The sequence below is a fragment of the Muscardinus avellanarius genome (assembly GCF_963383645.1).
Source record: "Muscardinus avellanarius genome assembly, chromosome: X".
In the NCBI taxonomy this organism is placed as follows: domain Eukaryota; kingdom Metazoa; phylum Chordata; class Mammalia; order Rodentia; family Gliridae; genus Muscardinus; species Muscardinus avellanarius.
Genome location: NC_137792.1, coordinates 20336761 through 20480939, shown reverse-complemented (window position 1 = coordinate 20480939; position 144179 = coordinate 20336761).

Genomic DNA, 144179 nt, shown 5'->3' with positions numbered 1-144179 from the left:
CTTCTAACTCATATGAATTTACTTTTCTTTGCTTCAACCTTTCCACAAAAGTACAAACTCATCATTTTAAGGAGCTGTTGGCATTTATTTGATTATGTATTTTCCTTATAAAGTAATTTCTCTTTAAAATGATTTAATCACCTCCTCCTGGACTGGATTTGATTCTACCAAAGCAGAAGTCTGACAAGGAAATCAGTGCAGGTAGATTATTTGAGAGGTGAACCCGGAACCCCAAGCAATAAAGTGGACAAACTAAGATGTGAAAAGGAAAATACCAGAAAAGTGTTATTTCTTTTGGCAACAGTAGCTTAGTTTAACGATTTTAACTCTCATTACTGTATAGACTGGGCTCAAAATTGTCCTACTGCCAAGTGGGGAATCTGGCACATTTATTTACAATTCCTATTCATCACTGGTCATGGGATATCCAAAGATATTTAATCACTAATTTGCCTTTTTATGTGTGCTTTGGGGATTGAATCCAAGGGGGTTCTACCTATGAGGTACACCCCTAGTCCTGTTTTATTACTAATTTTGAAACAGGGTCTCACTAAGTTGTGCAACGCCTCTTGTTGCTGGGCCTGACTGTGAACCTGTGATCCTCCTGCATCAGCTTTCCAAGTACTAGGATTACAGGTGAAATCATAGCCACCACACCTGGCTACAGCATTTATTTGAACAGATTGTAGGCTGAACAAAAGCCACCTGACCCAGGGAAAGCTTGCAGGAAAGCAAAGAGAAAATACTATAGGTGAAAATCTGACAGTGTGTATAAAAACTGTCTCCTGTGGCTATAGTAAGCTTCAGAGAAGGAGCTAGGAGAAATGACTCGGTTAATCAGCAGTATCTGCTGAATTAGTTTTTTATTTTTAATTTTAATACTTTTTTGAAGTGTTCATTTTGGTTCTTTATTCTTTAGATCACTTAAAATTATGTAAACATCTTGTATTAGCTGATTGATCTTTTATTTTTTATTTATTTTTTATTTTTATTGGTGCATTGTAGTCATACATCTTAATGGGATAAAAGATGGTGTTGGTACATCATAGTCTCACATCATACAAAATTATTGATATATATTTAAAATATTTCCTTGACAGCTTTTACTTGCTGAGCATTGGCAAGGTATTAGGAAGATATAAACCTGGCAAAACCAGAAAGCTGGTCACCTATATGTATAACTTCTTCTCTTTCAGTCTCTGTATCAAATGATTTTAATCCTTAATGAGCCTTATTCCAAAATACTTATGCCTTTTACCTCCTCTGTTTTTTCTACCAATGCACTAATTTAGGCTCTCTCCATAATCATTCATATCAATTGTTGAAGGAATCTTTTCATTGGTTGTCTTGCTTTCACTTTGATCTTGCTTAAAACCAGTTAAAGGTTCTCTGTGAATTTCAGAATAAAATTCAAATTTTTCTTCCATACTCTACTTGCCTGTCTTTCCAGAATCATATCTCTCCCCTTCATCTCATATCCATATGTGGTTCACTCATGCTTGCCAAGTATTTTCTGTTTCCTGAATTCACCAGGTGATAAATAGTCTATGACTACACATTCTGACCCCCCCCCTTTTTTTTGGTGGTGGTACTGGGGTTCCTGGAAGCCCTTCTACCTCCGGGCTACACTCCCAGACCTATTTTTACATTTTTATTTGGAAACAGGGTCTCCTAAGCCAGCGCGCGCGGTTGGCTTCGAACCTGCGCGATCCTCCTGTCTCTGCCTCCCAAGCGCGGGGATTACAAGCGTGTGCTACCACGCCCGGCTCTGACCCCCTTTTAAAAGTGTTTTTCCACTTCTGAGGAACAACTCCTATTAATATGCTTTATTTTCTAGTGAATTCCTATTATCAGATCAGATGACGTCTTTCAATATCTATCTTGTCCTTTTTTATCTCCATAAAGTCCCTGATTTCTTTCCTTAATTACTTTATCTATTATTACCATAATATTTTATTGCACTGTATTTTGAATATTCTTTATCTCCCCAATCAACCTGTGAATTCTCAGAAGACAAAAATTTGGGTACTTCATGTCTCTTTCTATATACTAAAGCCTGAAACTGTGTTCATATTCAATAATGTTGGGTGAACATATATTAATAAAAATGATAATGTCCATTAGCTCCAGTAATATCACAAAATAAGGCATGGTGTCTTTCCCAGAACTAGCAATCTGATGGCCTTTTACTCTTTGGAAACTTGATTTTATGCCAGATAAGTATATAAAATAACTGGAAATGCCTCCCTGTTGAGTTTATATGACCTTAGAAAGCTTGATACAGTATGAAATATTCATAATAAAGCATATTTCCTTGGTATTAGCTATAGGCTTCATTCTGGGTAATTATGATCTTAATTTCTTCCAATTATTCCTGCTGAGTTCCTCTACAATCTTGCATATCTCCAGGCTCACATCCTCCGAATCTGATGAAATTCTCACATTTAGCTCCAAGGAGTCACAATGGTTTAGTATTCCATGGTCTTCTCTCTCTTCATCTTATTTTGTGGATGCTTATAATACAGGCTTTAAAAGGCAATGAGACAGCTGGAAAAGGGTTTCTTTCTCTTTCTTTATTTAGCAGTTGCTTCGTAAAGCAGGAAAATAGCATCATTTTCATGATTCATCATCTTTCCCCCCTATATTAGCATCAAAAGGAAGTTAGATGCCAGTGGATTTATAGCAATAAGTTTGTGATTGGCAGTGCTGTGATTTCTTTCATCAGATCAAAAAGTTTAAGTTTTACATGCTAAGACTAGTCAAAATGGAAATCTGATAAGACTAACATAAGAATTAGTGAGAGCGTCATTGTGTTAATGAGGACTATCTCCTGTGCCCTCTTTTTAAATGGGAATTATTTGGGGCTTCCGTCTGTGGTCTGCCTAGTCCATCTGTAACAAGAATCCTGCCACACCAGTATAGCAAGACTCCCCAGTACCCTTGATGTTGCCTTTTGTAATATTTTGTCTACCATCCTACACATGCCACTCTTCTTAGCTATAACTTTCTGACTGTCTTTTCTATATTTATAGAGAACTCAATCTCTCTCCTCTATTGCTATAACCTTCACACTTACTGTAACAGTACTGAATAAAATAAAAATCTTTATTACCTTTCTAATACATGTCAGAGTAAATACATGGCCAGTACACATAAAAGTTTTGAAATTCTCTAGTGTTTTCTAAAATCAGATCAAACCCATCAAGCTTAAGCTTTTTCATCAAAGCACATGTCTAAATAATGTAGTAGAGGCATACATGGTAAAATATACCCAATTTCTCATAGTGTATTGCTAATAATGAACTCTCATGCTATCTCCTCCTCTCATAATCTTTCTTCATATGATTTTTTTTCCTCCTTGAAAATTCTCTCTCTCCTCTCCCTTGTCAGAAGGCAGACTCTGTCTCTGGGACTCTGTCTCAGGTAAACTGTTGCAGAGTATCCTGACCAACTTGTGTATATCACACCCCCTTTTATTTCCTATAACTATATCTATACAGAATTTAAAAGAATTAATGTTTACATTTATATATTTAGGTAATACTTTGTTTCCTTTTTCCCATTTCAATATGCTAGCCCTATGTTATATTCACTAACATACCCAAGTATTAATGACAGTAATCCCATAATTAATTTGTTACATGAATGACTTTTCAACCAAAAATTAATTATGGGATTATGATCTAGGTATAAGTGAAAAACATGAACATATCTTTTTTTAAAATTTATTTATATATATGTATTTTTTTGATGTGTGAATTTATTTTTTATTTTTTTTAATTGGTGCACTGTATTCATACATCATAGTGGGATACAAACTTTTGTAGACATACATGCACACATTGCCCAGTCAGCACCCACCCGATCCCCACCCCATTCTCTCCCTATCCCTCCCTTCCATGCTTGGCTTAGTGATTGACATCTAGTATTATAGCAATTTATCAAAAATTAAAAATGATAATCTCACATAACAGTTTCATTTGTCTGATACCAAGCTTTTGATGACTTAAAGATAACATTTCAATATTTCTTTTTGCTTTCTTTCTTACCAGAGAATCTATTTTTTCTATTTTTCAGGTGAAACTATCATATATTTATATATTTATTTTTCAGAAAAAAAATCTATCCTAATATGGAATATGGACTCTAGGTACCCAAAACGATCTTGAAAAAGAACAAAGCTAGAAGATGTATATTTTCTGATTTCAAACCATATAAAGCTACAATAATTGAAACAGTGTAGTACTATTCTAAAGGCAGATATATAAACCATTGGAGTTAAATAAAAGCCTAGAGCTAAATTCTTCCCTATATTGTCAAGTTATTTTTGACAAGGTTTCCACGAACATTTGGTGGTGGGAATAATAATCTTTTAACTAAATATTGTTGAACAATAATAATTACATGGAAAAGAATAAAATTGGACCCTTACCTAATCCCATATACAAATATTAACTCAAAATAGATAAAAGACCTAAATATAAATCTTAAGACTATAAACTTTTAGGAGAAAATCTGGGTCATAAAACCTCACAACATTGAAATTGGCAGTGATTTCTTGGTTATGATTTCAATGGCACAGGCAACAGAAGGGTAAACAAACTCCCTAAAAAATAAAAAAAAATATTGTATATCCAAAGACAATGTAAACAGAGTTAACAGTTACTAATAGAATGGGATAAAATATTTCCAAATGCTATATCTGAAGCTATATTAATATTCCAACTAGAAATCCTAAAAATTAACAACAATAAAGGCAAACAATATCCTTTACAGATAGGTAAAAGACTAACATAAGTAATGAATCTCCACAGATAACCAATCTTAGTTGTCTGTTGGATGGAAAATCTTGTTTCTCTAGTTCTGATGTGTGTCGGGTATTTTTTTCTAAATTTGAAACTATGCGTTCATTTTTTGATTGATCATCTTCTAAGAGCGAGATTCTGTTCTCCATGTGGTCTAAGCGGTTGTTTGTGCTTTGAATTGAGGCCTTTACTTCATTAATTGCATCCTTTATCTCTTTTTGGCTCTCTCTGAGTTCTTTTCGAAGCACCTCTATTATTTCTACAGTTATTTTCCTGATTTGATCTTCTAGAAATCTCTGATTTTCTGTTTTATCGGGTTCTGATGTTGTGGGGTTGTGAGCATTCATTGCTCCAGTATTATTCCTCTTTCCCATGATTTCGGAAGTTTGTGCCTTCTCTGGGTTCTTCCCTTGGGTCACTATGACTTCACTTAAGGTGCTCTGGATCTCGAGTCAGTAGTATCTCAGACCCCACTACTCCTTTACTGGGTTGTATCACAGAGTCTCCGACCCAGAGAGTCGATAGAGGCTGCTTTAGACTGTGGGGGGTGCCAGGTTGCACGTTCTCCTATGGTGTGATATCACTGCCACCGCCCCTCTCCCACTGGGTCAAGTCCCAGTGAGTACAGTACTGGGATTTTTCCGCTGTGGCCCGCAATTTGACTCACTGTTCTTGAGTACGCAGATGTAGCAGTACTGAATTCGGTGAATTCGGTGCTGTTGCCGCCGGTGGCAAAATGGCACCGCTGCTACGCCCTCGGCTATGGGGCTGGCGTTTTTTTTTTTCTTGGTTTTGATTTCCACTCTGAATCCCTGCAGCGTGTGCTGAGCTCAGCCACTGGGAGCTTTAGATGCCCTCTGCGCCGAGAAATCCCGCCTGGCTGTTCCGCAGCGGCTCCCCTCGGCTTGCTGTGGCCGTCCAGTGAATTCGCCGGTGCCGCCAGCAGTATGGTGCTGCTGCCGCGTCCTCGGGCGTGAAGCCGCGTCCTTGGGCATGAGGATCTCCTCTGTGGCTCTGTTCTCAGTCCGCTTTCTCTCTGGAGCCTGGTGATTTTTTTGTTTCTCTGGTGATGTTGTTTTCTGGTTTTGAAAGGCGCTGATTTTGTGGTAATGGAGATTTGTTGTTAGCGGGGCTCTTAAGCCCCGCTTTTCTCGGTCGCCATCTTCCCGGAAGTCCAAACATGAACATATCTAATGCCATATTGTGCAAATTATAAATTAGCTAGCTCAAGACTGGGCGTGGTGACACACGCTTTTAATCCCCGCACTTGGGAGGCGGAGACAGGAGGATCACACAGGTTCAAAGCCAGCCGCTCTGGCTTAAGAGACCCTGTTTCCAAATAAGAAAAAGTATAAAATAGGTCTGGGAGTGTAGCTGGAGGTAGAAGGGCTTCCAGGAACCGCAGTACCACCACACACACACAAAAAAATTAGCTAGCTCCAAGTTCTTAAAAAACATAGAATGTTTATACTATTATGCCCACTATACAGCATAAAGAGTGGGGGTTGGATGTCCAGAAGGCATCACACTAAGCTCTCTGTGTATGTGTGTTCACATCACATTGAGTCTCACTATGATATATAATTACAATGCACTAATAATCGTGTGTTAAAATAAAATTCATGCCGGGCGTGGTGGCGCACGCTTGTAATCCCTGCGCTTGGAAGGCGGAGACAGGAGGATCGTGCAGGTTCGAAGCCAGCTGCGCGCGCTGGCTTAGGAGACCCTGTTTCTAAATAAAAATATAAAAATAGGTCTGGGAGTGTAGCCCAGAGGTAGAAGGGCTTCCAGGAACCTCAGTACCACCCAAAAATAAAATAAAATAAAATAGATAATTAATAAAAAGCATCATGATAAACCAAAAAATAAAAAATAAAAAAACAGACTAAAATATGAAGTTCCAGAAAGTTTGAGAAACTTACAGAAGACTTTATAACTAGTGAGTAGAAAAGCTGAAATTTAATGGCACATCTTTTTTATTCAAATTATGCATGTCCTACCTGTTCATCTTGCCAGAATTGGTGGTCAGTTTTCTTCCCTCTATCTCATAAGTAATATATCTTTCAAGAAATCTACAAAAGTTGCTTTCCAGGTGATTCCCGGAAGGATTTGCTTTCAGAGGAAATGGAAGTATGTGAAAATTCATCTATTTCTCTGCCTCTACTATTATTTGCATGTTGCTATTGATGTAGGTTCAAGACAAAAATTCCCTGAAAGAAGCATGACACACACAAAAAATAAACTCTTTACTCCAAAATATTTCTTCAATTGCTGCCCAGAAATATTATATAACTAACTGCCCTGATGGCTGTTTTTTTTTTACCAATAAATAAAAACAGCCTTGTAAAAGCTGCTGAATTAACAAACTAAATCCACAAACTTTCACAATTCAGGATTTAAAATGGCAAACATGATTTTGTCCTTTCATTGTAAATATTCTTATGCCCAAAATTAATTGAGACTAGTCCAGAGTAGCATAAAGGATTTCAAGATACCTGAAACTGCAAATAGTAACAAAATTTATATATACTATTTTCCCTATACATATCACTAATAAAAAGTAATTTATAATTTAAGAACAATAAGAGATTAACAATAACTAATAATAAAAGAACAATGACAGTGATATATTGATAACATGACAATTTGATAACTGATATGGCTACAAAGTGACTAGTAGGTGGATAGCATATAAACATGGTTAGGCTATAAAAAGGGACACTTCAAGCCATGTGTGGAGGTGCACACCCCTGCAATCCCAATACTTGGGAAGCTGGAACAGGGAGATCATAGGTCCAAGACCTGCTTCAGCAATAGTAAGACTGTCAACAAAATAGCAAGACCCTGTTTCAAAATAGAAAATAAAAAGGGTTCGAGAGGCCAAATGCTTCTTGGTTCAATCCCTAGTATTAAAAAATTAATTCACATCCTGAGTGAAAAGGAGCAGGATGTCACAAGATTTTCTCTCCATACCAATAACAGTGTGCAGTTTCATACTTATCAACTAGCCAGGCATGGCGGTGGTCATCTGTAATCCCAGTACCTTGGAGGCTGAGGAAAGAGGATTGCAGGTCCAAGGTCAGCCTGGGCTACTTAGCAGGACCTTGTCATAAAATAAAGAGAGCTAGGAATCTAAGTCAGTGGCAGAAATCTCCCTCCCATTTCCAGTCCCCAGTAGCACACACACACACACACACACACACACACACACACACACACACACACTTACTAGTTGTTTCTTTGTGAAATTGTTCATTTAATAATTCCAGACAGTGGTTAAGTGCACGTAACTGAATCCACAGAAAATGAAACCACACATCAGGGGGTTACAGTAATTTAAGCTCTCCTTAAAGCCCTAAATGTTTATAAATCTATAAAAACTTTATTGGTGGATATTTCTATAAAAGTCATTCACCAATAAAAACATGAAACAAGCCAATGCACTAGTAAATGCATACCTTTTAAACTTATATGTTTTTAAAATGTATCATTACTGATGTTATTTGATTTCATAGTTTTATATGTTATGTTAATTTTCATTTTATTGAAACGTTTTATTTATTGAAACATAAACTCACTGTGAGTTGCATTTTACTTTTCACTGATATATTTTTTTTCCTTTGAGTGGCAAAGTAAAATTTCTAAATAAGATTATAATTCACATTTCATGAAATATTTTCTAATTTAGTCAGGTGTGGTAGCGTGTACCTGCAATTTCAGTACTTAAAATGCTGAGACAAGCCGGGCGTGGTTGTTCACGCTTATAATCCCAGCATTCGGGAGGCTGAGACTGAAGGATTGTGGTTCGCAGACGGCCTCAGGTATTTAGTGAGGCCCTCTGCAACTCAGTGAGACCAGGTTTCAAAATAAACAACAACAAAAAAACAATAGGGCAGGAGGTATAGCTCAAATGTCCCTGGGTTCCACCCCCAGACCCCCACCAAAAAAAAAAAAGAAAAATACTGAGACAAGAGGATCACAGGTTTAAGGCTAATGTGTGATAACTTAGCAAAACCCTGTTTCAAAATAAAATAGGATTGGGGTTTAGTTCAGAGGTACAACACCCCTGGGTTCAATCCTCAGTACTAATATACATGCACACATGCATACACGCACACATTCACACATATTAATATTATAAAAGTAACCCTGAATCTCTCTTCTATCTCTTATATCAGTAAATATGTGGGAAAAGAAGAGTATAAACTAGGTACAGTATCATGCACCTGTTATCCTAGTAGTTGGGAGACTCAGACGGGAGAATCATTGGTTCAAGGCCAGCCTCAGCAACTTTTCAAGATTCTCAGAAATTTACTGAGACCCTATTTCAAATAAGAGATAAAGGACTGGGGTTATAGCTCAGAGATAGAGTGTACTGGTTTCAATCCCAACTACTGAAAAAAAAAAGTGTAGAATAGTCTGAGGTTCAGAAGGCACACTTCAGATATGGGGGAGTCAAATATGTACAATAAAACAAAGAATATTCTGTACCAGATAAGGTACAGAATAGTTCATATGGATAACTACTTTGACTTATTTTCTAACCTATTACTATTCTCAATCTGAAGTCTCCAAACTAACTTTGTCACTATAATTTAGGAGCTTGTTAGACATGTATGTTTTTATGAATGATGTGTGCATGTATGCCTCTACTATATTGTACTCCATTAAGATATATGACTGCAATTCATCAATAAAAGAGAAAAAAGAAAAGAGAAATAAAACACTTACTGGACTTTTAAAAATAAATTTAAAATGTAATCATTTCTGTTGGTGTGGTACTGGGGATTGAACCCAGGAACAGTCTACATTTGAGTTACATCCCAGCCCTATTTTTATTCTTTATTTTGAAACAGGGTCTCACTAAGTTGTGGAAGAACTCCCTAAGTAGCTGTGCATGAAACTGTGATCCTCCTGTCTCAGCCTCATAGGTACCAGGATTACAACTGTGAGTCACCATTCCTGGCTCAGAAATCCAAACTATTGAGCCATATCCTAGACCTTCTAAATCAAAAACTCTGGTGGCGAGCCCCAGAAACCTGAGTTTTCACAAATCATCTGGATAATTCTGATGCAAGACAAATTTTGAGAACCACCGCTCTTGCCCATTCATAGTGTAACTCGTTTGTTTATGCAGCACATATTTGTAAGTTGTTTCCAGACGCAAATGTTTAGTATGTAGCAGGGACAGAACTAAGGATTACTGTCATCAACATCAACCATTTACTGCCAGCTTACTTTCTGACAAGAAATTTTAGTAACTAAGGACATTTAGCTTTTAAAACAACCTTCTAACTCAGATATTATCTTACCATTTTAGTCTTCCAAAGTCTCTTCTTTCAGAGGACATTGTGAGAACCAGGTAGCAGCCAGTTTTGTTAAAAAGGTGCTTAGCTCTGCCTGAAACAGTCCAAGGTGGTTACCCAGAGGAGATATCAGAGGTGGTATCTGAATTGCCTGGAATTTTGAATTTCATTTTCTGAAGTGAAAAGAAGATGAAGTAATATAAAAGTAGAAATAATTATATATAAAGTAATATAGGGATTCACTTTGATGTGACTACAGTCATTTTGAGTTAATATAGCCATGATTGCCCCTGAGTAACTATTTCAGAACAACCCAATCCTAGTGTATGAGGACCAGCCTCAAGGTACTTTAAGACTGAAGAAAGAGATCTAGGGTCTTATGAAATATAATTTATCAGGGATTCACTGTCAGAAGCATGGTCCTACAAAGCAGCAAGACCATTTCGTCCCCTGAAATTTGAGTCAGTAAGAAGGGCATATTTACGAGTTAGGACAAAATTGATTGAAATATACTTGGCTTATCTTAAGATAATATCAGAGTCAGGTGTATCCCTGGAGCAAGGGTCCAGTTGCAAAATTCCATATATGACTTAAATGTTTTTTTCTATTATAGTATGTTGGGAATGTATGCAGCAAAAGAGGACTAGGATTACTCTTCAGCAGTCATGATGGTGACCTGTTATCCTCCCATAATTTTCCAGCATACTATAAGTAAACTAAACCATGAAAGTTGTATGTTGAACTTTATGACTAGACCATTCTGTCATAAGTATGGAGAATGTGTCTGATGTCATTGCTATTAGTTTGAGGTAAACCAGGTACATATTATCTTGGATAAAGTCACATCCACTGGTTTTTCTGCTGTCCAAAACCACACTTCTGTCAGTATGTCTTCAGTAAATGATACTCTGTGCAATCCTGGATCTGCCTTCTATTTCTTTAGTGTCACAGCACCTTGCAGCTAATCATGCTCTAGGACTGTTTTCTTCCAGAATGGTAATTTTTCCAGGCAATTTGTATAATGTAATTTATTTATTATAACAACATTCTGAGACAATTATTAGCAGTCATCTTTTTTAATTTAAATAAAAATCCCTGAGCCTAGCTTGATAGTTAATTGTCTAAACCCACTCAACTTTGAAGCAGCAGAGAAGGCACTTGAGTCCTGACATAAATCCAGAGCAGGTGCAAAGTGTGAAAGAGTCTGATATAGCTACGAAGGTGAAAATGTTAAGAGGGACTGGAGTGTGGGCTCTGTAAAGTGGAGTATGAGGCCCGTTACTATTATCCAGCATTATGAGAAAGTACTATACCATATATCATTAGCCTAAGAAAATAACAAAATTAAAAATTTTCAAGTAAAATTTCTATTAAATGTATGTTACTTTTATAGCATTGTGAAGTTAAAACCTGTAAGTGAAACTCTAAGTTGAGGATCATTTATACACACAAAAAGAAGATACCTGAAAATTATCGTGAACCTTTAGCTCATGTATAGGTAAATTCTTTTGAATATTTTCGACTTACATGACATACAGGCTTTTTCACAAGTTAACTCTGTGGTTATTACAAGAGAATGTCCAGAGAAAATACATAAATGAATGGCTATGACTGTTTCAATATAACTTTATTTATGGTCACTGAAATTGGAATGGATGTGTTGTACACACACAAAATTATAAATATTATTATCAATTTTGTGTAAGGGGAGCAGGAGGGAGTAGGATGTGAGTTGGGAAGAGGATATCTGAGTACTATTTGTATGTATGTCTCAATCACTCTGAACTTCATGATGTATTACAATGCACCAATAAAAATAGAAATTTGATTTCATATAACTTTCAAACATACCAAAATGGTATTATTCAATTTGTTTCAGATATTTAAAAATGTAAAAACCTTTTTCTTAATTTCTAGAGCGCACACCAAAAAGATATGAGCTGGACTTGGCCCATTGTTTGCAGGCCCCTATAGCAGCTCATATTACCTCTAAACTTTCAGTTACTCTTAGGAAATTAAGAGTGAAAGAAATTTAAACAAGAAGAGAGAAAAGAGAGAGGTCAAGGAAAGGAAGGATGCTGTTCTATACAATTAGAGGACAGTTAAAAATGGTTTGATGCATTTATTGCCCTGAGAAAATAGTCTGCCTCTTATAAAACAAGACTTGCCCTTATTGCATCTTAGCAAGATTTATACAGATGTCCATCTTCCTAGATGAAATAATAGGCTCTAATGCCTAACTTGAACTAGATTTCAGCCTCACTTGGCTCACTTACTTTTAGTCATTCCTGAACAACTATTTATAATGGTCCCATATTCCTCATTATACCATCACCACATTTTGGTTTGCAAATAAACTCTAGCTCCTATTAACAAGTCTCCCATGAGCAGAATATAAAATATTAAGTACATAATATCTTTATTTTCTGTCTGGTAACAGCTATTAGACATCATCTATGAAGGCTTGGGCCCAATAAATATTAATGCTATATCTTCCATCTTACTTGTACTTCAAGTTTAGTAACTACTGCATCGTCCTCTCAGTAAAAGAAGGAATATATATGCTCAAGTCATTTTTTTCTGAGCTACTATGGAGAGTTTGCTGAGGTCAGGTTATAGTTAAAAGAATGAGTGTCATCCTGGCACAGTGATGCACATCTGTAATCCTAGTACTTGGGAGCTGAGACTGGAAGATCACAGGTTCAAGGCTAACCTGAACAAAGTAGTGAGGTCCTGTTTTATAATTTAAAAAAATTGCTGGGCATAGTGATGCATACTTGTAATCCTAGCATTTAGGAGGCTGAGACAGGAGGATCGTGGTTCACAGACAGCCTCAGCTACGTAGGTGCTTTGCAACTCAGTAAAACCCTGTTTCAAAATAAACAATAAAAAATAGGTCATGGGTGTAGCTTGGAGGTAGATTGCCCCTGTGCTCCATCCCTAGTACCAAAAGAAAACAAAAATAAGTAAAAAAGAACTAGGGGTGTAGTTAAGAGGTAAAATGCCCCCCCCCCGGGTTCATTCCCCATTTCCAAATACTAAAAAATATAAAATAATGGAATGAGTGCCAGAGAAAGAGTATTAATAACACTATGAACAAGCACAAAAATCAAAATAAATAAGCAAAATAAAGAAAATAGTGAATCTGATGGAAGAGGAGGTGAACTGAATAAGTGGGATTATAAAGCAGATATTTATCAGTGAGATTTCTCTATTATATTCTTGGTCACAAATGATGTTGGTTAGGAAGATGCTTTTCAAGTTTTTCCTGGGAACCTTGTTGCACATAGCATATAGCATATTCAGTGAATATATATATGAATATATATATATATATATATATATATATATATATATATTCTGCCCATTCTATTTTGAAACACGAGTCAAGGAAAATTATATTCTTTTACCTTGTATATGACTTCACAATGTTTATTTTCTCAAGGAAGCAAAAAATGTTTAATATTTCTTGTCTTTTTCATTCTACATTCCATGACTGTAAAACAAAAGGAGCAATCTCACGTTAATTCAGAAAAACACCACTGAATTGCAGATTCCGGCTAACCTGCTTTCACATTCAATCCCACCCTTTTGAGTATGTAGCTTTGTGCAAGTTGCTTATTCTGTCAAGCAGTAAATTCTTTATCTATAAAATAGGAACCATAATTCCTACTTTACAGCTGTTTGGGGGAGGATTGAAGGTAGATATAATCAAGATAAGGATTAAATTATAGGTATTATAAGAAAAAGCTCACAAAGAGAAAGTGATTGATGCACAAACATACTATGAATTTTCAAATCATTATGAAAAGGGTAAGCATTTATCAGTATAAGTGAATCTTATCCTTTGCTTGAATTATTGATAATGTTTTTCTAGCTCTGATATGTGGCATGGTTGATATTTATGTGCGTCAGGAATCAAAACACACTTTCATTCACATATGAGATTGAATGGCCTTTTCCAAAGACAAAATACCTTTCATAATGTAATTATATGATAAGATGTGCCAATAAAAGTAATAACAAAATTCGCATTCATAAATTTATATTTTTTTCTAACCCATGTTTAAATCCTTGCCATAAGTATAAGGTGAATCACATGCAGTATCATTTGATACAAACCTATGCAACATACACAGTCTAACAAATTTTCTTCCTAATAGATGGGATTTCAACAGGGAAACCAATAAGTCATAAACAACTTAATAAGAATTATTTGGTTAAATTGTTCAGGTATAAGAGGTGGTTAGCATGAAGATGAAGAAATATGGAAATTAGAAAGATGGGGCAGAACATAAGATGAATTTGAATCTTAGCTCTAACATAAATAAACATACCTTGTGTAGAAGTTTGAATTACTTGATCTCTTTTCTTTCTTTGTAGTATGAGAATATTTTATACCATATGCATCTGTTGTGAGTTAGTACATTAATATGTAAAAATTTTAAGTGTACCTTCTCATAAATATTGCTCAGTAAATTCCATCTTATACTTAGGATAATTATATCCACACTCATGTCCCACAAAAAAGTAAATGCCAACTGAGAAAAAGATGTATCAGTGAGAATATATCACTGAATGTATCAGTGAGAATATTCTTCAATTTGCTCCTTCTCATAATCACTCATACTTAAAACTGGGGAGTTATCTGGGGCCTTTCTATAGCCATATGCTCTGTTTTTTGTTTTTTGTTTTTTTGGTTTTTGGTTTTTGGTTTTTGCTGGAGATTGAACCCAGGGACATTCTACCTCTGAGGTACATCCCAATCCTGTTTTATTTTTTACTGTAAAACAGAATCTTGCTAAGTTTCCAAGGGCCTCAGTAAATTGCTGATACTGGCCACAAACCTGTATTCCTCTTATCTCAGCCTCCCCAGTACTAGGATTACAGGTGTATGCCACCATACCCACTGCAGCCAGAAACTTTCTATTAGTCATTATATTTGTAAATTCTGCTTTCTAAATACAACCTGTTCTCTTCATTCTCACTTCATCTTAGTTGTAAGTGCAACTTGGTTAGTCATTATTTCTTGTTTTGATTTTCATAATTACCTGATCTCTGGTCTGATTTCCTTAAGACTTAGGCCTTTTGTCTAGTAGCTAGCAGCCAATATGCGCCTTGATAATTATGACCTTCTTTATGCATGCTCCCATAAAGGCTGCTCCTACTCTGATTCAGAGTTATTTTTTGTATTAACCCATAATATATAGTAGAAGTTATACTGTGTAACTTCCAAGACTAGGTCATAAAAGGCATTATAACTTCTTCCTTGGTCTCTTGGCTTGTAGCCGCCAAGCTGTAAGGCCTTATACAGTTCTATGAAAAGGCTTACCTAGAGAGAAACTGAGGCCCCTGGCCCATAGCCAGAATGAACTTACTAGTAAAGTGCACAATTCACTATGAAAGTGTATTTTCTAACCCACTCAAGCCTGCAAAGGGTTTCAGCATCAACCAACATCCTGACTGTAACCATATAATAACCCTGAGTCAGACCCACTCAGGTAAGCTGTTGTGAATTCTTGACTTCCAAAAACTCTGAGAAACAACAAACCACTATCAGCTTGTCAAGCTGCTGCATTTTGGAATGATTTGTTATTAAGTATCTCTGTTGGGACCACTAAACTAACCACTACAGAATGAAAGAAATCTTTGCCAGATACTCCTCTGATAGAGGATTAATACCAAGAATATGTTTTATAAAGTTATTATCTGTTGGTTTGGTCTTTTGCTTTCTTTTAATGTTACTTGGGCTTAAACTCAAGGGTATTCTACCTCTGAGTCATATTTTATTTTTTATTTTGAAACAGAGTCTAAGTTACTAAGGCTGCCTACAAATCTGTGATCCTCCTGTCTCAGCCTTCCAAGTACTGGGATAACAGGAATGTGCCACCATGTATTACTCCCTGAATATATTCCCTAGAACAGTAATTATTATATTTTTAAAGTAATTTCTAGATGTTTTCAGCTTGTGTCCTCTGCCCATTAAACTATAAAGTCACTTAGAGTCATGATAATACAGAACGTGTATCAATAAATAGTTGCTAAATAGTTCAATAATTTTTTTCTGATAAAAATTTCACTCTATGTATCTTTCTACTCATAGATACATAGATATATACATCTATACACACATATATATATACAGACACACACACACACACACACACACACACACACACACACATATATATATATATATATATTACAAATTTTTCTTAGAATATGTTGCCTACATTCCTAAATTACCTCTTCAGTTGCGAGAATATACATCTTCACTAGAGAGAGAATAATTTTCCGTGTGTTTTAGACTGATAAACAAAGACCATAACATTTCCTCATTAATCCTTGGGTTCTGACAGATTTTCATTGGCCAAGATTACATACAAAGTTAACAATATTAAAATTTCATTTATTTCCTTTATAATATTGCCGTGGTTTGGAAGTTCTTGTTAGTTCACTATATTTGATTGTCCCTGTGGAATTTAGGTACTTCAGTTTTGGCAGAGTTTTTTTATGAAGCTTTACAGCTAATTCTTAGCAGTCAATTTTTATGCTTGAAAAAGATATTTAATCTTATATAATATAAATGATCTGGAAAATTGGCACAACAATTATGCATGGCAAAACTTAATATAATAAGAAAAGTTAACTTCTGCAAAGAATATATTAAAAATGGACAATTACACTAATTAAAAATATTTTTAGCAAAAGAAAAAAATATAGCTGGGCACAGTGGCGCATGCCTGGAATCCATGTATTTGGAAGGCTGAGACAAAAGGAACTCAAGTTCTAGGCCAACTTCAGAAAATTAGTGAGACCCATAGCAACTTAGTGAGACTCTTTCAAAAATCAAAGAGGGCTGAGTGTATAGCTCAGTAATAGACTTCCCCTGGGTTCAATCCTCAGTACCAAAATAAAAAATTGTTCCCAGATTTGATTAAAATAATATAAGTGAGCTGCTACATAGGAAAGATGTATTATTTTCAGTTAGGATACTGAAACATTCACATGTTTCTCATTAAAAAATCATAATTTACTTAAAACATGAACTCAATCAATCCAGAAATATATGAACCAAGATATTGCATGAATTAATGTGGTTTTTCAAATAAGCATCTACACTTGTTCCAGCAGATATAATTTAAATTCCTCTAGCTAGAAAAAATATACTATAAACTTTCTGAGAATATTATAGAAATAAATATATGGTTGAACCAAGTTCTGCAGATATCTAAATTCAGACAACATCAAGGTGAAATGGCAAAGTCTAACTGTAGTATCCTTCAAGTGTGTTTTTGAAAGGCACCCTGGAAAGTTCACCTTGGGCTAAATAGAGGTCAAAAGGTCTTTCATCTACCTCACTGTACAACAAAAAGGAACAAAACTAGGCTGGCTTTGTGGTGAAATTAATACTACATACAATTCCTCTATTCACTGGGCATCCTATGAGTTGGTTTACACATAGCCCATTTGACCTCTTCAATCTGTACTTTAAAAGGTCTGAAAAAGATCCACTCAAAGTTGTATGGAAAAGACAGGGACAAAAAATGTTGGAAAGGCTGGACGTGGGATTACAAGTGCTGGGATTACAAGTGCACACTTGTAATCCCAGCATCTGGGAGGCTCAGACTGGAGGGTCTTGGTTTGTAGACAGCCTCAGCTACTTACTGAGTCCCTTTGCAAATCAGTGAGACCCTGTTTCAAAAATAAAAAGACTAAAAAAATAGGGCTGGGGGTGTAGCGGGGAGGAACAATGCCCCTGGATTCCATCCCTAGTACCACACACACACACACACACACACACACACACACACACACACACACAAATAAATAATTTTTTTTTTGCAAAGTACATTGACTTGAGTAAATATTCAGCTTGCCAAGAACATAGAGGAGACCCATAATTACAACATATTACTCTTTATCACCCATCATGCTTTCCGGGATGATTGTCCAAAGAAATTAACTTTACAACCCACTTGTCCTCTTAGGAATTATTCTAATAGTGAATAGGTTCATATCTACCATTCATTTTTTTACTTGTCAAAAGAGTTGACTTACTTTCTGGCTAAAATACTAGGCATATTTATTGTAGTAAACAGATAATTTTGGAATCGCTCAAATATTACTAATTGTTTGAGGCACCAACAATACAATGACCTTTGAACCCCTAGCTTTAGTTCAATATTCCAAAAAAGAAAGTGACATTTCACTGTTTCATATTGATCAATGACTCTCTTCTCACTACCTTCTAATTATCCCCTTCAGATAGACTAACATATAGGCATAACTCCAAAAGTGCTCTTTCCTTCTGGCTTTATTTGATGATAAATTTGTGACCCTGCATTCTAACTGGCATTCCATTATTTTAGATATTGTTGCCAAAGCCTCAATCTTCAGTCTAGACTGCCTTGCCCACATATCTGTCCTATCATTATCTTCTGCGCTACTTATTCGCTTTACTGGCCTTGCTTTTTCCAGACTAACATTCATCAATTCATTATTCTCCATGCAGACTTAGTTGAAAATGGAGCACTTGTTGGGAGTGTTTCAGATTAACATAAATACGGATGAATGATGAACCAGGGAAAGGATTTCTAGCTATTATTTTCAAACAATGATTTTATATCCTTGTGAGTTTTTGACAGAGATATGTATCTACAGTTACATTCTTCAAGAAGTTTTAAAGTCTCTCATATAATAATATATACCAATGGTTTTTAGAGATTACTTCACATTTTTGATTGCTCTAGATATAAAAACAAAGGTATTAAAAGATTTATAAAAATAGACTAACAATCTCAGTTATCAGAAATCTATCAAAATGTTAGAAGGCCCTGCTATAAAAGAATCATAAATATTTATTATGTTTCTTCTAACCTTCACAGATAAATACCTAGGGTTTTACCCATATATATTCAAAGGTTTTGGTATATTGCTACATTCAAAACATGAATGGACTCACCTATTGAGGATTAAGTATTTTAGCATTTGTTTAAGAAATGGGAACTTCACTTGGCAATATTTAACGAGCACATATTTAACAAGCTTATATGCAAAACTAATGCTACTTCAAAGAAAAGTCAAACCCACACGTTCGCATCTTCCTTTAAAATAACAATTTTATACAAGCTTTTCTATCCTCCTCCCTTCCTATACTGCAAAGAGCTGTGTTTTCAGCCCACCTTCCTTCCTCCATAAAGATCTGCGTTTAAGAGTGCATGGCCTATACTCATTCTCTGGCATCTTTACTGTCCATATTTTTGTTGATTAGTTTACTTTAATTCACTTCAGCAGTTTGGTAGCTGATTTATCACTAAAAATTAAAAAAAGCCTTTCCCTTATGAATAATTCAAAACTTCACTGGTTATAAAATTGCATCTTTGGCTCTCTCCACAGCCAACTGCTTCTTTCAAGTAGCAGATTCCAATCCGTGAGTTTATATCATGGGTCTGACATCTGGGGGGAAAAATAAAACCCAAGATTTGTTTTAAACAAAGTTTCATTTTTCTCCTCACAGGTGCCAGTGTTTGCTTTGTATTGTTGTTCCTCAAAAATAAGTTAGTTAATATTATCTCCAAATTCTGTGCTCTGGGCTTCGTTTTTTTGTATGCGACAATTTAAAGAGGAACAACACAGGAACAGAGAGCTGTAAATAAATTACTTAGGATTGAGAACATCTGCAAAACTTGGACGATAAGAATATATCTGTATTTTTGTCCCATGGAGAGAAAGAACTGCTAATTTTCACAAATAGGATTCTTCCATATTCTAGAAATATATTTGCAAAATTAATTTTGCATAGATAAAATCCATTTCTTACTCTCAAGGCACAATTTTTAATTTTTAAATATTTTAAAGATATTTTAAATGAACATTAAAATAGGTGAAATTTTCAAAATTTCTATTTAAGTGGTCCTAATTTCATTTTATTTTTCATAGAAAGGTTATATAAATGTGAAAATTCATTTTATTTTTCTAATTAGAAAAATATATGAATTTGACATTAAAAAGTGTGTTTATTTTCATCTGAATGAATAAAATCATTATATAAAATGATTAATATATATTATAGTTAAAATTTCACAGGCTTCCTCTAATGTTAGTCTACTGTCTCATTGTTTCAATTTATTTAAAATAAGTTTTAACATTTTCTATTTGCATATTTAATCCTTTCCATTGTTTTCCTTCTTTTAATAGCAATTTGCCACACAGACCAAGAGTTATCACCAGCTCATGATGGAGATCAATATTGACTCAGGCTTCAAAGAAAGTGTGGTACAGCATGCATCATAATGATTCTGCCACTATTAAAAGTGTGTACAACAATCTTAGATATCTTAATTTTGCCTTTAGCCAATCTTTTTAAGTCCCTCTATTTATCTACCTCTGAGAATAGGGCATGATTATACTATGTTTTATGCTGGAATCAATTGCTTCTAATTTATGGTAACAATTATCTTATTCAATTCAACCTTTATAATACAATATATTCCAATTATGGATAGTAGAAGCAATTTTCAAATTGCTAACTACTAGGCAATTAGGGCCAAAAGATACTGGAAAAGACATTGTTTTCCGTCCTATTTTGGGCAAGGATTTTTTTGGCTTGTTTTGTTTTAGGTTTTAGCAGTCTGATAACTATTCTATTTGATCCCATTTTTCACTGCTATATGTAGCACAGAACAGATTTGCTTCCTCTGGACACAACCCAAATGCTCTTCTTTCTAGCATATCATTCTTGATGAAAGGAAAGCTTTTGTGGCATGTGTGTATAATGGAGCCAAGAAAGTCATTCATGACATTAAGATGTAATAATTAGCCAGATGTTATGGCATACTCCTGTAATCCTAGAATTTGGGAGGCTAAGAAAAGAGGATCACAGGCTTGAGGTTAGCCTTGGACACTTAGTGAGGCCTTCCGTAAATTAATGAGATCCTATTTCCCAGTAAAAAAATTAAATATAAAATTGGAAGTATACCTCAGAAGGAAAATGACCCTGGGTTCAATCCCCAGTACCCCCCAAAAACATCATAAATATTCCTTTGAGCCATTCTACATAAGTATATAAGTTCCTAAAAGGATTTTTCTGTGAATACTCTTATGCCCCACATTGTGCTAAAATGAGGCTTCCAAAGTCTTAATATATATGTGTGTGTGTGTGTGTGTGTGTGTGTGTGTGTGTGTGTATGCATATCTGGGTTTCTTGTATCATGTAGTACAAAATCTGGTTTCTCCTTTGAAAAATAAAACCAAACAAGTAAATATAGTAAAAACAAACAAGCAAATATTATTCACATTGTGGTTAGGAAGACAGGGTCAGGTTTAAAACAAAATCTATGTAGTTTTAATACACACAATTTATTGACAACTCAATTCTATTACTTATACAAGTAAACCACAGTTTCAAAAGACTAGTAACAACCAATTGAGCCAGCATTTTGAATGATAAAATCAGTTATATGGATATATATATATATATATATATATATATATATATATACACACACACACACACACACACACACACACAGAAGTTTGGGGCAGCTTAACTTAAATTTTGTGCTTGGATGTTTAAAATGTAAAATAATTTTACTTTTTTATTTTATTTTTATTGGTGAATTATATTCATATATCATATTGGGGTAAAAATCTTGTGTGGACATACATGTACACATCACTGATTTAACCCCTACCCAATTCCCACCCCATTCCCTCCCCATCCCTCCCTCCCTTGCTTGGCTTAGTGATTGACTTCGATATGTTTAAGTACATTGTGTGCTTTAGAGATTTTCCTCTTCCCCCCTCCTTTCTCCTCTTTTAGGTTGTGTTGTTTGCTCCTCTATAGGATTTCCTCTTTCAAGAGTTCCTCCTATGACCCATTTCTCCCTAACTCTCACAAATTAGGGAAAGCATCTGATTTCTTCTTTTTTGTGACTGACTAATCTTACTTAGCATAATGTCCTCCGGTTCCATCCATCTTGTCTTCTCCCCTCATCACTTCTTCGGTTACCATTTTTCACTTTCCTCAGTGTTCACAGTGGTGAGATCAATGGTGAAAACATTAATTCTAAAGGTAGACTGCTTTGGCTCCGTTTACATAGAAGTATTGCGTAGCATTGTTCAAGGCTCATCTATTGGCAAAGTTTCAAACTTAGTTACTATTTTTTACAAAAGAGGAAAGTAATAGCACTCTTTTCTTGTTTTGTACATCCAAGAATTAAGTGAGATGATGTGTGTAAGCTACTCTAGTGTTTGGAGAAAAGCAAGAATGCAATAGCTGCCAGCTCTTATGTGTCTTTATAACATTACCTCAATGCCATGATTCTTAAAAGACTTATTATCCACATATACTTATGTCAAGTGAACGATTTCATTTTCTGGTACTAGGGATTGAACCTTGGGCCATTCTAGCTCTGAAGTACACTTGCAGCCCTTTTCAGTTTTAATTTTTATTTAGGAACAGCATCTTTCTAAGTTACTGAGGGTCTTGCCAACTTGCTGAGACTAGCCTCAGAACTGCAGTCCTTCTGTGTCAGCTTCCCAATTACTGAAATTAAGGGCATGTGCCACCACACTCAGCTACCTAAACTATTTGGGTTTTTTTTTTGTTGTTGTTGTTGTTGTTTTGTTTTGTTTTTGAGGAAAGAGATGCCAAAATTATTTAAAAGCTTCTACTAACAGTGTTGCTTTTTTTGTGTGTGTGCATGTGAGGTGATACTGGGGTTTCTGGAAGCCCTTCTACCTCCAGGCTACACTCCCAGACCTATTTTTTTATATATATATTTTTTTTATTTGGAAACAGGGTCTCTTAAGCCAGCGTGGCTGGCTTTGAACCTGCACCACCATGCCTGGTACAGTGTTGCTTTTTTACATAAGGTTTGATAAATGACAGGAAATCTTACTTTTTTTTTTTTTTTGGTTCCCTTTGGACACTAGGATATAGCTAGAATCTCAGTAAATTTTCTTATTTGATTTGCAATATTAATTAAAGTACTAGCTCATTTTGGAAGATAATTTTAAGCATCTGGAATGGTCAAATTAGGAAAACCTTTTTCCTTCTAGTTGCTGCCTTTTTTCTTAATTGCAGTGTTTATTTTGCATCTAGAGAGACATTGCTAGGGGGAGGATCTTAATCCATCTCCTGCCAATAATTAGATGATTGTAAACAAGATAATTAGTATTTGCCTTCTTTTCTACAGCATTGGAAGCAAAATGATTGTGAAAAATAGAAAGATGTTTCTAGTTTTTTGCCCTTCACATATTGCTACATTTGTGAGAAATTAGAACAATTAATAGTGGATTTAAAAATCAATTTCAAAGAAAATGTAACCACATATTTTAATGCAAAATATGAGTCTAGGTTGCTAGGCAATTTGGATTTCAATCTATTATTTGATGAAGATATATTAACAATATTTTTATTGTTTAGGTCTATATAACTCCTCTTTTATGATTTTTCATACTAAGCAGAAAAATCTTGAAAGTATTCTTTTGATTTTCAGATAAAATAATAATGAGCAATGTGATCTCTCAAAATAAAAAAGACCTTTGGTTGTTAGCAGGGTAAGAAAGACTTTGGGTTTTCTATTTCTGTTTCTTTAATTTTTATTGAGATATAATATTTGTATATATTTATGAGGTATGGGATGATAAGTCCATACATGTATACAATGTGTAATAATCAAATCAGGGTAATAAACATCTCCATATCGTTAACAGTAATCATTTCATACATTGAGAATTACATGCTCTCCTTTTCTATTCACTTTGAAATATACCTTAGATTGTTTTTGTTTTTTTTTCTTTGTTGGTTTGTTATAGTACAAGGAATTGAACCCAGAGACATTCTCTCTCTGAGCTACATGCCCACCTCTTTGTATTTATTTATTTTTTTACTTTGAAACAGGGTGTCACTAAGTTGCTGAGGTTCACCTCAAACCTGCAATACTCCTGTCTCAGCCTCCTAAGTACTAAGATTACAGGCATGCATCACCACACCCAGTTTACCATAAATTGTTTGTTTTTTTTTTTTTGGTGGTAATGGGGTTCCTGGAAACCCCTTCTACCTCTGGGCTACACTCCCAGACCCATTTTATACTTTTTATTTGGAAACAGGGTCTCTTAAGCCAGCGCGGCTGACTTCGAACCTGCACAACCCTCATGTCTCCGCCTCCCAAGTGCAGGGATTACAAGCATGTACCACCATGCCCAGCTACCACAAATTGTTTTAACCTATAGATACTGTACTATGTTAAAGAGCCAGAAGTATTCCCAATACTGTGTGATTTTTTGCCTCTTACTGAACTTTCTAACTTTCCCCCCTGCCCTTCCAATTCTTTAGTGACCACCAAGGAAATACATTTTGTAATCTATTTTGGTACATGACAAATATAGAACCAGTAATTAATTCATCTCTTCTTTCCATTTATAAACACAACATAGAGTTATATTTATTGTCCTCAACTAGTATCTAAAATTTTTATTAATAGTAGTAGTAGTAGTAGTAATAGTAGTAGTGGTACTTGGGGTTGAGCCCAGGGGCTTTCAACTCCTGAACTATCCCCTGAGGCTTTTAAATTTGTTTTGAGACAAAGATTTCGCTTACCACACTAACCTCACACATGCTATTTTTCTGTCTTGGCCTCCTAAGTACTGGGATTATAGGAATGCACCACATGCCCAGCTCTGAAAATTTAATATTTATCTTGTTAATTCTGCTTACTTCATTTACTCAATGTCTAACTCAATGTATATGTGTATATAAAATATATATATATATATATAAACATATAAGCACACATATATGTGTGTACACACACATGCACATGCAGGAGCACATACACAGTGCTTATCATGAAGGAAAAATAGACAAGAGGGATTAAAAAATGCAACAGAAGTTATTCTGTAGGAGCTTGCTGTCTATACTAGGAGTCAGTTACTGAAAGAAGTAAGTGTTCCACAAAAAAACACCAGGACAGAGAAAGCGGCAAGCTGTGGTGATACAGGGGATACCACAGGAAGCAAGCTGAGACCACACCCCCAGCTTGGAAAAGAAGTACAAGAGAAAATAAGTGGTTCAGTTAAAACATCATGATTCCAAAATATATATTTTGTAGGGAAAACAGTTATATACAATGTTGATTGCTAGTTAGATTGCTAGGGTATTATAATTGCAAGATAAAATGTTTGGGCTGCAGTCCTATTCCTCTATAATTAAAAGTAGCATTAATTATATTTCAGCATTTATTTAATTAGTGGCCATTATATGTAAGGCACTGGGACAAGCCTTGGGAATATATTAGGAAAAATTGGAGAGATATGACTCCAGCCTCTATGGATCATATATTATTATTTGTTTAACAATTATTTTATAGCTATCATTTATTGAGGGCTTTTTATGGTGCTATGGTGTGTATCATTAATCATAATAACAAATTGGAAGCCATTTTAGTTTTATTGTATACATGGGAAATTGCATGTCATACACCATCAATGTCATCCCGAAGTCCACACTGCTAAGAAAAAGTGATTACGAGTGTCCTGTTATTCCCATTACACTACATTAACTGCAGCAGTTTTCTAATAAAGCTCATAATAAAATATCAATTTATGAGTTAGGTTTGAAGCATTCATAAGTTGAGAGTTATAAGACATTTTAGAGCTGAAGGGAACTTTAAAAGTTATTTAATCTAACTCTCATTTTCCTCTCATATCTGAAGTCTGATGGTCTTAAGGGATTGCTCCAGATTCGAGCAGTAGAGTACAGTAAGGGGACTTTATTCACACACTTTACATCACACAAAGCCAGTTATTCCAGCCACCAGGGCTGAAGCAAACTAGTAAGCAAAGCAGACATAGATTTTTTTCCTCTTGAAGCTGGAAGAAAATAAGTCAATTTTTGGGTAAAACAATGTAATGCTGTCCTAGGAAAGTCACTCAGTCATCTTACACTCTAATTTGGGAAGGTAAGACAACCTTTAAAGAAAAGCATTTGTGGAAACTGCCAGTGATCCTAAGATATTTCTCTGGGGTCACCTCAGTGTTATCTTTCCATAGGATCCATCTGAAACTGCCCATTTGTTATCACATCCTTATCTGTTCTTCCTACCATCAATAAACTAGATTTAATTTCAAATGCTATGAAAAAGTACTTTGCTTTATTGCTTTAATGATATTTAAGTGGGAAAGTTTGTCTATCTAAATATGAAATAGTGAATTCATATTAATTTAAAATTATTCTCAGTTGAATTCAGTATTTCTTAAGTTTGAATTTTGGATTCCAATTTGTTATTATGATTAATGATACACACCATAGCACCATAAAAAGCCCTCAATAAATGATAGCTATAAAATAATTGTTAAAATCAAGCCTTTTCAGCCTTGTTCTATTTTTTTCTAAAAGTGAATGAAAGCTTGCTAAGTGATTTAAGTATTCTATTCAACATTTTTTTTTAGTTTAAATTACTTAAGTATCTATCAGAACATGGACATTCGGTAGAGTAAAAAGATAGACTTAATTGGTATTTTGCTCATGATTTTCTTTTATAAGTATTCTTGAGGGAGTGATTTTATGCCTGAAGAGAAATAGAGAACCAGAGAATATCACATACTTTCACTAGTCATTGCTACACTCAAGTATCTAAGAGGCTCAATATTAGAAAGATTACCACTGACATACTGAACAGCTCAGTAGTCTATACATAACACATGCTGAGAGTCAGCATTTGCTATAGACAGTGTGGCATAGCAAGCAATTATTGGAAGTATACCATTAGGAACTTCCATCTCACGACATCAGATGTCAATAGTATCAATAAAGTAATTGATATCAATGTAAACACTTATTATAAAGATAGGCGAGGGGCTGCTCTTAGTTGATAGCTGTGCTATGAAAATCATAAAGAAGATGTAGAAGTTTGAAACTTGCTACAGCAAAACTAAATAGACTGAAATTCTCTTAATCAGTGTGGTAATTCAAATTAGATAGGATCTTTCCTCCTTGCCAAATAAGACTGCATTCAAAAGCAGGTTTTTCTACTGACTGGGAAGTATGTAAGTGACCAAGTAGTTGAATGAGATAAGTATTTAACATTTTCATTTTTTTATGTTTTTTTTATTGGTGCACTATAATCATACATCTTAATGGAGTACTCCTTCTTCATCTAGATTTCCTCCTATGACCATTTCTCTGCCTATTTCCTGCATATATCTCCCTATTTTCTTACAAAAAGCAAGAAATTGGAGAACATCTAATTTCTTACTTTCTGTGAGTGACTAATCTCACTTGGCCTAATGTTCTTCATTTCCATTCATTTCCCTGAAAATGATATAATTGTGTTCTTCTTTATGGCTCAGTAAACTTCCATTGTGTACAAGTCTTATAGTTTTGTAACCCATTCATCTGTTGATGGACATGTTGCTATAAACATAGATATGCATACATTAGTTTGGCATTTTGGTTTCCATTCTTTGGGGTATATACCCAGAAGTGGTATTGCTGGATCATATGGTAGATTCATTTCTATTCTTCTAAATCCTGAATGCTGTTTTCCAAAGTGGTTGCACTAATTTGCAATCTAACCAACAAAGTATTAGAGTTCCCACTTCTCCACATCCTTGCCAGCATTTGTTGTTTGTGTTTTTAATAATCGCCATTCTAATTGGAGTTAGGTAAAATCTCAGGTTAGTTTTGATCAGCATCTCTCTGATTGCTAATGATGTTGAAAATTGTTTCATATTTTTATTGGCAATTTGCAATTCTTTTTTTTTGTTTCCTCTCTAGTGTTTCATATCTTCTTTCATTAGAAAAAAAAAGAGCCATCATTATTCATTTTATTTTACATATTTATGTTTTTTTTGTGTTACTGAGGATAGAACCCAAGGGTACTCTACCACTCAGCTGTACCCTCACCTCTCTTAAAACTTTTTATATTTTTAAACAGGGCTTTACTAAGTTACTAGAGCTGTCCTCAAACAATCCTCCTGTATTAGTCTCCCAAATACTGGCACTACATGTGTGTGCCACCATTCCCAGGTACTGATAGAGTTTCAAATTTAATTAGACTACACGTACTGTTTTAATATGAAAAAGCATATATTGCCGGGCATGGTGGCGCACACTTGTAATCCTCACGCTTGTGAGGCAGAGACAGGAGGATTGCGCTCGAAACCAAGAGGGTCTCAAAGCTAGCCTCGCTGGCTTAAGAGACCCTATTTCCAAATAAAAAACTATAAGAAATAGGACTGGGAGTGTAGAAGGGCTTCCAGGAACCCCAGTACCACCAAAAAAAAAAATCATATATATTTACTTACAATTTGACCCTGATTCATATATAGCACCCACTTATAAATAAGGATGAATGCTTATTCTGTTTATAATATAAATATATGGATTAATTTTCAAATCTTTCATTATTTTCCCGATGTTATTAGCATGTATTTTATAATTTTAAGTTGATTTTATAGCTTTATGTTTCTTTTTTTACCTGAAACTTATGTATTTTTAATTTTTATTTTTTATAAATGGAACATATTGAGAGTGGTATACATTTACATTGTGCTTCATGCCCTTCCCCCTCCATTTCCCTTCCCCCCCAATAGAGAGTGTCCAGGTTAATCGTTTTGTATTTATGCTATTACACATAATCGTGTGTAGCTCCTCCATTGAACAAACTCAGCTTTCTTCCTCTCCTATCCTTCCATTCAAGCTTTGATGTGATTTTCCCTCCATCATCTGGAGTCCCTCTTGTATTACCACTACTCCCTAGCTTGGACATATTAGAGAAAACATGTCCCTTCTCTTTCTGTGCTTGGCTAATCTCACTTAACATAATGTTCTCCAGTTCCTTCCATCTCCTTGCAAATGCTATTATTTTATTTTTCTTTATAGCTGAATAGAATTTCATTGTGTGTATCTCCCATAATTTTGCAATCCATTCAGCTATTGATGGAGATCTAGGTTGGTTCCACATTTTGGCTATTACAAACTGTGCTGCTATGAACATGGGTATTCATATGTTAAGGTAGTTCTTTGATTTCAACCCCTTTGGAAAGATACCCAGGAGTAGTGTAGCCAGATCAAATGGTGGATCTATTCCCAGTTTTCTAAGGAATCTCCATACTGATCTCCATAGTGGCTGAACTACTTTGCACTCCCACCAACAGTATAAAAGAGTTCCTCTTTCCCCACATCCTCGCCAGCATTTGTTGTTGTTTGATTTCTTTATGCTTGCCACTCTGATTGGGGTTAGATGGAATCTCAGTGTAGTTTTGATTTGCATCTCCCTGATGGCTAGTGATGTTGAACATCTTTTCATATATCTATTGGCCATTTGTATCTCTTCTTTTGTGAAATGTCTATTCATTTCAGTTGCCCATTTCTTGATTAGGTTGTTTGTTTTGGTAGTATAGAGTCTTTTGAGCTCTTTGTATATTCTGGATATTAGCCCCCTATCAGATTGGTGGCTGGTAAAGATCCTCTCCCATTCTGTAGGCTTCCTCTTTAGGTTCTTGATGGTTTGCTTTGATGAGAAGAAACTTTTTAGTTTGAATTGATCCCACTTATTCTTTCTTTAATTTCCTGCACTTTAGAAGTCTTATTGAGAAAGTTACTCCTTGTTCCTATATGTTGGTGTGTAGATCCTATGCCTTTCTCTAATAACTTCACAGTCTCTGGTCTAATTTCTAAGTCTTTGATCCATTTCGAGTTGATTCCTATGCATGGTGAGAAGTAAGGATTCAGATCCAACTTTCTACAAATGGATAGCCAGTTCTCCCAGCACCAAATAGAACTAGGAACAAAAACCATATGTTCATATCAATAGATGCTGAAAAATCATTTGACAAAATCCAGCACCCATTTATTTTAAAAACACTGCAGAAAATTGGAATAGAAGGAACATATTTCAACATCATTAAGGCTATATACAATAAACCCAAAGTCAACATCATATTGAATGGAGAAAAACTCCAAGAATTCCCTTTAAAATCAGGCACAAGACAAGGATTCCCATTATCACCTCTCCTTTTCAATATAGTCCTCGAGACTCTTGCCACAGCAATAAGACAAGAGAAGGAAATAAAACGAATTCAAATAGGAAGAGAGGAACTAAAACTATCTTTATTTGCAGATGATATGATTCTTTATCTAGAAGATCCAATGAACTCATCCAGAAGACTTCTGGAGCTGATTAACCAATTCAGCAAAGTTGCAGAATACAAAATCAACCTAAAGAAATCAGTTGCTTTTCTTTATACGAACAATGAATCCATAACGAAAGAAATAAAGAAAACTATTCCATTTACTATAACCTCTAAACCAATAAAATACCTAGGAATAAACCTAACCAAAGATGTAAAAGACCTCTACAGAGAAAACTACAAAACATTAAAGAAAGAAATTGAAGAAGACCTTGGAAGATGGAAAGATCTCCCTTGCTCATGGGTAGGTAGAATTAATATCATCAAAATGGCCATTCTGCCAAAAGTGATCTATAGATTCAGTGCAATCACCATTAAAATACCAACAACATTTCTCATAGACCTGGAAAAATTAGTTATGAATTTTGTATGGAGGAAGAAAAGACCCAGAATAGGCAAAGCAATTCTCAGCAACAAGAACCAGGCAGGAGGCATCACAATCCCGGACTTCAAATTATACTATAGAGCAATAGTAGTAAAAACAGCATGGTATTGGCACAACAATAGGCATACTGACCAGTGGAACAAAATAGAAGATACAGAAACAAACCCACACATCTATAGTCAGCTTTATGTTTCTTTATATAACTCTTCTTCTTCTTCTTCTTCTTCTTCTTCTTCTTCTTCTTCTTCTTCTTCTTCTTCTTCTTCTCTCTCTCTCTCTCTCTCTCTCTCTCTCTCTCTCACTCTCTCTTCTTTCTTTTCTCTGATAACCATTTATAACATATTAATCAGCTATATTTATGCTGTTTTTTTCCTTCTGGGAGAAATGTTCTCAGAAACTAGAAAACAAAATAAACATTCTTCAGAATGAGAAATCTGGTTACAAATATTATTTTATGAATATGAACCAGCATATATCTGAATAATTAGGATTATCACAAAACATGATTCTAAGCTAATCAATTTCACCCTTTGCTATGATAAACTTGCTACAATGTTAATGTATGGCATTTAGCACAGTGATTGTAAACAGAAGACAGCTATTTCAGAGATGATTGATGTTTTGAAAATTTATTCAATCAATTAGTATAAATTTATCAATAGATGGCAAAATCATAATATAGATAGAATGTATGAAAACTTTTGAGATACTGGCAACAGAAAATAAAGCAATTACCAGTAGGACAAAATGTATAGTTTTCACAAATCTATATACTTATTTATATTACCCATGTCATGTAAATTACTATAGATAAACATTCTCACCTTTGGCTTCAAAGCAAATATCAACAAGAAATTTTCAAAACTCCAAAGACTGAATCATACCCTAAACTGACCAAATCAGGAAACTGGTACTTTTTTCAGCTCCTCCGGGGGATTCCAATATTGTAGCTCTGGGTGACATCCATGATTTTAGTACCACAACACTTGATTTTTGTCTGGTTAAAATTTATAACAGAACAAATCATTTTACTTCTATAACACTTTTAAGTCCTATCTTTCTATGATAATCACATATTACATTGAAATTACTTTTATTATATCAGTCTTTAGTAGATTGACTCTTCCTCCAAGCCAAGGACAATATTTCATTAATTTATGTGTCTCAAGTATTTACTGTTTATAAATATATGGTCAGGTAGATAATGAGATAATGAATTGTTTTAAAAACTGAATGAAAGATGCCAGGCATGGTAGCACACGCTTGTAATCCCAGCATTTGGGAGGCTAAGACAGGAGGATCGCAGTTCGCGGACAGCCTCAGCTATCTAGTGAGGCCCTTTGCAGCTCAGTGAGACCCTCTTTCAAAATAAAAAATAAGACAAATAGGAAAATAGGTCTGGGGGTGTAGCTCAGAGGTAGAATGCCCCTGGGTTCTATTCCCAGTACAGGAAAAAAAAAAACTAAATAAAAGTTAAAGATTTCTGCTTCTATCCATGGAAGAGGACTTAATACTAGAAGAGCCCTAACAACATAAAATAATACTAGAAGAGCCCTAACAACATAAAATAATACTACAAAACTGAACAAAATAATTTTTCAGACTTTGACTAACAGACAGTGAAGGACTGATATGCAAACAAAATTATTTGATTTTATCTGAATCATTAAGAAAAATATAGCAATCATTGAAAAATGGCAAAAGTGATTTAAAGAAATGATCTGGGAAATAAATTAAGCACAAAAATGCAATACAAAAAATGTCTAGGACAGAGATGAAAAGTATTAGAGTGGATGAGTCAAACACAAAATAAGTGGCAAGATGTAAAACTGTAATTCAAGCTTAGCGATTATTAATTGAAACATAGGTTAAGAACTTCCATTAAAGGGCAGAAATTTCAAAGCTAAATAAAAATATAAATGAGACTCAATTGTGTTGTTTTTAAAAGGTGAATGTGAATTATAATTACACTGGTAATTTAAAAATAAAACATTGGGCACAGTAAAGTAGGCAAATAAGAAGAATCCTGACAAATCTATATTAGTATCCAACAAAGTAGACTTCAGTATAAGGAATATTTTACAAGAGTTAGAACCCATTATTCCACAATGGTAAATGAATTAATCCAGAATACATAATAATACTAAAAATGTATGATGTAATAGTAGAAATAAAAAAATATATGAAGTAGCGCGGCGTGGTGGCGCACGCTTGTAATTTCCTAGCTTGGGAGGCAGAGACAGGAGGATCGTGCAGGTTTGAAGCTAGCCGCACTGGCTTAAGAGACCCTGTTTCAAAATATAAAATAGGTCGGGAGTGTAGCCCGGAGGTAGAAGGGCTTCCAGGAACCCCAGTAACACCAAAAAATTAAAAATAAATGAATGAATAAATGAATGAATGATTGAATGAATGAATAAATAAATAAATAAAATATATGAAGTAAAATCAAAAGGGAGAAATAGACAAATCCACAGTTATAATTATACACTTCCTTTTAAGATTTGTAAGCAACATAACAAAATTAGTAAAATTATAAAATATTTTAATTACATCAAAGTTTACCAAATTAACATTGTATATAACAGTAACCAAACATGTACAAAATATACATTTTTTTTTCTAATACAAATACCGTGTACACCAAGATAGCCTGTATGTACTCTGGGACATAAAGGATCTAAATAAAATTTGAAGAGGATGGAAAGAGTACAGGATATGCTCTCTAACCAAATAGAAACGGAAAGCAACAGCAAAGCTATCAGAAAAAGAAATATTTAGAAATTCAGCAACAAAAGTCTACATAACCCATGAAGAAAAGAGGAAACCATGAGTACAAATAAAAACAGTTTAAACCAAATAAAAATAAGCTATACATATCAAACTTAGCAAAAGGTAAAAACACAGTCCTTAAAACAAAAATTATAGCTTTAAATACTTATACTAAAGCCAGATATGGTGGCACACACTTGAAATATCAGGAATTGGAAGACTGAGATAGGAGGATCCAGGTTTGGGGCCAGCCACAGCTACTTAATGAGGCTCTCTGCAATTTAATGATACCCTACTTCAAAATAAAGAATAGATCTGAGGGTAGTGCTACCTTTGAGGTAGAATGTCCCTGTTTTTTATTCCCACAACCACAAAAATAATAAAAATAAATAAATATTTATATTAGGAGAAATATACAAAATAAAATAGCGACCAAATATTTAAGGAAGTAATAACATCAATTTTACAACAATTCTATAAATGTAGTAAACAGAACTCCTGCATCTTGCAATAATCAATTCTGCATTAAAGTACACAAATGTAAATGTTTGGTGCCCTCTCCTCCCCCACTTTCCCTTTTCCCCCCTCCCAACAATGAGTGTCCAGGTTGACCATGCTACATTCACTCTTATACACATATTCAAATGTAGCTCCTCCAGTTAATCAACCTCCGCCTTCTTCCTCTCCTACCCTTCCTTTCTAGTTTTGCTGAGGTTTCCCCTCCATTATTTGGAGTCCCTCTGGTAATTCCTAATACTCCCTAGTTTGGGCATATTAAAGAAAACACATGTCTCTTCTCTTTCTGTGCTTGGCTGATCTCATTTAACATAATGTTCTCCAGGTCTTTCCACCTTCTTTCAAACAATATGATTTTATTCTTCTTTATTGCTGAGTAGAATTCCATGGTGTGTATTTCCCATAATTTTGCAAATCATTCATCTGTTGAAGGAGACCTAGGTTGATTCCATATTTCGGCCATTACAATTTTTGCTGCTATGAACATGGGTATGCATATGTTACTGTAGTTTTCTGATTTCAGCCCTTTTGGAAACATACCCAGGAGTGGTATAGCCAGATCACATGGTGAATCCATTCCCAGTTTTCCAAGGACTCTCCACACTGATATCGGTAGCAGCTGAACTAGTTTGTACTCAAACCAACTGTGTAAAAGAGTTACTCTTTCCCCACATATTTTCCAGCATTTGTTGTTATTTTATTTCTTTATATTTGCCACTCTGATTGGAGTTAGATTGAATATCAGCATAGTTTTGATTTACATCTTCCTGATCATTAATGATGTTGAACATGTTTTCATGTATCTATTGGCCATTTGTATTGCTTTTGTGTACTGTCTATTCAATTCAGTTGCCCATTCTTGATTGGGTTATTTATTTTGCTAGTGCAGAGTCTTTTGAACTCTTTGTATATTCTGGATATTAGCCCTCTATCAAACTTGTGGCTGGTAAAGATCCTCTCCAATTCTATAGGCTTTTTCTTTAGGTTCTTTATGGTTTCTTCTGATGATTAGAATCTTTTTAGTTTGATTCCATTCCACTTGTTAATTCTTGCTTTAATTTCCTGACTTTTGGAGGTCTTGTTGAGAAAGTTACTGCCTGTGCCTATATTGGAGTATTGAGCCTATGCTCCTCTCTAATAGCTTCACAGTCTCTGGTCTAATTTCAAATCTTTGATTCATCTTCAGTTGATTCCGGTGCATGGTGCGAGGTAAGGATTTCATTCCACCTTTCTACAAATGGATAGCTAGTTCTCCCAGCACCATTTGTTGAAAAGGCTGTCTTTTCTCTAGCGTATGCGTTTGGCTCCTTTGTCAAAGATCATTTGGCTATAGGTCTCTGCGTTTGTTTCTTTATCTTCTATTCTGTTCCATTGGTCTGTATGCCTGTTGTTGTGCCAATACAATTCTATTTTTACTACTATTGTTCTGTAGTATAATTTGAGGTCAGGGATTGTGATATGTCCTACATGGTTGTTATTGCTGAGAATTGCTTCGGCTATTCTGGGTCTTTTCTTTTTCCATACAAAATTCATGAATGACTTTCCTAGATCTATGAAGAGTGTTGTTGGTCATTTGACAGGAACTGCATTGAATCTGTAGGTCACTTTTGGCAGAATGGCCATTTTGATGATATTTATGCTATGTATGTATTAGCAAGGGAGATCTTTCTATCTTCCAAGGTCTTCTTTAATTTTTTCTTTAAGGTTTTATAGTTTTCATTGTATGGTTTTCATTTTATGTCTTTAGATAGGTTTATTCCTAGGTGTGTTGTTGGTTTTGAGGTTATTGGGAATGGAATTGTTTTCTTGATTTCTTTCATTATGGATTCATTGTTAACATAACAAAAAGCAACTGATTTCTTTAGGTTGATTTTGTATCCTGCCACTTTGCTGAATTGTTTAATCAGCTCCATTCGTCTTTTGGTTGAGTTCGTTTGGTCTTCTAGATAAAGTATCATGTCATCTGCAAACAAGGAAATTTTAATTTCACTTTTCCTATTTCAATTCCTTTGAAATTCTTCTCTTACTGCTGTGGCAAGAGTCTCCAGGACTATATTGAAAATGATTGTTGATAGTGGGCATCCTTGTCTTGTTCCTAAATTTAGAAAAAATTCTTGTAGTTTTCCCCATTCAGTATGATGTTGGCTTTGGGTTTATTGTATATTGCCTTAATGATGTAGAGATACATTCCTTCTATTCCAATTTTCTGCAGTGTTTTTAATATGAACGGGTGTTAGATTTTGTCAAATGCTTATTCAGCATCTTTTGATATGATCATGTAGTTTTTGTTTTCAGTTCTATTTATGTGGTCAATAAAATGTAATGATTTGCATATTTTGAACCAACCTTGCTTTTCTGGGATGAAACCCACTTGGTAATGGTGTACAAGTCTCTCGATATAGGTTTGAATGTGTATAGATAGTATTTTGTTTAAAATTTTTACATGTATGTCCATCAAGGATATTGGTCTGTAATTTTCTTTCCTTGAGATATCGTTACTTGATTTTGGTATTAATGTGATACTGGCCTTGTAGAAGGAGTTTGGGAGAATTCCATCTCTTTCAATTTCCTGGAACAAGTTGGAAAGTATTGGGATTAGTTCTTCTCTGAAAGTTTTGTAGAATTCATCTGGAAACCTGTCTGGGCCTGGGGTTTTCATTGATGGCAGAATTTTTATTGCTGTTTCTATTTAGTTGCTTGCTGTTGGTGAGTTTAGGCATGCTATGTCCTCTTGGTTCAATTTAGGTATGTTATTATTTATTTATGTCCTCTTGGTTCAATTTAGGTTATTTAGGTCGGTGCTTAGAAATCTATTGATTTCCTGGAACAAATTATGAAGCATTGGAATTAATTCTTCACTGGAGGTTTTTTAGAATTTAGCTGGAAACCCTTCACGGCTTGGGCTTTTTTTTTAATGGCAGGATTTTTATTGCTGATTCTATTTCTTTGATTACTATTGTTTGGCTTAGGCTTGCTATGTCTTCTTGGCTAAATTTAGGTTGGTTATATGTGCTTAAAAATCAATCAATTTCTTTCATTTTTTCCAGTTAATTGGAGTATAAATTTTCACAATAGTTTCTGAAAATCTTTTGAATTTCTGAAAAACTTGAATTTCCCCACTGTCTGGGGTGATGTCTCCTTTTTCGTTTCTGATTTTAATGATTTAAGTTGATTCTTTCTTTTGGTTAGGTTGGCCAGGGGTTTTTCAATCTTACTAATTTTTTCAAAGAACCAGATTTTTGTTTTGTTGATTCTTTGAATTATTTTTTATTCTCTATTTCATTTATTTCTGCTCTGATTTTAATTATTTCCTGCCTTTTGCTGGCTTTGGATTAGAATATTGCAGTTTTTATATTTCCTAAGATGTGTCATTAGGTTGTTTACTTGGCAACTATCTGTTCTTCGTATGTGTGCACTCAATACTGTAAACTTTCCTCTTCAAAATCTATGGTATGTTGTGTCACTATTTTTTTTAATTACAGGAATTTTTTTATGCTTATTTCTAATTTTACCCACTCATTATTCAATAGTGTATCATTCAATCTCCATGTATTTAAATAGTTTCTTTGGGTCTTCCTGTTGTTGGTTTCTGCTCTCATTCCATTGTGGTCTGAAAACATACAGGTAATTATATTACATCTTTTGAATTTGCTGGTGCTTGCTTTATGGCCCAGGATGTGATTTATTTTGGAGAAGGTTCCATGGGCTGCTGAGAGGAATGTGTATTCTGCTGTTCTGGTTGAAATATCCTATATATGTCTATTAGGTCCATTTGATTTATAGTTTTCTTTAGTTCTGAAGAGTCTTTATTCATCTTTTGCCTTGAAAATCATTTCAGTGGCTTGAGTGGAGTGTTGAAGTCTCCCAATATTATTGTATTTGGGTCTATTTGAGATCCGATGTCCTAAAGGGTTTGTTTTATAAATGTATATACACCCACATTTGGAGCATAAACATTTACTATCATTATATGTTCTTGATGAATTGTTCCTTTTAATTAAAGGAAGTGCCCTGCTTTGTCTCTTCTAATGTGTTTTAGCTTAAAGTCTGTTTTGTTGCAAATCAATGTTACTATTCCTGCCTGTTTTGGGTCTCCATTCGCATGATATATCTTTTTCCATCCTTTCACTTTCAGCCTTTGATTATCTTTAGATTTGAGTTTCTTGCAAGCAGCATATACTTGGATCATGTTTTTTAATCCACATGGCAAGTGTATTTCTTATAATTGGTGAGTCCTTTGATGTTCACTGTTATTGAAATATGATTTTTGTTTCCTGACATTTTGTGTTCTATCTTCTGTTTGAAATAATGTTATTTCTTCTTTGCTTAGTTGCCCTGCTGATCAACTTCATCTCTTCTTTGGTTCTGAAATTTGCTTTTTTTTTTCTTCTTCTTTATGGTTTATTTCCTTAAGTATTTTCTCTAGTGTTGACTTTCTTTCATGAATTTTTTAGAATCTGCTTATCTCGAAACACTTTTGTTTCTCCATCAATTTAGAATAGTAAACTTGCTGGATATAGCAGTATGGGTTGGAAGTTGATTTCTTCTAGGGTCTGTATTACATCATACCAATTTTTCCTGGCATTTAGTCTGGGGTGATTTTTATTGTTTTCCCCCTCTATGTCACCTATTATTTTGTTCTCACTGCTTTTAAAATTCTTTTTTGCTTGGCCTCCATGTTGAATCAGGATTTGGAATTCTCCTTCTTGCATTTCTTTTAGGTCAGTATTTAGGTCTGGATTATTTGTCAGGATTTTGGGGGGCTGAAGCGACAAAGACTTCAATCGTGTTTTAGGCCAGCAGCCTGAGATGGCACCGGCTGCCACACCAAGTCAGGCATGCATTCAGGCTTTTTGCAGTGAGTCATGTGTTCACAGTACTGGATTTCTTTTCACTGTGGTTCCTGTTTGTGTTTTGGTTCATGAGTATCTCCCGCTGCCTTATTTTTTTGTGAAGATGCTTCCTTTTCGGCAGTTTGAACTTTATTATTTCCAGCTACTGAGATGTGCAGTGTCCCACAGCTGCCATTTTGAGTCACCAAACCAATAATTAAATATGCTTTTTCAGATGTATATTTATGGCAATCATAGGACAAATGGTTAATATTTCAATATTTATGTAGAATTAACATGTTTACAGAATAAAAGAAAAATGGGGTGTGTAAGTAAAAGCTTCTAGACAAAGCATATCACTGATACAACATTCTCACCACTTTTGACTCTTCATCTGTTTTTGAGTCAGGAAGACACATATGCTGAGAACTGTAAGATTGATGAATTATTGTACAAACTATTGTTCTACTTTTGCTCTGTCACTTGTTTTCTCAACCTGTAAATGGCCATCAGAATCTTGATCGGCTCATTTTGATAATTGGCAATGAATCGTCTATATAAATATATAGAATGCCTACATTCTTAGATAAGAAAACACCTGATATGCTGAATTAGTGAATGGGATAGTGTTCAAAATCAGTCTCTAAGACTATCTGATTTTAATTCTGATTTGTTTGGGGGCTTGCAGTATATACTATATATGTAAGCTGAACTTGTTACTCATGTCATTATCTTTAAACACTCAGATTGCTGATGATGTAAAAATGCATTTTGTTTTAGAAAATATGTTTTTACAAATATTTGAATTTAATGGTGGGAAATCATGGTGTACACCTATAATTCTAGTACTTGGGAGGCTGAGACAGGAGGATCATAGGTTCAAGGTCAACCTCAGCAATTTAGCAATGTCCACAGAAATTTATTGAAACCTTTTTTTAAAATTTAGCTACATTTGACTCTGTATATACATGTGAATATATCATTGTTAACCTGGACACTCAGTATTGGAAGAAAGGAAAATAGGAAGCGGAGGTATCACTAAGTACTATGGAAAAAATGAATCTTCACTTTCTGTGATTACCTAATCTATAACTTAACATAATGTTCTCTAGGTCCATTCATTTCCCTGCAAATGACTTTGTACATAAGTTTGTAATCGACTTATCTGTTGATGAACACATAGGTTGGTCCCATAATTTGGCTATTATCAATTGTGTTGCTCTAAGCATGAATATGCATATATTACTATAATATTCGGATTTCAGTCCCTTTGGAAAAATGCCCAGGAGTAATAGAGCTGAATCATATGATGGATTCATTCCCAATTTTCTGAGGAATCTTCACACTGATCTCCGTAGTGGCTGCACTAATTTACAATTCTACCTACAACATAGAAGAGTTACTACCTCCCAACATCTTCGCCAGCATTTAATATTGTTGGACGTCTTGAGGGTTGCCATTTTAATTTGCTTTAGATGAACTCTAAGTGTAATTTTGATTTACATCTTCCTGATTGCTAATAATGTTAAATATTTTTATATACTTATTGGTCATTTGTATGTCTTCTTTTGTGAAATATCTATTTATTTTAATCTGAAAATGTCAATGTTATTCTTCACAGAGCTAGGAAAATCAGTCTTAAATTTCATGAAAAAATAAAAGACCCAGAATAGCCAAAATAATTCTCAGCAATAAAAACCACACAGGAAGTATCACAGTACTTGACTTCAAATTGTACTATAGAGTTACAGTAATAAAAACATCATGGCATTGGCATAAAAACAGACATATAGACCAATGGAACAGAACAGAAGATACAAAAACAAATCCACATACTTACAGCCAGTTGATTTTTGACAAAGTATCAAAAATATATACTAAAGAAAATACAGCCTTTTCAACAAACTGTGTTGGGAAAACTGGTTATCCAGTTGTATAAAAATGGAATTAAATCACTGCCTCTCATCCTCCATAAGAGTCAACTCAAAATAAACCAAAGACCTATAAATTAGACCAGATAATTTGAAAATTCTAGGGGAGGTCACAGGTCTAATACTCCCACATATAGACAAAGCTAGAAACTTCATTAATAAGACCCCCAAAGATCAGGAAATTAAATCAAGTATTAATAAATAGAATGGCACTAAAATTAAACCTTTCAGTTCATCAAAGTAAACTAGTAAGAGTCTACAGAGAGAGCCATCATAATGGGAGTAGATCATTGCCAGCTATTCCTCTGATATATCTAGAATATACAAAGAACTTAAAAGACTTATCATTATGAAAAAATAACCCCATCAATATGTAATTTGCCAGTTTATTCTCCTGTCCTCAGCTTCTAATATAGGACTATTTTTGAGCAGTGACATTTTATATCTTTCTAAGCCTTTTAACATTATATGACTCAAAAGTTTGACAATTTATATTTTTATGCTAGAATTATTCTTTCAACTATAAACTCATGTTCAACTATTTACTCAGCATCTTCACTTGGAAACATTTTGCACTTAACATGATTCTAACTCTGTTATTCATCTCGTCTCCTAAACTGATCCATCAGTCTTCTTTATGCTAGATATTGGCAACCGCATCCTTCCTATTTACACTAAGCACTTTAGAGTCATTGACTCCCCCCACCCTTGGCTAGCAGACTGCATGAATGTCCTTCATTACAACTTTATCCTATTTCCCAGTACAAGTTCTCAACATTTCTGACTTGGATTATTGCAAGTCTCCTGACTAGCCTACCACTAGCCCTGTCTTATTATAGTTTATTCTCAACACATCATCCAGACTACATTGAATAACAAATCAGATCATGTCACATCTCTGTCTAAATCCTTATAGCATCTTCTTTCAGAGTAGAGCTAACACCTTTATAATGGCCAACAAGTGTCATGAATATTCCCTTCTTCAGATCTCTGCCATCACCTTCTACTATCTCCACTTTGATCACTCTTCTGTAGTCACCTCTTCCTGTTATTCTTTGACTACATACACTCTCCCATCTCAGGATCCTTGTATCTGTTGTTGATTCTTCCTATATTGTTTTTCTCAAAACAATCCTTTACCCACTTTTAATTTTTATTTACAAATTATTTTCTAAATCAGATCTTTCTTTGCCACCTTTTCCAAACCATTAAATTTGCCTTAATATTTATTTCTCTTCTTTGGTTTATGTTTCCTCATAATACCACTACCTAATGACACATAATGTTTTACTTATTTATTTTTTTGATTGTTTCTTTTCTTATAGAAGAGTTGAACTTTCATGAGAATAGTGAACTAGTAGGTACTGAAGACATTTAGTTTTTCATTGTCCTTATTATTGTAGCATCTATAACTGTGTGTCTCAAAGTATGTCCCCAACAAATATTCTCTCATCAAATGTAGTTCAACCCCCTAATTTGAAGCAGTAGTTTACTTACCTTCTAAATTTTGTAACAATATATTTATATGGATTTGCTCCTCCTTAAATCTCAATATGGAAACAATAAAATGAATTTAACTGGTTGTTTTATTCTTATACATTGATGCAATGTATTATGTAGCATATTTAAGTAAATGTAAAGGTAAGGGGCATTGGTCTATAATAAAAAGTAATAATTTTCTCAGTACTGCAAAGAATGTGACTAGCAGCTTTATATCATTTATTTAACCAAATTAATTTTAAAATACATTTGAAATTAGATGATATGATTTATTACTGGGCAAATCCCTGTATAAAATTGTGTATACTTCAAGCAAATCAAATTCAAATTATAAATATCAAAAGCGATTTCATACCTTAAGCAGCACACATTGAACCACTGTGATAATCACATTCACATTTCACTCAGCAAACAGATGGAGCAAAAATAAAATGGTACATTCATGACTTTTCAACAGAGAAAATTAAACAGGGCTTTAACATATAAATAAATATGTATGACATTAGTCCATTTTCATTTTTAGCCATTAACATTCAGATCTTTAATTCCAGACTTTGTCATTAGTTTATCAGAATAATAAATGTAAGCCAGTCATGGTGGCATATGCTTGCAATCTCAGTACTTGGCAGGCTGAGAAAGGAGGATCTCGGGTTCGAAGCCAGCCTCAACAATTAAGTGAGACCTTCCATAACTTATCAAGACCCTGTTTCCAAATAAAAAATAAAATTGGGCTGGGGATGTAACTCAGATGTAAAATGCCCTTGAGTTCAATCCCCAGTAGCACACACACAAAAATAAAATAATAAATGTGAAAGGATGATCATATATATGTATATATGTTCATATATATAAAAATTATACTTTTAAAAATGTTTAGAGTTGCCTCAATAATTTAAGACTATTCAATAAGTGGAAACAATATTAGGTTAGGAATCAGAATGCTTAGATTCTTTGCCCTTTTTTTAACTCTAGCACTGTTTGATTTTAACCCATTACAACTAGAGTGTATTGTGATATATGTTAGCTCTGTAATGTTTTTATTTATAAATGATAAACCAGTTGATGTCTTAATTCTCATCTGACCGCTATATAAGTATAACTTTTACTGTTTAAAACTTTTGTCACTGAAAAAATTGCACATATTCCATTTAGTCATTTTTCCTATTTGTAATGTTCATAACAAATCTAAGAAACTAGAAATTCTTAATATTTTAAAAGAAAACTATTTTCTATTTTTCCCAAAATTCCTCTTCAACTCATTAATTCTTAATTGTCTCTTCTTAAAGGAAGTTTTCCCTGATCCTACTATATATTGTTATTATTCTATATTAGCTTTGTTGAATAGAACTTTTTGCAGTGATGGGAATGTTCTTTATTGCACTGTCTAATATAGTAGCTGAAAGCCACATGTAGCTACTGTTGAAATATGCCTAGTGATTATGACGGAGGAACTAAATTTTTTGCTCTATTCAACTTCATCAAATTCAAATTTAAAATTATCTTATATAGCTAATCGCTACTGTGTTCACAAGCACAATCTATCATATGCTCCTTTGCACATGTCATAATAACTTTGCATTTCTTTGCGTAACTACTCAACTAATATCCCCCTCAAACATTTAGATTTTACTTGTCACAATTAAGCAGGGCCATGTATATTTCTGCTCATCTTTTAATCTTCAAAAATTAGCCAAATGATTAGCCAAATATAAGTCCTTAATAAATAAGTGATCATGGTAGGATTGCTACTAATATTTTATACTATGGGAATGGAACATCTATGAAATCATCTCATTCTTTGAGGCTTATGGAATGGCTTTTCAGGATAGGGAACAGGGGATTTTACTGATAGTGGCATTTACTGCCATTAAAAGTACCATTATCCACCTTCCCCTTTCTAGGAAAATTCAGTGGTTAACAAAGAAGCATTGATTTGCTAATTAAGATTCTAAGATCATTTAGAATTTGGTTGTGAATGTATTTCATATTTATTAGTAAATATATATATATATATATTTGTAGATATAAATAAAAGATTGCTTTAACTTTATTGGATGATATAACTATCATTCATTTACTAAGGAGTTTTGGAAACCAGGTCAAATTAAATATCTAGGATAATGAAGAAAATCAACCAGAGAATAAGTGCTAATTGGTGATTTTTGTGTGTGGACTATTTGTTAAAAATTTTATTGGTGCATTCATTGATAGTCACCAATTCCAGGGCAACATATTTTGATTTAGATATATGTGTGTTTTTCTGGATAGAATTCATTTAACTTAATAAGTATAGTTTTCATTTAGAATAAAATGAAGTTACTGAATTAAGGTCCTTTACAGTGACTATTAGTTGTCTAGGAGTTAAGAACCTTTAATTAAAATTAAATTATTTATTTTTCTGTAGTCTCTTTGTAGCAATTCTTTTGGTTACAACTTCCAATTCTCTCTCTCTCTCTCTCTCTCTCTCTCTCTCTCTCTCTCTCTCTCTCTCTCTCTCTCGACTCATTCTACCATCACCACCAGATCTGTCAAGAAAGGAAAAGTTAATAACCAGGTTCAAAGCCAAGAGTGAGATTAAATTCACACTCAAGCAATGGAAGGTGAGTTTTGAATTTTGAAAAGAAGCCCTTCAAGGGTCATGTAATTACTAGGGTGTTATCAAAAACTTATTACTGTTGCATATTACTCATTTGGGAGGCAGGTGCCACGGTGCCACAGGGCAATGGAAATTTATAAACGGTGACATGCAAATAAGTCAGGAAAGCACATGCATTGGTGTTCTGCTGCCCAATTTGTTAATGGAAAATGCAACATCAGAGAGCATGTCTTTCATGGAGGATGACATATCTAGGACATTGGCTGGGATTTATAGTTAACCATCTTTCTGCTGCTTCATTGGCTTTAACAATTTATTTCAATTTCTACTTATAGAAAAAAATCATGGCCTGTAGATTAGCGTATATCCCTGTCATGCTTCTTTTGGCTGTTCCTTTTACTTATAATTAATTTTTTAAATTTAGCTAATTTATTTATGTGATAGTTCCTGAGAATCATGACTTGGAAAATAATTTGGTCTTCAAAACATCTTTATAACAATACTCATATACTCTTGCTAAGCATTTGATCTGCTCTTAAAATTCTACCTTGATTTAATCTTCCACATGCATTTTTTAATTAAAACATCCAATTTCAGATTATTTATGGCCTAGAGAAAGGTTTAGAAAGAGTAAATAAACAAATGACATGCTCTAGAGTAATAAATAAAATTATGTAATTTTCAAATCACTTTTTTTCCTATATTAGAATATTAATTCTTCAGAAAAAATATTATTTATATTTAATCAGCACCTCAGAGATGTCTTCTGAATATTTGGAGATTTTTGCAACTTCTGTTCCATCCCAATTTTTTCATTTTCAGTTGTTAATGAACTTCTACTTTCAGTATGAAAATAGGAAATCTATGCCACTTGGGATAGCTTATCTTTTATTATCAATTTGCCTGATAGATTTGAGCATTTTATTTACTTTTATCTGAAGTAGTATTTATGGCACAAATGATATGACCTAAGACCAAATAATTAAATTGTGAAGGGACTAATTTCACTTACAGGAATTTTTTTACAAAGCTCTATGACCATGCACTATGTGAATATAAATGAAACTTGTTTGAGTTCTTAACTATTGTATTTATGATCACAGCATTATAGTACTTTTTCATTTTTGTGCTGCTGCACATTGAAATCAAGGTATTCTCATTCCAAGGTATTCTGAGCTACACCCTCAGTCCCATTTTTTTTTTTATGAAAAAGGGTCTTACTAAGCTGTTGAAGACTTCACCATGTTACTGAGATCCTACTATCTCAACCTCCAAAGTACTGGGATTACAGGCATGTGCTAGTATACCCAGCTTCATAGTATACTTTTAATAATTATTTAAAATATAATTTAATGCTTGCTAAGTATGATACAAATTTTCATTATTAGCTGAATAATGCAAGTGACTGACAAAGTAAATTTTGTATTTTGATGACTACTTTTAATGAGTATAATGCTGAAATATGGCCTATTTTTCCTCTCAGAAAATCTGTCTTCTTTTTTCAGGTTTAATAACCTATTATCCATTTTATCCATAGACTGTTCTCGAAATCTTACAAAATTTCTCATTGCAGTCATCCAACCTTTCTACTAGGACCAACATAAAGCTGAAGAGAAAATCTGTGTGCCAGAAAGGAGGTGGGGTGTCTGCAAGTATGTGTATACCATCACTCCATAAAAGAACCCATCTATTTTGGTTTCTAGATACTGTTAGGCTTTTGTACCAAACCACATGTTTCTTTAAAGCAGTGGCTCTTACAGTTTAAAGTGGAAAAATTGTTCAGATGGCTGCCCTGCCTCAGAATTTTGATTCAGTGGGTCTGGGTATGGGCCTGTGAAATTATGTCTCAAAAAGTTATCAGGACCATGCTTTAAAATAAATTAAGTTGATGGAAATAAAATAGTAAGAAATAAAGATGATTACATCTTTAATCAACAGTACAAATAGAACAAAGAGTTTTAGAGAGCATTTTTCCTTCCTGAAGTTTCTACCTGAAAGAATTAAGAAGCATTTAGGGAGCCCTGTCATGGTGGTACATGCCTGTAATCTCAGGACTTGGGAAGCTGAGACAGGAGGATTGCAGGTTCAAGGACAGCTTCAGCAACATAGTAAGATTCTTAGCAACCTAACAAGACCCTGTTTCAAAACAGGAACATAAAAAGGGCTAATGTAGCTTGGAGGTAGAATACCCTTGAGTTCAATTCCCAGCAGCGCACACACACACACACACACACACACACACACACACACACACACACACACGCATTTAGGAACTTGGTAGTTCTCACCTGTAATTCCTGTATTTGGGAATTTGAAACTAGAGGATTGTCATTTCTAGGGAAGCACATGGTTAACGAGGACCCTATTTCAAAATAAAAAATAAAATTGCTGAGGGCATAGCTTAGAGGTAAAACAAATGCTCCTAGGTTCAAATGCCTCTGGGTTATAAGAAAAAAAAAACAGTAGCATTTATATTAGGCAAAAACTGTATTCTCTATAAAACACCAGGAAATAATGAAAGTGAAAACTTGAAATATCTTGAAATATAGTTTCAGCTAAAAGAGTACTTAGGAGGGAGGAGACAAATAAATGGGCAACATAGATACATGCTTTCCTTCTTGCTCTGATTTCAGTGTGTGTGTGTGTGTGTGTGTGTGTGTGTGTGTGTGTGTTCATGTTTTTCTATTTTGGTTTTTCTGTGTGTGGGTTTGAAATTTTTAAATTATTTTTTCCTAATGACATTTTCCCCTTTTCACATTGTTTAAAAAGATGTGAACATTAAAATGAAATAGTCTATTTAGCAGTTTTGTTTCCTGTAGAAATATATAAAGTATGATCTGGCCTCCAGTATTATGTAAATTCAGGCAACTGAAGATTGTTTTCCCAGAAATGGAGGGGGGGAAAAAAAGGCTAGAATATATTGCTTATAAATTGACTACAACATTCCCTTCATGTATTTACTACTCCTGAAATATGAATTTGCAACCTTCTCCTTCCAACCCCATGATCTAGATTAGTATTGTGAATGGCTTTGTGGCAGTTTATAGCCTAGGTTTCAATTGACCTTCAACTCTTGCAAAATTGGGGAGAATTTACTCAGTAACTCTGTGATCAAGCCCAGAGTAGCCTCCTGGGTGAGTCCAGTCACCCACTCAACAAACGTAACAGCCATCCAATCCCATAGTAGCAAAGATTTTATATGACCAGCAACTGATCTCAGGCCTCTAAATGACCTCAGATGAATCTAGAATTTTAAGGCTGAATGAATAAAGGGTTACTACTTATATGTCTAAATTCTTGTAATTCTTGTCATTTTTTAAATAGGAATACAAAAGGAAATTGATACAGGGATCCCCTAAAGAGCCAAATATAAAATGCTGAAAAACAATCCAGAATTAGGGGGGGTGACAATTTAAGATCACTTTTTCAATCTATTTATTATTATTTTCTGCAAAATCTACAAATTATTTTGCCATCAAAGAATGGTTTAAGATAACTTAATTAAAAATATGCACAGTGAAATTACTTTATAATTAGCAACTTTTTAAATATTTTGTTTCCATAAAGGCCAAGTTAAGCCAAGTGTGGTGGCATATGCCTTTAATCCCAATAAATGGAAGACTGAGACAGGAGGATCTCAGGTTCAGTGTCAACCTCAGCAATTTAGCAAAGCCCTCTGCAACTTAGTGAGGCACTGTCTCAAAATAAAATAGGGCTGCAGCATAGCTCAGAGGTAAAATGTGCCTGGGTTCAATTCCAAGTACCACATGAAATAAATAAATAATAAATACATACATAAATAAAAAATTTTTGATATTTGGAATTGAACCCAGGGCCATTCTACCTCTGAGCCATGCCCCCAGACCTATTTTATTTTATTTTATTTTATTTTGATTTTTGGAAACAGAATCTCCCTAAGTTGCTGAGACTGACTTCAAATCTGTAACCCTCCTGTCTCAGCCTCCCAAGTACTAAGATTTTATAGTCATGTGATACTCTGCCTGGCTAAAATGAAGCATTTAAAAAGAAACAAAGCATCTTTGTGAGAATCTTTAATTTTCAATTATATAGATTAGCTAATAGAGAATATTAAAATAATATTATAAATCAAAGGCATAATATATTGTTTCTTCAATACCAGTTTCCATGGTAATATTTTACTATTATAAAACAAAAGTTTGAAGTAATCTCCAATTTATAGATTATGAAATTAATGCTTAATAATAATAAATAATACTTCCAATACCCATATCTAGTAAATAATAAAAGCAAAAGCTATTCTTTCTTACTCCAGAGTTTCCTTTCTTAACCACTTTATTTCAGTTTCTCCATTTTTTCCATGAAGAACTCAGCATGATTCAACATTTTAAGAAGCTAACATCAAGGCAGATATAAAAGATTGTTTCTAGCTTTCTAGAAAGATACTTCTATTCTTAGTGTCAATTTGGCTCAAGAAATACCATTTCATTTTCGGCAGCTTTGTACAAGACTTGGTCCATCAGTAATCCTCCGTCTCTAAAGAATTTAATTTTTCCCATGACATGGATACTTTCCATAGCCACAATATGCTTGGATAGTTCAAGTTCTGGAAATTTAAGTTTGAGCTAGTGCCACCATATATTTCTGTTGTTAAAACACAGGTTCTTGAAAATAACTACCTATTCTTGCCATTCATTCTTTAATCAATTACAATGAGGGGCCAATTCCCAGCATGTTATATGTGCTCTCCTGTCTATCTAGAGGAAGTATACCTTCACACCTACCTCGATTCTCACACTCCTTCCAAAACATCTCATTTATTAGCTACATTTGTAAGGAATTACATATCATCAAGCATTATATTATAAAATGGGAAAATAAAGCAGAGTGCTAATAACAGTTTAAGAGTGCCAGATAAAACTCCTTTTCTTCTGTATTTTAAATAATATTTTCCTTAATTGTATGTATATAACTAAAACATCTAAACAACAACATGCAAACTCCAAATTTTCATTATATACTCACTCAATAAAATCAAACAAGCCAGGCGTGGTGGCTCACTTTTGTAATCCCAGCATTTGGGAGGCTGAGATGAGAGGATGGGTTTGTGGACAGCCTCAGCTAATGAGTGAGGATCTTTGCAACTCAGTGAGACGATGTTTCAAAATAAAGAATAAAAAATAGGACTGGGAGTTTAGCTCAGAGGTAGAATGCCCCTGGGCTGCATCCTCAGTACTGCAAAAAAAAAATAAAATAAATAAATAAATAAATAAATAAATAAATAAATAAATAAATAAAATCAAACAATAAATTATGAGACAGAAATATCAAACTAATGCTGCCAGTATTGTTAGGCAGCTTGGTAGAAGTGGGTAGGTCAGGAAAAGAACCTGAGGAGTAACTAAACTAGCCCTCATGAAAAGAAATAGAGGGCCGGGCGTGGTGGCGCAGCACGCTTGTAATCCCCACCCTTGGGAAGCGGAGACCGGAGGATTGTGCTGGTTCTTAGTCAGCCTTGCTGGCTTAGGAAACCCTGTTTCCAAATATATATATATATATATATATATATATATATATATATATATATATATATTAGGTCTGGGAGTGTAGCCCGGAGGTAGATGGGTTTCCAGCTGTGGTTAAAGAAGTTCAGTAATTAGAAGGCTTCATTAATTGGATTTGTACCTACTCCTAGCTTACCCAAAGATAGCCTTTGTGGGAGTTATGGTATTATTTACAGTTTGACTTTAGATCTCCTCCCCTCACTTTTACTTAGACATCAGTGGGAATGTTCCCAACATGGTGAAAATAGTCAAAACCACTTTGAACATGAACAAAACTGGAGGCATCACACTCCCTGGTTTTAAATTATATTTTAAGTCTGTAGTAATCATTGGGATGGGGGGGTGAATCCAGAGAGATTCTAATTCTGAGCTCTATCACCAGACCTATAGGTGTTTTTTCTTAAAACAAGGTCTTTCTTGGCTGTTGAAAGTTTATCTAAATTGTTTAAACCTCTGATCCTCCTGTCTCAGCCTCCCAAGTACTAGGATATCAGGTGTGTCCTACCATGCCCAGCTAAGACTATAGTCATCAAGCAGCATGATCTTGTCATAAAACAGACACATTAACCAATGGAATAGGATCGAGATCCCAGAAATAAACACACATGTTTATGGTCAATTAATTTTCAATGAAAGTACCAAGATTACACAATAGGCAAAGGACAGCCTCTTCAGTAAATGATGCTGGGAACACTGTATATCCATATGTATGCAGAAAAATTAAAGTGTACCCATATCTCATCTGTTATACAAGAAACAACTAAAAATCGATTAAAATCTTCAATATAAGGGTTGGAACTATAATACTTCTAGAATAAAACATAGGTATACAACTCTGTGACATTAGTCTTGGCAATGACACTTTATGTATGATCTCAAAGTATAAACAAGCTAAGAATAAAAAAGTGAGATTATATCGAACTAAGAAGCTTCTATATAGAAAAGGAAACAATCAACAAAATGAAAAGACAACCCAAGAAATGGGAGAATATATTTGCAAACTATATACTTGGCAAAGGGTTAATGTTATGGATTAGGTTTGGAATGTCCCCCCAAAATTATGTGATGGAAGCATTGTTCCTAATACTGCAAGGTTCAGAGGTCGGGCTTTTAGGCAACGATTGGATTGGGAGGGTTACCATCTGATCAAGGGATGAATCCATTTGATTGATTAATAATTAAATTGATTTACTGTTATATAATGAAACTTATAGGAAGATGGAGCACAGCTAGAGAAAGTAGGACACTGAGGGCATAGCCTTGAAAACTATATCTATCCGTCCCTGGAACCTCTCTTCAACTCTCTTTCTCTCCTTTCTAACAATGTTTCTGCCTTGGATCCAGCTCACCATGGACTGAATCTTTGGAAACCATAATCTAGAATAAACAATGCCTCCTCTAAATTGTTCTTATTAAGTGTTTTGGTCACAGTAACAAAAAGATAATATGACTAATATCCAAAATATACATGAAATCCATGCCACTGAATAGCAATAAATAACCTAATTCTTTAAAAAATAGGAAATGACTGTAATAGATATTTTCCCAAAAAAGACATAAAAATGGTCAAAAGGTATATGAAAGGGAGCTTAATCATTAGGAAAATGAAAATCAAAACCACAATGAAATATAACCTCATGCCTGTTAGGATGTCTAGTATCAAAAAGATGAAAAATGACAATTGTTGGTGAGGATGAAAGGAACAGACAATACTGGTACAGTATTGGTGGGAATGCAAATTAGTAATGTCATGATATAAAATAGTATAGGAGTTCTTCATAAAATTAAAACTAGAAATACCATCTAATCCACGTTTGATATATATTTAAAAGAATTAATATCAGGATCTGGAGAGAGATCTACACTCCCATGTTCACTATAGTATTTTTTTAACTAGCCAAGGTATGGAAAAATATAAATGTCTATCAATGGACATAAATAAAATGTGGCACAGTGGTATACTACTCAGCCTTAAAAAAGAAGGAAATCTTGCCATTTGTAACAACATAGATGGACATGGAAAAAAAATTATGCTAAGTAAAATAAGCCAGACACTGAAAAACAAACCCTGCATGACATCTTTTATATGTGGAATCTAAAATAAACCCATAGGAGCACAGAGGAGAGTAATGGTTCCCAGGGCATGGGAGATAGAAATGGGGAGGTGATTTTTAAGGAGTTCAAAGTTTCAGTCATACAAGATAAATAAGGTCTTGAGATTTACTCTATAACATATTGACTATATATAATAATGCCATATTGTTTACTTAAAATTCTCCATATGTTTAGATCTTTTGTTAAGTGTTCCTACCATATAATGACAGTAACAGTAATGAATGGAAGAGATGTTTCAACACATTTATTCCCCAAATAATTGAGTTGTAAACATTAAACATGTACAGCTTTTTAAATGCCAGTTATGCTTCAATAACATACTTAAACAAAATCTAATTAACATTGAAGCAGGATATATACATATATATAATCTCCCTAATCTATGCCCAAATCAGTAGTAGATTCACCCTTTCACTTTACCTTTGCCAAGTGGATTTAAAAATTCTGCGAACTCTAATTTATTAAAATTTACTAGTGAAGTGAGAATGACAGTTATTTCTTTCCACTTCTCAGCATGGAACCACAGTTTTATTAGAATGCTTGCCCTCTGAGCTCAGCAAGAAGCATGTTATAATTAGATGAGTATTACAATAGAGACTCTGTTAATAGGGTTTTTGAGAAATAGTAAAAAAGAAAACCTGCAAGAGTATCTCCATTAAACTCTATATAAGTAAGAGAAACCTGTCTTAAGGGACCACTAAAAAATCAGCATGAGTTAGTTAACTGAAGGTCAAACAAAATGACATGATGTGCCTTGGGGAATACTGTTAAAGTAATCATTGCAGATAAGGGACTGACTGACTGTCACAGTTTCCTCTGCATATTTCTAATATGAAAATGAAGATGGGAATTAGAAGAGAAATGGCCTCTTTAATTTTGAATAGGCATGAATACTACCTATCGGTAAACACTATAAAATATTTTCTATACATTGAAATAATGAAATCATGGGTCATCTTATAATGGAAACATTCCTATATATAGTATTTAAAATGGGTCTCTCTTGAAGTCAAGTACCTACATTTTAAATGTGTGGGTTTTTTTCTGAATATATATAAAGTATACTAGTTGTCTACGAAAGAGTATAAAGAAAATACAAGGAGATAAAACACATAGAATGCCACAATTTGGAAAAATTCACTGCTAATTTTTAATGTTTTACATGAATATTCATGGATATCATATTAATTATTAACTACTATTAATTACTAATTAGTAATTACTATTATAGTAACATATAAATGTTTTTCTACCCAATAATTTTCATTGACTATCTTCAATTCATTGGTCTCTTTGTTTTCCTTTGACTTCTACTTTTTTCATTATATTGGAAAGTTCATGTAAAGCAGTCTTAGAAATAATTACAGAAACTTTCATCTAATCAGTCTGAATTTCCTCTAGGGGAAGTTAAAGAAAATGAAGTCAATTATTTTTTACTTATTCAGCACAAGTGTGTAGGGTAGAGAAGATAACACTACTCCCAAAGAAGAATGAGCTCAAGTGGAAGGAGGAGTGTGTAGCATGGGCTGAAGCCCTCCTTCTCAGTGGGCTGGCCCCTTGGTAATGTGTTTCCTATGACTGGGGACTCCTCTACGTATCTTTCAGTTTTGATGGCAAGAAGAGCGAGTGTCTGGATTTTTATCACTTCTTCCCTTTTTAAATTTCTTCCTCAGAAACTAGCATTACTAGAGTTAATCTCCTTACTCATAAAAGCTAACCTTTTCAAGTCATCAACCCCATCCCTAAGATTAAAAGGGTTCCATATGGCTTTGTTTGTTCCATACCATTTACCTTTGAGAAACCACTTGTAAATTGGTCATGGTATTCGAACAATATGACTTCGGGCTTTCATTCTGTTCAATGTTTGTTATTACTTACAGCACAAGGAAAAAGTAAAATAACAGTGTTGCTCCCATATAAATGTTATGCCTTTTCTGTTTGACCTGGAAAGAAACTAGGGATTTAACTAGGAAAAAAGACAGCGAGGTCCTATGAAGGAAAGAAATACTGTTCTACCACCGTTATACATCTCCCAAATTGGAAGACTGTGGGCTGTTAGTAATGTTAAGACCAGAGCCTATGTCCACTATTGCTCCTTTCTGTACCCCCATTTAAGACTGGATGCTAGGAAGGGTGTTGTTTGTATAGGATTTATAAATAAAAGAATAACATACAAAAAACTTATTTTTATTATATCTTAATGCCTGTACAGATATATAGTATTTAAACACATACTTTCATATATGTTATATTGAGCTATAATCATATATATAAAAATTCAGGACTTATTTTTGATATTCAATTTTTAGCATAGTCCCATGAGATTTTACTGCCAATTTTAAAAGAAAGGTTTAAGCAATGGATTTAGAAATCCTCCTGACCTAATTTTAAATTAATGAATTCATATGTATTTATATATCCTTGTAGGAAGTTTAAGAAATTACTATATTGTCTATGTTTGCCATGATTCCATCAGACCAGATGATGAAATACTTGTTATAAGAAGCAACTGATAATATTATACACTTGGATGTGGACAGAATTAATAATTGAAAGTTATTTACATGAGTGATATCCATATTTGATTCTTGAAACAAAGCTGTGCCAAAAAGTTGTTTTATAGTTGAGCAAGGCTTGAAAGATGATGCATATAAGTTTGCTAATGTTTCTTTTCTCTCAAATACTTTGTTGGCCAAGATTACAATTTTTTTTTTCTGTTTTACTTACATTGTTTACATTCAAGAGTTTTGTGTTTTGGAGTTTTTTTTTTAAATAATCAAATAAGCAAGTTCTTTGACGAATGGCTTCCCAAAACAAGGACATAAGTAAGGAGAAGCAAGAGTTTGAGGAGAAATTATAGGTAAACTTAAGGGGAGAATAAGAAGCAATTAACAAAATCTTACTTGACCCGTTTTCATCTGCTTTTCATGTTCTGAAATACCTCATAAATACATTATCCTAAACCCATTCTTCAGTTTTTAGGGGTATACCTTATAGAGTTTTTAAAGAAACTTTAAATATAGCCCCTGGACTGTTAACCAGAGCTATTTCTCCCCTGGCAGATCATAAGCTTTCCATTGCAGAAAACAGAATAAAATTGGCTAGATTTAAGTGGATATATAGGAAAAATATTTTTAAAAAGGAAATGGCATAATATTCAGTGAAATAAGAGACCACGTAACATTGAAGCTTTACAGAAATAAGACACATTGTATCGTCTAATTTGGGTTCGTAAATTTGCAAAGTAAAGCATATTTCTCTGGTCAATTGCTCTCATAATGAAATTATATTCTTATAGGTATGAAGGATAAGTTAAACTGCTCTAATAGCATGCTTCTTATTGATGTTCTTACTGATTACATCCTTTTCAATTAGACACAAGCCTTTTGTTTCCCTATATCCTCCCAGACAATTTTTAAGAATTTATTCCAAAATAGCAAGTCCCACATATTCTACAATCTTCCTTTTATTTTCTTGCCCCATCAGTGTTCCTCAGCCTGTTTCCAAGTCCTCAATTTGAGATTTCTACCACTAAAATATCATTTGAAATTTCTACCACAACTATACCATTTTGAAATCAGCAGGATATTTCTTTTCCATTCAAAGCTTTGTATATTTTACTTCCACTATAGCCATTGTTAGAAATGTCTTGTTTTGTAGAGGATATCAGGGTTTTGAATTTAATTTTTGTTTTTCTTCACTAATTTATTGTGTGCTTCTGGATTCTTTCCTTGTGCTACTTTTACAGAGTGGACTTTTTCAGAAAGTGTATCAAGTTTCAAAACGTCATAAAAGCAATTATATCTGCTTCTCTGCTCACTATGGGGTTACATTCTGACAAACTATCATAAATCAAAATAATACAAATAAAAATGCATTTAAGTCAGGCATGATAAAACAGGCCTGTATTTCAAATACTTAGGAGGGTGAAACAGTAGGATCACAGGTTCAAGGCTAGCCTCAGCAACATAGAGAGACCTTGTTTCAAGATGAAAAAAAAAAAAAAACATTAGGGCAGAGGTGTACTCAGAGGTAGAACACCCCTGGGTTCAATCCGTTAGTACCACAAAAATGCATTTACTACACCTCACCTGCCCAACATCATTGCTTAGCAATGCTGTATACTGCAAAATTTGATTGTTTCTTCTTGTGATTGGGTGTTGACTGAGAGCTGTATCTTGCCCTGTATGATGAGAAAGTATTACACTGCATATCCCTGGGTCAGTTAAAGATCAACATTCAAAATTTGATGTAAAGTTTCCACTGAATCTACATCATTTTCATACCAGTTTAAACTGAAAAATGATGTATGCCTAACCATTATACTCAGGAATCATCACTATGTAGAGGATCGAACTGAATAATAGAAAGCAAATAACTTACATATTGAATACATGTATTTTAAGAAACTTATTGAATACTGCTGTGTAATAACTTGAAAATCTTGATGGATTACATGCGACCAGTTGCTAATTAATCTCTCATGACAAATACTTATGTCTGACCACAAGGAGCAGCAATTCATGAAACATAGTTTTTTTTTTATTGTCTTAGAAAACTAAAACTTTGTATAAGTAATTATTTTACTTCCATTGGCCTCTTTTATTAACCTACACACAATTTATCTCCTACCTTTCTATTATGTCCATTGATGTGACACTGGTGCTCAAAATAGTGTTTAGAAAATGGTTAAGTACTCAATATTTTAAACCCAGGGATATTATATCTCCAAAATATACCCCCAGCCCTCTTTATTTTTGCATAAGGTCTAGCTAAGTTGGTGAAACTTGTCATACACCTGTGATCCTCCTTGTCTCAGCAGCCCCCCTCCCAAGTACTGGGAGTACAGGAGTGCACCACCACACCTAGCTTGAATTAAGTATTTTAAGAAAATCTAAATCTGCCTGTTTTAATGCCATTTAGTTTATTTCTATTTAGAAACTGAAATAAAAGTAAGAATGTATTCAATATTCCTTCCTTATGTCAAGTCACTTATAAATTGATTAAAAAAGAACATTGTCTATGTACACCTTTAAAATAGAATCTCTGTAGATGTTACCATGTGACAACCAATTTCAAAGCTGCCATTTTTCTTCCAAGTTAACCTCCTCATGGCAATTGATCCCCTGAGATTACTTTCAGTCTTGAAAATAATCCCAGAATTATAAATTGGGAGAGGATCTCTTTTCTTTCTTCTCTCTCCCTCATTATAATCCCATAGTAACTAGCGCTTTCTGAAACACTTTTTAACCATTAGTTTTGGGGTACATAAAATCATCGATTATAGAATCTGATTGTTTGGTTCAAATTCTGGCTGCTCTACCTACAAGCTTTCCTAAGCATGCTTGTAAACTTCTCAATAGACCATAACAAGCTCTGTAAAATTAGGAAAATAGTTTTATTGACTTCATACGGTCTTCATGAGTATAAAATAAAGTAAAATGTACAAACCACAGTAATATCTGGCTTATTATGAATACTGAATATGTGCTGATTTTTATGACACATTAACAACATCTAAACATATTTTGTTTTCACACTTCCCAGTCCTTCTTAGAGTATCACTATCATACTGTTATTCACAGCTGGACAATTACTCACATACAACTTCATTTTCTTCCTTGCCTTCTTATCCAGTTACAAAATACTTTCTCTAATCAAAATGCCGTGTCCTAAACCTTAACCTTATTGGTTTTATCCTACACTTTTGTAGATGTAATTATGATTGTGTAGTGCTGTTTTTGGTGATGGTAGGGGGTAGAAACTAATGTTAAAAAATGGTGTTTGTTTTCAAATTATTTCATTGAATTCTTCAAACAATCAAATGCAGTTACATTTTTCTACTCAACAGAAGAGGCACATGAAGCTTAGATAAACCAATTACCTTGACCCATGTAACATGTTTAATAAGTACAATAAGTGCCAGGATTGGAATTTTCATTCAATATCAAGTTATACACACTTGCTTTTGAGGAGAGGAAAATATTCTTGAATGGAATTTTCTCAGGAAAACTGAAACTCTAAATATGACTTGAAAGATCTTGGTATTGCCATTTTATGAACTTTCTTTCTCAAGAAAAATTTGGTAGCTGGATTAGATAATGAGATTGCAATATCCTTTTAGTTAAACTAGAGTTCATTATATGCTAGCTTGTGAAAGACTCTCTTACTTTATAAATCATGATAATCACTGGTTCAACTGATTTCCTCACTAAAATTAATCAAAACAGCTAATTCCCATTACCTAAGTAAAATAAGACCATGTCCTAAAATGTGGAATACTTCAGCACAAAGATGGTATAGACCCATTCTAGGAATTTACCACAAAGCCTTTTAATATGTGTTTAATATAAATTGTGGCCCCACTTCATAAATAACATTCTGTAATATTATTTTATAACTAAACTACCACAGTTCTTTCAAGATGATTTTCTTAAATATTTAAAATAAACTGTTTTCAGGCTCTTTTCCATGTGAAGCAGGAGAAATATGAAGACTCATTTTGATATGGGACTTGGTATTATTTTTAATTGAATATTCACCATTTGAATTTATTGCAGCAGATGTCCTCAGCTACCCAATTATGTTAGCACAATTTGGCACATATATGATTTTAAAAGCTCTTGTATCGAGGCAAAGCATTTAATTTCCTACTAAATTAATCCCTTTGGAACATTACATTGGATTCCATGGTGATTAAAAAAATAACTCTCATAACTGCAAGATGCTTCCATTAAATACCCTGTATTCTACACAAATGGAAGATCTACATTTATTTCCTCTGTTATCTATAATGCAGGTTTCCTTATTACTAATTCTGTACAGTTTCTAAGCACAGAAAATTTTAATAGCAATGTGTCCTATACTGTGCCTCTCTAATTCTGTCCCCCCCCCCTTGTTTTCTGAGAAAAACATGCTTTTCTTAGAGTCAAGGGGACAGAGGAGGTGGATTAATCCATTATTCTTCACCAATGTTGTCAGGAACAGGGATGACCAAAGAAATATTTCACATTTCACCTAATATGTGCTTTAGTAATTATTTAGTGAAAATTAATGTGTCCCCATTACTATTGCTATATAACAACCACTCCAAAACTTTTAAAGTAAAACAACCATTTTGCTCTGTGTACTAATTGTGTTGTTAATTTAGACACATCAGGGTAGGGATGATTTGACTCTACTTCTTGATGGTTGGGGACTCAGCTGGAATGATTAAAAGATTAGGAGTGACTTAATTGTAGAGGACTTTAATCATCTGTAAGTTCCTCTGTGCACATTTCTGACACAAAGGCTGGAATTACTAGAAGGCTAGAGACTCAGCTGGGACTATTGACTGAAGCAACTTTGTGGATCCTTTCCTCATAATCCTAGTTTCTTATAGCATAGTAGCTACTTTTTTAAGAGAAGCATCCTAAAGGAGAACATAGAAGAAACTTCCAAGGAGAACCCACAAGCTCTCATTTCAATAATACTGTTCATACAGTTTAAGGAAATATTTCTATATTCTCTATGGAGTTTAAGGCAATACTCCTATATTTTATGGTATTTTTTCTTATTTTGGCGATTCTTGACTTTTTTATCTTGACTAGTCTATTGAACAACAACTATTTTGAGAATTCCCTTTACTTTCATTCTGTATCTTCTCTTTTAATCTAATTTAGATCACATGTTTTCTGGCTCCTGGAAATGATTTCTTCCTCTCTGTTAGTTGTTGCCTTCCTTTAGAAGATGGCATCATTTGGTAATCCATAAGTATTTCCATGGATGATAAATTGTTTTGAGAGTAAATTGTGTTCAGAGATGAGAAAGGATCTTCATTTTTATTCTGCCCTTAAATATCTAGTTTAAATGATAACATTATGGCTTGAATGTCTCTTCTTTTTCAGAATTTTGGATGTATGCCTAAATTATTTTCTAGTTTCCAGGTATTATTATTAGGAGTTCCTATGTCATTATAATCCCCAACTTTTTGTAAATAGTGTATTATATGTGAATATACTCTGATCATTTTTATCTTTCTTTCTGTGATCTTTCAATGGACTTTTCTATATCCCTCTCATACTTATATTTTAGGATGATGGTGCTGAATGTGGTCCTTAGTGTTTTCCTTTCCAGCCCAACGTGACCATTAATATTGATATATTGGTCTCTAATTACTAGAAAAATATTTGTCTCTCTCACTCATGTCTTATGTTTCACAAAAGAATTTTTTTCCAGTGGTATTCTCTTTTCTATTCTATGTACCTTTTACATATTTAATATGAACTTTCTGCTGTATTTTTGGCAGTACTGGGGATTGAACTCAGGGGCATTCTAGCTCTGAGCTACACCCTCAGCCCTATTTTTATTCTTTATTTTTAAACTGGGTGTCATTAAATTGCATTGAGCCTCACTAAGTAGCTAAGGCTAACTGTGAACCTAAGATCCTCCTGTCTCAGCCATCCAAGTTCTGGGATTACAAGCCTGTGTCACCACACTTGGCTGAATTTTCTAGTTTGATCCTTTGTTATCTGCACCTGTTATATCCTGATCTCCACCTCTTTTACTAATTTTCCTACTTTTAGGGTATTTTATTAGCTTTAATTTATTGAATCACTTTGGTACTGATATTTTTAATGTGTTTTATTGGCGAATATCGTCTTACATCTTAATGTAAATAATGTTGACAGTGACATACATGTACACATGACTTGCTGCCCCCTCATGTCCCCATTTCTCCCCTTCTCAATACAAAGTTCTGAGATTGATGTTGGTATATTCACATATATACACATAGTTGTTGGTAGTATTTTCATTAATGAACCTCAGTCTTCCCCTCCTCTTCCCTTTGACCACCTCCCTGGCTTTGCTGAGATTTTTCCTCCACTATCTGGAGTCCCCCTGATATCCATAGCTTGTGCATATTAGAGAAAACATATTGAACTTTCACTTCCTGTGACTGGCTAATCTCACTGAATATAATGTTCTCAGGTCTTTCCATTTTCTTGCAAATAACATAATTTTGTTCTTTTTGATTGCTGAGTCGAATTCCACTTTGTGTATTTTCCATATTTTTGTGATCTATTCATCTGTTGATGGACACTTAGATGGATTCCATTATTTGGCTATTGTGAATTATTCTGCTATGAACATGGGTATACATATATTATTATAGTTTTCCGATTTTTTGCCCCTTTGAAAAGATATCCAGGAGTGCTATAGCTGGATCATATGGAGGATCCATTCTCAGTTTTCTGAAGAATCTCCACACTGATCTCCATAGTGGCTGAACTAATTTGCAATCCCACCAACAGTGTAGAAGTGTTCCTATTTCCCCACATCCTCTCTAACATTTATTGTTTCTTGATCTCTTAATTATTGATATTCTGATTGGGTGTGATATTGGCAAAAAAGACACATAGATCAATGGAACAGAATAGAAAATAAAGAAACACATCCACGCACTTACAATCAATTAATTTTTGAGAAAGGTGCCAGGCACATGTTGTAGAAAAGACTCAGCAATAAAGAACAAAATTATGGTATTCATAAGATGGAAAGACCTTGAGACATTATGTTACGTGAGATTAGCCAAACACAAAAAAAGGAAATATGTTTTTTCTAATATGCTCGAGCTAGGAAATATTTGGGATGTCACAGGGACTCCAGATAATGGAGGAGATCCTCAGTGGAGCCAGGGAGGAAGGGTAGGGAAGGAAAAAGGCTGAGGTCCATTAATGGAAATGCTACATGTGACTATGTGTATGCATGTGAATATAACATTGCTTATTAAGACATTCAGTATTGAAGGGGGTAAATGGAGAGGTGGAGGGCCAAGTACTGTATGAATATATGCCATTGTCAATATGATCTACATACATTATGATGTGAGATTATAATGTACCTATATGTATAATTTAAAAGTAATAAAAATAGAAAATACAGCCTTTATAAAAATGGTGTTGTGGAAACTGGTTATCCATTTGTAGAAAAACGGAACTAAATCCTTACCTCTTACCCTGTACAAGATTTAACTCAAGATGGATCAAGCCAGGCGTGGTGGCGCACGCTTGTAATCCCAGCATTCGGGAGGCTGAGACTGGAGGATCACGGTTCGCAGACAGCCTCAGCTACTTAGTGAGGCTCTCTGCAACGTGGTGAGACCCTATTTTAAAATAAAGAATAGCTGGGCGTGGTGGTGCATGCTTGTAATCCCCGCACTTGGGAGGCAGAGACAGGAGGATCGCGCAGGTTTGAAGCCAGCTGCGTGCTGGCTTAGGAGACCCTGTTTCCAAATAAAAATGTAAAAATAGGTCTGGGAGTGTAGCCCGGAGGTAGAAGGGCTTCTAGGAACCCCAGTACCACCGAAAGAAAGAAAGAAAAAAGAAAGAAAGAAAGAAAGAAAGAAAGAAAGAAAGAAAGAAAGAAAGAAAGAAAGATAGGGCAGGGGGATGTAGTTCAGAGGTCAAATGCCTCTGGGTTCCATCCCCAGACCCGCAAAAAAAAAAAAAAAGATCAAGTTAGACCAGAGACTGTGAAGCTACTAGAGGAGGGCAAAGTTCAATACTCCAACATATAGGGACAGGTAGAAACTTCCTCAGAAAGACCCCCAAAAGTCAGGAAATTCAAACACGAATTAACAAGTGGGATGCAATTAAACTAAAATGTTTTTGCACATCAAAGGAAACCATAGAGTCTAAAGAGAAAGCCTATGGAAAGAGAGAAGATCTTTGTCAGATATCCCTCTGATAGAGGACTATTATCTAGAATATACAAAGAACTTAAAATCTTTACTCTAAAAAAGCAAATAACCCAATCAAGAAGTGAGTAAGTGAATTGAATAGACACTTCACAGAATAAGAGATAAAAATGGTAAATAGATATGTGAAAAAATCTTCAACATCATTAATAATCAGAGAGATGCAAATCAAAACTATACTGTGATTCCATTTAACCCCTGTCAGAATGGTACTGGAATTTTTAATTTCTTTCTTTTTTTTTTTTTTTTGGTGGTACTGGGGTTCCTGGAAGCCCTTCTACCTCCGGGCTACACTCCCAGACCTATTTTATATTTTTGAAACAGGGTCTCTTACGCCAGCGCAGCTGGCTTCGAACCTGCGCGATCCTCCTGTCTCCGCCTCCCAAGCGCGGGGATTACAAGCGTGCGCCACCACGCCCGGCAAAATTTTTAATTTCTAAGAAAATATTTTCTTCATATATACCTTCACATGCATTGTTATCTAGTTTTATTCATGTAACATCTTCAATGAATACTGTTATGGTTTGGATTTAGAATGTCCCCTAGACCTCATATAGTAGATGAGGCAGTCATTTTGGAGACTAAACTTGGTTCCTACAAAGGGGTCTCTGGGAGAATGATCTAGAATGATCCCAGGGAAGGCTGCTGACGCTTCCCACTATTCTCTCTCCCCTATAGCCTAGAGCCAAGAACAAACTCTCTTCTTTTCCTCTTCGCTTCCTGCCATCATGCCTTAAGAACCTAGTGCCCTGGCTCCTGTTTGAAATATGGTATAAATGGAATATATGCAAATAAATCTTTCTTCATCTAAATTGTGAAGTAGCATACATTTTCTCTCATATGTTGAAGTAATAGGGATATAAAAGGAAATTTAGAAAATGATGGAGAAAATGCAGTGCAGCAAAGGAGTTGGTTTGGTGGAGGGAGAATTAATAAAGGAAACCTTTTCATTTAGATTATGTACGTATGTGAGAATACCAATGCCAACTTCAATATCATGGATTGGAAAGGTGTGGACAGTGGTGTGTGCATGGCCATCACTGTCAGTATGAACTGCTTTATAATGCACCAATAAAAGTATGTAAATACATACGTTTTGGTTATTAGGTATTTGGGATTGTAGCAGTGAGAATTCTAACTGAAACAAACATTGTCCCATCAATTTTTATTTCATTTCTCTGGGTATGTTAACTATATTTTTTTTGCTGACATGATATTATTTCCTACAATATCTTTCTTCAGTTTCTTTCTCTCTTCCTTGTCGTAAGTTTTATTCAAGTATTTTTATCCTAGTCTGTCTGTTCACATTAATGACAAGGGATTAATTACATGCCTTAGTTGCATCAGCAAAAGAATAATTTCACCCAAGGATGTCCAGAGGGTAGATGAGAGATCAGAGGAATAGCAATGTACTTCACCACTGTTAAAAACCACAGAGAAACTTTTCCACCTGAAATATGATATTAAGCATCCACAATCCTTGATCTCTTTGATATTTTTGCAAACTTTAGATTTTAATCCATTTCTTTTCCCAGGAGGAAGGTCCATAGTATTAATCAGTTCTTTAAAGGCAATCTCATATCAAAAATTAACTAGCCTTTAGTTATAAGATGGTAGATGGTAGAGAGTTCGCTCTGCTGATAAAATGGTAACTGCATTTGAGTAATGCATTGGTTTTGAATGCACTAGAAATAAGATACTTAAAGGCATTAGTTTTAACCTTAAGGCACAGAAAATTGGCTTAGCGTCTTTAAAATGTTTAAGAGATATTCTCTACTTCTACTCTCAGATGATGTATCAGGCCTGAAATTATTCCCTCATCAGGAAAAAAACTGAAAAGAAAAAAGAAGAGCTAGACATAGTGGTGCATGCCTATAATCCCCATACTCGAGAGGCTGAGACAGAAGGATTATAGGTTCAAGAACAGCCTCAACAACTTACCGAGGTCCTCCAGAACTTAGTGGGCCTGGGTATAGCTCAGAAGCAGAATGCCCAGGTTCAATTCTCAGTACTATATAATATACAAAAAGAGGGCATGGAATGAGGCTAAAAGGTAGAATGCCCCTGGGTTCAATCCCTAGTACCACAAAAAAAGAAAAGAAAAAAGAAGGAAAAATAAAAGAAACAAAAGATTTCGAAGACATTGGACATTGGACAAAATGTACAATTAGGTAGAAAACAACTGAGGTACCCTCTTTTTTGATCAGAGTTTACTGCCTTGAGTTTGCAGGAGATAGTGCAGGGAAGAGCAACCTAGGTAGACCCTGCAAGGCCCCCTGGATTGGGGAGTTGATTCTAGAAGTATAGGGAGAACAAAGTAGCTTGAGTTATCAAAACAGTGCATTGCAGAGGGAGTTGTTGCACAGAGATAATAGAATTCAGTAGATTTGCATAGCGTAAAGCTATGCAAGCATTCCAGGAGTACTGATCAGTACTTGTGTATGAGGAAGCTATCTTAGCCTATGCAAATAACTTTTTTTTTTTTTTTTTTTTTGCTGGTTTGGGGATGGAACCCAGGGGCATTTGACCTCCAAGCTACACCCCCTGCCCTATTTTTTTATTCTTTATTTTGAAACAGGGTCTCACTAAGTTGCAGAGGGCCTAAGTAGCTGAGTCTGTCCGCAAACCGGGATCTTCTGGTCTCAGCCTCCCGAATGCTGGGATTACAAGTGTGCACCACCATGTCCAGCTGCAAATAACCTTAAAAGATTAAAAGATGCTCATATCTCATACAGATTTAGTGCCAGTGACTGCTCCCACCAATCAGGCTGGACAAACTCATAATTCATACATCAAATGTATATTAGGATTTGCCTCAGTAGTAGGGAACATTAGCCCTGACTAAATGCTCTGCTCTGGCCTAGCCTAGCAATACACACTTTCCAAGAGAAGGATTTATGATTGAGAAAAAGCACAAAAAACTCATTTGTTCAGTAATGCTCTAGCTATTGACTAGGATATAATTTCAATCGCTATTATATTAGCAAGCTGAATATGTTTATTATTAAGGTGACGAATAATAAGTTAAACTTGTTTTAAGTTAAAAAAAACAAGAATAAAAGAATCCCAACTAAAACTGTAGAACAAAATGCAGAAGCATACATAAAATAGATCAGAAAAGCTGAGGGAGGAGAGAGCCGATTAGTCAATATTAGGAATCCAAGAAGAATCTAATTATATTAACAACATAACAAAAGTTCATTTGACGAACTCAATGAATTTTACTTGAAAATTGAAATAAAAACAATTGAAAATGCATAATTTTAAGGATTTGAATTTCACAAGCTTCAAATAATTTTAAACATCTACTTCAATGAGGACTTTAGAGCACATCAACTGCATAAGAAAAATAATTTTTTTGAAAAATTAAAAATTATAGTCATAAGTAGCCTCCAAACATTTCATTAAGAAGTAAAGAATCCCTGAGATCATAGGGAAAATGGTGTGGTAGAAAATGTCTAAAATATCCCCCAATAGATATCTGCCTCCTAATATCCACTACCTGTGTAATCCTTTGTCTTTGTGTAGGTTGTGCCTTGTGACTTGCTTCTAACCAAAATTAGGAAAAAACAATAGGATGTCAATTTTCTTAAAATTTTTATTGGTGCATTGTAGTCATACATCTTAATGGGCTACAAGATATTAGAGTCATACATGCACACATCACTCATTTAGCCCTTTCCCAGTTCCTTCCCCATTTCCTCCCCCCTCCATCCTTCTCATATTTAGCTTGATGATTGAATTTGATATGTTTTTGAGTGTACATCATGTACATTAGGGAATTCTTCTTCCCCCTTCCATCCCCCTCAGTTAGGTTGCCATATTTGTTTATCTATAGTTTCTCCTTCTTCAACTAGAATTGTTCCTATCACCCATTTTCTCCCTAGCTTCCACATATTAGGGCGAGCATAATAGGATGTCACTTCGAAGTTGATTGTTGAAGACTGTCTTCTGCCTTGCTTGCATTCTCTCTTTCTCTTCTTTCATTGATATAGCCAGTTGCCATATTGAGAGCAGTCTGATGAAGCATTCCAAATAGCAAGGAACTGAGGAAGCCCCATAGCCAATGATCAGACAGGAACTGATCCCTAGCAACAACAATGTGCAATTGGAAACACATCCTTTCCTTTTCATGTTGGGGGATGATGACAACCTTAGCTGACATATCATAAAATTGTGAGATCCCCTGAGCCAGTTATTGGGCTCAACTGTGCCTGATTCACAGTCCCCAGAAACTCTGAGATAATACATGTGTTTTAAACAGTATGTATAAGGCAAATTTTTAATGCAATAAAGAGATAATTTAAAATGAAAGACCTAAAGCTTGATAAAGATATCTCTGGAGTGAGCAAAGTTTCTAAGTACTATTAACATAAGAAGTTGGTAGAATTAGGAGGCAACATGAAAAACTCTGCATTGAGACTTCAAAGATTTGTGATAGTTCTCATTGTACTGGTTGTTGGTATCTACAATAAGATATTGTCACTAAGTTTCTATACATCATGAAATGCTAATGTCAAAATCAATTTTCTGAACTCTTGCTGTAAAACCATTCTATGGAAATCAATAACAGAAGCAGAAGCTGACATATCACCATGGCACAAATCAGGAAATACTTATCTCATTTGCAGCAAACTCCACAAGTGGCATGACAGGCATCAGGGAATGGCCTACCCTTCCAAAACTGTTCATGACTGAAAATAAAGACAAAGTAATCTCTTCTGACAGAATGAACAGAAATTCAAAATTAATACAAGTTGAGATAGAATCATCTAACATGGACTGGGTATGATGACACAAGCCTGTAATCCCAGTACTTGAGAGTCTGAAGCAGGAGGATCACATGTTCAAGGACAGCCTCTGCAACTTAAGAAGGCCCTCAGTAACTTAGCAAGACCCTGTTTCAAAATAAAAATTAAATGCTGGGCATGGTAGCACATGTCTGTAATCTCAGTATTTTGGAGACTGAGACAGGAGGTTCACAGATTCAAACACAGTCACAGCAACCTAGCAAGACTCTTAGCAACCTAAGTGAGATCCTGTTATAAAGCAAACCAAAAAAAAAATGGGACTGGAATATAGTTCAGAGGTAGAGTACCCCAGAGTTCTATCCCCAGTACCAAAAAATAAAATAAATACAAATAAAAATAAATAAAAAGAGCTGGGGTATAACTCCAAGGTTGAATGCCCTTCCATATAACCCTTTGTTAAAACAAATTTATCTAACACATATAATGAAATAACTGATGAACATTTACCAGATTGCTAAAGTATATTTATGAAGAGAGACAAATATTTTTATCTTTCCATTTATATCTTCCCTTATTATAATTATTAATGTTTTATTATGTTTATTTATAAATATGAGTATTAAGATATGTTTAATCATGAATAAATATAAAATTAAATAATAAATATTATTTGTTAATAAATACAGATAAATATATTTTAAATGTGACTTCACATTATTTATGAAGCTTTTGTTCATACTTACTTTTGACTCCCCCTTTTTTTTTTTTTTTTTTGTGGTACTGGGGATGGAACCCAGAGGCCTTCTACCTTCAGACCACACTCCCAGACCTATTTTATATTTTGCTTGGAAACAGGGTCTCACTAAGTTGCTGAGAGCCTCACTCAGTAGCTGAGGCTGGCTTTGAATCTGTGCAATCCTCCTGTCTCAGCCTCCCAAGTGCGGGGATTATAAGCATGTGCCACCACGCCCAGCTGACCCACACTTTAAATATTCTCTTTAGATACACTCAGTAACATAAGCTGGTGGTAGATAAGGAGCATATTAGGGTAAGGGAGGGAAATTTAACTGTCCAAAGCCAAGCAGTTCCCTTCTGTAACATGACTGGCTTTGTTCGGCTTTGTTCGACTTATCTGAAGTCAGCCAGGCATAGTGGTGCATACTTGTAATCCCAGCATTTGGGAGGCTGAGATAGGAGGATCTAGATTCAAGGACAGCCTCAGCTACTTAGGCCCTTTGCAACTCAATGAGACCCTGTTTTAAAATAAAGTATAAAAAATAGGGCTCGGGGTGTACCTCAGAGCCACAATGCCCCTGGGTCCCATCATCAGTAAGAAAGAAAGAAGAAATATTTGAAGTCATTCTCCCTTAAATCATTTTTACCTAAAAAAATTACTACAGGAGTCAATTAAGAGCATAATAATAAATCTGATGTAATATATTCTCATTTTATTTAAATGTATTCACTGATATAAGAGTTTAATTCAACTTTTTTCCTGCTTTCTATTTTTTGTTAGGCTGTATCCTCTGGCTTTAAATAAAAAGCCGTACAACTGAAAGATTTGCAGTTACTGTACTGGGTATTATGTTCTAAAAGAACACAAGACAGCCTGAAAGAAGATACAGGCAATAGACACCAGAGTACTAATTATGCTATTTTATTCAATTTTAAGTAACAGGGATTAAATATGGTGAAACCTAAGTAAGAGCTCAAAAATGCATGCTTTTTAAACATTTTAAATGTAAGATTTTACAGCATTTTTAGTTTATTTTCCATTTTGCTCTCTTTTCTCTACTAGCAATTTAAATTATTTCAATAAAACCTTATAAAATAGAGCCTATTTAGTAATTATTTTTAAAACACCATAAGACTTATTTACTAAGAAAACATCTTTCCCAGTATTAGATATATCTACAGTGTTTAAAAAATTTTTTCATAATGCTAATCTGGTGTGAAAGTCTATTTTTATTTGACTTCATGATGATTCTGAGAGCACGTTTAGTAAAGAAGTAATATGTTTAAAATCTATGACAAAACTATGATTTCTTTGCTGAGGCTGGCTTCAAACCTATAATCCTCCTGTCTCAAGCCTCCCAAGTACTGAGATTAAATCAAATGAGTACAAATAAAAACAGAACTAAAACTATATTTGTAGATGATATTATATTATACATAGAAGACCCAATAAACTGAACAAAAAGCCTTTTAGAACTGATCAACAAATTCAACAATGTACCTGAATACAAAATCAATGTAAAAATTCAGAAGCTTTCCCGTATGTCTATCATAAATCCACTGAAAAGAAAATCCAGAAAACATTTCCACTCATAATATCCCCCCAAACAATAAAATAATTAGGAATAAACCTAACTAAGAATGCAAAAGATCTCTACAGAGAAAATTATAAAACACTGAGGGAAAAAAGGCACGTGTTACCATGCCTGGTTGTTTTCAGAAATATTTGAATTTTGACATTAGACTTTGGTCTCAATAACTGGTTTTGGATAATTTATCTATTTTCACACAACAAATCTCCCTGACTTCAGTGGCTTAAACAAGTAACATTATCACCTCTGAAATCCATGAACTTGGGAGTAAATTAGCTGTATTGTTCTAGGTCAGATTTTTTATAGGGTTGCAATCAGGATGTAGATTAGTGCTGAAGTCACCTGATCCTAACTGGGTCTAGAGGAGCTGCTTCAAAACTCACTGACATAGCTCTTGTTTGGAGGCCTCAGTTTGTTCAAACTTGAGCTTCTCCATAGGCTTGCTCAGGATATGGCATCTGTCTTTCCCCCACAGCAAGAAAACCCAAACAGAGCAGGAGAAAGGGATAGAAGTACAGAGAAAGGGAGGATGAAAGAAAGCACCAGGGGTTGGGGGGCATTGAAGATCATCTTGGAGGCCAGTGATTACAAATATTGTATAAGTCAATGCTCAATCCAACACGCAGAACAGCTAGGGATGCTATGAAATAAAGAATCTATCTCTGGCAGCATGTGTTCTGCAAGTATGGAAGCTGCTTTAACAGTCTTTGTAAGATTCCTTCCTCTGCATCTGATATTGTGTGTAGTTAGCACACATAGTCAACAAAAAAGGATTAACTTGAAGTAGAAGAATACTAAGCAAACTGGAATTCATAAGAGTAAAATGGAATCCTTGAGGGCAAACTGAAACCTGTGAGGAAAGACTAGGAAAATGAAGATAAACAAGAATGCGTGCTTCTCTCCAGTTCTATTTCTCTCCAGTTCTGTTTTTAATAGTGTGGATGACCGCAGGATCAGCCGGGCCTCTTTAGCACTGAGCTGCTCCAAAAGTTGGCTCAAGATTTAGAGAGAATATAGCAGAAAGATTTCATTAAACATTATCCTTAATGATGTGTTTCAAAAGATAGGATGTGTCTTATGGACTTTCTCGCCCTGATGGTAGCACTTGAAGGGAAGATTTTAAGTAGACATTACAGGAGTTATGTGGCACCATTGGTAAATGAACAGAAAAGAGAGAAAAGGAGAGCTGAGTATGTTCAACGGAACAACTAAACCCATATGGTGAGAAAATACTAGACTAGGACAGCTATTCTCATTCACAGTAATCTCTAGATGTATAGAAGGGAGACGAACTAAATTAAACTCAGGGTCAGAAATTGCACACATTCTAAAACCTAGCTGTTTCTTGTTTACAGAAAGCCAAAACAAATGAACTAAGCAAACACGTGGATCCTGTGCAGTCCGCAATGTATCGTAGATTCTTCAAGTGTTTTGTACAGACAGTAAACCAAATATCCTTATAACATTGCACATCTCACAAGTGCATTACTGGGTTATCTCGTCGTCAGGAAGAATGTGCTTGTTTTGCAGGTCAGACATATATATCCTCTATATTTCATATATATTAAATAATTATAAAAGAGATTAATATTCAGGGTCACATAAATTGTGAAGAAACATCCAGAAATTTGTGAATCTTTTAAATATGGTCTTCTGAAACTATCTTACTCCCTTTATAAGTGATTAAAGTCCATTTTGTGAAGTAAAAGAAGACTCAAAAAGGCATTCATACTAAAATTTCACTTGCCTTACATACCAGGGAAATAATAATTTATACTTATTTATGTTTAATTTTAACTATCACAGTTAGTAGACAAATACACATACCTATATTTTTAATTGTATAGGTTTTTTATTATGATTATTAGTTAGAGTATATGGATATGAAAGAAAAGGAAATAATTTCCTAAAATACTAACTCTCAGTTTTCACTCTTCATTCGTGGTCCTTGTGCAAATTAATTTATATGAAGATATACCATAGTAATGGACTTCATATCCTACCTTTGTTACCTCTAGTATTATCTCATGAAATAATATTTAGATTTGCACATTTTTATTTTTTCCTTTTAGATGGACCTTTTCGGTGGATGCTAATATTCCATCAATTACTCACACTCATAAACATAATCCTTATTCTCTGATTGGTAGTTACAACTTAAATTTTTTTTAGTTTAGTTTTTTGTGAGTCTGGGGATGAAACCGAGGAACATTGGAACTCCGAGCTACAGACCCTGCCCTATTTTGTTATTCTCTATTTTTTGAAACAGGGTCTCACTAAGTTGCAGAGGGCCTCACTAAGTAGCAGAGGCTGTCTGTTAACCACAATCCTCCAGTCTTAGCCTCCCGAATTCTGGGATTCAAAAGTAGAACTAAGACACTGTTTGTTAATAACTTTTGGCCCATTAACATCTTTATTTTTCCACATGCAATCAAAAAATTGAATATATACAATATATTACTGAAGGTAATCCATTCATCTGTTGAAGGACATATAGGCTGGTTCCATAGTTTGGCAATGGTGAACTGTACAGCTATGAACATAGATATGTATTTATTAGTTTGGTACTTTGGTTTCCTTTTTTTTTTTTTTTGATAGATACCCAGAAGTGGTATTTTGGATCATATGGTAGGTTACTTCCCGTTCTTCTGAGTATCCTCCATACTGTTTTCCAAAGTGGTTGCACTAATTTGAAGTCCCACCAACAATGTTTTAGAGTTCCCACTTTTCCACATCCTCACCAGCATTTGCTGTTGTTTGTGTTTTGAATGAGTGCCATTCTAGTTGGAGTTAGGTGAAACCTCAGGGTAGTTTTGATTTGCATCTCTGATTGCTAATGATGTTGAGCATTTCTTCATGCATTTATTGGCCATTTGAATCTCTTCCTTCATGAAGTATCTATTAAATTCACTTGCCCATTGTTTGATTGAGTTATTTGTTTTCTTAGTGCTGAGTTTCTTGAATTTTCTGTATATTCTAGATATTAGTCCTTTATTGGACGAGTAGTTGGCAAAAATCTTCTCCCATTCTGTTGGCTCTCAATTGAGGGTCTTGATAGGTTCCTTTACTGTACAGAAGCTCTTCAGTTTCATGCCATTTCACATATTGATTTGCCTTCTAGTTTCTTGTGTCTTTGGGGTCTTGTTGAGAAAGTTTTTATCTGTGCCTATCTGCTTCAGTGTTAGACCTATGCCCTCTTCAAGGAACCTCAAGGTCTCTTGTCTAATTCTCAAGTCTTTGTTCCATCTTGAATTGAGTCTTGTGCAGTGTGAGAAATCAGTCCTTAAATTCATTTGGAACAACAAAAAAACCAGAATAGCCAAAGTAGTTCTCAGCAATAAAAACTAGGCAGGAGGAATCACAATACTTTATATTTTTTAATATTGAAAATTTGTAGCCATTAATGTTAGCAGAATCTAAACCAATTATCTTCAGCTAGTCTCTTTTCTCAAACCAATAGAACAGACCCTTATGTCAACAATTCCATTGTGTCCTAGTAAAATAGCCAGTCTTCCCTCTGGGTGAATGCACTGGAGGTCATGCATTGTTTTATCTTCTCTTGTGCTGGAAAAAGTACATTCAGATCATGTAACAAGGTCTACAGCACATAAATTCATGGAATAAAAGACATGGAATAAAAGACACAGCCTTGAGTTTGACAAATAGATTCTCCTTGAAGAGGGAAAATAAACACATCTACTCACTGTGTTTTCAGGTTGCCTCAGGTTCCCCATGTTAACTTTCATGTTTTGCAGAAATAACTTTGTACAAGTATCATTGAGCCTGATAAGGAATATTTGAGTGGCTAGAGGTGGATGGAGGTCCTGAGACATTGTGTCACTTAGAGATGACTGGAACAGAAATGAGCCTTGTTTCTATTTCTCCCTTGGTGTGACCAAGGTTAGAGTGTGGATTACAATTTTTACTTTATGAAATACTATACCTGCTGAATCCAGTGTAGTTTGGCCACAGAAAGGGATTTCACTTATCAGCATAAACTACCTTTTCCAAAGCAGGATTTTTGTGCAAAGTTGCCTATTGGGTACAGCTTTATAAGACAAGCACTTTTAGATAAGTCCATTTCCTTATGGTTTTTGAGGCTTTTTTTTTTTTTTTGGTGGTACTGGGGTTCCTGGAAACCCTTCTACCTCCGGGCTACACTCCCAGACACCTATTTTTAATATTTTTTTATTTGGAAACAGGGTCTCTTAAGCCAGCGTGCCTGGCTTCGAACCTGCGCGATCCTCCTGTCTCTGCCTCCCAAGCGCGGGGATTACAAGTGTGTGCCACCACGCCCGGCCTTGATGCATTTTTAAATCCAACTCATTATCTAGGAATTGCATAGCATCAGTATTCTCACAAAATGTCTTCATAGACCAACAGTAAAAACAGGGTCTTCAGTAACCTTGTAGCACTTTTGTGCTCTTATTATTTAGAGAGAATTTTGGCTATCTGGAATTGAATGGGTTTTTGTAAACTCTCCAAATTTATGATACCTCTTTTGCTCAATTTACAGAGTAACAGATTTTTCATGGCTTATTTCTACATTCACATTTCTCTGATTGCTACATAAAGTATATATAATCCTGGGTATTAGAACCTTTTATTTTTTTTCAGTACTGTAATCCCATTATCTAAAACGATGGCAGGCATGTGATAGGTGGTGCTGCTTTATGGGTTGACTTAGCTCTCTGGGGCAGTTTGTTCTTCAAGGTGTTTATTCCCATGGATGCTCAACTAGGACTAGAATACCAAAGAAGGAGTAACTATAATGATCAAGATCTGGCAGAGCCTTTACTTCTGACTAGTTAAACTTTTCATATTGCGCCTCATGCTACCTAGAGCCCTTCCCTTTTAAAAACTAACATATAAGCTCCTCAGAGTGTCACATGCCTATAATCCCAGTACTTTGGAAATTGTAGCAGGAGAATCATAGTTTTGAGGCCAGCCTCATGAGTGAAACTGTCAGCAATCTAGCAAGACTCTGTTCCTAATAAAATACATTTTAAAAGATTTTATTTTTTATTTTTATGCGGATCATATTGAAAATGGCATTCATTCAGATAGTGCTTGGTGCCCTCAGCACCCCGCCTCCCCTTACCCTCCCAACAATGAGTGTCCATGTTAACCATGCTACATTCATACTTTTACACATATTTGAATGTAGCTCCTCTATTAATCAACCTCAGCCTTCTTCCTCTCCTACCCTTCCATTCTAGCTTTGGTGACATTTCCTCTCCATTATCTGAAATCCCTCTCATTTCCCCAATACTCCCTAGTTTGGGCATATTAGATAAAATATATGTCCCTTCTCTTTCTATGCTTGGCTGATCTCACAACAGAATGTTCTTCAGGTCTTTCAATCTTTTTTCAAAGGACATGATGTTGTTCTTCTTTATTGCTGAATAGAATTCCATTGTGTATATTTCCCATAATTTTTCAATCCATTCATCTGTTGATGGAGAACTAGGTTCATTTCATATTTGGGCTATTCCAAATTGTGCTGCTATGAACATGGATATGGATGTTACTCTGGTTCTCTGATTTCAAACACTTTGGAAAGATACCCTGCAGTGGTATAGCTGGATCATATGGTGGATACATTCCCAGTTTTCTAAGGAATCTCCACACTGATCTCCATAGCAGCTGAAATAGTTTGCACTACCACCAACAGTGTGAAAGAGTTCCTCTTACCCCACATCCTCACCAGCATTTGTTGTTATGAGACTTCTTTATGCTTGCCACTCTGATTAGGGTTAGATGGAATCTCAAATTTGCATCTCTCTGATGGCTAGTGATGTTGAATATTTTTTTCATGTATCTATTGGACATTTCTATTTCTTCTTTTGTAAAGTGTCTATTCAATTCAACTGCCTATTTCTTGATTGAGTTGTTTTGCTATTGTATAGTCTTTTGAGCTCTTTATATATTCTGGATATTTGCCTTCTATCAGAGTGGTGGCTGGTGAAGATCATCTCCCATTCTGTAGGCTTTCACTTTAGGTTTTTCATGGTTTCCTTTGATGAGAAGAAACTTTTTAGCTTGATGCCATTCCACTTGTTAATTCTTGCTTCAATTTTCTGTGCTTTGGAAGTCTTGTTGAGAAAGTTACTGCCTGTGCCTATATGTTGGAGTGTTGAGCCTATTCGCTCTCCTCTAATAACTTCACAGTCTCTGGTCTAATTTCTGAGTCTTTGATTGATCTCAAGTTGATTTTTGTGCATGGTGAGAGGTAAGTATATTTAGTTCCATCTTTCTACAAATAGATATCTAGTTCTCCCAGCACCATTTGTTGAAAAGGCTGTCATTTCTCCAGCATATGAGTTTGGCCCCTTTGTCAAAGATCAATTGGAGCTCAGCGTGGTTGTGCACGCTTGTAATCCCAGTGCTTGGGAGGCTGAAACTGGAGGATTGCACAGGTTCAAAGCCAGCCTCAGCTACTTGGTGAGGCTCTCAACAACTTAGTGAGACCTTGTTTCCAAATAAAGTATAAAATGGGTAGAGCTCGGAGGTAGAAAAGCCTCTGAGTTCCACCCCCGCTACCACCAAAAAAAAAAAAAAAAAAAAAAAGATCAAAAGATCAATTGGCTTTAGGTGTGTGGGTTTGTTTTTGTACCTTCTATTCCATTCCATTGTTCTGTATGATTGTTGTTGTGCCAATATCATTTTGTTTTTAGTACTATTATTCTGTAGTATAATTTGAAACCAGGGATTGTGATTCCTCCTGCATGGGTTCTTATTGCTGAGAATTACTTTGGCTATTCTGGCTCTTTACTTTCTCCATATAAAATTCATAACTAATTTTTCTAGGTCTATGAAGAATGTCATTGGTATTTTGATAGAAATTGCATTGAATCTGTAGATCATTTTTGGCAGAATGGCCATTTTGATGATATCTATTCTGCCTATCCATGAGCAAGGGAGATCTTTCCATCTTCCAAGGTCTTCTTCAATTTCTTTCTTTTATGTTTTATAGTTTTCCTTGTAGAGATCTTTCACATTTTTGGTTAAGTTTATTACTAGGTATTTTATTGGTTTCAAGGTTAGAGTGAATAGAATTGTTTTCTTTATTTCTTTCTTTGTGGATTCATTGTTGGCATCTAGAAAATCAACTAATTTCTTTTGATTGGTTTTGTATCATGCAACTTTGCTGAATTGGTTAATCTGCTCCTGTAGTCTTTTGGTTATGTACTTAGGGTCTTCTAGAAAAGGATCATGTCATCTGCAAACAAGAAAATTTTTAGTTCCTCTCTTTCTGCGATTTTCTTTTTTAAATTTTTATTGGTGCATTATATTCATACATCCTATTGGGGTAAAAAACATGTGCACATACATGTACATATCACTGATTTAACCCCTACCCAATTTGCACCCCATTCCTCCTCCCTTGCTTGGCTTAATGGTTGACTTTGATATGTTTAAGTATGTTGCATGTTTTAGAGAATTTCCTTCTTCCCCCCTCGCATCCCCTTCTTTAGGTTGTCTTGTTTGCTTCTCTGTAGGATTTCCGTTTTCATCTAGAGTTCGCCCTATGACCCATTTCTCCTTAGCTTTCACATATTAGGGAAACCATCTGATTTCTTATTTTTTGTGACTGACTAATCTCACTCAGCATAATGTCCTCCAGTTCCATACATTTCCCTGAAAATGATGTAATTGTAATTGAGTTTGTTTTAATGGCTGAGTAAAATTCCATTGTGTACATATCCCACAGTTTTGTAATCCATTCATCTGTTGATGGACATCTTGGCTGGTTCCATATTTGGGCTATGGTGAATTGTGCAATTATGAACATAGATACACATGCATTAGTTTGGTAGTTTGGTTTCCTTTCTTTTGGGTAGATACCCAGAAGTGGTATTGCTGGATCAAATGGTTGATTTGTTCCCATTCTTCTGAGAATTCTCCATACTGTTTTCCAAAGTAGTTTCACTAATATGCAATCTCACCAACAATGTGTTGCAGTGTTGGACCTATGCCTTCTTCAAGGAGCTTCAAGGTCTCTGGTTTGATTTCCAAGTCTTTGATCCATCTTGAATTGACTCTTTGTGTGTGTGGGGGGGATCCTGAGTGGAAGTGTTTTCTGGATTTCATTTTCAGTGGATTTATGGTTGGTGTACAGGAAAGCTTCTGCTTTTTTAAGTTTGATTTTGTATCCAGACACTTTGATGAATTTGTTGATAAGTTCTATAAGCCTTTTGGTTGAGTTTTTGGGGTTTTCTAAATATAGTATCATGTCATCTGCAAATAGTGAAAGTTTGAGTTCTTCCTTTTCAATTTGTACCTGTTTGATTTCCTTTTCTTGCCTTATTGCTCTGGCTAGAGTCTCTAGTACTATATTGAAGAGAAGTGGTGATAATGGACCTCCTTGTCTCGTTTCTGTTCTAAGGAGGAATTCTTGAAGTTTTTCCCCATTTAATATGATGTTGGTGGTGGGCTTATTGTAGATTTCCTTTATGATGTTGAGATATGTTCCTTCTATTCCAATTCTCTGCAGTGTTTTTATCATAAATGGATGTTGGATTTGATCAAATGCTTTTTCAGCGTCTATTGAAATGATCATGGATTTTTTGTCTTTGATTCTGTTTATATGATGAATTACATGGATTGATTTTCATATGTTGAACCAGCCCTGCATCCCTGGGATGGACTGTATCTGGTCATTGTGTATGACTTTCTTTATGTGGTTTTGAATGCTTGTTGCTAGTATTTTGTTTAATAGTTTTGCATCCAAGTTCATCAGAGATATAGGCCTGTAGTTTTCCTTCCTTGAACTGTCTTTATTCGGTTTCGGTATTAGTGTGATGTTGGCTTCATAGAATGTATTTGGGGTAGTCCTGCTTTTTTCTATTTTGCCAAATAGTTTGAGGAGTATTGGGGTTAGCTCTTCTATAAAGGTTTTATGGAATTCACAGGAAAACCATCTGGTCCTGGGCTTTTCTTTGATGATAAGCTCCTTATTGGTGTTTCAATCTCTTTGATTGTTATTGGTTGGTTTAAGTGTTCTATATCTTCTTGACTCAATTTAGAACAGTTGTGTTTAGCTAAGAAGTTGTCAGTTTCCATCAGATTTTCCCTTTTGTTGGAATATAGTTTTTCAAAGTAGTTTCTGATAAACCTCTGGATTTCTACACTGTCAGTAGTAATGTTTCCTTTTTCATCTCTTAGCTTCATAATTTGGGTTGATTCTTTTTTTAGTTAGGTTGGCTAGTGGTTTATCTATTTTGTTAATTTTTTTCAAGAAACCAGGTTTTGGTTTTGTTGATTTTTTAAATTGATTTTTTATTCTCTATTTCATTAATTTCTGCTTTAATTTTAATAATTTCCTGTTCTCTACTGGCTTTGGTGTTTGATTGTTCCTGCTTTTCAAGGGCTTTGAGGTGTGTTGTTAGTTTATTTATTTGAAGATTTTCTCTTTTTCTTATGTGAGCACTCAGTAATATAAATTTTCCTCTTAATACTGCCTTCAAAGTGTCCCAGAGGGTGCATTACTGGGATTTCTCCTCTAGGGGACTCAATTTCACTTAAGGTTATTTAGTGTGCTGATCTGGAGGTGTCGCGGGTATGGTGAACTCGCTGCTTCCTCTGGCAATATGGCGCTGCTGCCACGCCCTCGGCAGGCAAGAGGTTGGCCTATTTCTTTTCTGGTTTTGAGCTCTGTTCTGAGTCCCTTTCTTCTCTGGAGCTTGGTGCTGCAAGGCAAGATGGCACTGGCGTAGCTCTGCTGCCGCAATGTGGGTTGGTTTCTTGTCTCTTGTTGTTCTTCTAGCCTTCTTTTTCTCTGTCCCTTATATTTACAGTTTTTATTTCACAGCTGGTGATATTTTCTGGCTATGAAATGCACTAATTTTGTGACAATAGACATTGATTGTTAGCAGGACTCGTAAACACTGCTTTTCTCAGTCGCCATCTCCTCGGAAGTTCTGGGCTTTTCTTTGGCAAAATTTTTATTGATGTTTCTATTCATTTGCTTGCTTTTGGTTGGTTTTTTCACTTGCTATATCCTTTCGATTCAATATAGGTAGGTTATATGTGCTTAGAAATGAATCGATTTCTTGCATGTTTTCCTGTCTTGGGATATAAATTTTCAAAATGGTTTTTGACAATCGTTTGAACTTCCCTGCTGTCTGGTGATATCTACTTTTTCATTTCTGATTTTAATGATTTGATTTGATTTTCTCTTTCTTTTGGTTAGGTTGATCAGGGGTTTGTCAATCCTATTAATCTTTTCAAAGAACCAGCTTTTTGTTGATTCTTTGAATTGTTTTTTTATTCTCTGTTTCTTTTATTTCTTCTCCGATTTTAATTATTTTGTGTCTTCCTTTGGCTTTGGGATTAGACTGTTGAAGACTTTCTAGGTCCTTGAGTTGTGTCATTAGGTTGTTTCCTTTTCAACTCTCTATTCTTCTTATGTCCCCTATCAATGCTATAATCTTTCTTCTTAACACTGCCTTCAAAGTGTCCCATAGATTTTGGTAAATTGTGTCTCTATTTTCATTTATTTCCAGCAATTTCTTTATTTCTCCCCGTATTACTGATCTTACGCTCTCATCATTCAATAGTGTATCATTTAATCTCCATGTATTTAAATAGTTTATTTTGGTCTTACTATTGTTGATTTCTATTTTCATTCCATTGTGGTCTGAAATGATGCAGTGAATTATATTACATCTTTTTAACTTGCTGGTGCTTGCTTTGTGGCCCAGAATGTGATCGATTTTGGAGAAGGTTCCCTGGACTGTTGAGGAGAATGTGTATTCTGCTGTTCCTGCTTGAAATATTCTGTATATGTCTATTAGGACCATTAGGTTTATAGTTTTCTTTAGTCCTGAAGAGTCTTTACTCATCTTTTGCCTTGAGGCTCAATCTGGTAGAGTGAGGAGGTGTGTTGAAGTCTCCCAATATTATTATATTTGTGTCTATTTGAGATCTTATATCCTGAAGGGTTTGTTTTACAAATATGGGTGCACATTTATGTAAATAGGGCAAGGCCCCATATAATATCTGTATGTCTTTTCACTGTGGTAGATTCTCGAGTATATTTCAATGTCTCTCATTTCTTCCATAACTTATTATCAGCCTTTGAACCCACTCTATGAATGTTTGTGACCCTCTCTTATCTCTGACAGCTTTATGTTTAGGTGTCCGTGCATTGCAGAGGGCATCCAGTGTAGTCTTGAAGTGACCCTCTTTGTCACTGTGCAGATACCATAACTTGAGCACCTTTCCTGTGTCTCTGGAGGTTTGGAGGTTCTAACTGGAATACCACTGGGATGGGCCACCTATTCTTAGCCTGCTGAGGTCCCACAGCTGCTCTGGTGGTCTTCAGCCTCTGCCAAGTACTGAGTAACACAAGAGGTTACCTGGCTATCCTGCTATGGTTCTCTAGAAGGCACATTGCACTGCTGTGGATACTCTCTCTGGTGAGTGCATGGGCTTTTGGATCTTTTTCTGCATCCCTGAAGCTTAGTGTTGGTCACTTAAGATGTTTGAGCTCTGGTGCCACTTTCTGCACTTTAAGTTCTTAGATTATTTTGGGGGGATTTCTTGGGGCCACAGGGCTGAAATTGGGATTACTGGACAGAGCTGGCACTTGAAGTTCAGATGGCGGTCCAAAATGGTGCTGACAGCCAGGCCAGAGGCTGCACCAGGTCAGTCACGCACTTGGGCATTTTGCAGTGGCTCTCACAGTTCAGGGTACTCAATTCCTTCCACCTTGGTTCCTGTTTCTGTCTTGGTTCATGAGCTTTGTTTATTTTTTTGATCAAGACACTGCGTTCTCAGTAGTTGAACTTTATTTGTTCCAGCTACTGAGATGTGCTGTGTCCCACAGTTGCTATTTTTCTACCTCTTTCCACTTTAAAAGATTTTAAAAGGGCCAAGAGTGTTGGTCAGCAGTAGAATGCCCCTGGTTTAGATTAATAGCACAGATTAATAGCACACAAAAAAAGAAAACTAATGTTTAGAACCATCTCATAAAGTCATTGAGCATTTTCTAAATTGGTTCTTATAGTATCATTGATCAAGTTAAGGTAAAATGAAAATATATTGTGTTTTAGTAGAATCATGTAAAATACAATAATACAAAGAAAAATAATACACTAGTATACTCCATTTATCCCAAATCAAGTCTAAGTCATAATAGTGGACTGATAAAAAAGAAAATATTACAGGGTTTCATTATTCTACCCTTGAGTATACTTTTTATATTATACAGAACTTGCTTTGAATATTAGCGATGTAAAATATTATTTATTTATTTATTTATTTATTTATTTATTTTGTGGTACTGGGGATGGAACGCAGAGGCCTTCTACCTCCGGGCTACACTCCAAGACCTATTTTATGTTTTATTTGGAAACAGGGTCTCTTAAATCAGCTGAGGCTGGCTTCGAACCTGCACAATCCTCCTGTCTCAGCCTCCCAAGTGCAGGGATTACAAGCGTGTGCCACCACGCCCGACATAAAATATAATTTTAAAAAGCATTTAACTAAAATATATTATTTTAAACTGTATATGCGAAGTATTTTTCAGAATGTATTAACACACAAGTGCTATCAATAAAAAAGTACCTTCTGCATATCTTTTTTCTCAAAATGCTATTTTACTAAAAATATCATTTCCTGTTAGAATGTTTCAACTGAAGAAATAGAACAAAATATTGATTCTAAATTATAACCATTTGAAGATAAACTGCTTTCTGTGGCTACAGAATAATTGGAATATAGCTCCTTTACAGGGGATTGTAAAACCAACTTAAATCAGCTATAGCACCAATGGAATTGTGTTTCAGAACACTAAGAAAATGCTGAAAATTGCAAAGATTGCTATTTTCCTTTTGTGTAATTTACAACAATCAGTCAACAAAGAACAGCAAAATATCACACAGCATAGTTTTATTGACTTTCTCTCACATTTAAGTTTACTTTTTTTTTTTTTTTGCAGTACTAGGGATAGAACCCAGGGGCATTCTACCTCCAAGCTACACCCCAGCTCTATTTTTTATTCGTTATTTATAAACAGGGTCTCACTGAGTTACAAATGACCTCACTAAGTAGCTGAGGCTGTCTGCAAGCCGTGATCCTCCTGTCTAACCCTCCCAAATGCTGGGATTACAAGAGTGTACCACCATGCCTAGCTTAAGTTTACATTTTTGATAAAGGTTTTTCTAAATAGAATTTTCTTTTTATATTGACAATCAATTTTATGTTTCAGGTTGCCTACATCCATAACCTCTCACCACTACCAACCCTAGAATCTAGATATTAACGTGTCTGAATTGACTTTAGGTTACAGTCCCCAAAACAATAAATCAGTGTTCTATCTTTGAGATTCATTGTCAGTGTAATGCACTCATTATTAGACCAATTAGGATATTTGAAGAAACATGAAATCTAAAACTGTAATTAAATTATTGAAATTATAATTCTTGAAATTATAAAAATATTTGACTTTTAAACTATCAAGATATCATTATAAAGTTTCAGATAAATAACTATGTCACATTAATGTATACTATGTGTAAACTCTAAAAAGCTTTTAGAACCAGAATTTATTTTTTTATGGTATCTTTTTTATATTTTTTATTTAGAAACAGGGTCTCACTAAGTTGCTGAGAGCTTCACTCAGTAGCTGAGGCTGGCTTCAAACCCGTGCGATCCTCCTGTCTCAGCCTCCCAAACATGGAGATTATAAGCGTGTGCCACCACACCCGGCGAGCCAGAATTTCTTAGATTTCCTCTTGGACAGAAAATATATAATTGCTGAGTTTTTAGTTATATTTAAAAGGATATTTAAAACTTAAATGCAATTTAATATTTGAAATTTAATTTTGTTTTGTTTGTGGGGCTGAGGATGTAACCCAGGGGTACTCTACATGTGAGCTATACAACCAGCCCCATTTTACTTTTTAATGTGAAACAGAACCTTGGTAAATTACCAAATGCTGGTATGGAACTTTCAATTATCCTGTCTGAGCCACTCAAATACTATGATTATAGGTATGCACCACCACATCTGACTACAATGAATAAAGTTGTTTTTAAAGCAAAATATTCTTTAGATAGAGTTATTTGTTTCATTTCATAAGAATATTAAATCATTATAAATTTCAATTCATATTAAAGCTTCAAATAATCAAAAATATTTTCTGACACATCATAAATCCTAATACTAGTCAACAGTGACTAATCAACCTCACTCATTACTTACTAATTATTATAGTTTGCTAAACATTTTAATATTTCTATGGTAATAACTACTGTCAATATGTTAATTGGAATTAATTTATGTATGTGCATATATTATAAACATATATAAATATAAATATATATAAACATATATATAAATATATATATTATATATACACCTTTGTGTTAGTGGGAATATCAATTGAGACAAGTTTCTGGAGAAAAAGAAGTTAATTTTGCAGAATATAGTGAAATAAATATAATCAATGCAACCTAAAATCAGCTATTTTACTTCTCAGAAAACAAATACTTTAAGAACATACAATCAGACTTCCGGGAAGATGGCGACCGAGAAAAGCGGGGCTTAAGAGCCCCGCTAACAACAAATATCCATTACCACAAAATCAGCGCCTTTCAAAGCCAGAAAACAACATCACCAGAGAAACAAAAAAAATCACCAGGCTCCAGAGAGAAAGCGGACTGAGAACAGAGCCACAGAGGATATCCTCACGCCCGAGGACGCGGCAGACGCGGCAGCAGCGCCATACTGCCGGCGAATTCACGGGACGGCCACAGCAAGCCGAGGGGAGCCGCTGCGGAACAGCCAGGCGGGATTTCTCGGCGCAGAGGACATCTAAAGCTCCCAGTGTCTGAGTTCAGCACACGCTGCAGGGATTCAGAGTGGAAATCAAAACCAAGAAAAAAAAAAAAAAAAAAAAACGCCAGCCCAACAGCCGAGGGCGTAGCAGCGGCGCCATATTGCCACCGGCGGCAGCAGCACGGAACTCACTACAGCTACATCTGCGTACTCAAGAACAGTGAGTCAAATTGCGGGCCACAGCGGAGAAATCCCAGTACTGTACTCACTGAGACTTGACCCAGTGGGAGAGGGGCGGTGGCAGTGATATCAAACCATAGGAGAACGTGCAACCTGGCACCCCCCACGGTCTAAAGCAGCCTCTATCGACTCTCTGGGTCGGAGACTCTGTGATAAAACCCAGTAAAGGAGTAGTGGGGTCTGAGATACTACTGACTCGAGATCCAGAGCACCTTAAGTGAAGTCATAGTGACCCAAGGGAAGAACCCAGAGAAGGCACAAACTTCCGAAATCATGGGAAAGAGGAATAATACTGGAGCAATTAATGATCACAACCCCACAACATCAGAACCCGATAAAACAGAAAATCAGAGATTTCTAGAAGATCAAATCAGGAAAATAACTGTAGAAATAATAGAGGTGCTTCGAAAAGAACTCAGAGAGAGCCAAAAAGAGATAAAGGATGCAATTAATGAAGTAAAGGCCTCAATTCAAAGCACAAACAACCGATTAGAACACATGGAGAACAGAATCTCACTCTTAGAAGATGATCATTCCAAAAATGAACGCATAGTTTCTAATCTAGGAAAAAATATCCGACAGCAGGAATCTGATATTGAAGAAATATGGGCCCATTTTAAGAGAGCTAACCTAAGAATAATTGGAATAGAGGAGGGAAAAGAAAGTGAAACTAAAGGGATCAACAATCTCTTCAAGGAAGTAATAGCAGAAAATTTTCCAGACATAGAGCAAGAGGTCGATACGCAGGTCCAGGAAACTTATAGAACTCCCTTTAGACAGGATCGGAGAAGAGGATCCCCACGCCACATAATTGTCAAAATGACCAATGTGGAAGCCAAGCAGAGAATCTTAAAGGCAACAAAAGCAAAGGGCCAAGTGACATTCAGAGGCAAACCAATTAGAATCACTCCAGACTTCCCAAACCAAGTTATGAGAGCCAGAAGGGCTTGGAGTAACATATTCCCAATTTTGAAAGAAAACAACTTCCAGCCAAAAATTTCCTACCCAGCAAAACTTTCTATCAAATTAGATGGAGAAATAAGAAGCTTCCATGACAAACAGAAACTGAAGGAATTTATGTCTTCAAAACCAGCACTAGAGAAAATACTCAAAGAGATTAACTACAAAGAAGAAATAGGTAACACACATCAGAACTAGAGAAACAAGATTTTCCATCCAACAGACAACTAAGATTGGTTATCTGTGGAGATTCATTATTTATGTTAGTCTGTTACCTATCTCTAAAGGGTATTGTTTGCCTTTATTGTTGTTAATTTTTAGGATTTCTAGTTGGAATATTAATATACCTTCAGATATAGCATTTGGAAATATTTTATCCCATTCTATTAGTAACTCTTAACTCTGTTTACATTGTCTTTGGATATACAATATGTTTTTTATTTTTTAGGGAGTTTGTATACTCTTCTGTTGCCTGTGCCATTGAAACCATAACCAAGAAATCACTGCCAATTTCAATGTTGTGAGGTTTTATGACCCAAATTTTCTCCTAAAAGTTTATAGTCTTAAGATTTATATTTAGGTCTTTTATCTATTTTGAGTTAATACTTGTATATGGGATTAGGTAAGGGTCCAATTTTATTCTTTTCCATGTAATTATTATGTTTCAACAATATTTAGTTAAAAGATTATTATTTCCACCACCAAATGTTCGTGGAAACCTTGTCAAAAATAACTTGACAATATAGGGAAGAATTTAGCTCTAGGCTTTTATTTAACTCCAATGGTTTATATATCTGCCTTTAGAATAGTACTACACTGTTTCAATTATTGTAGCTTTATATGGTTTGAAATCAGAAAATGTATATCTTCTAGCTTTGTTCTTTTTCAAGATCGATGTGGGTACCTAGAGTCCATATTCCATATTAGGATAGATTTTTTTTTCTGAAAAATAAATATATAAATATATGATAGTTTCACCTAAAAAATAGAAAAAAATAGATTCTCTGGTAAGAAAGAAAGCAAAAAGAAATATTGAAATGTTATCTTTAAGTCATCAAAAGCATGGTATCAGACAAATGAAACTGTTATGTGAGATTATCATTTTTAATTTTGGATAAATTGCTATAATACTAGATGTCAACTACTAAGCCAAGCATAGGAGGGGGGGATAGGGAGAGAATGGGGTGGGGATCGGGTGGGGGCTGACTGGGCAATGTGTGCATGTATGTCTACAAAAGTATGTATCCCACTATGATGTATGAATACAGTGCACCAATTAAAAATAAATATGAAAAAAAATAAATAAAATTAAAAAAAAAAAAAAAAAAAAGAACATACAATCAGGTGATATTTTTACTTTAACATTTTAATGAGAATATAGAATTAAATTGATTATCTGTCTAAACAAGAATAGTCAAATAGATCATATTACTATGATAAAAAGCAAGTAAAAGAAATATATGTGTAGCAAAATCTGTTTACTCTTTATTTTGTATTCAAATGTATATGCAAATATATATATACATGTGTGTCTATATATGTATATATAAATATAGAAAACAATTCTTATTGATAAATAGTAAACTATATTTTCCATATACTTAAAGAAGTGGAGTAGGAAATTTTTTATTCTTAACCTCAAGTATTTTAAAAATATTTCATGGAGCCGGCTGTGGTGGCGCACACTTGTAATCCCCATGCTTGGGAGTCTGAGACAGGAGAATTGCACAGGTTCGGAGTCAGCCTTGCTGGCTTAAGAGACCCTGTTTCCAAATAAAAATATTAAAAATTGGACTGGGAGTGTAGTTCAGAGGTAGAAGGGTTTCCAGGTTTCATGGAAGTTGAATTAATTTAAACCTTATTTAATGTTTTTTTAATAATTAGAAAATTGTTTGTTTGTTTTTGTACTGAGCATGAAACCCAGGGCCATTCTACCTCTGAGCTTCATCCCCAGCCCTATGTTTTATTCTTTATTCTGAAAGAGAATCTCACTGAGTTGCAAAGGGCCTCACTAAGTAGTTGAGGCTGTCCACGAATCCAGATCCTTTTGTCTCAGCCTTTCAAATTCTGGGATTACAAGCATGCACCACCACATCTGGCAAAATATTGGTATTTATGAAGAATACTTTACAGGCTCACTCGATAAAATATCCTGAGGAGAATTATAAGAGTATGGATTATAATTATACAGTGAAAAATTTTGAAACTACAATTAAACATAGCTTATTTAGAGTTTTAAGTTAGCCAAAATATTTCCCTAACAGATAAGTGTTGTCTCATAGACTAGTCAAAGGAATGCAGTGACCCTGACATTTGTACATTCTAGATCTTCAGACTGCATATTTCAGAACTTCTTTTATATATTAAGCCATGGCAGTTCAGACATGCCCTTTTCATTGAGAAGTGGGGTCAGTTCCCCCTCTCTGTACATCAGTACATATTCATAAATGTTTTGACCAATAGAGTGCAAAGGATTTTAGGATGCTGATTCTATCTGACATCTGAAACGAGATCATTTAAGAACCAGCCACCTGTAAAAGGCATGACTACCTTAGGATTTTCACAATGGAGAGACCACTAGAACTGTCCTATCCAAGCTAAGCTCCTGAACAACAACCTGAAATACCAACTCTATGAATGAGCCATTTGCATGTGGAGCCCAGTTGAATCTTGAGATGAAAGAAGCCCCCGCTGATTCCTGATAGTCCTCCAGTTAGGAATACTTCCAGAGTTCTCAGCCCACCAACTCATGAGCAATATAAAACAGCTATTTTATCCCACTAGACTCTGAAGTAATTCATTGTAAAGAAAAAAAAACCATAAAACCATTTCAAAGTCTAAAAAAAAATAAGTACTTAGTGAAGATTTCCTTCTTTGGGACCTGACTCTTTTGGATCAATTAGAATAAAAATCCCAATCTTTCCCATTTCTTAATGCTCATTATTTCTGCAGGATAAGGCTCAGTCCAAGTCAATCAATTTCTAAAGAGGAAAGTCCACTTTGGATTCCTTGGCTAACATTCTGATTTAGAATCAGGTCAGCTTAAGCAAAGTTTTTCAATATTCATCTTGATTTTATCTTTTATCACCCAATACAGAAATTTACAATACACTCTAAGTATATTCATGTTTTACTCTTCTTCACTTGACCTTGCACTTTCTATAAATGTTATATTGTAGCAATTCAATATTAGCCCCCAGCTATTTATGCTCATATAATTTTCTACAGAAGTAAAATTATTAAGAAATATTTTATTGTCAGGCCTGGAACTATTTTTAGTGAAAAAAAAAAGAACAGTGGTATGTTATACCTCTCTTCTTTTTACATTTATACTACTGAGTAAAACTACTTCTAAGTGTGCTGGAGCCAGCCGGCAAAAGTACATGTTCCAAGGAGAGGTGTGAGGATGAAGAATTCAACTCTTAAGTCTTTGATTCCAAGAATTTTTAGTTCTAACGTGTGTGTGGGGGGCAGGGGGGGGGAGTCAGCCTACTATCTCTACTGGCCGATCCCTGCTTCTGGGTCAATATCTCTACTCGTCGACCTACTGGCCGACCTACTGGCTGACCCCTACTTCTGGGTCAATATCATCTCTCTTGGGCCAACCATGGGTTTATTTTTCTTGAGGTATCTATAGAATTACAGGTCAATCAATATCCTTGTGCTGTCACCACCAGAATACAATACAGACCAATCCAAAGTATATACATTACAGGTAGATTAATCAATCCTCTCGTGCCGTCACCACCTGATCTTCTCTCAGAACTTTTACTTTGAATTTTCCATGACCTCAAATCTTGTTGATTCTGGGCAAAGGACAGTCAGCTGAATCAGAAATATTCTTTTAGAGGAAAATCTTAATAGCTTCCCACATAAGTGTCTCAGTTGTTATTTCAATCCATTGAGGTGAATAGCAAGATACGTATTATCCTATAGAATAATCTATGGTTTTATTACTTGGCCTGCTATATAATTATCATCAGAAATAATGACCTACACCTGGGTCTTTTAAAACCAAAATTATTTTTTTATATACATTTTCAAATATTGTTTATAACTAACAACCTTCTAAAGCAGGTCATATTTTGTTTAGGAGTATAATAAGCAGAATATTTTGAGATATTCATTAGATGTTATAAAAAGTAAAATTAGATGGTTGATATATATTCTCAAATTTTATAGTTGTAGAAACTAATTATATCTGCCTCAAATATTTTTTCAAACTGTAATAATTGTAGTGATGTTTTATGCCATAGAGTATCCTAAGTTCCCATCTGTGTCAGGGAGAAAAAAGACTCCATGTTTTACTTTAAGGAAAATGTTGATTATGACTGTCTATAGTTGTTACTGGACTAAATTTTATTATAAAGTATGAGACTTTCATTTCATTCATTTATAATATATTAGAATTGTTTTTATTCAGCTATAAAATATTCATGCTGTGTTTCTGTAAAGTAACAACTTTAAATATATTTATTAGCCATATTCTATCAAAACTATACATGAGCCTGGCATGGGGTGAAGCATGGCTGTGCTAATCATTTATTTCACAGGGTTCTAAAGCCTGTAAAGCTTCACTGTTTAGTATCAGAGGAACTAGACACATGTAGTAATTGAACTTTTGAGATGTAGCTAGTATAAATTGGGATGTGTTATGTCAAATATCCATTGAATTTTCAAGACTTACTGCGAAAATATAGACATATTTATATTGATTACATGGCAAAATCATATTATTTTAGATATAATTATTTAAATAAGCTGAATTATTTAAATAAGCTATATTATTAAATTAATTTTAAATATGTCTCTCTTTTATTAGTATTATAGTCTCATATAATAATGTACTTCATAGTGATAGTGACATGTCAGTCATAATTTCTATTTTAATTATGTATGTACTGTATATCACTGCTATAAAGGTAGTTGTCAGACTAAATTATGGGAGATTTGAGAGCAAGAATGACAGATTTTTTTATATCCCCAGTATATCATCATTATATTGTTCTCAGTTTTATTTATACCTCTAACCTGCCTTACAAGATAGTATAAGAAATGTTTCTGATAAAAAACAATTGCATTTTGGGACATTGTTTTTAAGGATAAGTAACCATTACTCATAAAATGAAGTGGGATGCTAATACAATGTGATGTCTGATACAAAATCATTAAGAAGACAGCCACTCTGTAAAAATCATGACTATATCATTAAATTAGAATAGAATATGTTTCTGAATGCTGTATCAGTCAGCATAGAATGGGTTATACTGCAGTAAGAATAAAGCCTCTGAAATTTCACTGGTTTAAAATAGCAATGCCACATTTTTTCCTTAAGCTTCATGATTATCACAGGTTAAAGGGAGAGGGTGCTTTGCTTATTTTAGTTCCTCGAGGACTATTACATGAAGGGCATTCAGCATCTCAAATATTGCTGATCTCTGGGCCATACTGATAGCAACCAATTATATTGTTTCTCTCAACACTATGTAGCACCAGAAATTCAAGCTCTCATATACCTAAAAGGAAATGAGAACCAGATAGCGAAAGGCTATATTAATTACCACAATGGCCTAAGAAATTTAACTCATTGTTCAAATATATCAATATTTTTTAATTCCAAAGAATTCTAGTTGGTTTTTGTTTTGTGATACTGGAGATTAAACCACTGAGCTACACTCCCGGCCCTTTTGAAATAAATAAATTAATTAATTTATAGATTTATTTATTTGTGGTGCTGGAGATTGAATCCATATGTGTTCTGTCTCTGTGTTAAACACCCCATCTCAATTTTATTTATTTTTTTAATTTTGAAAAGGATCTCACTAAGTTGCTGAGTCTGGCTTCAAACCTGTGATCCCCTTATCTCAGCTTCCCAAGTACTGGGATTGCAGATATGTGCCACCAAGACTGGCTTTATTATTTTATTTGCCATTCTCCCTTTGGGCTACTCACCTAGCCCTCACTAAGTTTTTGAGACTGGTCTTGAAGCTGCGAATCCTACTGTCTTAGCTTCTCAAGTACTGGAATTCCATATGCCACCAGACAAGCTCCCCCAGCCATTTTAATTCTTAAATTTTGGAAGAGAGTCTCACTAAGCTGCTGAACCTGGCCTCAAACATGCAAAGCTCTCACATCATTCTCCATGTGCTAGGATTTTAGGGTGCACCACCATGCCTAGTTTTAGTTGTTTTTGGTATCTGTTTAAAAATAATTAGAATATTTTACCTCATAAATCTTGCCTGAATACTAATCATGTTTTCCTCCTTGTTTTAATTGATATTAGGTTAATTTTTAATTAAATGTCCAGAACACTCAGATTTTTTTATTGTACATTCATCTTCTCTTCTTCCATATATTCTCATTTATTTTAATGTCCTGTATCCATTTACAACTGTAAAATACCCAAAATCATTTTTAAAATGAAACAGATTTATACACATTAACCCATGTGTCAGAAATTAGGAAAATTATTTAAAACAGCTAATAGTAAATGTATTATGGCTTGTAAAATTATACTAAATAATATTTCTCATCAGTTTAGTAATTAAAATTTCAAGTTATAATTGTATTTAAATTTTGTATTAGTACTGAGTTTGCCCATATATTCTAAGAAAAAAATGTTTTCCTTCTCAGTGGTTTTCTGCTCATTACTTTCTCTCCCAGGGAAATGACTGGATCGGTCACTTCTTAAAATTTTTTTAATAAATTTTTATTGGTGCATTGTAGTCATACATCTCAGTGGGATAAAAACCTTGTGGAGATATACATGCACACATCACCCAATCAGCCCCTACCCAATCTCTAACCCCTTCCTCCCCCTCCCACCTACCCATGCTTGGCTTCCTGATTGACTTTGATGTGTTTAAGTACATCATGTGCATTAAAGAGTTTCCCTTCTCCTCCCTCTTATCCCCTCAGATATATCACCTTCATTGCTCCTCTATAGGGTCCCTTCTTCATCTAGAGTTCCTCCTGTTACCCATTTCTCCCTAATATTTTGCACATTAAGAAAAGCATTCTACTTTTTCTGTGACATTTCACTGTAAATGTCATAATTTTCTTCTGTCTTATGGCTGGGCAAAATTCCATTGTGTACATACCCTATAGTTTTAAACTCCACTCATCCATTGAAGGACATCTTGGCTGGTTCCACAGTTTGGCAATGATGAACTGTGCAGCTATGAACATGGTTGTTCATGCATTAGTTTGGTATTTTGGTTTTCATTCTTTTTGGTAGATACCCAGAGGTGGTATTGCTGGATCATATGATAAGTTCATTTTCCTTCTTCTAAGGATCTTCTATACTGTTCTCCAAAGTGGTTGCACTAACTTGCAATCCCTTGTATTAGAGCTTCTATTTCTCCACACTTATTCATACTTACTGAAAACCTGAAAGCCAGAAGGTGAGTGATGATCCACTCACAATCAAATTTTTTTTTTTAAATAGAGGTTACCTGGATCTGGAAATCTGTTGAGAGATTAGGTGAGGCAGCGGCAGCTTCTAGTGCTTCCTGGCCACACAGTTGAAGAAACGTGCCGGCCCTTTGCTGTGGAGCAGGCCCCAGTTCCAGGCCTGCCTCAAGTATATGTATGTATAAAATATAAAATATTTTTAGTAGGAGAAAATAGCATATGTCATTTGCAGAAGCTGAGAGCCCAATTCCCTAGCAGCAATGGATTTTTATCTCCCAAGTGAAAGCAGAGTCTCACATTCTCACCATGAAGAGCAGGATCCGCTGCTCCAAGCCCACCCTGGCCCCCAGTGCAGCAGCCATGAGATGAGGTCTCCCGGCACACCTGACACAGTGAATCGGCACAGCAATACGGACGGGGCTCCCTCCGACTTGCCCTGGACATTTTTCATACATAGTATATTGTTCAGAATTCCTGTACATGTGTGGCAGGAGCAGTCTACTTTTGGGGAGATATTTTCAAAAATTCAAGGTGGATTGGATTGGATCTGTCTGTCTTCCCGAATACTGGCCACCACTGCTACCGCCATTTTGGTTCATCTCTGCAAAACTTTTTCTTACATAGTATGTTGCTCAGAGTTTCTGAACATTTGGGGCAGGAACAGTCTACTTTTGGAGAGATTTCTTCAAAGTTCAAGGTGGATTTGGTTGGATTTGTCTGCCTCTCCTGAATACTGGCTGCCGCGGCTGCCTTCTTAGTCTCTCGTAGAGTATGTTGTTGTTAAGTATTCCTGTGCATGTGTGGCAGAAGCAGTCTGCTTTCTGATCTCTTCTGGGATATCTCTCCAAAAATCACTTTTCTTGAAGTGGTGGGTGTCGCGCTGTCATCTTGCCTCTAATTCCACCATTTTCCACTCTCTCTCCTATATTTCAGATAGGAAGTCATGACTGGAAATGTTTCTGTTTGTTGTCCCAATCAGCTATTAAATCAAAATCTGTTGTCCAGGTTTCTCACAGGGATGCATGTCCTATTCTGCCGCTGCTAACCATCACTGCTGCGGCTCTATTCGCTGCTGCAGCTGCCACCATCTTCCTCCCTCTTCAATATTTTTAATAAAGAAAACAGTACGTGTCTTTTGCCGGAGTTGGGGGCCCACGTACTTAGTAGCAATGTGTTTTATCTCCCTGCCAAGAGCAAAGGCCCACAGCTTCACCATGGAGAGCGGGTTTTGCTGGTCCAGGTGCACCCAGCCCCAGCGCTGTGCAGAGGAGCGCGGTGGCCAGGAGTGCCCTTTGTTCAAGTGATGCATGGCGAAAGAGAACCTGATTATGCAGGGCTCCATGTGACATGCCCCGAATATTTTTCTTACATTTTTCTTACATAGTATGTTGACCAAAGTTCCTGAGAAAGTAGGGCAGGTGCAGTCTACTTTTGAGATTTCTTCAAACGTTCAGGGTAGATTAGAATGAATCTACCTGCCTTTCCCCAATACTGGCTGCTGCCATCGCTGCCATCTTGGCCCTGCTCCTGAGCATTTTTCTTACATAGTAAGTTGTCCAGAATTCTTGATTATGTGGGGCAGGAGCAGTCTTTATTTGGGGAGATTTCTCCCAACAGTTCAAGGCGGGTTGGATTGGACTTATCTAGCTCTCCTGAATACTGGTTGCCACCGCTACCACTGTTTCCACTATCTTGGTCCATCTCTTCTCTCTTATATTTTAGGTAGGAAGTCCTGGCTATAAATGTATATGTTGTCCCATTCAGATATTAAACCAAAATCTGATGCCTGGGGTTTCTCAGAGGAATACATGTCCTATTTGGCCACCACCATCTTGGCCCCTCCCTCAATATTTTTTAATAAAAGAAAACAGTACGTGTCTTTTGCAGGAGTTGGGGGCCCAAGTACTTCTTAGCAATGTGTTTTATCTCCCTGCCAAGAGCAGAGGCCCGCAGCTTCACCATGGAAAGCTGATTCTCCTGCTCTGAGCGCACCCAGCCCCAGTGCTGCGCAGAGAGTTGCAGTGGCCAGGAGAAGCACAGAACTGGATGACCCGACTATGCGGGGCTCCATCCGACCTGTCCTGAACATTTATTTTTTACATAGTATGTTGTCCAGAGTTCCTGAGCATGTGGGGCAGGTGCAGTCTACTTTTGGGGAGATTTCCTCAAAAGTAGGTGGATTAAAATGAATCTACCTGCCTCTTCCTGATATTGGCCGTTGCCGCTGCCGCCATCTTGGCCCTCCTCCACTTTTCTTTTTGAAAAGATAGATTTCCTTTTTTATCCAATGTTTATATATACTACTTGAGAGTAAAAATTTTTTATTTTTATGAGTAATAGAAAAATTGAATGTTATGAAATTAGAAAAACTTTATTTGACCAATTTTGGCTTATAAATTATCATCATCATTATTATTATTATTATTACAAAGTTAAAATTTTGACCTGCTATACGTATAAAATGTGATGATATACTATTCAAATATTAGTCTTAAACTACTACTGAATCTTGGATCATTGAAGAATCCCACAGAGCAGTATTTCTGACTTTAGGAATCTATGCAAGAAAACAAGTAGAGAGATTTTCATGGTTCTCAGAATTCATGGATGTTGACTATACATACAGATACAAGAACTTGGGTTGTGGTATCAGTGTGTTAACTCCTGTAGTACTCATGATAGTTCTTTACAGTTCCCCTCTGATAATAAAAAGTCATGTCCAGTTATCAAATGGAACTTTCATTTTTATCTTCCTTAGTACCTCATTGTTCTATATAAAACACTGATCTTATTTTTACTAAGTAAAACATCAGTAAGACCTTATTTGTATGAGACTACTGCTCAGTCAACCATATAGGGCTGTAAAAATAAATTTTTAAAGATGACTTGGTTCTTACAGCAGTCAGTTTGTAGTATATCATGCTGCAGTCCCAAATAACCCTAACATTTCAGTGACTTGTCACAACAAAATAGTTCCCATGTGGGTTATTTGTGGAGAGGAGACAACTGGACTTTGTTTGGTCATGCTCTATATGTTGCCTTCATTCTCAGAATCAGGCTGAAGAAGTAGCTAATAGGAAAGTTCAGCATCCAGGCTTGGTAAAATGAAATAAGGAAGAAAATTGATGAAAACTCAGTCAGTCACTATTTAACTGTCTACTCCTAATTGGCATGCATCACTCCTATTCTCATTTCGATAGCAGTGCAAGTCATATGGAATAGCAAAATATACTTTGCCCATAGGGAAGTGCTGCATGTCACATATCAATGGTCAGCAATAAATAATCCTCTTAGAGGCAAAGGAGAAGTGAACATTTGGGAACAATTATTCAGTTCACATCATCTAAGGATGTAAGAAAGTTGAAAATAGAGGACAAAGTACTGGCCCCAGTACATTCCATCATGAAGATCAAAATTAAAAAAGAGAGATGGCAAAGGAAGGAATAACAAATAAGGAAAAGCCAAATAAGTCTATTGTGATCATAACCAGAATTTTTCAAATAGAAGAGGATGGGTAAATGGATTTGGTGCCTATGAGTAATCAGCTAAGAGACTGATAGTCATCCTTTTCCACTGTATTTTTCAAAATTAGCAAGTCTGATATCCTCAAAATAATGCATCCTAAGTATTATTGTTAAAGTGAAAGTAGAGGAAATTAAGCTAAGGAGTGAATTGGGATTTTTTATTCTGATATAAGGCAGCTAGAATTAACCTAAAACATATCATCTGCTATAAACTTCTACAAATCCTAGATAAAAGATCCGGGTACAGTGGCACATGCCTGAAAGCTCAGTGCTTATGAAGCTGAGACAGAGGGATTTCAGGTTTGATTTCAGCCTCAGCAACTTAGACTGTTTCAAAATATTTAATAAAATAAAGGGCTGGGGTTTTAGCTCTAAGGTAGAATGCACCTGGGTTCAATTCCTGACTCAAAAAATAATAGTAATAATAACAAAAATAGTAAAAGATATTGCTGAAATTGTAAGAAAGAAAGAAAAATCCCCAAGTGCAAGAAACAAAGAGGAAATTAAAGATAGGGCAATAACACTGAGCTTGTCATTATGGAGGTGATGGGGAGAAGGGAATGAGCTTTACAGAACCCATAAAGTCTAAGGGCTAAAGCTTAGATTATAAAGCTTACCAAGACATAGGGAAAAATACATTGTACCAACAAACTAGAAAATACGACCATTAATCAGCATTGAATCTTTGACTATAAACAAAATGTTCAATGTAAAAATTGGAAATTATAGCTGTGACAAAATGATTTGATCTGTTAAGTTATGAATAATGGGTTTATGTTAAGTTATTTATGTTAAGTTATGAATAATTTAGATGTTGCATTATCCTCTAAAGTCTTCTGAGATATTTGAATATTTCATATTTAACATGATGCTAATTTGGAAACATTGAAAGAGATATTGAAATATAGAATATATTAGACAACAAAGTCAATTGTGAGAGACATCATATTTAGATTGTTAAGCAAAACACCATCCCATTCCCTCCCCTTCCTCATATATGTTATTGAGATTGGCATTGTTAATTTCATGCATGTACAGTTCCAGTTAAAATATCTCCTTCATCAACTTTCCCTCCCTCTACCTACCTCCCTCCTCTAGATGTCCTCTATCACTCCACTGAGGTTTCTCCTCCATTATATAAAGTACCTCTTATAACCTAGTTTCTCCCTAACTTCCATATATGAGAAAAAATCATATTTTACTTCATTGTTATGACTGGCTAATCTCACTTAGCATATTATTCTCTAGTTTCATCAATTTTTCCTACAAATAACAATTTTGTTCTTCTTCATACATGAGTAGAATTACATATATTCCATTATTTCATAATCCATTAATCTGTTAATGAATATCTAAGCTGCTTCCATAATTTGGCTATTGTGAATTTTGCTTCTTTAAACACAGATATGCATACATCACTATAATATTTTGACTTCAATTTCTTTGGAAAGATACAAGGATTTATTATTGTAATGATTGCTGATACCAATATTCAAGGTACCTATTAAGACTGGTTTAATATAAGGATTAAGTAAGGGATCTTGTTGGGAAGGTCAAATGCTTTGAAAGATAAAGTAGGCGAAAATAGGATGAGGCAGGGGAAGTATTCAGACCATGTGAAATGTCTGAAGTATTCTAGAACATGTGAAAGGTAAGACAAAGGAGAAACTATGGCAGGGAAGACTGTAGACTACTATACAGACTTGAAAATGATTTGCCCAACCTAATAGTTATCTCTGAAGCAATAATTGCCCAGCAGAGGAGTTCTGTGTGTGTCAGAAGGGGAAAGCATCATGCTCAGTAATTATTTAGGGCCTTCTGCTAAATAATATGACCTTGATTTAAGACCATAGCAGGTCCTCAAGATGATACAAATGAAAGTTGCATTTCTGACTGCAAAGTTCATTAATTTCTTTCTCTTCCTCCCCCTTCCTCCTTGTCTCTTTCTCTTTCTCTTTCTCTGTTGTGGTATTGGAAATTGAACCCAGGAACATTGTGCCTCTGAGCTACACTGCCAGCTCTTTTTATTTTTTTATTTTGAAACAAGGTCTCACTAACTTACTGTGTACTAGCCTCAAACCTGCCATCCTCTTGTCTCAGCCTCTTAAGCAGTGGAATTACAGGTGTGTGCCACCATACTTGACTAGCATGTTTTTATTTTTCTAAATAGCAATCTGCGTGTCACCTCTCAATGACTAAGACATTTATTTTCATATTAAAATAGTCTGGAATGGTGATAAATGAACCAGTATATAAATATATTAGGGGTGAGAGAATGGTGACTACTAGTGAAATAGATCAAAGCAAAGAGGGGTTAATGGTGTGGGCTGCACAAAGCCTGTGGTTACAAATGAGGAATATAGAAAAAGTATTGTCAATAATAATCTACAGCAAGGTGGAATGGTTATCTCACTTATCAGGAATATGGTAGTCCTAAAAATAGTTTTATTTTGATATACTTATGGGAAAAGTATTTGGAAGGACAGCCAGATTTCTTTAAAACCAAAAGTTAAGGGTGGAAGATATAATGGAGCTATTCCAACACAGATCTGGAAACCCAGAGAAACAATAATATATTTTTAGTAGAAATAGAATCAAATTAGAAGTGCTGACAGTTCTAGGTTTGAGAGTTTGAATGATGATGAAAATGATCAACTCTTCCCATTGAAAATAGAGAGAGATGAATAGTCAGTTCAAACTCAGCCTTTTGATTTTAAGTCAATGTGTTGACAGCCTTGGAGATGCCTCTTCCTTTTGCAGTTTCCAAGGAGCAAGAATAAAACTAGAAGATGAACTATATTTGAATGTAAAGTAAATTATTCACTCATGGAAGATTAGATAATATAAGCACAAGTATAATAAGGTAAAACTGGAGTTGATAGGGAATTGGAATAATAATTAGTCAGCCTCATTAGCTGATAAAAACAACTCTGATTTTTATAAGGTTTCATTGTAGTATGATGGTTGTCTTTTTCTGGAGTCATAATTGTTTATATTTATCTGAAATGATTATGGAATAAAGTACAGAAAGGAGAAATCAGTGAAATAATTCTCAAATATATACCCTTTAAAAGAATTTTTAAAAAATGTGATTTTACATAAATGGAATATTACTGGGCCAATGAAATAAAGTACTAATAAATAATGCAGTATGGATGAACCTTAAAGAACTCATCCTATGTGAAAGAAGCCAGATTTAAAAAATCATGTCACATTATTCCATATATAGGAAATATCTAGAATAGATACATCCATAGAGATAGAACATAGACTAGTAGATGACAGTAACTGGGGGGCGTGGAGAATGGGTAACAACTACTAAATGGATACAGCTCTTTTTTTGGGGGAGGTGACATACATGTTTCCATGTTTTTGAACTACATAAAAGTATTCATACATCATTGTAAATGTATAAAATGATAATGAATTCTTTACTCTTAAGTATGAGATTTATGTTATTTGAATTCCACCTCAATCTTTAAAAGACATAACTAAGAATCAATTTAAATAGTTTAAATTTAGTGTTGGAAAGCTTTGAGAAAGTAAGCACGCTCATCATACACTATAGTAATAGATTTAAGAACACTATATCAATATATTTCAAAAGTAAATTATTCACTGATTCTTTCACAGGCAGACCCAATTTTAAATATCAATCCTAAAAATAAATCCCATATTTCAGTCCATATACATACATATATATATATATATGTGTACATATATATATATATATACACATATATATATACATATGTATATGTATATATACAATATATAAATGCACACACCATGGACATCATTTGTGTGTGAGTGTATATGTGTTACTGGATATTGAACCCAGGGGCATTCTACTTCTGGGCTACACCCCCAGCCTTATTTGAATTTTAAAACAGGATCTCACTAAGTTGTGAAGGGCCTCACTAACTTACTGAGGCTGTCCTCAAACCTGCGATCCTACTGTCTCAGTCTCCCAAGTACCAGGATTACAAGTATGTGGCACCACCACACCCAGCTCACTACAAACATCTTGAAAAATCCTTTCCTCACAATTCAACCTATCATGTACAATTGAAAACTGGTTGAAATAGCCTATTTATATATTTGAAGGCAAGTTTTGAGTTTTATATGTTTATAAATATACATTATATTCATTAGGAGATTTTCTTCTTTCCCTCTCCCATCCCCCTCAGTTAGGTCACCTTATTTGCTCATCTAAGGCTTCTGCTTCTTTGTTTAAATTTCCTCCTATGACATTTTTTTCATAGCTTTCTCATATTAGGGAGAACATCCAATTTTTTTACTTTTTGTGACTGACTAGTCTCATTTACCATAATGTTCTCTAGTTCCATCCATTTCTCTGTAAATGATGTAATTTTGTTCTTCTTTATGACTGAGTAAAATTCCATTGTGTACACATTTCATAGTTTTGTAACCCATTCATCTGTTGATAGACATCTTGGCTGGTCTCATAGTTTGGCAGTTGTAAATTGTGCAGCTATGAACATAGATATGCATGCATTAGTTTGGTAGTTTGGTTTCATTTGGGTAGATACCCATGAGTGGTATAGCAGGGTCATATGGTAGGCTCATTCCTTTTCTTCTGAGGATCCTCCATACTGTTTTAATTGTGAATATTGTAGTTTTCTTCATATCCTTCAGACAAAGTCAGTGTGGTTTAAGTTTTTAGAATCTCAAAGTTGAAAGGAATCGTGTCTACTTCCAGAGTCCTTCCTTAACATCTCTAGCAAGAGTTTTTTTAGGCACTTTTTTTTTCTAGGAAATAAAATTATGAACCGAATTTAGTACTAACTAAGCAGACTTCTCTGGAAAAACTTACTTAGAAGAATATATTTCCTCTTCTTTTTTGTTTTATTATGGCCTTAAAATACATCCTAAGTGTATTAATATGTATAAAATCTATTCCCTATTGAGCCTGAAATTCATTGGAAGAGAGTTGTCCTCTAGATTGAGTATTCTTGGGTTTTTGAAGCATGCATTCCTAAAAAATGCATAGATAACCACAAGACATCCATCACAAATACTAAAGAAAATCTAATCCTTTGCAATAACTACTATGCTGAAAAATAATACTCAAATTTTTTTTTGTTCAGTAAAAACACATTAAAATAAAAAAGCTACACTTGTGGCAAATTCTTTAAAATATCTAGATTTGCTTCCATTTAAGACTAAAATAAGCCAGCATGGGAGCCTTCCGTGAGGCAAGGCCACTACTGAGGCCTTCGAGGCCGGGATCGGAGCCTACCTTTCGGGTAGGCCGGTGCTGGGGCCACCAAGGCTGGGATCAGAGCCAGCCAAGGCGTTAGGCCGGTGTCGGTGTCGGGGCCAGCGAGACCAGAATCGGGGCCTCCCATGAGGCAAGGCCGCTGCTTGAGCCAGCGAGGTCTGGATCAGTCCACCGGATAGCCAGGCCACTACTGGGGTCATCAAGAGTGCAATCGGTACTTGCAACGCGGCATGCACCGAGAAATATCACAGAAAATAAAAACCACATGCTTCCCCTAATCAGCAATAACTAGGAGGTAAGGGGCAACAGGAAGAGGTCGAGCTATATAAAGGGCCCTATAGTGAAGCAATTAATGTGACCAATCAGAGTGTATGGAATAGGGGAGGTGGAGCCTCTTTAAAATGCAGGAGGTACATAAACAAATGTATCAAAGTTAATCACCAAAGAAGCATGGGATTGAGGGAGGAGGAAATGGGAAAGGGATGGGGAGTGGATGAGGGCTAATTGGATGATGTGTGCTTGTATATCCTCTCAAGTCTTGTACTCCAATGTGATGTATGATTACAATGCACCAATAAAAATACATTTAAAAAAGACTAAAATATTTGCATCCTATGAATATGTATGCCAAGTTTCATATGGGAAATAATTATATTGAATTATGAATTCCTGAAAATAAAGCTTTACAAGAAAAATGCTGGTACAACCTTAACTGCAGTCCAAAATGTTTACATTTTATTCTATATAAATACTCTAATAATATCCTCTTTTTGTGTGTATCTAAGCTATCAAAGCTATTTAAAGGCTTTGGTATTTATATATTATAGGTTTGTAGGACCCTTGTGAGAGAAACCCTTATCAGAACCAAATCATTCATTTGGGATGACTAAATGAAAAACACAAGCAAACAAGTATTCAGATCCAGCTGGATTTCCCTCAGCATCATGAGTTTTTGAGCTTTATAAATTCCAGTTCCAAGGGGAGCTAGAAAAGCACTTTATAGAACTGCTGGTGTTTGGATATATTCCCTGGTTCCACTTCTGTGCTGGAAAACACCTTTATTTGCATTTTCTACTAGAATTTTACTTATACAGTATATATGCATACCACACGTATTTTCACTGAATTTTGCTTTTATGTCTGCTTTTAATTAAAAACAACAATGCTGTTCAATCTCTTCTTTCAAATGTGATATCAGGTGGTCTCAAAAGTTAAGGGTCATATGTTTTCTCTTATATGTGTGAGATAGAAAATAGGAAACATGGAAGCCTTCAGCAAAATGAAGAAAGAGACCTGTAGAATAGTGGAAATGGATAGAGGGAAGGAACTGGGGAGAAGAAAATGAAAGACTTGCTAAAGAAATAATTCAAATTATGCTGTGCTCTCATATGAACTCATCACTACCATTGTCACTATTATGTAGGGGGAGAGGTAGGAAGTGGAGTGGGATTAGAAGGGAAATTTAGCAAACCTGTGTACATGTTGGTTTGTAGGATTTTTAACCTTACTATGATGTATAATTACACTAAAGCACTAAAACTATAAAAAAGGAAATCCAAGGAATTTTCTAAAAATAATTATCTATCTGGGTGTGGTGGCACATGCCTGTAAACCTAGTACATGAGAGGCTGAGACAGGAGGATCATAATTTTAAGGCCAGTGTGCAATAACTTAGCAAAAACTTGTCTCAAAACAAAACAAAAAAAAAAAGGGGGTAGAGTTATAGCTCAGTGGTAGAAGGTCCCTGGGTTCAATCCCCAGCACCACACACACACACATACACACACACACACACACACACACACACACACACACACACACAAAGAAATGATATTTCTATCTCAATTGATTAGCTACCACCTTGCACTTGCTCCAGGAAAACATTCATGAAGCCACCTTGACTGTTCTTTGCCCTGGTACCAGACATTGGAATAAAAAAATATTATAGATTTCTGATTTCTCTTACAATTGAGTATTTCATAAGCAAAAGAATGATTTAGAAAATTAATATCACAATATATACCTACTGAACAATAATTCTAAATTTGGGTGTTCCATTTTTCAAATGTTGAGCTCAATTCTTTTTTCTTTTATTAAATGAGTTTCACTCAAAATATTTTTTGTGTTTTTAATCCATATTTGTATTTTTAAATTATTTATATTATCTTGAAGCTCCAATTTTATAAAGTGGACCAATTATAAATATACAGCTTAATAATTTCTTAACTTGTAAAATTTATACATTTTATAATTTTATTGATACCTTAATTATACATTATAGTGATATTGAAAGTGATACCTTCATATATGCACATATAACTTGGTGTATTTTCCAAATTAGTATACTTGTGAGTGTGTCCATGTGTGTATGTATGTGTGTGTGTGTGTGTGTGTGTGTTACTGGAGATTGAACCCAGGAGCATTTTATTTCCAAGATATCCCTCTGCACTATTTTTATTTTGAAACAAGGCTTTGCTAGGTTGTTGGGGGTCTCACTAAATTGCTGAGGTTGGCCGTGAACCCGCTATCCTCCCATCTCATCCTAAATAGGGATTACAGGCATATATCACCAAGCCTGGCCAATAAGTACACTTTTAAGGAAAAGTTTTAGATGTATAGAAAAATTGAGCAGATGGTACTGACAGTTCCCCCTATAACCCACCCTGTATATACTATTTCTTATCATTAATATTTTCATTAGTATATTCTATTTTTGTCATTAGTGGGCCAATGTTGATATATTACTGTCAGTGAAATATACTTTACATTAAGATGTACACTGTAGTTTCTGCAGTTCTGTGGATTCTGCCAAGAATACAACTCCATATGTAACACACACACACACACACACACACACACACACACACACACATAATTCACCACTCTAAAAATCCCCTTTTCCTATTCATTTGCCCTTCTTGAACTCCAAACCTCTGTCATCTGTGCTCTTTGCCTTTTCAGATTATCTTATTTCACTTAGCAATATATATGTAAGGTCCCTCCAATCATTAAACTTATCAATTTTATTTCATGCTTTTAGTGTTGTATCTAAAGAAGTATAGCAAAATCCAAAGACATCTAAACTTTATTTTATGCTATCTTTTAATTTTCTAGTTTGCATTTAGCATTAAGTCTATGACCTATCTTGAGCTGATTTTTTGAAAGATGTAGGGTGTGTGTATTTACACATGAATGTTCAATTTTTCTAGCATCAATTGTTGGAAAAACTATCCTTTACTGATTTGCCTTTGCTCTTTTGTTAAAAATTAGTTGTTTGTATTTGTGTAGATCAGTTTCTGGATTCTCTAATCTGTTCTGATGAACTGTTTGTATTTTCTTCTTTCAATATCATACTGTCAAGATTGTTGTAAACTTTATAAAAAGTTTCATTATAGCTTTAATAAATCTTGAAGTCAGGTAATGTCACTTCTCCAACTTTGTTTTTCTATTATGTTAATTTTCTTTGTTCATTTGCTTTTTCCATGTATACCTAGAATTTTCTCTATATACTTAGAATCAATGTGTTCATATTCATGAAAAACTTCACTGGTATTTTGACTGGAATTGAGTTTAATACATAGGTCAGGTTAGAAAGCATTGGAAATCTAACAAAATTAAGACATCTTATCCATAAACACAGACTATCTTTCCACTAATTTGTATCTTCTTTGGTTTTACTCTCATGGCCTAATATTTTTCTCATGTAGACTTTATGAATATTTTGGTAGATTTATACCTAGATATTTCATTTTATGCTAATATAAATATCAGTAATTTTAATTTCAAATTATAATTGTTCTTCCTGGCATATTATTGCATTTGCTAGAGCTTTCAGTACAGTATTAAATAGAAGTTAAATAGAGAACATTCTTGTTTTATTCCTAATGTTAAGGGAAAGGATTTAATTTTTCATTAAATACATTAGCTGTAGAAGTTTTGTAGATGTTCTTTATCAAGTTGAGAAAGTTCTCAACTACTTTGTTTGATGGGAGTTTTTAGGGTTTTTTCTTTTTAGCCTATTGATGTGAAAATTTTTATTAACTGATTTGCTAATGTGGAAGTCGGCTTACATATTTGGAATAAATCATACTTGGTCTGAGTATATAATTGGTTCTGTACGTAGCTGGATTCTATTTGCTAATATTTTGTTGAGGAATTTTATAGCTAATATCACAAGAAATATTTCTATAGTTTTCTTTTCCTGTATGTCTTTATCTTGCTTGGCTATTAAGGTAATGCTGGCCTATAGATGGAATAAGGTAGAATTTCCTATTTTTTTCTTGAAGTTTTATCAAACATATTTTTCTGGTATATGCATGGTGAATATGAGTTATGGATTGTTAGGTCTTCTTGGAGAATATATGCTCCCTTTTTTATAGTACCCCTTTAGTTATAATAATTTCCCTTGCTTAGAATTCCTCTTTATGTGAATTAGTGTAGCTACTCTAGTTTTTAAATTGTCTTTAATCACCAAAATATTATATTCTTCTTTGAAGATTATTTTCTTTGTTTTCTGCAGTTTAAATATTGAAATTGACATTGATAATTTTGTGTATGTACATCTTAACTATTGAAGTGTTTCCTTCATTGAGTCTCCCTCCCCTCAACTACATCTCACCCTTAAACCCCTTCCATCACTCCACTAGGTTTTCTCCTCCAGGGAAAAAATCTTGAGCTGTGCATTTCTGATTGTATTAAGCTATTGCTATAATAAGCTACCTTCTATTCCTTTTGTTTTTAGCAGCCCCCAGATATGCAAACTATGCCATTCCCATAAGCACTCTAAACAAGGTGACAGAAACTAGTCCTTTGGATAACCCTCCAAAACCAGAATGTTGGAAGCATGCTACATTCTTCTCTTCTCCCTCAAATTAAAAGCCATAAGCAGAGGCATACTACAGTAGTTATTGTTTGTGTATCTTAAGTGAAGGTTCTTGTGGGTAGAATGAAATTGCTTTTTCTACCCATACATTTTGTCTATTCTTCCTCTTATATTCACCAGGAGCATTTTAACTTCGTAACTAGACTGTGAAATTCTCATAAAGCTATTTTGGTAAGTCTATTTTGGTTAAATTGGTGTTTTATTGGATGAGGGCATCCCATTTTACTATCTTGCTGACCTTACAGATCCTTCATGTTAAAAGGATAATTTCACTGGAGACAGAATTCTAGGTTTGTAAGGGCTTGTTTTGCTTTTCAATATGTGAAATATTTCACTCCATCCTCTTCTTGTATGCATGTTTTCTGACAAAATTCTGATGCAATTTTTATCTTATTCTTTTGTAACTAACAACTTTTTTCTCTGACTTCTTTGAAGATTATTTCCTTTGTTTTTCTGCAGTTTCAATATTTCATGTGTAGGTGTAAATTGGGATTAGTTATTTCACATGATACTTGCCAAGCTTCTTGAATATGTGGATTGGTGTCTTTTGTTGATTTAAAAATACTCAGTCACTATTCAGTTGTTTCTGTACTTTCTTCTTTTCTCCTGGTATTTTCATTAGGCATATTTATATTTTTTAATAGTCCCACAAATCTTGGGTGTCTTGCTTCATTTTCTCTCTTGGCCTACTTTGTTTTAAAAGGAATAATATATCTAATAATACATACCACTTTTTCACAGTGGTAAAATAGACATAGTATTCACCATTTGATTTATAACTCAGAGTCATGAAATATATTCACAATGTTGTTAGCCCCTCTCCACTTTGTGCCCTCAAAAGCTTCTTTCTGTCTTTGCCTGGGCTGCCATAATCAAATACCATGGACTAGGCGATCTATACACAGCAGCAACATGCTTTAGTTCTGGGGCTGGAAATTTAAGGCCAGATGCCTGCAGGGTTAGGTTGCAGTAGGCATCTTCTTGTTGCATCAACACATGGTAGAAAGAGGGTACCAAGGACATCATGCAGTTCTGCCCCATGAGCTCATCATCTCCCAAATGTCCTCCCAACACTTTCACATTGGTAGTCAAGTACCTCAGCTAAGTTTTGGAAGACATGCTCAGTCCATTATATTCATCATCCTTGTTACAGAGCCTCTGGCTCACCATCCTGCTTGCTCCCTCCACATGCTGCCTGTTCCTGGGGCCTCAGAGAAGTGGAATCACAGCATTAGTCCTTGTTTGTCCAGCTTATTTCAAGAAGCATCGTGTTTTCATGGTTCATCCATAAATTAAAATTTTACTACTTTTTTGGGTACTGGGGATTGAACCCAAAGGCATTTTACCTTCAAGTTATAGCCCAGGCCAATTTTTTTCTTATTTGAAAAGAGGGTCTCACCAAGTTGCAGAGGGCCTCACAATCTCCCTCTCAATCTCCCAAGTACTGAGATTACAAACATGCACCTCTATGTTCAGCTTACTCCTTTCATTTTTAACTACTCTATTATTTCTGTGGTACTGGTGATGGAAGCCAAGGATGTTCTACCTCTGAGCTACATTCCCATACCTTTTTATTTTGAAACAGAGTCTTGCTAAGATACTGCATGCTAGCCTTGAACCTGTGATCCTCCTGTCTCAGCCTCCCAAGTATTGAAATTACAGGCCTGAACCACTGCACCTGTCTTTTTACTCCTTTTTATGACTGAGTGGTACTCTATTGTATATATACCAAATTTTGTTTATCTGTTTGTCTGTCCTATGGTTATTTTGAACAAGGCTGCTATTGACATTCATGCACATATATCTGCCTTCCATTCTCTTAGGTCTAAACCTCAACTGACTTGTACATTGAACACCTACATAAACCCTTTGTGTGTGTGTGTGTGTGTGTGTGTGTGTGTGTGTGTGTGTGTTACTAGAGATTCAACCCAGGGTATTCTACTCCTGATTTATATCCCCACCCTATTTTCTTTTTTTATTTGAAACAGGGTCAAAGTTAACAAGGCTATCCTTTCAATTTGGGAAGTTTCTACTGATTTGTCTTAGCCCATCACACTAATGATTCATTTCTGTTAAACCATTTCTCGTTTCTAGTAGTTTCTATCAGATCTCTGCTAGAGTATCTACCTCTCTACTTTGAGGTACTGGGGATTGAACTCAAGGACACTCTTAACTCTGAGCTATAATCCCCAGCCCTTTTTATTTTTATTTTGAAACAAAATCTCCTTATGTTACTGTGTTCTCCCTCAATCTTGCAATTCTCCTGTTTCAGCCTCCCAATTTATTTCTTAATAAGATGATCACATGACAGACTATGAAAAGGAGGACTTTACAGAGCAAGCCTAGCAGGTACACTCATTGGAGAGTTTCTCTTTTCAATCAAAACAATGGGCAGGCTTGTTTCTATAGTAGCTCTATCCTCTCCTCAAAAGTCAGAATGTCATCATTATAGCCTTCCAAGAATTTATAGGTTCTTATTTTCCTCTCATCCCTGAGAATGGATAATTTCTGCACACTACCCTTTTTGTACTTTTGAATATTCTTCCTTCCTTTTTTAGTATTTAACCCCCTAGTTTCAAAATCTTGAAATTGAATTTTTTGTGTGTTCAAATTACTCATGTGATTCTTGCCTCCAACCTGACCCCTGAGAGATCAAATGGATAATAGTGTTTATATTATTATCTTATTAGAAACTTCAAATCAGTTTTTGAAGCACCTGTACCATTTTAAACTATAGCCAGCAATATATGAGAGTTCCAGATGATATGCATCTTAGCCAACACTTGACACTGTCAATCTTTTTAAAATTTTGCCATTCCGGTGGGTGTGTAATGCAATTTTTTATGGTTTTAATTTGAATTTCCCTAATGACTAATAGTATTAAGTACTCATTTTTATTAACTTTAGGATATGTTTTGGAAACTAACTGGTACTGTAAAAAAAAAAAAAAAAGCAAAGATAACCAAAAACCTCCTTTATAGTGGAGGAAAGATGTTGGATCAGATTTTATTTACTTTAAATCCATTTATGACCTTAGAATTATTATTAGCTTTAGGATTTTTGCAGATTAAATGAAAAAATGTGCTTTCAGACTTAAAACAAGAACAACAAAGACTTGAGCGCTTTTAATAGATATATCTGGTATCCTCGACCACATCCACTTTATCCATCTGTGGTTTAAGCATCAGCTTCAAAGTAGAGCACTCCTACTCACATGGAGCTGGAAACTTTCCACCTCTGTGGTCCTGGTTCTGCTATTTGCCTCAGGTTCAATTTTTATATCTCAGATGCCCATGCTCAAGCTCAGCCTTTTCTCACGGAAGAGTTGAATACTATGGGTTAAAGTGAGTAGGGAGATGGTTCTGGCTTCCATCTTCTATGGGAATTTTTCCTGTATGGAAAAGCATCCCGGGAAAATTCTGTATGGTTTTCAAGGTTATCTTGGAAGATCAAATCCCTATTGCTCTCAATAGTAGTCATCATTATTTACTCTTATATTGCATGTTTCTCCTTCATTTTCCTCTCTCCACTTCCTTACCTCTTCTGGGAACCATACCTCAAATATATTCTGTATACTAAGCCTTCAATTCTCTTCTTTGGAAAAAAAAAAAAACTAAATTAAGATTTTTTTCTAAGTGATTACTTTATTTCATTAGGGATAATACTGGGTCACAGTGAATAACCAGAGTCATTTAGAAATCCCGAGTGTACCTAAAAATGCTTCATAATTAGGTAGAAAGCTAATTTACTTGCTCATCTTTTTATATCTTGCTAGGGCTTGTAAGGAAGAAATTTAAACAAGAACTCAGATCATCAGACTTAAGTCTAGTGCACCCTTTCTTTTGAATGACATTTTTCTGTTATCCACAAATTAATAAAGTATCAATAATTTCTAAACTTTCATAGGAGGAACTCTAGAGAAAGAAGGGGAAACCATAGAGGAGCAAATATGGCAACCTAACTGAGGAGGAGGGGGACGGGAAGAGGAAAATTCCCTAATGTACATGATGTACATTCAGAAACATATCAAAGTGGATCATTAAGTCAAACATGAGAAGGAAGAAGTGGGGGAAGGGATAGGGTAGGAACTGGGGAAGGGCTAAATGAGTAATGTGTGCATGTGTGCCTCTATCATCTTGTACTCCATTGAAATGTATGACTACAATGTACCAATAAAAATTAATCATATATTAAAATTGTTATAATAGCCTAAATACTCTGAAAAGAAAATTTGTAAATATAGCTATCTGAACCAGACAGCTCTTTCTGGATGAATGTGGTAGTGAATGAGATGAACAGTTGTGTGTGTGTGTGTGTGTGTATGTGTGTGTGTGTGTGTGGTACTGGGAGTGGAACCCAGGGGTTTTTCTACCTACAGTCTACACTCCCAGACCTATTTTTTACTTTTTTAGAAACAGGGTCTCACTAAGTTGCTGAGAGCCTCACTAAGTAGCTGAGGCTGGCTTTGAACCTGTGCCATCCTCCTGTCTCAGCCTCCCAAGTGCTGGGATTACAAGCGTGTGCCACCATGCCTGGCTGAGATGAACAGCTTTATTTCATTCCTAAATTACTTATGTTTTAAGATTTTTCAATAATTGTCTATACAGGGCAAATGGGTGTTCATTATTAATCTCGCTAGTTAATTTAGTCACTTTCCTGGGTTAAATAAATTAAAAATGTAAATTAGCTATTAAAATGCCAACTTCGCACTAGCATTAGTAGTATTCCCTACTACATGCTTGTACTGAAAGAAGGGTGTGTGTGTGTGTGTGTGTGTGTGTTACTGGAGATTGAACCCAGGGGTGTTCTATCTCCATACTACACCCTCAGCCATTTTTATGTTTTATTTTTTAACAGGGTCTAACTTGGTTGATGAGTTTCACAACATTGTTGAGGTTGTCCTTGGACCTGTCATCTTCTTGCCTCAGCCTCCCAAGTACTGGGATTACAAGTGTGTAGCACCATTCTTAGTTGAATTTCAATAAATTAAAACATAAAATTTTACCCAGTGGAGATAACATTAGATTTTTTACAGTCACTTATTAAAAATTACTAGACATATGTAATGCTCTGTGAATTGAGCTTTGCTATCTTACTTCAGTCTGGTTTTCACATAGAAATAAGTACAGGTATTATAGAGAAACAACATTTTTCATTTTATTATAGCTTTTATCACAATGTCCTTAAAACATTTTAATTGGAATTTTTATTAGGATAATTACAGATTCACATGCAGTTGTAAGAAATGATATAGATAGCTATCTGAACTCTACTCAGAATCTCCTATTTTATTCTCCACTTATTTTTATCAGATATCATATAAAAACATACTGTACTATCACACCCAGGAAATTGATCGTGATAAAATTCACCAATCTTACTCAAACTTCCCCAGTTTTACATGTACTAATTAGTATTGTGTATATTTCATTCTATAGTTTTACCACATGTGTAAACTTCTGTAACCACCACCTCAGTCAAGATTTAGAAGAGTTCCATCACTATAAGGTTCTCTCCTATTTCCCTTTTATGACCACACCCATCTCCTAAGTGCCTCCCTTTATGCCACCACTTTCCCTTTCTGTAGTCTTTGGCAATTGCTTATGTGTTCTCTATTTCTATAATTTCATCATATCAAAAATGTATGTAAATGTAATCTTACCTTATATAACATTGTGAGATTAGCTTATTTCACTCAGCATAACTCTCTGAAGATTCATTCGGGTTGTTCCATGTATCAACAATTTCCTTCTGTGTATTGCCTAGTATAATGATATGGATGGATTGCTTAACCATTTACTAGAAGAATACCTGGGCTGGTTTTATTTTGGAGCTTTTTTCTGTACGTACATTTTCACTTCTCTAAGTGGCTAAATTGACAACTACTCGATTTTTATGGTAATTCCATGTTTTGTTTATAAGAAACTGCCAGATTCTACTAAAAATTTTATTTTGCATTATTCTCTGAGATTCCTCCAACAAGTACAATAAGTATACAACAAGATCAACAAATATAGATTTAACTTTTAATTTTTATTACTACATTTATTTCTGGGGAGAGGGAAAATGTGTTATGCCAGAGTGTATATTGGGGATTCCATCGGAATAGCCTGGCAGAACAAAATGATCAGTCTATGATTAGCTTGTGTATTAGTCAGGGTTCCCTAGAGTAAGAAACACACAGGATATGTATATAGTAAAAGGATATTTATTCAATCAGTTTACAATCTGAAGCAACGTAGTCCCAAGTGCCCACCTTCATGTTGAGAGCTGGAGCAAACAGCAATCCTCTGACTTGAGCCGTCCAAAAGCTGGAGTCTCAGAATCGAAGCAACCAATAATTCAATCCCAGCTCAAGATGGAAATGCCAGGACATGCTCCAAAATAATGATGGAGAAAGTCCAGTTCAAAGAGCTGAAGGCCAATGTCCCAGGCAAGAACAAATGCACTTTTCTCAGGAAGAGCTAGACAGACAATCATGTAGCTTTCTCCTTTTTATCCAGGTCCTGCACCTATTTGAACAGGGCTTATATAAGGGAAGGACTTCCCTTTCAATCTTCCCTTATATAAGCCAACCACCTCCTCAACACACACAAAATCACATAATCCAGTCAAGTTGACCATCAAGATTAAATGTCATAGCTAAAATAATACCAGGGTACCTTAAGCTATAGGAGTGGCTTCCAGTTGCCTGGCACCTGGCCCAGGAATGATTAAAACAGAATTATTTTTTCTAAAGTATGTGGAGCAGAGAAGTTAGGGCTCTGGGCTGGTTAGTTTACATATCAAAGGCATGTCTTTGGGCAGGTCTTTTTCTATTTCTGCTTTTTCTAGGACTTCACTAGCCTTTCCCCAGCCAGAAATTTTATTTTATTTTGCAGAACTGGGGATTACACCAGGAGGCATTCTACCTCCAACCTATACCCCTAGGCCTATTTTTAATTATTTATTTTGAAACAGGGTCTAAGTTGTATAGGGTCTCACAAAGTATCTGAGGCTGCCCTCAAACCTGCAATCCTCCTGTCTCAGCCTTTTAAGTACTGGATTACAAGTGTGTACCACCATACCCAGCTAGAATTTTTTTTAAGAAGTCAAAGCATGGTAATATACAGAAAATAAAAACTACATAGAACAATTTTGATAAAAGTGGAATTGACTGATATTAGCACATTATATGAAAAAACTAAAATACAAAATAAATACAAAAATAATACAAAAATAAATACAAAAATAAAAACTAAAATACAAAAATTATTTGGGCATGGTGCTGTATGTCTGTAATTCCACTACTTGTGAGGCTGAGGCAGGAGGATTACAGGTTTGAAACCAGCCTTAGCAATTTAGCAAAGCCCTCAGCAAATTAGCGAGACTTTGTTTTAAAATAAAAAATAAGAGCCGGGCGTGCTGGCACATGCTTGTAATCCCTGCATTTGGGAGGCTGAGACAGGAGGATAGCGCAGGTTCGAAGCCAGCCTCAGCTACTTAGTGAGGCTCTCAACAACTTAGTGAGACCCTGTTTCCAAATAAAATATAAAATGGGTCTGGGAGTATAGCCTGGAGGTAGAAAGCCTCTGGGTTCCACCCCCAGTACCACCAAAAATAAAAAATAAAAAATAAAAAATAAATATAAAGTAGGGTTGGGATGTAGCTTGGATGTAAAATGCCCCTGGGTCCAATCCCCAGTATCAAAAATAAAAAATAAATTAAAAATTATTTGGCTTATAAGTAAATGAATGAATTTAAGCATAATTGATTCTTTTGGCAACTTTGTACATTAATGTATTTATGGAATAAATATATATGCTTTGTGAATAACTGTAATATGCGGTCCCTAGAGGAGGGTAATCACTCAAGTTCTTCAGAGGTGAGTTTTTATACCTTCTTACAGAACCCTATTTGTTCTCCTGTGATTAGTCAGAATTTAGTCTTGGGGAACCAGTGTCTTTCGACCAATCTCAATCCTTAATGTGAATCATTATCTCATGTGCTGGCACACTCTAATCTCCTGGAGCCATTTGCTACTCATTTCTTCCTATCCTTGTTCACACAGGTGGTTCTCAGAATGTAACCCACAGAGAGTAATATAGATAGCTTCTTTTAATCCTTCCTTTTCCCAGAGCTTCTGTCCTGCCTCATTGGCATGTATATAATAGAGGCCAGGGATATCTTTATTATAACTAATGTAATTATATAATTATAAATACCATCATATTTAAAATTATCAAAATTGAAGATAATATAAAATTGAAAATTAGTAATGTATTATTCATATATTTAGATTTTATGATAATGGGATATTTAAAGGGATAAATATTTTACAGTACATAGAACAGTCAACCACAACAAAAAAATATCTGATTCAAAAAATAAAAAATAATGAAGTTGAGAAATCCTGCCCTAAAATTTGGTATTATAAATGTAATAAATTTATTTATTTCCATATATAAAATCAATGACAAAGAATGAACTAAAATGCATAAAGTATTAATCATTAACAATAATGTGGCTAATTCAATTCAAATATATAAGTTAAGTGTGAATTGCTAATACATATATGAAGAGTGTACATCACTACGAAAATAAGAGAAAACTAGCAATAATCCTTTCTTCCATGATGATGGTAGAAAAAATAAAACAAAAATGACATTATTTAGTGATACCAAAGTTATGATGAGGAAGCCCTCTCCTTTAAATCTGCCTAATATATATATTGATGCCACTTCTGTAAAGCAATGTAGAGATACATATTAGGAGAAGATCACTCTACTTACCATTTCACTTTAATGTATTTATCGACGAAAATAGAAATGTAGATAATATCTAAACATAATATTTATAATTATAGAAATTAAAGATAATGTAAAATTGGGACATAAATAATCTATTATTCATATATTTGGATTTTATGACAGCAGGATGCTAAAATTTTATGGGAAAATGCCAATGATGTCATTTTAAGTAATGTTATGGGCTGAATTATGCTCCCTCAATCATATGTTGAAGTCATAACCTCCAGTAATTCAGAATGTGACTATATCTAGAGACAAAATATCTAAAGTGGTAATTAATTTCAAATGACATCATTAGTTTTGACCCTAATCCAAAGTAACTGATGGCCTTATTGCAAGAAGAGGGAATTTGGACAGATGCATATTGAGGCAAAACCATGTGAATGCATATGGGCAGTTATCTATATGTCAAGGATAAATAGCTCAGAAGAAATCAACCGTGCCAACACCTTGATCTTAGACATCTACCCTCCAGAATTGTGGAAAACTAGATTTTTGTTGGTAAAGTCTCCTTGTTCTTTGATACATTTCTATAGCAGCTCTAGCAAATTAATGCAAATAGAAAAATAATTTTTTGAATCTTTGCATATATGTGTGTTTATATATGTACTTTCTTTGTGAACATTTGGAACATGACATCAATTTTATCAATACCTAGCTATATTAGCATTAAAATACCAGAAGTATAAATGGCAAAATGTTAACAGAAATTATTTCTGGGTAATTTCTAGGAGTAATATATACATTACTCTTTTAATTTTATGTGCTTCTTTATTTCTCTTCAAAAATTAGCATCTAAATAATTCATTTTAAATACTTAAAATATACCCAATATCATTAGTGGGACCCCCACAAATTTATGATTTATGAATATTTTGCTAAGAATTAAATAAAGTCCAATTTTAATCAATAAGAAAGTATCCCATTAAGAAAAGTAGTTGTCAACCAGGCATGTGGCGCACGCTTGTAATCCCCGCGCTTGGGAGACTGAGACAGGAGAATCGCACAGGTTTGAAGCCAGCCTCAGCTACTGAGTGAGGCTCTCAGCAAGTTCGTGAGACCTTGTATCCAAATAAAATAGAAAATGGGTCTTGGAGTATAGCCCGGGGGTAGAAAGCCCCTGGGTTTCATCCCATGTGCCACACACACACACACACAGACACACACACACAGACACACACACACACACACACACACACACACACACAATACAGTTAAAAAAAGAAAAGTATTTGTCTAAACATAAATTTAAGGAATGTATATATAACAATATATTTAAAAATGGGGAGCCTTCAGTTAATTTGAGATAATTTTTACTCTTTTATTTTATTTTTGCCATGCTGGGGATGGAACTTAGCTCCTCTTAAATACTAGGCATGTGCTCTACCACTGATTACACCATCAGTCCAGAGAAAATTTTTTCTTAGCAGCAAACTCACTTTTATAAATAAAATATGTCAAAGATTTTTCATGGTAGCATTATTTTATCATTAAAGTGCCACAGTGTTAAGAAAATTTTAAATGGAGATTTTTTGCTATGTGAAAATATCCTTTAATACATCAGCTTGGATGTTTCTTCTGTTCCTCAGAAGACTAAAGTTTAAGGAGCTTTTAAGTATCTTAACCAATTATAAAGAAAGCAAGAGACTAAGATACTTTAATATTAATTTTAAAAAGAAAAATATTTTCAAGGACAATAAATCATCCCCTGTGAGTTCAAAATATTTAACATTTAAGTTGAAGATACATATATACCAAATAAAATAAATTGCCAGGTCTTACATTAAGGATTTAATATCTTGTTTCACATGATTCAAGTTAGTGGATACCAAAAAAAGGTGGCATAAAGTGGCATAAAGGTCTTAGATTAGTACTAATTTGTAGTTCTTCTTACCTGAATAAAAAAAGTAATACCCCATGCCTTGTAGCAAATAATCTAAACTAAACTATCTGACATTTCTACCTATAACAATGTACAGACTAAAAATGTTGCATTGTCAGCAAAGTTTTGATATAAATCAGTAAGTATAGGAGACTGTGAAGAACATAATATAATCATTAGTTCACCAAAAAGAGGCCTTCTTTCCTCTGATTTAAGGGATCATTTGGCCTTATTATTTAAGATTTAAGTTAAAAATACTCCCCAATAAATATCAAGGTAATCAATACCAAAATTGATTTTTTAGTGACTGAACAGAATTATAAAAATACAAATCACTAAACACAATGTTATGTGGCCTGTAAGACTTTCCTTTTCGTTTTTTTAATAATTCTTAACGTTATAATTATTTCAAAGTAAAAGAAAACTATGAAAATATAAAAATGAGCATATCTTAAGTAATTTCCTTGGAAAAAATAAAATTTCATATTTTCTTTCTCTGTCAAACTATTTTTAATCAACTATATGGCTATGTCTTGTCTATACAAATCAGTCTTCACACTAAGCAACACTGAAGTCACTTTGAAGCTTAGTAAAATTTCAGATTTTCAGGCCTAAGTTCTGACAACTGAATCACAAACTGCCTTTTGACAAGACTCCAAGGTGCTTTGTAAAGGCACATTAAAGAATGAGACATAATTCTATGTGATAATGACCCAAAATTTCAAAGCAATAACTTGTATTTTAGTATATTGATCAAACCACTGGAGACCAAAACATGGGCAAATAGCAATTTTTGAACCAGGATTACTTTGCATATGACTTTTTCATTTATTATAGTTATGTTCCCATGTCTAAAAATTCAAAATTGATAAAAATGCTTTCATTTTAAAGAAAAAAAAATTGTAAAGTTTTCTTCAATTCTTGATACAAAGCAAAATGCTTTTCTGTATTAGAGCTATTGCGTGAGTTTAGGTGCATTTAACTTCAAATGACATAATTTTAGAAGATCCAAAATTTCAACCAGAAAGAAGCCTTCTAGAGCTGATAAACAATTTTAGCAAAGTATCAGTTACAAAAATAGTAGCTTCTATACACTAACCATGACTCACTGAAAAAGAAATCTGGAAAACAATTCCATTCACAATAACCTAAAAAAATAGTAAGGAGTAGTTCCAACCAAGGAGGTAATAGATTTCTACATTGAAAATTATAAAACACTAAAGAAAGAAATTGAAGAAGACCTTAGAATATGGAAAGAGCTCCTATGTTTTTTAATAGGCAGAGTAAATATTGTCAAAATGACCATGATACCAAATGTAATCTATGGTTTCAATGCAATCCCTATTAAAATACCAATATTATTCTAAACAGAGGATGGAAAAATGGTCCTAAAATTTATACGGAAGAACAAAAAACTCAGAATAACCAAAGCAATTATGAGCAATAAGAACTATGCTAAAGGCATCATAATGATTTCAAATTACCCTATAGAACTATAAGAACAAAAATTGCATGATATTGGCACCAAAACAGACATACTGTGTAGTATCATAGAATAAAAGATACAAAAACAAATCCTCACTCTGCTAGCCAGTTTATTTTTCACATGGAAGCCAAAGACAAACACTAAAGAGAAAACCAGCCCTTTCACAAAAAGAGGCTGGGGAAAAAAATGGATATCCATATGTATCGAAATAAAATTAGACCTCTATCTCTCACCCAGCACAAAAGTTCACTCAACATGAATCAAATAACTGGGAGTGGTGGCACACACTTCTAATCTCAGTACTTGACAAGCGGAGACAGGTGGATGGCAGGTTCAGGACCGGCCTCACAAACTTAGTGAGGTTCTCCAAAATTTAGAGAAACTAAGATGGATCAAAGACCTAGAAATTAGACCCTGAACTTTGAAATTACTTGAAGAAAATAGAGGACAAACTCTCCAACATATAGACACTGGTATAGATTTCCTAAATAAAAACTCTGAAACAATGGATATAAAACCCTGAGAATCAATAAATAGAATGGATTCAAATTTTTAAAATGTCTGCATGTTGGACATGGTGGCAAATGTATATAACCTCAGTACTTGGGAGGCTGAGGCACGAGAATTGAAATCTTGAGATCAGCCTCAGCAATTTAGTGAGACCGTGTTTCAAACAAAAAAAGTAAAATAGAGATGATGATTGTAGTCAATGAGACTACATATAAAGCTATACTTCACCTCCTAACCCATAGAAACTGTGAGATAAGAAATGTGTATAAAACTGCTAAATGTGTCTTAATTTGTTATGGTACAATAAAACACTAATAGAGTTAGTTAAGTGAGCAGACGAAGTTAATAGTGTTTTTACAGGCACAGGTAACTATGGCCAGAGACTGAGAGTCCTCCACTCCTAATGTTTATCATTTCATAACTGAAAGACTTGATGTAATAGAAGATTATTTCTTATTATGCCATGTGATTAAAAATAGTAGATGGAATCATGAAATTACAGAAGTATTCAGTTTGATTTTTATATTCTAAAAGGGGCTCTTGTTCTTTAAATTCCTCAAATATGTCCCAAATATGTTTGGATGTTTTGCAAATTTCCTGTAGTGGTTGCTAATTTTGAGTCTATCTTGTACCTTTGTTAAAATATGTTCATTACTGGATGTGGTGATGCTAAGCCTAGAATCCTGGTACTTAGGAGGCTGATACAGGAGGATTGCAGGTTTGAGGATAGTGCCAACAAAATAGTGAAACCACCAGCAACATATCAAGACCCTGTTTCAAAACAAAAAAGGCCTAGGAGTGTAGCTAGGAGGTAGAATGCCCTTGGGATCAATCCTCAGTACCAAATAAATAAATACATAGATATAGATTTAAAAAATGCATTTATTTGGCAGAATGTAGTTTAAATACATATCCATTATCTATATCTCAGTGTGAAAAAAAACTTGGTTCTTTCTTCATCTCTTTGAATCCTTTCTTAAGTTGTATAGGAAATTTATTTTTATAACTTAAAATGAGCCTTTATTTACTGGTATAATGGCAAATATAAACGAATTGTTATCTTAAAATGTTGCCATGTCTGATATGCATTTAATGCATCTATCATAACCTCTAAATGACCCTTGAAGACTGTGAAATGAAAACATTGAATTATTCCAAAATATACTGTAAATCTGGACATCCTCGCTTAAACCCATAATTCTTCAATTTAAATAAATTAAACATTTTAATAATTATTTCAACATATATACTAAGCACGTTTAAATAGATTCCTGTTTTGCCTTATAACGGATATTAAAATCACTTTCTTATGAGTCTCTTCACCATTACTCCAATCATGATATCATCCTTATAATCATTAAAATTCCTGTGGAATTTACAAAGATACATATTTTAAAGGAATATTTCTTAGTTGGGAAACTGGCACATAGATGTGGAAATAGATCTCAAGGAAATCAAATAAGCTCCATTTCTGAGAGAATTGACTTAGTTCCCTTAGAATGAATATTTACCCTAGATTCTTTTCACCTGCCTATCCAGTGTATAGTTGATTACCATTAAATATTACAATAGAGCCAAGGAAATTCCCTATAGTGTTTTCAAGAATTAACATAAGCTTTAAATAGTATACATTTACACTATATTTGGTGCCCTCTCCCCCCCGCCCCCATTTTCCCTTCCCCCCTCCCACCAATGGTTGTCCAGGTTAACCATGTCTTATTCATAATTTTACACATGTTCAGGTGTAGACCCTCATTAATCAAGATCAGCCTTCCTCCTCTCCTATCTTACCATCCAAACTTAGCTAGTATTTCCCCTTCAATATCTGGAGTCCCACTGGTATCCTTTGTGTTTCCTAGTTTGGGCATATTAGAGGAAACATGTGTATCTTCTCCTTCTGTGCTTGGCTGATCTCACTTAACATGATGCTCTCCAGGGCTTTCCATCTTCTTGCAAATGATGTAATTTTGTTCTTCTTTATGGCTGAATAGAATTCCATTGTGTGTATTTCCCACAGTTTTGCTATCCATTCATCTGTTGATGGTGATCTGGGTTGGTTCCATATTTTGGCTATTACAAATTGTGCTGCTATGAACATAGGTATGCATATGTTGCTGTAGTTCTCTGAATTCAACCCCTTTGGAAAGATACCCAGGAGTGGTATAGCTGGATCATATGGTGGATCTATTCCCACCTTTCTTAGGAATCTCCACACAGATCTCCATAGTGGTTGAACTAGTTTGCATTCCCACCAACAGTGTAAAAGAGTTCCTCTTTCCCCACATCCTCGCCAGCATTTGTTGTTGTTTGATTTCTTTATACTTGCTACTCTGACTGGGGTTAGATGGAATCTCAGTGTAGTTTTGATTTGCATCTCCCTGATGGCCAGTGATGAAGAACATCTTTTCATGTATCTATTGGCCCTTTGTATCTCTTCTTTTGTGAAGTGTCTATTTAGTTCATTTGCCCATTTCTTGATTGGGTTGTTTGTTTTGCTAGTGTAGAATCTTTTGAGCTCTTTGTATACTCTGGATATTAGCCCCCTATCAGAATGGTGGCTGGTAAAGATCCTTTCCCATTCTGTAGGCTTCCTCTTTAGGTTATTGATAGTTTCCTTTGATGAGAAGAAACTTTTTAGTTTGATGTTATCCTACTTGTTTATTCTTGCTTTAATTTCCTGAGCTTTGGAGGTTTTGTTGAGAAAGTTACTGCCTGTGCCAATATGTTGTAGTGTTGAACCTATGCTCTCCTCTACTAACTTCACAGTCTCAGGTCTAATTTCTAAGTCTTTGATACATCTTGAGTTGATTCCTGTGTTTGGTGAGATATAGGGGTTTAGATTCATCTTTTTACAAATGGTTAGCCAGTTCTTCCAGCACCACTTGTTGAAAAGGCTATCTTTTCTCCAGCGTATGTGTTTGGCCCCTTTTTCAAAGATTAATTGACTAAAGATGTGTGGGTTTGTTTCTGTATCTTCTATTCTAATCCACTGGTCAGTATATCTGTTTTTGTGCCAGTACCATGCTGTTTTTACTACTATTGCTCTATAGTATAGTTTGAAGTCTGGGATTGTAATGCCTCCTGAGTGTTTCTTGTTATTGAGAATTGCTTTGGCTATTCTAGGTCTTTTCTTTCTCCATATGAAGTTCATGATTGATTTTTCTAGGTCTCTGAAGAATGTCACTGGTATTTTAATGGGAATTGCATTGAACCTATAGATCAGTTTTGGCAGAATGGCCATTTTGATGATATTTATTCTGCCTATCCATGAGCACGGGAGATCTTTCCATCTTCCAAGGTCTTCTATTTCTTTCTTTAATGTTTTATAGTTTTTGTTGTAGAGGTCTTTTACATCTTGGGTTAGGTTTATTCCTAGGTATTTTATTGGTTTTGAGGTTATAGTGAATGGAATTGTTGTTTTTTTTTTTTTTCTTTCATTGTGGATTCGTTGTTGGCATAAAGAAAGGCCACTGATTCTTTAGGTTGATTTTGTAACCTGCGACTGCTGAATTTGTCAATCAGCTCCAGAAGTCTTTTGGTTGAGTTCTTTGGGTCTTCCAGATAAAGGATAATGTCATCTGCGAATAAGGATAATTTTAATTCCTCTCTTCCTATGTGAATTCCTTTGATTTCCTTCTCTTGTCTGATTGCTGCAGCAAGAGTCTCAAGGACTATATTGAAAAGGAGTGGTGATAGTGGGCATCCTTGTCTTGTTCCGAGAGTGCAGGCTGGGTGTGCTGCTAATACTGGACCCAAGTGTGAGTGGATGCAGCTGTCTATTGCTGCTGGTATGTTCTTCCAAGGTGTATTGCGCTGTGTTCTCGCTTAGAACTAAGCATCTGGCTACCAGGAGGGTGGGAATACCCAGCGGTGGGCCAGGGGTGCAGGGTAGTTGCTCAAGGATCCAGTGTGCGGTGTCCAGCAATGGTCTCTGCCTCCCACGGGATGTAGAAACTGGGGGTGCCCCAAGGAAATTTCCGGGTCACACAGGGCTTTCTCAGCCTGAAAGGCAGGCTCTGGCAAGGTGGCAGGGGCTAGACACACAAGCAGGCTCCAATTTAGGGGTGGCAGTGGCACAGGCACTGACTACTAGCAGGGGACCGTGGCGCAGACAACGTTCGCGGGGAGAGTGCTCGGTTCTGAGACTTGGGCCCGTGCTGGGGGGTTGGGGCTGCGCACACACTAGGACCCCCACTTCCCTGGGTGCCCTCAGGTACCTGACTTGGTTCAGGATTCTGTGGGAGTCTCTATGCAGTTGTGATCCAGTCACTGGTGAGCACACAGAATTCCCATGTATTCCTTCACGTTGGCTTGTCCCAACTTTTCTTCTTTTTCTTTTTTTAAATTTTTTTTGGCAAATTAAAAAGGTGTATGGCTTCTTCTTGCCAATTCATATGTCTGAGGTTTAGCTGTGTATCCTGCGGTAAAAGTACATGTAGCCCAGGTCTTTAGGAGGTCTTTCTGAGGCACAAACTTTGTGGTCATTGTAGATCACCCATCTTCTCAGGCAAGTTTCCCAAGAGTCCCATTCCCATCTTGAAAAGTCCTCAGCCCTATTTTTAATTCTTTATTTTGAAACAGGGTCTCCCTGAGTTGCAGAGGGCCTCACTAAGAAGATGAGGCTGCCCGCGAATGGGTGTTCTCCCGTATCAAGTCTCCCAAATGCTGGGATTACAAGCGTGAGCCATCATGCCCGGCCTTCTTTCATCTTTTTTTTTATAACAATATTTTTTTAAATTTTATTGATGCATTATAGTCTCACATCATAATGTAAATCATGTTGACAATGACATCCATGCACACAGTACTTGGTGCCTCCCTAGCCTTCCCATTTTCCTCCCTCCCAATACCAGTTACCCAGAGTAACAATTGTATATTCACATGTATACACTTAGTTGATGATAGTATTTCTATTCATGAACCTCCATCTTCCTCCTTCCCTATCCTTCCTCCTTTTCCTATTTTAAAGGGTCCATGGCAGTCCTCTGAGGGCTCTGTGTAGATGACAGGAACTCTGGGATCCAGAGTCTGCAGAATCTGGCTGTCCCCAGGAATTCCTTATGTTGCCTTTTAGTTTTAGGGTGGAAGCACCAAGTGATCATTTGCTTTTGCTCTTCCCCCAACCTTCTCTGTCCCCTGCTGAGGTAATACTCCTAGTAGGTGACTTCATCCTGATAGATCTGAGCCTTTTTCTTGGAGATCTTGTGTTCTGTCTCCTGTAAGAAGCATAAGAGTTCTTCAGTGCTCTTTTTGCAGATCTCCCTTGTGGAAGCAATCAGAAACAGATTGTTGATATACTTCTAGATGGTGCACTCAGCAGGTAGGCAGTTTTCTAAGTCTTTTGCCAGGGCCTCCCCAAATATGGTAGAAAATATGGTTTTTTGAACCCTTGCAGAAGACACAGCCAGGTTAATTAAAATATGGTTTTTTGAACCCTTGCGGAAGACACAGCCAGGTTAATTGTCCTTTGAACCAATCTCTGGGTCCTTCCATTTGAAAGCAAATAGGGACTGATTCATTTATGCTAGTATCATACTTGGTAGAGTATAATGGTTAGGGACTACAGGGTGTACAGTCTTTCTTGGTGGCATCATTGATTCTGTAAAAGTCCTGTACCAGCCAGTAGTCACCAGTCCCAGGTTTCTTTAATGAGTGTGAAGGGGTTGTTCCATGAGGATTAGATTTTTCATAGCACTCCTCTCTTTTTATATCTTTTGATGTAGGATGCTTTCTCTCATCAGGCTTCAAGAAGGATTAAATACTTCTTCTGTATCACTAGGGTGGCACCTGGCTTTAATGCCACTACTGTTGGTGGGCAGCCTCTTGCAAGGTTGATTTTCCCTTGTATATCCCAGACTCTGGGAAATAATTCTAAGTACCAGTCCATATTAGTAAAGGCATCATTGGTCCTTTCTGTTGTCCTTTCCTGATGGAACTTTCATCCTTCATCTACATGGATTTCTAGTGTTAGCATATATATGTAAAACCAAATGTGTGTGTGTGTGTGTGTGTGTGTGTGTGTGTGTGTGTATTCCAAAACTCATAAAATTCTATACTTTAAACATGTATTAGCTATTTTATCCAAAGTTTAATAAAATAAATGTATGGCAAAATTACAGTGATTCAATAGAACTAGTCAAGAAGAAAAAAAAATGAAGACTTTTATCATACAATTATCTGAGAAAAGATGACTAAAATAATGCTCACAGTTTTCTAAACAAGTCACAATTAGATGCCCTTCATCAACTAATTTTTATTTTTAAATATATTATATATTATATATAATATAAAAACTGTATACATTAATCAGGTACTATGTTATATTTTGATACATGTATGTACTGCTTAATGTTTAAACATGTTAAACATATGTTTATCATTATATCCTTACATATTTATCTTTTTTGTGTGTGGGTCTGGGGATGAAATCCAGGGACATTCAACCTCCAAACTACACCCCCTGCCCTATTTTGTATTCTTTATTTTTGAAACAGGTTCTCACTAAGTTGCGGAGGGCCTCACTAAATAACTGAGGCTGTCGCGAACAGCAATCCTCCAGTCTCAGCCTCCCAAATGCTGGGATTACAATTGTGCATCACTGTGCCTGGCTTATTTATCATTTCTTTATTGAATCACTTAATTTCCTTTTATGTTCTTGTCCCGCTGGAACTTGGGTCATCAGTTGGCTACCACCACCTCACTTGTTTCTGATCTATAAGATGTTCTAAAACTTTTGTTTCATTCTTTCAGAATTCTCATAGCTCTCTAAACAATGTCAGCTCAGAAGCCTGTAACCCTAAATTATTTATGTATCAATAGTTAAGAGAACCTCATAGAGTATTTCTCATAAGACTGCCCTTCTTTGTTCATGTTGCAATATCTAGATGGTTATCTATAGCAGAACCTTCAGGTAGGCAACAAATTAAAGCAGATACTACAATCTGATGATAAGACTGATAATACATATAAGACTGTGGTTAATTCATCAGAGTAACAGTAAAAATAGAATAAATAAGATGAAAAGTTTCTATTGGTAGTATATAAATATTTCATAAAAATGTAATCAATATCTTCCCTGCCATTAAGACTGTGTATATATATATATATATATATATATATATATATATATGATGGACAGTGAGCCCACTGAAAAAGCCTGTAAGGGCTTTTTGTTCATACTCTAAAGTATACAATTTTTCTGTACATATTTACATTAATAATATTTTCTCTACAGAAAGCTAAAGAAATCTGAATTTCTAAAAACCCTTCCTTTGAAATTTTTTCATTGGTTATGAGATATTTTAAAATGTGGCTTTCCAAATAAATCTCATCACATTAGTAGCTTCTCTTCATAAAGTGAATTAATGACCATTGCAGTTATAAGAAAACTTTTGGGAAATTTCAAAGATATTACTAATTTCCTCTTAAATATTTTATTATTCCAAAGTTAAAGTCTTACCTTTAGAACTCAAAAAAAAAATCTGCAGAGGTAATTTTGCCATATGATTAAATTAGAACCATAAGAACCTGTTACCAAGAGATAGATTGAGCATACCTACCTATTAATCAAAGACAATTTTTCAAGTATTGTTTTTAAATGTACTTTAAAGATTAAATATTTGTAAGAACACTATGCTCTTTCAAAAGAAACTATTTGTATATTTTTTTGTTTCTGTAATTAGTTAAATAAAAATTAGCATAAATCACAGAGAACTATTCTGTTCAGACACAGATCTCCATTGTCTGGAAAGATTAAATAGGTGATGAATAACATTTTACTTTATAGAAATTGGGGTACTTCAAGACTAATTGCTATGTTGACAGTGAGTAAACCATATTCTAATCTCATATTAATATGGTATTTGGCAGTAGAGACATTGCAGCATCTTTGTTTTCCCTAAAAATGAATCCATCAGACTTGAGCAACCTTTTTGAAACTTTGAATATACTTTAAGGTTTTTGTTGACAGTCAATATTTTAAGGCGTTAAATCAAGGAAATGAAATACACCTCTGCAAACATTCTAGAACACTGTAGGTCCATTCAAATTTTATATTTTCTGTCATCTTTCTCATTGTGGAGAATGAAATATTTATTTCTAGCACAAAAAATGCTTTTTCCATAAGTTATTAGGAATATAGAGACATCTTTCTTTGTTATTTTTATTTCCAGATTAGTCTGAAGCACATGTTAAATAAAATATTTAAACATTATTAAAATCACTTTCACAGAAAAACTGAAGCTTAAATAATTGAGAAATCCAGTTGTATGCAAGTATTTTAGCAGACCCACCAAATTCAATAATATATATCTCGTACATATGTCTACAGCTCTATCTAGTAATATCATCTATAGCCACAGCTATCACACATATTTTGTTAAATTGGCAACAATTAACACATTTCCTAACATAATCCAGAATTATAGACACTTTATAACATAAAAATAGAAACCATATGTACACACACACATAGCCACCACAGGACTTGCTGACTGATATTTCAGTATTCTATATTATTCAGAAATCAATAAAATATAGAAAGCCTAATTTTCTATGTTTAAAAATATCTACGTTTTTCAAAGTGAATAGATAGTGAAAACTATGTTGACGATAGTGAGATTTTTCTCATTTTGTTAGCATTTATTGGTTTCCAAATATTACATCCCAAACTTGCATTCCTTGGAGAAACTTCACACATCACGATAAATTTTCCTTTTTATACATATGACAAAGGGGGTACTTGAGCCATTTAATGTTAGAAAGTTGTCCTTCTGTTTCTTAAATATTATGTGAATATTATTTATTCCATAAAATAATGTTTGCTGAAGTTTTCCTGGGTCTGGAGTTTATTGCTTTTGGGTTTTGTTTAATTTTGTTATTTTTTACTAAAAATTGAGCTACACACTCTAGCCTTGTTATTTTTCATTTTTAAACAAGGCTTTTCTAGGTTGCTGATATTCTCACTATATTGCTAAGGCTGCTCTCAACCTGCGATCCTCCTGTCTTGGCCTCCTAAATACTAGGAATGCAGATATGAACCACCATGCCTGACTCCGAAGACTTTTATACATAAGGCAAGTTTATGACAATTCGCTCAAGTTTGATAAAGAATCAAAAAATTATTCAGATGATCTAAGCCTGTTTTATTGTTTGTATTTCAAGCAATTCATCGATGTTATTTGAGTTATAGAGTGTGTTGGCATAAAGTAGTTAAAAATATCCCCTTATGCTTTTTGTTGATTTTCTTTATGCAATGATTTTATAATTTGGAAAATTATACGTGTCTGTCTATGTATGTAATTTGTCTTCTTCTACACTTTGACCTGTGTCTGCTGTATATACTTTCACACACATCAATTATTACCGCCATACCGTGTTGTGGTGATTTTTTTTCTTACAGAACTGGGGATTGAACGCAGGGGCATTCTAACTCTAAGCTACACCTCAAACCCTACTTTATATTCTTTTATTTTGAAACAAAGTGTGAGTTGTGTAGGGCCTTACTAAGTTGCTTAGGCTGGCCATGAAACTGCAATCATCCTGTCTCACCCTCCCAAATACTGAGAATACAAGCATGAATCACCATGCTCAGCTGCCTTGCCATATTTACCAACTAGCCTATCAAGTAATCACATGCTTATGGCTGTCTGAGAGCTATAGCTTGCTGTCGGTGCCCAGCATTGCACGGAAGTATTGTAAAGCTTATCACCAGTCCAGAAAATTCAAAGTAGTATTTTAACTGAATGTTTAGTTGTTACCATTGCAATTCCATGTAGTGTATTTCACCATCGTAAGGCAGGATGATCTGTATTCTAACCTTCAATAGCAGATGATATTCCAATTAGTAGCCCTCACTATAGGGCTTCTGGGTTGTGATTGCAGCTTCTTCCTCTTATGCCTTCTTACTTTTTTGTGTGGTACTGGGGACCTACACCCCCAACTTTTTATTTGTTTTTTGAAATAGGAACTAGCTAGATTACTGTGACTCTTGCTACATTGCTTAGACTATCCTCTATCTTGTGATCCTCCCGTCTCAGCCTCCCAAGTACTGTAATTACATGTGTGCTTTACCATCCCTGGCCACCCTTCTCACCTGTTAGACCTGAGTATAATGATACCCAGATATATTAATAGTTACAGGAACAGGAATACCTTGCCCACATCTTTGTACTTTATGTGTTATTCAGTTTTCCATCACTGCAGCCTGAAATAAACAATGTAAACAAAGGCAAACTTTATTTGGGCTCATGGTTTAAGTAGTTGCAGTTTATGGTCACTTGGCCTCATAAGTTTGGGCCTGTAGTAAAGCAGTTCATGCTAGGGAGCATATAATGAAGCAAAGCTGCTTAAATCATGGTGGCTAGGAAGCAAAGATAAAGAGGCCTGGGTAAAATATATCCCCTTCAAGAAAAAGTCCCCAATAATCTACTTCCTCTACCTAAGCCCACCTATAGAAAGGTTTCCACCACCTTTCTATATCACCATCAGCTGGGTACCAGGCCTTCAATATATGAGCTTTGGAGGAATATTTAAGATCTAAAGCATAACACTTTGTTAAACTTCCCCAGAATTAACAAAATTTAAGTGTTATCTATTTTCTAAGGGGCTTTCCATAGAATTCTTATGGAGAAATAAAAAGTAAACATAGCAACAAAATAAGAAGAGCCCCAAAAATTATAAAATATAGGACTCCTAGATACACACAATATGGAAAATACTATAAAAGTAAATAACTAAAAGCAGTATAACACTGTTTTTTAAGTAGAAAAGCCCAAATCAGTGCATATGTATATAAATATATATATATATATATATATATATATATATATATATATATATATAGAGAGAGAGAGAGAGAGAGAGAATTTTCATACAAGAGTTGACTAAAGCAGTTAAAAGTAGCCATTTAAAAATTTGAAAATTTACATCATGCTGTGGACCAAAATAAACTACAAAAGAATCCAAGATATAAGTATAAAAAGTAAACAATAAAATATTAAAAGAAACTATAAAAGGTTTATTTTCTTCATCCTGGTACAAGTTTTTCTAAGAATAACACAAATTCCAGAATGTATGAAGAAAGTGTTATATTTCACTGCAGAAAATCTAAATACATACTGTAGTTAGAATAGCCTTTCTCATGCTGGTATGCATCCAAAATATGAATAGCCACAAAAATCATGATTCTCCAATTTACCGGAGCCTTATCCCAAGAAAATTGAGAAGAAAAGTACATTTAGCCTTCCTAACAGGGTGCACATGGATGTAACATTCAAGAAATTACAACAGACCATGGAAAAGTTTTGATGAAGAATTACTGCTGTCATTAGTACCCAGTCCTAGTATCCCATTTCCCTCTTAAAGAGAGTCTAGAGTTCAAGTATGCTTTTCTCAATGCCACAGACTTCATTTAGTTCACATACATATAGCATTCTCACACAATTATTGGTTTCTACTTTCTTTCCACTTAAACCAGTAATTTTTGTTTGATGCTGCAATCTATGTTAAATAAGGTAGATCAAGTAAATTTCTCTGAATGAATATTATATTGAAATGAAATACAAAATTAAGAAGACCAGGAGACTTGACCATCTAGTAATAATTTTATTCATAGAGGTACCCCGAAGTTGTGTGGCTTCACAAAGTAATTCAAGAAAAGAGACACACCTAGTCATAGTAAACAAAATCCATGGCTTCTAATATTTTTTTATGTTTTATATTCTGTAAGAGATGTTACCATCTCTTAAAGACTTAGCCTTATCAACATAAAAATAAATTATTTCTATGTCACCATCACCAAACATTTACTTTTTATTTGTACCAAAGATTGAACTCAGAGCTATTTTACCCTCAAGATATACCTTCAGCCTTTTCAATTTTTTTCATTTATAAACAGGGTCTTACTAAGTTGCCGGCATTGGTCTCAAACCTGAGATGTTCTGTCTCAACCTCCTAAATATGGGGAGAGAGGTGTGCACCACCATTCCTGGCCCTGTTTACTTTTAAAAATCAAGGGTAACCATAATCAAAAGAAAAGTTTATGACATAGGTTCATTCTTCAAGTTCATATGTTTGGATATGGGTGGCCTCCAGAAAAGTTCTTGTGATGGCAATGCAGAAATGTTCAGAGGTCAAATAATTCAATCATGGCTCTAATCTCATAAGTGAATATGTTTATTGATGGATTCACAATGCAAGTAGACTTACTGGTAAGTCCTGGTAACTATAGGCAGGTTAGGTATCTGAGAGCAAGGCCTTGGGGACTCTATCTCTGCTTGGTCCCTCCTGGGCTCATTCTTTGCTTCACAACTGCCATGAGTTCAGCAGCTATCTTTTACCATACCCTACTGCAATGATGTTTCTACCTTGGAGCCAGACAACCATGAACTGAAACTATAAAAACAATAACCCAAATAAATTTTTATCCTCTAAGCTATTATTGTCAGAAATTTTGGTACAAGCAACCAAAAAAATTTAATACAATATAAAAAATCAGTAAAAAAGCAATTCATTATTATTTTAGTACACTTAAAGAAATAATAAAACTCTCAAAACCAAATGAAAAAATGTAAAGATTACAGAAGATGTAGAGTCTATAGAAGGTACAGATATGATTGCTAAAATAAAAGCATCAAAGAGATGAAAAATCAAGTTGAGCATATATCCAAAAAATAGCATTAAAGATCTGGCTTTGGACAATATGAGAAATGTATAAAATGTAGAGTATCTATTAAAAAAGTACAATAACCACTAATGATTTATCTAGAAAGAGAAAACCAAGAAGATAGAGGGAAAATGAGGAGAGAGGGGGAGGGAGTGGGGCAGGAATTGAATAAGGGCTAATTGGGTAATGTGTGCATGTGTGTCTCCACCATCTTGTATCCCACTAAGATGTATGACTACAATGGACCAATAAAAAATTTTAAAAATAAAATAAAAATAAGGTTAAATAAGTCTCAGAGCATTTAAGGAAGTTGCAAATGACTTAAAAAGGAAGAGAGGTATAAAATATTTTTATATATGTCATAAAGTTGGTCACAAATAAAAGGAATTATTTAAGGGTTTTCTAAGAGTCACATTTAATGTTTCGATTCTATGTTTAAAGCAATTAGGTTTTCTTAAGATACTGATCTGTTCTTGGTGTAATTTTACAAAAATTAGCCTAGAAAAAAGTTTGCATTTGAAAAAACATTCATCTCTCTTCCCCATCCCAATTCCTTTGCCTGAATAATGTCTTTACTATTTTTTGGAAATGTTTTTATTTAGAATACTTGGTATACCACACAATACTCCATAATATGTATACTTTTGTATCAATGAAAAATACAAATATATATTAAAATAAGTCTTCCCAGTTTTCCCTGCCTTTGTTAACCACCCTTATATTATTCTAAAACTCCCTGTGGTTACCAGTCTGTGGCATCACCACTCAGATTTGTAGTTTCCTATTTATTAGTTATCTCCTCAGTTGACTAAGGAGAGAATGAATTTTGCTTATTAGTGTAACCTGGGCTTTTTTTCAGTAGCTGTTACTTATTTTTAAAAGGAAGTGAATAGCTGGGCATGTTGGCGCATGCTTGTAGTCCCTGCGCTTGTGATGCTGAGACAAGAGGATTGCATTGGTTCGAAGCCAGTCTTGCTGACTTAAAAGACACTGTTTCCACATAAAAGTATAAAATAGGTCTGGGAGTGTAGCCCGAATGTACAAGGCCCCTGGGTTCCACCCGCAGTACCACCAAAAAAAAAAAAAAGTGAATAAATGTTTGTGCTAATTGAAAAAAATAAAACATAAGGGCTTATTGATTACTAAGCTCAACAAAATAGAAGTAAAGAAATAACAAGCCAGGCGTGCACTTGTAATCCTATACCCCGGAGGCTGAGACAGAAGGATTGAACAGGTTGGAAGCCAACCTCAAGTACTGAGTAAAGCTCTCATCAACTTAGTGAGACCCTTTTTCCAAATAAAATATAAAATAGGTCTGGGAGTATACCTCGGAGGTAGAATGCCCCTGGGTTCCATACCTAGTACCACACACAAAAAAAGAAGTAAAGAAATGTCTACGTGTAAATACATTATGATTTTATAATACTATGACTAGAATGTTACTAATAACTCTTTTAATCACTTAATTAGTTGTGCTAGGGATAAAACCCAGGATGTCATGCATGCTATACAAAATGCTTTACCACTGAACTACATCCCTAACCCAAATCAACAATGTCAAGGGGATATAAAGTATATATTCTAGTTGTTACAAGAAATACTGATTTTTATAATAGTTTGGAAAAATATTCCAAAAGTTCTGAAAGAAAGATTTTGAATCTAAAATTATCTAACCAGCAAATCATATTTATTTTCAGACATGCAATGAATCAAATAGCTTAATTCTAAAACATCTTTGCTTAGAATTTAATCTAGGTTTTACTTCAGCAAAATGGCGATAAAACAAGTAAAGAGGAAGTCACAAGATTCAGGAAACAACAGATTAATCAAAGAAGAGTAAATTGAAAAATCCTCTTTGACAATATGCACCAAGCCTAAAACAGCGTTTTTTGTGTGTTTGTTTCTTTGTTTTGTTTTGAAGAGGACAAAGACATCTTGGATAAATCCAAAAGGAAACAATATGCAGAAAGTATATTGCAGAAAGTATGGTAGGATCACATTATTCTATACTTTATTCCTTCAGTCAATATACATTTATTTCATCCTTCCCTTCTTTTACACATTCCTATAGCCACCAGAGTCACAGCAGTATGTTTTGTGTGAGTATGCACACATTTTGATGCATATACTGATGAAAGGTCTGCTTTCAAGGAACTTTTCTATTGATAGAAGAGAGAATATTAAAACATAAACATTATTTTGGATGATATTAGAAGATATGTAAATAGGAAATCAATCACAGTGGAAAGAATAGTTGCAGCTTTTATTTTGTATAGATTGGGCAGAGTTCTCTTCTACATACCAAAAGTTCTGCATACTAAAAGTTTCAGAAACATCAAAGAACTGTGCAGCTGAAATGGAGAGGATAAAAGCAAATGCTGCACAAGAAAAAAAACAGAAAACCAAGAGGACATCATGCGGTACCTTAAAGCCACCATAAAGACTGGATTTGATTCTGAGTGACATAGAGTACCACTGGATGACTTTGATGGGATCACCTTTGTACATAAAGTAGATTGTTAGGAAGAAAGAATGGAAGAAGAAATACCAGTGAAGAGAATATTATAATAACTCTGAGGAAAGATGGTGATTCTTGGAATAGACACTTAACAGTGGAAATGACAAGGCAGAGTCAGTTTGAGATGTGATTAAAAGTATGGCTGACAGGATTGAAAGTACCTGAGAGAAAAAGAGAAGAGCCAAGATTGGCAGCAAAATATTTGGCAGAAGGAACTAGAACAACAGTTTCTATTTATTGGAATAAGAAGAGCATAGGAAAAAAGTTTTGAGGGGCAAGAAGCAACTGTACATGTGTGTGTGCATGTGTGCGTGTGTGTGTGTGTGTGTGTGTGTGTGTTATAGAAATGCACATCTCTATTTTCTCAATTAAAAATTGAAAATTACTTTTAAACTTTCTTGACATAAAACATGCCTTATTTAGTCGAATAAGGAGTACAAAAGAAGACTTTTTGTTGATATGGATTTTCCAATAATAAAAATACATTAACAAAAAACCCCAGAAGAACATAAGATATTGTTACAAGGCAATCACAGTCCAAGTATGTAAAACATTAAAATAAAATATGTTAAGTACTTCTGGAATGTAAAATTATCTGCCACAAAAACATACATGTACTCATACACATATAAATATAAGAAATCATATATATACACATAAATATATAAAAGCTTATAAAATGATTACCGTATTTTTTTACTTAAACTTAAAATCAATATATTGAATTAAAAAATAGCTATAATCTGAGTGCACTGCCTGATTGGTCCATAAACATTTTCACATAGTATTTGCATTGTGTTTTATTTGCAAGGAATTTGTTTTTATGTTGTGTAAATTTACAGGCAAGGCAAGAAAGTTATGATTTTGGTTGAAGAAGAAAATGTAGGATTTAACAACTTTGCCAAGTGTGAAAGTAAAGCTGTAGGTGACAGATGGTTGGAAATGATAGAGAAAGGAATGTAGAGAATATAAGAAGGCACTGATATCTACATTCTATGCAAAAAAAAGTTAAAATTCGTAAGTAAATTCTACAGAACAAAAATTAAAATATTAATGTATTGCAGAACATTTTAAAGCAATGTGACAAAAACATGTGATAACCATAAAATTTTTGATGATAGATGAATGTAGGCAATGAAATGAATTAAAATTTTAAATGCCCTACTAAGGAATTAATAGATTCTATTCTAAAGTCAATCAAGATATAGAATTATAAGCATATATATTTTTTTGTAGTACAAGGGACTAAACATGGGGCATTCTACCTCCGAGTCTCACTCCTAACACTTTCATATTTTTATCTTTAAACAAGGTCATTAAGTTGCTGAGAGCCTCATTAAGTTGCTGAGGATGGCCTCAAACCTGTACTCCTCCTATCTCAGCCTCCCAAGTACTGACTGGGATTACAGGCATCTGCCATCACACCTGGATATAAACTTTGATTTTGAAAATTACTTCAAGAAAAGTTATATTGGAGGTTTTACATAATATAAGGATGCATAATTAAGGAGATTTTCTAAATATCTTTAGAATGAGCTTTCTTGTGTTATTTCATTATTAATATTATTATAAAGATGGAAGAATTTATTAGAAGAGTATATTAAAAAAAACTAAAGCCTTTACTGAATACTAGAGAGAAAAATTAGAATAAAAAAGAATTAAAAAGAATTAAAATCAACTTATAACATATATGATTTAAACCTTTCCATATATAAATATTTCCTAAGATTGTTAGGATATGTCCCATTTCACATCTCTTTCATTCTATTGTAATAACCTAGACAAGAAGCACTAGCTCATTGAGCCATCAGAAATTATAGGCTACTGGATTGCAAAATTATGGGAAATGAACACAAAGGAATTGTACTCAGCAATAAAGAAAAACAAAAGACCTGGAGAACATTATGTTAAGTGAAATCAGCCAAGCACTGAAAGAGAAGAAACATATGTTTTCTCTAATATTCCCAAACTAGGGAGTGTTGGGGATACCATAGGGACTCCAGATAACGGAGGGGAAATCTCAGCAAAGCTAGAATGGAAGGATAGGAGAGGAAGAAGGCAGAGGTTGATTAATGGAGGAGCTACATTTGAATATGTGTAAAAGTATTAATGTAGCATGGTTAAAATGGACACTCATTGTTGGGGGGGGAAGGGAGAGGAAGGGCATCAAGCACTGTCTGAATGTATGCCATTTTCCATATGATCCACATAAAAATAAAAAAATATTTATAGGCTACATCCTTGATCAACTGTCATTATAAAATTATAAGGTACTACTATATCTGATATGAAGCCTTCTTAATAAAGATATAATGTTATGGCTTTAAGTACTTGAAAATGTTAAGTGCTAAACTGAAATTGTGTTCAGCATGATAAGGAAGAAGAGGTGACATAATGTTTACAATCTATTAAATGTAGACCAAGAACACTGGTTCATGCTATTCACTTTAAGCCATCCAGAACAAGACAAAACTATATCCATACTCTATGCTTACTAGGCTTTAAATTGTTATCCTTAGAGCCGGGCGTGGTGGGACACGCTTGTAATCCCAGCACTCAGGAGGCTGAGACAGGAGGATCAGGGTTCGTGGACAGCCTCAACTACTTAGTGAGGCCCTCTGCAACTTAGCAAAACCGTGTTTCAAAATAAAGAATAAAAAATAGGGCAGGGGGTATAACTCAGAGGTCAAATGCCCTAGGGTTCCATCCCCAGACCCACAAAAAAATAAAAATAAAAATAAAAATATATTGTTTTCCTTATACTTAACTTTATTAAGTTAAATCACCAAACCAGGTATTTTGGTGCATACCTGTAGTCGTAATACTTGAGAGGCTAAGACAGGAAGATTGTTGGTTTGAGGCCAGCCTCAGCAACTTAGCAAGACCTTGTTTCAAAATAAAAAATAAAGTAAGGCTAGGAATATAAATCAGAGGTGGCATACCCCTGGGTCCTATCCCTAGTACCACCACCACAAAAAATAACAAAATTAAATCAAAGATTTTCAAAAGAACTAATTTATTATCTTTTAACCATAAGGCTTATAATCACTTAAGCACTCCGATAACATAATAATAATATGGAGTGACTAATCTCATATAATTAATATCTCCATACAATACTGAATAACTTCTCTGTTGTGAAAGGATAGCATCTTACTCTTTTTGGTCAGCCCTTTCTACTGCTGCAAGAACTGTATCAGATGTGCCTCTATGAGTTCTCATTCAAACTTAAATTTTATTTATTTTTCCTTACCATGCATTTTTAATTCTCTTGTCCTAAACTACCTCTATGTAAATGGTTTCTTCTTACATACCAGCAGCATCTAAGATGGTTTCCTGAACAACTTTTTCTTTACTACCCAACATGTTAAGCAAGAAATGTGAACTCTTTCATTAGTGACCCCACCGTTAATAATTACAACTTTTTGTTTATTGATGATAGTGTGATGGTTAATATACTAAATGACCATATTCTTAATTTAAAATCTCCCAACATAAAAAGAAGTACTTAGTCCAAAAAGATGAAAGTCTAAAAATTACGATGATCATGGTACCTAATTCAGAAAGTATAGATGCATATATTAAACAAATGTTCTACTACATTTCTTTTAGGTGCAAATTGGTGCTATTAGGATGTGTAATATCTTTGAAAAGAAAATTTATTGCTCTCTTAAAAGAAAAAAATTTTCAAATGTAAGTAGGAATATCTACATACATAACCCTAAGTTTGACTAAGATCTTCCAAGGCAGATTCAATAAACTCCTCTATTTTTAAGGTGAAATTGCCCTTCCATATGACTGTATTCTGAACAGATGGATCAGTTTTCTTGTTCTCAACATTTGCAGTCTTTGGCCTAGTTTTGCTATCCTATTGTGCATCTCAGTGAATCTTTTTCTTTGAGTTATTTGTGTATTTTAATTTTCCTTTACTCTCCCACACTCTTGCTTTCACATGTTCTTCTCATCAACCCCACTAGAACCCAACTTTTCTGATGGACAGCAGTTGTACAACACAAATTTCAAGCAGCTGCACTTATGAAGAATTTGTTGTTGTTGTTCTTTCCTACATTGTGGAAAAGTCCAGCAAACTTAACAGAAGAGATTATCACATTTAGTTAGATATTTTTTAAAAATTGTCACTGTGGAAAAATAACATTGTTTTTAGAAAGAGATATGCATTCATATTTTCTAGAGCTTCTTAAATGAAATATGATCATGATGAATGTGGAAGTGACACATGTTGCTTTCCCTATACCGTCTCACTTTACCACCACTTCTTAGATTTGGATGTCTTAATATGTTAAGGACATTACAAAGACACTTTCAACAACCAAATTTGAAAGTCATTGTCTTCCCTTCAAGAAAATTATGCTATAGGTAATAAAACATAATTCAAAGTTTTAACTCAGCCTTTTAGGACATCCTCTGCTGTGTGTTACTGGATTCACATGTGAGGCTCTATTTCTCATTTTACTATACTAACATACTAAAAATGGAACCCTAAACGCTACTTTATTATTCCAAAAGGAAATTTTAATAATATTCCATGTCTTCTAGTCATCAAGATAGGTCTTCATTCTCCCAAAAGAGTTGAGAGTGAGCCACTATTTTTAAAAAATGCTTAATACCCACTGTTGAATCTTTCAGACTAATTTGAAATACCATTTTTCTCCTAAAGGACTAGTTAGAAATTATATATCCTCTTTGGATTTTCTTTAGTGTCCTATTTCTTTATCTAGGATATATGCCACTTTCTACATTATTAAAAAATTATATTTTATAATAATCACATTTTTACTATAGAATTAAAAGGTTATTTGAGAATAAGAATTCTTATTTGTCTATGTACCCAAATCACCATTGAACTAGATCTATTTTGTTAGATAAATGTTCGTTTAAATTTTCACTTTTCTTTTCAACCTCATTAAAATTTTACAAATGCATTTTGTGTGTAACTAAACAAATGTTATCAGCTGAAAATGCTACTTTTTATTAATATTGCCTATATATGTAATTTTGATTAAAAATCATACAGCAACCTAAGAATGAACTTATGTTAATCTAATCTCATTCACAATAAGTAGCTGTTGAAATGAAATTTTTAAAGTTCCAAATATGTGTAATAATTTAAAAGAAAAATGTGTCAGTGTTAGTTTTATATAAAATTTATTATCTCTGAAATTAGAGTAGTTGTTAAAATTTAACACAAATCAAATTGTCATTTTATTGGATTATTTCGTATGTTATAAAATTTTATAATTAAATATATGACCACAAAGTAGCTATAAGATTCAAAGTAATGGCTCATCTCTCTGAAACTGCCAGTATTACAAAACAAGCTATTGTTATATAATATTTTTAGAAGTCCAATGCGCTATCCATTGCACTACAGAGCCACCTATTTAATATTTCTAACTAACTGCTCCCCAACATCTGATTATATCTTCAGTAACATGATAAACTGAGGACTCATTCAAATCATAAATTCATTGCCTAGTTACAACCTAAAGTTGATATTTCGTTTTTCCCAGTTTTAGGTATATAAAATACATATTAAAAAAACTTTCTTAGATGATAGTTATTCAAACTGTTGAAACTCAGTATAGTTTATATCAGCTTTATTTATTAAATAATTTATTCATTCATAAATTACTTATTTTGTAATTATTTTGAGTCACAAACATAAAAGACATAGAACATTTATGGAGATCATCTCCTGGCAGAGAAAATATATACTAAATAATAATAAATATGATAAATGTTTAAAAATTGCTTTTGTTCATTAATTTTAGACATAAATGGGCATGATTTACCTTTTCCATTATATTAAACATATGCTAAAGGCATTTAGGGATTTAAGCACTTAGTGAAAAATCTTTTGAATATTAGATGATAAATATACAGAAAATGAACAAAAAATCAATCTATAAGCCAAACATCCATGTACAATGCCTAAAGGAAATAATGGAACATTAGAAACATAATGCAAAGGATTTTACGTGAGGACTGTAATTAATATTCTCAAATTTTATTAAAAACTGAGTAAGAACAAAATCCGCTTTTCAAATAAAGAGAGCAGGACTTAGAATAGATCTAAGAAGTCTTTTCCAAGAGTGGCAGTCATTAAATATTATAATTTATTTCCAAATGAAGTTGTTAAATCCTTTTTGCATGTCTTTGAAAATAAGATAGGAGTTTCATCTGTTCAGGATGCTTTAATTATCTCTACATTATGCCAAAACATCTGCTAGTTTCAGTCAATAGTAAAAACTCCATACTGTCAATTCAAAGAATAAAATCAGCTCAATCATTTTCTAGCATCATGTAGCTCAAACAAACCTGTAGATTGACATTTTTATTTCTCTTCAAATTATTTCAGCTTAATGAAATATCCAGACTCTTATAGTTCTGTCGAAGGGGACTAGATTAAGTAAAATTCTAATGTTTTTCAGCTATGCGTGTATAAAATTGCTTTTATTTATAATTTGTGAGTATAAAATATATGCCACCTTTATATAAATTGAATGAAAAATACTTTAAGTATACTTGGAAACAGTTTAAATGAGAAAATTACAATGTTGATATTTAAATAAAATTAATTAATTTGCTAGAACACAAAAGTTATAAACATTTAAAGACAGATGCCTTTTACATACCTCACTATACTCATTATAAATAGTTACATGCAGGAAAAAGAACTTTGGAAAAACAGCAGTTAACAATAGAAGTGAAGATAACGAGAAGGAAATTGCTTTTTAAAATTTTTATGATGAAAATAAGAGCTTGGTTAATGCTCAATTAATACCTATTAAATAACATAATTTTCTGGTTGGTTTATACATTAAGACACTGAACTATCTATGGAAAGTAGTGTTATAATTCAGTATGCTTTAATTATTTTTCAATCCTAATTTTATATGTGTGGTACTAGGGATTAAACACAGAGGTGTTCTACCTATGTGATACATACAATGTTTTATTTTATTTTTTGTTTTTTTTTATTTGATGCATTGTATTATTTTATGTCATATTGGGGTATAATGTGACACACAGATGCGTGTACATAGTTCTCAGTGCCTCCCCACCAGGTTCCTTCTTCCCTTGTCCCAAAACATATCTTTTTTATTAGAATTGGTAGTTTTATATGCATTCATAGTATTTTTCTACTACTACACATTTTATGGCTTCATTGTTTCATTATTTAGATACTGGTAATTGAACACAGGGACATTATACCTCTAAGTTATACCCTTAGCCCCCTTTATAATTTTTCAAAACAGGGTCTTGTTAAGCTACAGAGGCTAGCCTTGAACCCGGAGTCCTCCTATCTCAGCCTCTCAAAAACTTGAATTATAGGCCTGTGCCACTGTACCCAGTTAATCCAAAATTTTTAACTAAGGAACTTTTCAGAGAGAAGGGGAAACTGAGCAATAATAGTACTTGGGGAAGAAAACTGCCATTTGTTTCATGTTCTAGTTGAGTTTTTATTTTACAGTTTTCTGAGAAAGCAAATAATCTTAGTGAACAAAATAATATAGAATAATAAATGTTTATAAAAAGTTTCCATATGAACATCACATTAGGCTAAGTGTTTTACATTTCTTTCTTAGTAGTTACATCCACCAAATGAAGGAGGTACCCATTTACAGATGAAATCATTAAGATAATAAGAGGTAATTGGTTCCAAAAATGTTGAAAAAAGAAATTGAAGAAGATCTTAGAAGATGGAAAGACCTTCCATGTTCATGGGTAGGCAGAATAAATATTATCAAAATGGCCATACTTCCAGAAGTGATCTACAGATTCAATGCAATGCCCATTAAACTACCAAGATAATTCTTCACAGACATAGAAAAATCAGTCCTTAAATTCATTTGGAAAAACATAAAACCCAGTAGTTTTCAGCAACAAAAACCATGCAGAAGGAATCACAATACCTGATTTTAAACTATACTCCAAAGCCACTGTAATAAAAACAGCATGGTACTGGTACAAAAACAGATACATAGACCAATGGGGCAGGATAGAAGACTCAGAAACAAATCCATACACTTACAGCCAATTGATATTTGACAAAGGGGCCAAAAACATGCACTGGAAGAAAGATAGTCTGTTCAACAAATCATGTTGACAAAACTGGCTAACCATATGCAGAAAAATAGAAATAAATCCCACTTTCTCACCCTGCACAAGAGTCAATGAAAGATAGATCAAAGACTTGGGAATTAGACAAGAGACCTTGAGGCTTCTGGAAGATGGCATAGGTCCAACACTGCAACACATAGGCACAGACAAAAACTTTCTCAACAAGACCCCAAAGGCACAAGAAACTAAAAGGCGAATCAATACATGTGACTTCATGAAGCTGAAGAGCTTCTGTTCAGCAAAGGAAACTGTTAAGAACCTCAACTGAGAGCCAACAAAATGGAAGAAGATTCTTGCCACTTACCCCTCCGATAGAGCACTAATATCTAGAATATACAGAGAACTCAAGAAATGGGCAAGTGAACTAAATAGACACTTCACGAAAGAAGAAATTCAAATGGCCAATAAATGCATGAAAAAATGTTCAACATCATTGGCAATCAGAGAGATGTAAATCAAAACTACCCTGAGATTTCACCTAACTCCAACTGGAATGGCAATCATTCAAAACACAAACAACAGATGCTGGCGAGGATGTGGAGAAGTGGGAACTCTAAAACATTGTTGGTGGGATTGCAAATTAGTGTAACCACTCTGGAAAACAGTATGGAGGATATTCAGAAGAATAGTAAATAATCTACCATTTGATCCAGCAATACCACTTCTGGGTATCTATCTAAAAGAAAGGAAACCAAACTACCAAACTAATGCATGTGTATCTATGTTCATAACTGCACAATTCACCATTGCCAAACTCTGGCACCAGCCAAGATATCCATCAACAGATAAATGGATTACAAAACTGTGGAATATATAC